At 40.1% G+C, this 144,179-nt stretch overlaps 5 protein-coding genes and 1 long non-coding RNA gene across 13 annotated transcripts; 2 read left to right on the top strand and 4 right to left on the bottom strand.

Moving 5' to 3' along the window:
* Positions 1-59,853: 59,853 nt before the first annotated feature.
* LOC6738136 (toll-like receptor 6) lies at positions 59,854-67,518 on the bottom strand. Its single transcript, XM_002084913.3, has one exon. It carries the CDS (start codon positions 66,952-66,954, stop codon positions 62,410-62,412), a length of 4,545 nt encoding a protein of 1,514 aa, XP_002084949.2. The 5' UTR covers positions 66,955-67,518; the 3' UTR covers positions 59,854-62,409.
* Positions 67,519-77,504: 9,986 nt separating this feature from the next.
* On the bottom strand, positions 77,505-80,936 carry LOC123327218. The gene is made up of 2 exons (XR_006541779.1): positions 80,800-80,936; positions 77,505-77,936 (listed from the first exon to the last, which is right to left on the bottom strand). It is a non-coding gene; the product is annotated as an uncharacterized LOC123327218 (long non-coding RNA).
* On the top strand, positions 78,817-80,206 carry LOC120284789. The gene is made up of 2 exons (XM_039293760.2): positions 78,817-79,101; positions 79,165-80,206. Exons 1-2 carry the CDS (start codon positions 79,032-79,034, stop codon positions 79,443-79,445), a joined length of 351 nt encoding a protein of 116 aa, XP_039149694.1. The 5' UTR covers positions 78,817-79,031; the 3' UTR covers positions 79,446-80,206.
* A 12,090-nt stretch (positions 80,937-93,026) lies between the features above and the next one.
* On the bottom strand, positions 93,027-99,846 carry LOC6738134 (cationic amino acid transporter 2). Of its 7 annotated transcripts, none has more exons than XM_044922857.1 (9): positions 99,370-99,846; positions 98,722-98,907; positions 98,530-98,634; positions 97,394-97,714; positions 96,982-97,266; positions 96,819-96,923; positions 95,747-96,562; positions 95,402-95,677; positions 93,219-95,316 (listed from the first exon to the last, which is right to left on the bottom strand). In XM_044922857.1, exons 4-9 carry the CDS (start codon positions 97,632-97,634, stop codon positions 93,848-93,850), a joined length of 3,192 nt encoding a protein of 1,063 aa, XP_044778792.1. In that variant the 5' UTR covers positions 97,635-97,714; positions 98,530-98,634; positions 98,722-98,907; positions 99,370-99,846; the 3' UTR covers positions 93,219-93,847. The 7 variants fall into 7 exon arrangements, with proteins under 7 accessions (XP_016031964.1, XP_044778792.1, XP_016031967.1 ...); XM_016171516.3 differs by having other exon boundaries at positions 97,394-97,687; XM_044922858.1 differs by having other exon boundaries at positions 97,394-97,687; positions 98,560-98,634.
* Positions 99,847-101,424: 1,578 nt separating this feature from the next.
* Positions 101,425-103,377, top strand: LOC6738133 (bestrophin-2). Its single transcript, XM_002084910.4, has 4 exons — positions 101,425-101,588; positions 101,648-101,758; positions 101,858-102,401; positions 102,469-103,377. Exons 1-4 carry the CDS (start codon positions 101,518-101,520, stop codon positions 103,342-103,344), a joined length of 1,602 nt encoding a protein of 533 aa, XP_002084946.1. The 5' UTR covers positions 101,425-101,517; the 3' UTR covers positions 103,345-103,377.
* Positions 103,360-105,360, bottom strand: LOC6738132 (bestrophin-4). Of its 2 annotated transcripts, XM_002084909.4 has the most exons (6): positions 105,212-105,360; positions 105,041-105,151; positions 104,245-104,992; positions 103,982-104,173; positions 103,712-103,925; positions 103,360-103,654 (listed from the first exon to the last, which is right to left on the bottom strand). In XM_002084909.4, the coding sequence occupies exons 1-6, from the start codon at positions 105,280-105,282 to the stop codon at positions 103,410-103,412; spliced, it is 1,581 nt and encodes a 526-aa protein (XP_002084945.1). In that variant the 5' UTR covers positions 105,283-105,360; the 3' UTR covers positions 103,360-103,409. The 2 variants fall into 2 exon arrangements, with proteins under 2 accessions (XP_002084945.1, XP_016031962.1); XM_016171511.3 differs by lacking the exon at positions 105,041-105,151 and having other exon boundaries at positions 105,212-105,332.
* Positions 105,361-144,179: the final 38,819 nt, after the last annotated feature.

Below are 144,179 nucleotides of genomic sequence, written 5' to 3'. Positions count from 1 at the left end.
GCAAGAATATGAGTATAAAATTGATCAAATCAAACTGACAGTCGATTACTCTATTACATATAATAACAGGAATCGAACACTAGTTATTATTATAGACACTTACATGAAAATGATATTATTTGACTTCTTGGCAGTGTCAATAATTCCAAGGGTCATGAAATAAACATAGTCTATTCACTTGCGTCACGTCATTATACCCAATTGCCATACATGTATTTATCTATATTATTCCCAGGGATTTCCCGCTGCAGTCATTGTCTGTCGACCAACTACTTTACAGCTGTCAGATTACGAGGGGTTGGAGATAAACTGGGTTCTCGAGGGGAGCTGGGACTTTACACCCCCAAAGACTCTGTGACCGCAACCCTTGAACCTTGTCTATTCACTTTCTAATGGGCCACGTTGACGTTTTTAGACTGCCACAATATATGTGTTTGCTTGAGAGTTTGTGTGGTGCATATGTCTAAGCTCCTAAGTCCTTGCTTGCCCCCTTTTCAATTGTCATCATGCAATTGTGGAAGTGCAGAAGTGAAGTCCTTCAGCCCCTTCCCTTACTTGTCCGCATAAAAATCTGCAACTTGTTACATATTTTTTTCTGTAGCACATATACTCGAAAGCACACGTTAAAAGAAAATTGTGAAAAAGTGGTCATTGTGATTTTTCAAAGGTTTATTCGTTGATTTTGAACTGACAAAGAAGAAATTCGACTTCTGAAGGAACAAAGAGATTAATGGGTAGTTTTTAAATGTACTATTATGATTGGTATTACCAGTATATAATATTACAGTGTAGTTGCAATTCTTCAGCCTCTCCGCCCCATTTGCCATATAATTTGCATTGTCGTGTCCATTTTGAGGCTTAGCATACGTCGCGTATAAATTGCATAATTTATGTGAATTATGCCGCATAACATTGCGCTCGTCAGTCGGCGAACCCTGCACCCTCGTTAACCCTACAGAGCCCATCAATTGCGCCCTTGTTTAGCCTTTGGGGTGCAATGAACTTGGAAAGTGGCCTTGTCCAGGACATTGGCATGTCCGCTGTCCCTTTCCCCGGAACTTAATTGTGACAATTGTCAAAACACTTCCTGGATCCTCCTTCTGCTCCTCTGGCACAAATCCAATTAGTTGGCTCAGTCCGTGACACAATCACTCACTCGCTCGCTCACTCAATAATTTAGCTAGGATTCAAAGGAGGCAAGGACGAAAGGTGGCAACTAGCTCACTTCCACCTTTTTTCGAGTCATTTGGCGAGCAAAACGATTCGTGTTGTTTCAATCAATGATGCCAATCAAAATGAGACGGATTTTTTGCCACAGAGTTTGAACTCCTAACCAGCTAGAGGAAAAGGGGGAAAAGTGTGCCGGAAAATGGCGAGCTGCACGTGTAGCTATATTTATTATTCGGTTTACTTCAAAGAGGTTGTTGCCTTTGGCGTATAGAAAATATGTGTGCAACATAAACTTTTGCAATATTCCAGGACTGACTATCAAATATTCCTTAGATGCTTCCTATTGCTTTAAAATATGGTATTATTATTAAATACACATTATGATTAGTAAAATTATTAAAAGTAAAAACTCATGTATAATTCAATTTTCAAGTTAAAAGCAATTTCTTATTCATAAAATTTGTGCCCAGAGGGCGAACACCGAAGCTCAATTACTCGGATAACTAACTCTTAATGCTCCGACTACTTAATGTTCCCACTGCAGGCCCTCAAAAGATCAACCTCTATGATTTATATGCAATTTTGTGGCAAATGTTTGGTGTATCCCTGGTCTGGCTAAATCACATTTGCTTGGCTTGGCCTGGAGTTTTCGGGCTTTGCAGCCGGAGCTAGTCATTAAGCTAACAACGCTGCGTATGCGTAATAAATAATTGAAATTTCCGCCCAGAGCCAAAGGTTAACCGGTGGGTAAAGGGATGTGGTGTGGGATATGTCATGCCAGTGAAATGGAGAATTGGAGAAAGCGACTGAGACATTGCGAGAAAGAGCTGTGTGTGTGTTTTAGCTTTTGGGCAAGTGAGCGCACCAAAGCGAAAATGAAAATAATTTTCATTGCGACTTGGAGACGGGAGTAATGAACACACTTTTCGCATTTAAGCTTGCTGCAGTAGAACGCTAATGGGACAACGACAACAAGCATTTCCAGCAACAACAAAAACTAGGAGACAGCAACTGTTGCTATTTCAACTTGCCATCCTCACATTTTTAATTCCTTGGCACATTTGTGTAACGTGACATGAAATCCATTTGATGTCTCCGTCATCATTCTCTGCAGCTCCCTTTGCCTATCTCTTTCCTGTCGCCGACTGCCGTCTCGTTCACTCTCGTCCTGCACTTGTTAACAAACAAACACGCTTTTCTACTTTTTATTGCTAATTTTTATTTTATTCCTTTTTTTTTTTTGTATATCTCTACTGCAATATAAGGAGGGAATCTGGGTGGACTGGAAAATATACCGAAAAAAACTATAGAAATTTAATCTTTAAAAAAATTGTTAGCTCCATTTCCGATTATATAATTTTCTTTATTTTGTATACATAAGTAAAATAAATAACAAAAAAGGTATAAAAAAGAATTTCTTTGGCGTTTAAGGACATAACAAATATATAATATTTTTCAGTGTTATAGAGTGGACGAAAAAGGGCAGCGGGGAAAACCAGGAAAAATACGGTGGGAACAGCGAAGCATTTTAACGCGATAACTCCCCTGGCAGTTGAGCTCATAAATTTATAAATGAGCCAGCGACTGTAAAATGCGAAACGAGCCGCGACGACACTGAAACTCGGTCGGAAAAACCAATGGAAAATAGGGAAAGGGCCCGGGGAGATTGCCTTGAAAGCACTCATCATTTTTTTCATCCATTTTGACAGAAATTTGAGATGTGTGAGGGTATCAAGGCGGTGTCCTGCTGCTTGTTTAGGACGAATGTTGACAAAGTTCCCAAAAACTTGTGGCACTGCAGAAGATGCAAGGAAACAAAATGAAAAGGATTAAAATTGCATAAAGATAATCCTTTTAATGAAAAAATAAAGAACGTTAAGTTAATATGTTTAGAATATAAAGGAAAATGCTTGTGGGTTTTATATTCTACACATACCTCAATGTTGTTTTTATAGTTATGTCTGTATAAGAACTCTCTTCCGCGGTAATTTAACTTTAGTACTGTTTGTTAGTAGTTGGAAAATGTTACTTTGAATAATATTAATATTTATTACCTTAAAGACTTAGATCCCTTGATTGGCTTGATATCCAATTGAGAGCCTTACCCATTAAGAACCAATTTTTTATGCATTAAATGAAATCTTAAGCCAACTATCTTCAAGAGTATTTGCTTGTTTACTTCTGTTAATTTGCAATCATTTCCCTTGTTGCTTTTGCTTTTATTTATTTGTATAACTTTTGTCATTCATAATTATTTGGCCTGTTTGTTTGTCTGACTTGTTGTTGTCGTTGGTCCCTGACATCGAAACATCGGAAACGGAAACAAATGAAGTATCAGACGGGGAAATGTGTTTGCTTTACGAAAATTGACTGACTGACTGACTGGCTGACTGACTGAGTGCTAAAAAGCATTCGAGCTACTTTTAATATTTCATTCGCAACTCATGAATTTGTATTTCAAAGAGGGCTGAATGTTGGGCAAATGTTAAATATGCATTCACGCTTTTATGGGCTCCAAGTAGGGGAGTCAAATTGGAGTGCCCTCCAATTCTTGTCCATTTGGGCATGCCACCATTTGTTTACGATTTTCTATGCCATGATTCAATTAAAATTTCTTTATTGGCCCTGATATTTTGCTGCGCTTGGTTGGGTTTTCTTTGTACATTTCTGGTTGTATTCGATGTTTTTCGGGCCCGAATGCAATTAGCAAAGTTTAATGCGGAAATATTGCCATGAAGCCAATAAAATTAAAAGTGCGGTCGAGCGGCATGATTGGATTTCCACAAGGTTAGCAAGCAATTGTAGTTAACGTTTTTCCAGCATCATAGCTTGCGAGCGAATTTAACCATAATTTCGATAGCCGCTACAGCCGTTACAAAATAAACTGTTTAAATAAATCTATTACATTTCAGTTAGTCGATTGTCGTTAGGTAACGTAATCATTATTTTCGTTGAATTCTTTTACACAAAACCTGTTAGGCAAGCTGCATTTAATATTGTTCACCAAAGGTGGAATTCAATTAACTATAGAAATAGGAAAAACTATTTTAAGAAAAGCGAATAGTAAGCCAATGAAATTTCAGAGCAAGAAACTATTATCTAACTTTTCACAATTTAACCGCATGTAAATACTTTCTAGCAATTAGTTGGGTATTTCTAAGATTTGTTTGTGGCTTTCGCTAGTACAGCAACCACAACAAGAATGTTATTTATTAATTTGTTAAGCGTTTTGGCTCCTTTACCTACATTTAGGCTAATCGACTTAGAAATGTATAAATAACTAAATCAGACCGAGTGAAATTTACATATGTAAGTCAAGCACAAAGCACTCACCTTCAGCGGGCTGAAGAAAAATACGATTTGAAAGTCTAGACGAATTTATTTAAATAGTAGGGCACTTAACCCCAGCTAACCCCCAAATTGTTTTTGCATGTGTGTTCTTTGGTGCAATTCGACCCCAAAAGTTGGCTGCATAATTGACATTTTGACATTTATAAACATATTTTAAATAAACTTCAATCAATGTGCTCAGACACAGCCACCCAGCTTGGCCCAAAGCAATGCAAATGATAGACTCGCAAAAAGCCGGGGGGAAATAAAACAAAGCAGAGGCAAGCAAAAATGGGAAAACAAAGAGGGAAAATCACAGACAAAAAATAAAGGGGGTGGTCTGGGTGGGCGGGGTATGCCTTAAAAGTCAATTTGCCGCAGGCATTGCTAACAAAACATGAAGCGCGACGGCCAACAGACAATGCATATAAAAAAGGTGCCGAAATTTCCACAAACACACGGGCATCATCGAATTTCCATATCCTTCAAAAAAGAAAAAAAAGGAAATATGAAAAGCAAGGGGGCGAACATTTTCACGCAGCTTAAAAACCGCACTCACGCACAAAATATTTTTATTTACCTTTTCGCCGGGGCGGCTGGATGTTTTGGCTGGGCAAACAATAAACCACCCGATTCTCCAGTTACAGGCTTCAGTATCTCCACCGATTCCTGGCCAAAGAAATCGGGCACTAAAAGCGCCTTATTTACGACGTTTACATGCAATATTTACACGAAATCTCTTACAATAACAGTTATGCCTGCCAATGAGCAGCGGAGGAGTACTCCCGTGCTCCTACTTAGGAACCAGATCCAACTCCAGTCCAGGACCTCACCAAAGGAATGTTATTGCCGCGTTCGCGTTTCCACGACCCCCATACCATTTTATTAATTTGTCAAAAAAAGGTGGGTCTAACGGAAAATCAGGGCTGCAAAATGGATCACTTCAGGCGTTAAAACATATAAATATGTTCAAACATAATGCACTTCAAATTTAAGTGAATGGTAAACATGAATATCAGGCATATGTTTCCTTACAATTAACCACTTTAAGCACTCGAATGAAAATCTGATTTGTTTATTTTGAATCAGGTTGCAAATAACAAAATGTATAACCTCATCAATTCGTCAAAAACAGAAATGTTTAATACAGACTTTCTGAACACTACTTACTTATTAAAAAACATTCATTTTCACATATGAAATTTAATAGAAAATGGGTTTCCCCAACTTTTCATCGACTAAAGACAGTTGAGTCCCCAATAAAAGCCGCCCTTCTGATTTAGAGACACTTGAAATCAATCTATCGTCATCCCTGGCAAAAATGTGCGTGGTCTTTGCCAAAAAGCTTTGGTTCCGGCGAGTCCACGTATAATATTTTAGCATTACAACTGATTTTTCAACACGTAGCCGCAGAGTAGGCAACTGCCAATGGCAGAAAAAAAAGGAATTTCCATCGTCGTCGAGCCGCATTCATATGCAAATACACAAAAGACGCTCGCAGGGAGGGAAAATAAGTGGGGGGAAAAAGAATAAAGCGTATCCGCAAAAAGCGCGTTGCGCAAATAGCGCGCTTCCTGAAATAATAATTCAAATACTGTGATAAAAATCGACTATAAACTCGCATGCTGTGCAGGGAAAATCCCCACCCACATTTGGGCCACCCGTCCATATATGCAGTCCTACTACCCGTCTCCCGATTTTCCCCCGACGCCACGTTTTTAGTCCCGTTCGGTGCGTACGTGCGCATATTTCATTCCCTAACGACCCCTTTTAACTGAGAAAATGTGTTTTCGTTACTTTTAGCATCTTTATCAAATAATAATATTACGCCGCACGAACCCAAACGTCGTCGAGGAGACCGCCAGTCCCCACTTTCCCCATTTCATCCATTTTCCCCAACTTTCCACCTATAGCCCGCCACCGCCTTTCCCTCTCGATATCGCCGAAAAAAAAATATTTTTTGTTTTTATTCCTTTGCATTCTTTGCCATTTTGCACTCGGAGGTGGAGTGCGGAATGTAAAAAAGTATTATTGAAGAAATTGAAGCGGATGTGCGAAGGTTGTGTAGAATTAGAAATACCCTTGGGAATACTTAAGCCATCTCTTAAAAGTTTACTCGTTTTTGTGTGAAGTTAACGAGTTGTTCTTGCCACATTTTTGACTAAAAAGAGTAAATTACTTGTTCTCTATTTGAAAGCATTTTTTGACTACTCATAATAAATAAATTATCAATTTTTTTTGCAAAAACGTCCAAAATGTTCCAATTTTTTATCTCCAAAACTTAATAGGATTCATTATTGTTAAGATAGATCGATGTATCTACCAATCAATTAAAATGCCCCCATTATACTAGGGTATCGAATAACAGAAAAAATACGACAGCCGGTAAAGACTGGCTAAAATATATGGAACAAAAGTTTACAATGCAATGTTGAGTGCGACTGCGAATGGATAGTGCTGAATTGGGGCCATGGCAACAGCTTTGACACTTTTTCAACGTTTTCCTGGGCATCGAGGACCGTCTCTTTTATTTTCCTTGGACACTTTTGTTTTTGCTTGATTTCTTTGGGGCTCAATTGAAAAATTTGCATGCCAAGAATTATGCAAAGCATGGGCAAAGTCGGCGGCAAAGGTCAGCCAAAAATAAAAAGGTTGCTCTTTTCTTTACCTCCAGAACAACGTAAAAGGACTCCTTTTCCCGGCCGAATTTTCCTCTTTCCATGTTTTTTTTTTTTTATCGAACTCAACAAGCAGCAATTGAAACCATCGAAGATCATTTCATTTATTTCATTCTCCTGGCCTTCGCATTGCTTTGCTTCGATTGGGTTTGTTTCCTCTGTTGACTGCAACCATTATTCTTGGCGGTAATTGAACAACGTGGCGCAATGTTCGGGGCGTAAATAAATGTTGCAAAAAAATATAAGCAACGAATAAAAATTGCTTAGAACAAATGTCCTTTTTGCAGCCACTCCTTTGCCACACGAACGCCCACCAATTGAGAAACAATACAGCTTCATTTTCATTGATGACATTGGCCGTTTACAGAGGAAAAATACTCTGCAAATATTAAACAAACTTAAAGTTTATTTTTGACCGAAATTTAATACCGGAGTTCTATAATAATATCATCATATTAGCATCAAAACCAAAAATTCCATTCTCAAAGTCATTCCAAAGTAATCTAAACAAAATATTCGTAAGGATTGTTAGAAAATATATATTTTATATGTTTTATAATTATATTTTTTAGTCCTTTTGTATTAGTATGCTTGTATAAACCTACTAACTAACACATTTTGAGTATGATTATTTTTTGGGATGTCTGTCACTTTTGCACTTTATTGACACACATATCACATAGTGGCCACCAAATGCTTTTTGAGGGCTGGCTCCCAGCCTCACTTTTTTCGTTGACCTAAAAACCTTAAAACATTTTTACTAAAATTCACTTAAAATGTGAGCTCCCATTGGGGAGAACCCCAGAATTATGGCACACGTTCCCATGCATAATTAAAGAGTGCATGACCCAAAAAGCCGGCATCGAAAAATTCCATTTATAAATTTGAAGTAAAGGTCAATGTGCCCTGCAGCTCACTACTTAAAAAGGCTCCCTGGGAAAAAGGACTCTTTACTTTGCAGCAATTTATGAGTATCTCAATGTTTTACTGTCGACCCCGGGGACTCAGGCTCCACTCGGCTAGTAATTAGTATCATTTCTATGTTGCTGGGCACTTCAAAGTTCAAGAAGTTCAATTTCAATCGCCCAGTCATACATATTGATTTCGTTTTCCACTCAACGATTTTCCTCGGATTCTTATCGTCTCTCATTCTGCAAATTCTGGGCATTTTCGGGCCCGCGGCTGTGTTCGACACGTGTTTAGCAGACACTTTTCTGTTTTTCCGACCACCTTGCCTCGCCTGCGCTATATGTATATGTAGAAAACACGTACTTGCAACATTTATATTGACAATGAAAAGTAGGAGGCAAAACGGGATTTCAGGGGACACCAATGGCAACCCACGCAAATTTTCCATAGATTTTTTTTGATGTGGTTAATTAGACTTGGAGAACAACAAAGTGGGAGCACATTCCACGGAGATGGGAAACAAATTGTACAATTGCTGTCTGAACAGCGGGCGAATGGAGATGGCTGTAACTGAATATTTTATGCTTCAGGGATATTTGACAATAGGGCCGAAGGCGGTCACTGGATTGACGTAGTCGAATGCTGAATGCTTTCCCAAATTGGATTTTATTTTCGGTGCTGAAATTCGCGGAATAAGATGATCTGAGCTTGAGGAAAGGGATTACAGTTCTTCCATGGAATTCGGATTGCCCTATTTATAATTGCAAAACAAGATAATAATTATACAAAATTTATGGAATCACAATTTTGGTTACTAAATGGTGACCTTATTTATCAATGATTATCTTAGTATCTTATAGATACTTTTTTTATTTTATTTTATCTTTTAGAACCTTTGCAAAATTTTATCATCATACTCTGAGTTGTTGCGACCCAGACCTTTCAGGGCAAGAAGCAACATGGTAAGTTGGCAAATAAAAGTTTTCATTGTTTTTCCCGTTACTGTCTCCGATCTGCCACGCCTCCTAGAACCATCCGCCGCCCCTTTGGCCATCATCCCGTGCTGGTTGCGCACCATTTAGCAAAGTGAGTCACGTTCAAGACTGCAAATCGTCGTTCGCCCTACGGCGGCCAAAAAGCCAACACCTACACTACCGTCACTACTTTGACTGCCACACTCTGCTACATGGTTTGGGTTATTGCAGGCGTTGTAATTTTTACAGCTTGTCACTTGTTGTTGAGTCCCGGCTGCCAGCCCATTGTGCTTTTCCACCCTCCCTCCACCCCATTCCACCGAAAAAAGCCGCTGTCATTGCCATTCAGTCAATTTTTGGTTACTAGGCCCCCGAGACGTCTTTAATTGAGACCGGTTGCTTTTGCTATTGTTGGGTTTATGGCCACCCCCTGCTGAAGAATAAAACTGAAGAGCAGAAACCTTTGACGTCAATAAAAAATACGAAACATTAAAACGAGATCGTGGCCGGGCGTTCAGAGAGCAGCTTCCTTTTCGAAGGACTTTTTAAAGCCACTGCAGTCACGCATTTTAAATAGATTTCGACCAGCGAGCATAGGAACCTCGAGCGAAAAACGTAACCCAAACTCAGCGAATCAATTTGTAATAGTTGGCATATCTCCAAACCGCATTGCCCGGGGCACAAAATCTTAGGGCCGTACCCTTGTCATTCCGGTTTTCATTTTTATGTCATATTATGGATTTTTCCCATCGCCCATCCGCACATCCAGCTCCGTACATCCACGTACGAGTTCATTTTTCATTCTTAGCATGGCTTCGATGCCGGAAATGTTGTCGAAATGAGCTGATTTACCCCGGCTCACATATCACATATAATCTTGTGGTACTTGCGCTCATTTGGGCCTTGATTAAATGTTATTGATAGGCAAATACACTAGGAATGCTCGAGTTTTATTGAGAGGATAATATGGTTTTATAAGGAAGACAAATATTTTTTTAACTAATTTCAATATATAAATAGCACATATATTTTTTGAAATGAAATACCAATAATCGATTCACCACATTACAAGTTTTGTAAATCAAAACCATAAGAATGCTAAAACAGTCAACTTAAGTCAGTTCAATTGTTATTATTCCTTTTAAAATTATGTGAAATAAATGTTACGTTTTGCAAAATTCTACTCACACCAATTGTATCCGATTTCTCTGCCATTTGGTTTTGCCCACTATTAGTCAGGTATTTACTTCCGTTGGCCATTCCTGACAAACTTTGACTGCCTCGCTCACGGATTCAAACCGAATCTCTTTTGGCAAATAAATACAATTATACATTTAATGAGGACGAAAGTTTGGGGTTACGTAATCCAATATGTATGGGCAGGTAAAGTGCACACTGATGAGTTACACTCAACTGCAACGATAAACATATTTAATTGTTCAATTAGGTTGACTGCAATACTATAATGAGATTACGATTCACCTGCTGTGGGAGTTCGTTTGGTAAAGGCAATCTGCATAGGATATATCAGTGTGTAACCCATGTGCACTTCTGGTAATGTTCAATATAAATTTGAAATAAGACGATTTTCGTGCCATTCCTTACCTTACAGTTTTGATACTCCATTTACCACAAGGATATATTGCTATATTTACTACTTAACATAAAGTTTCATCTAGCAAATGAACGTACCAAATGTATTATACATGTTACATATGAAAAGTATGCTTGTAAATTATTATTATAAATAAAATTTTAGAGAAATGGCTAATGCTTTAAATAGATTCGATTCAAGATCTGTACACTTCTTTCATTACTCAGAACAGATAAATTCAGAAATTCTTCATTGAATATTCGATCCCCAGCGAGCAACTGAAACCAATACAAGTTGAATGCTCTGCCGTTGTGGTTTTACCCCCTTCATAAGCCCAGCCAAATGTCTGGCATTGCACAGTGGAATTTCCTTTATCAAAACACACATTAAGTGAGTTCTGAGTTTAAAGTATATCTTAGCTATGAAAATTCATGAATTCCTTATATTTGTATTTTGACATTCCAATTTGTATTCATTTAACAGCGCTCTCATAAATATAATTTGCTGATCTACAGACCGGCGGATAATGCTGGCAAAACCGTGAACTTCGCCCACTGTGCGGAGAGAACACAGCTTGTGGCTGCAACATCGCATCATGCCATGTCTAGTTTTTGTGTGGGCCCCAAAAGGAAACTAAATTCGAGGATTGTTGCGCTCTTTGGCGTTTTGTTCGGGGTTAGCCTTCTACTGACATCCTCGGTTTCAGAGGTTTTTTCCAAGGGGAGTCTCCGCTTATGTAGTAGCATAAAAACCGTAAAGCGGATGGCATGAATGAGAATTGTCGTCCCAGTCTCCCGACATCTCTGTCCCTTTCTCTGCCAAAGCAGCGGTCTCTTTCTGTCAGTCTGTCTGCCGCTGTCGCCGTCTCTTTCTCTGTCGCAGTGCTGCCATTACTTAAACAGTGCGCTGAAAAATCAAAGCAGCAAAATATCAATATTTTATGATCTACGCTTCCTGTTGCTAGACGACAAGGATTTCCCAGTCATGCGGTGCTCCCAGTTACCCTGCAGAGTATAAAGATCAGGGGTATGATGGGATTCGAACAGATAAGTCTTTTGTTCGTACATTTTTCTACAGCATGTCAGAACTCCTTTAGGTGATATAAGATGTTTGTAATGTAGTGCACATTGCTGGAGAAAAATTGGAAACAAGTAAATTATTATTATGCATTCTTGGCTAGATCAGTTCTACTTGAAATAGGTGAACCCATTGCCACCAATTGTACAGGATATCAAAGTGCTCATTCCAGAACTCTGTATCCTTTTTATTCTGCACAGCGTGCACTTGCAGCAATAGTTTCGCCGGGCACATATACTTACATATATCCTTTGGCTGGGCTCGGTGTTTGCCCCCGACCTCTTGAGGTTTTAGTTCAGTGATTTTAGGCGGCGACTTCCTTAGTCCCCTTTCGATCCTTTTCCGCGCGAGGAAGGGGAGCTGCAAAAAATTACATTTCCTTCAACTCGAAAAGTTTTTCGGCTTGAGAGTGGCGGCAGCAGCCGCCAACAAGGACAAAACAGGAAGAGGATGTGTTCGGTTCTGCGTTGTGGCCATGTTGCTGGTGGTCTGCTCTGCTGCCTGCTTGTGCGCATTTCCAAATCATTTATCATAATTTTGTGGCATAGAGTGTGGCCCGAAGCCCCGGGACCCCTTTTTTCCCCTTCCCGCCTCATCTTTGGTATCGGGCATCTAAATCGTTGATAAAAACGTTGAACCGGGCCTAATTTATGTGTATATTGGCATTAGTTGGGTGCGGGTGTGTGTGTGTGTCGGTGCGAGTGTCAGGCGTATTATTAATTTCTAATTTGCATAACCTACAAAAGCTTTGAACTTTAAACTCCCCATTCCTGGGTATCCACATCTGTAAGCTGGCGAGAGTGCGAGCGTGTCTATTATGCAAAAGTTTCGCCCAACAAAAGTTCCCTTTATAATTTTCTCCTTTTGGTTCACGGTTATTACTTTTTTCTTTTTTTTGAAGCTGTCAGAGCAATAAATCGACTGGAATGAGAAAGTCGGGGCGAGATGTTGGGAATGGGCACGATGATGGGTTAGCTGCCCATAAAGGGAAGCCAAAGTTTCGGGCAAAAGTGCGTGAGAGCTTTTTAATGGTTGCACTGGATCAATTTTAATTATATTTCTGTGCTATGTGCCTGGGCATTCAGAAAGGCAAAACTTTGGTTACGGGTGTTCTGGGAAGTTTCACTTGCCTCTATAACAGTAAAACTGAAGGTGAAAAGGAGTATCTTGGTCCAATAAAGGGTTTTTAGTATCTAAGCAATTGAATAAAATTCATAAAGAAGTTTTCGGGACATACTTAAATATTAAAAATCGCAAAAACCATAATAATAAACATGTCTGACGATTTAAAACTTTAACGGATATGAAGTTAGGTTCGAAGCAATAGTTTATACTTGCAACAATTATATAAGAGCCATTAACTGTTTTGGCATTAGTTTCTTTCTCTCCCATTATTCACATTTAATTTATTAGATTTGTTGCAAAAATTCAAAAATGCTGTCTACATGTGCTCAAAAGTATATTAATTTCTGAAGCTATTGTCACAGACATGAATACAGAAACACATTAGAATGCTGTGATTTAAAATAAATCCTGCCAGACTGGCATTGTCCTTTTAAGAAATACGAAAACAACCAGAGACAAATTCTTTATCCTCCTAATCGCATCCACACATTTGCCATTAGAATATGCTTCATTTGATCAAATGCAGCTAACGAAAATCAATTGTCGGATATCTTTTGTGTTTTCCCCCAATCGAATGAAATCACAATGGCAATAAAAACTATCTCCGGATTAAATTTGGCGCAGCTCCATACCGAAAAATAAACATGAACATGCATACGTTTGGAAGAATATATGAACATATCTGCTGCTAAATATAAGTATATTGTCGCATATGGCAAACTTTTAGCTGCATCGAAGTTTTGTGAATTTAGCTTGGCTGCTGCTGCTGCCAATTTGGCCCAATCGATTTTGTGACTAATTCAGAACATTTTAATTGCGCATGCATTGGCCATGAATAAATAATATGCACACAGTGCTCCATTCTGCCGCAGTTATTATTTTGCAGTGTTGTGCAGTTTATTTCACCAAAAGCATAAACTATCAACTTTTAGAGCGTGCAACACACACTCAGTCCCGAAATATGCAAGGAACTTGCTCTTAATTCCAGTAAATAGTTTACCAGCCAGCCCAGACAGACCGAGTAGACGAGGCCAAAAGACGTTGGCCAAAGTTTTCGGCAAAGAGCATAAATTTCTACGCTTGGACAACACGCAATGAATCGCTCCCGAAATACGTTTTCTTCCCACAGAAAATGAGGGAAAAGGGCATTTTCCCGCCCTCGTTGAACTTTTTTTCTGCCTTTCTGCACATAATCAAGTTTCAATTTCCAGTTGTTGCTTGGGAATTTTTTACAGAAACTATGCAAAAGACCGAAAGAGGAGTTTTGCCTGACTGACCAACAGTTGTCAACGGTGGCGGCCGCTTGGATTTTCCTCTTCTGCAGAAAAAGGCGGTATCAACACTAGGCAACATAATCATCAAATGGAGAACCTTTGATTTAAGTGCAGCTAAAGAGTACCAATGATTTTGCACAGAAAATAAACTATATGCCATGGCTATAAAAATGTGTAAAATAACATAAAACTTGTACATCCAAGAAAAAACCATTTAAAAATTTAAAAAGCGAGAAATTCTTCAAAATGTGTTGACAAATTAGTTTGTGACCTGAAATGGAATGAATTTCAAAAAGTGCGTTTTTATTTCTTTAATCTGATTATAAATGTTTAACAGTTGTAAAGCATAAAAATATTTGAAGTTTAGTGCCATCCTTTTAAGAGTAAACTCATCCTTTTCCTGCATTCCCCGTATTTTATCTGCTCTAACAAAACCCATCCCCAGTTTTTCCACACTTTTACCAGCAATTTAGCAAACGTCTTTTGGATTAAATTAAAAAATATAAAAGAGAAATCATAAGAAAAAAACTGTACAAATCAGTTGCACAGAAAAAAGAGGAGAAACTTTCAACCGGTCTTAGATTTTTGGTTTCTTATTTTTTTGTTTTTGTGTGAACCATTTAGGACCTTTTCCTACTTTCTGCACTGATATTTTTTAATGTTTCCTTTTTTTGCGCTGCTCGTTTTCTGTTTTTGGCCACCAAAAGTCGTTGCTTCCACAAGGATTTCATTTAATTTGCTGCCCCCACCAGCCACGCCCCCACTTGCCTAAGACTTCCGCCCACTTTTGGGGCCACAGACCCGACTCTAAAGTTCATTTCTTCGCTCATTACACTTTTGCTTACGAAAATTGTTTTCCAAGCCGCACCACGAAAAGATAGAGAAAGATAAAAAGTGGGGGTTTGGGTAGGAAAAGATGAAGGAAGCTGTGGAGCGGGTTAAGCGACTTTTCCTTTTGGGCTCCCAGCTTAGCTGTATGGTTGACTAATTCATTTAATTCAAGAGTTTTAATAAAGTTTGTGCTCGAGCACATTTCCCTGACCCTCCTTTTCCCCAATTCGCTCCCGTCGCAGGACCCCGAAATACAAAATCCCGAACCCCGAGCACTTCCCCGTGACCCTTGACCGACACCCACTTGGTCACTTTATTAAGCGCATAGCTTGAAATTTTTGTGCTCTTTTCGGGGGTCGGATTTCCCATTTTTAGATATAGGCGAAATCCTTTTTGCCCACTGATATAATCAAAAGTGTTGGGGCCTCGGGAGGCACGGAAAGAAATATTTGTCAAAATTTAAAAAAAGTACTCACAAATTTCAGAAATCATTTAAAACTACATTTCTTGCAAGACTGTAGTCGTGTATGCAATTTTTAATGAACTATAGAGTTATTTCTGTGTTCAAGAAATTTCTAAAAATATAAGCCGAATTTTTTTCCAGTATGCACTTGTACTTCAACTTCATCTTCTCCTTGGACTCTTTCCAACATGTGCAATAACTCATTTTTGTGCGGCTCAGTTGGGGGAGCCTTTCAAAAATGCCTTGATTTGCTTTGTGGCGTGAAAACCTTTTTTCGCCTTTTTTCATTCGGTTTTTGCCCCTCGCTTGTATATGCAAATTTGTTTGCTCCACTCTGTAATTTATTTTAAAAAATTTGTTAGGCTTATCTGGTTCTGGTTTTGGACCCCCTCGTCCCTCCATCTACTCATCCCGACAACCAGTAACTTTGAGTTTCCCTTTGCTCTTGAAAGTTTCGCTTCGCTTTTTTCGTCTGGCGGTCATGAAATTTTGCTTGAGTTGCTCGAAATTTGCATTTTTATTGTAGTTTTCATAATTGGCAAAAGTTTTTTTTCGGTCTTGGCTAGCTTTCTGTAAATTATATGAAAACTAATAAGTGATGAGGATTCGTTTTCGGCGTTTTCGATTCGAAAAAGTTCGGAAATTCAATAAATGAGGAGCGAATTGCCAAAGGCTAGGCTGCTGTAATGGTTACGCCAAGAAAAAGATAGTTAAAATAGTAAGAGCTTGGGGCGCATTAAAATTGAATGGCTTTGAAACTAATCAAGCTAAAGAAGGAATTGTGTTAAGTTGAAAGTTTAAAAGATCTGTTTCAAATGTCTTTTCCACAGCATATCTCTTGCTTTAAAGCTTACATCTGCAAATCATTAAAAAGTGAAAGTAATCCCATTCGAAACCCATCTATCATAGTGAAGTCCTCGAAGAAAGTGAACAAAAGTTTCTCTCAAATTGAAATAATCAATCAAAGTTTCCCGATGTTCCGCCCTTTAAGCACCAAGCGATTCTTAAAGCAAAAGTTGCGAGTTCAAAGTGCGGCTAAAGCGAAGACCACTGGAGTCCATCAAAGGCGACCATTGACTGCAAGCCAAGAACTGGGAGCTGCGAATCCCCAACTTATGTAACCGCATCCTGTATAAAGAACTTTTCGCATCTAATCGGATCTCCCCCGATTTCCAGAGAAGTAAGTGCAACTGCAACGCCACGAAGGAGTTGGAATTTCCGACTTGGAAAGGGTTGGCAGAAAATGAATGAATCTTTAATAGGGTCCAAAGACCGAGCGTCGTCGCGCCACAAATCTCGTATATAAACTGAGCGAGGGGCAAGCATTATGCATTCTTTGCTGCTAAAACCACATAAATCTGCCACGAACAACCCCTAGAAATTTGCGGATATGTGTGCACACAAAAATATATGAAGGAGGGAGCGATCCAGCATTTGCGGCATTTTCAATATGCGTTACACGTACGCATTAATAACTAATATATGCATATACAGTAACAGACTTGCAGAAAATCATGGCCGACTTCCACATCTCATTGTTTGCGCACATATACTCGTATGTGTTTTATGTGTCCCTTATATACATACGTGTAAATCTAAAAACTGCTCATATCCTAGCTGGCACAGACGTATAGTATACAATGCGCGGAACAAATATCATTACCAATGCCGCTGCCAACTATTTCATATCTCTCGGTATCTGACAGATATTCTGAACAACGGGAAGATTACGAAATAGAGCCCAGAACAGCTCTTTGTTCCCATTTATATTAACTATTTTTTGTTTGGCCCAATTGTCATATGACTTACAAGTAATATTAAAGGAAAGTTACTGCTGTGCCGCAGGCCAGATGACTTAATAAAATGCTAAAGTCAACGAGAAACCTTATAAATATTAAATAGAAGGGCAGTACTAAAACGAACAAAAGCTAAAAGGAATTGTTTAATTCAAATTCTCCTTTAAATGAGGTATATAACTAAACAAACTGGACTTCTATATATAAAAAACATATTTGACATTACATAATTTAGACTTAATTAATTGCAGGCATTTCATACACGCATTTCCCATTTACACTTAATTAAAGGCCAGCTAAATTTAATTTCGCAGTTTAGTTCAGCCAAATATGTCAATAGACATTTTTTGACAACCAAATTCCTTTTTTACACCTCTGTATTTGTGATAAAATATTGTTTGAAATCTCTGTGGGACTGACTTTTTTCACAACCTGAAAAGGTAATTATTTAGTCGAAATATTATTATTATCTACAAAAAACGAGGTCAAACTAAAGTTTGACACAACCCATTTAACCTGTATGTGAATTGGAATAAAATCAAAATTAATCAAATATTCATGTAGTATTTTAAAGTTTGTGCAGCTACTTTAATCTAATTGATTTTTCGAGCTGAGGAAACATTAAGAATGCGCCGTTGAAGTGGCAACAAATTTGTTGGCAGGCATTTGCATGGCGTGTATTTGGAATCTGCCATCCCTTATGCTGCCACTGACCCCTACCCATGAAAAGCCCGTCTTTTCCATTGTTCCCTCCCCCTGCCATATCTCACTATATACCAAATGCCACCCATCATCAGTGGATGCCAGTTTTCCAAGTGCCAAGTTTAATCTGTTACAGTTTCCTTTTGCTGGTTTGTGCCTCGTCCTGGAGCCCCAAACCCCACAAAGCCCCTTCCCAGCCACTCGCTCGCATTTCCATGTCCGCTCTAACCGAAGTTCCGTTTGACGCCCCGTAGGCCGCACAGTAGGCCTCATAAGGCTATATTGTTTAAATTTAAGTAGCCGAAAATAATTATTATTATTATACAACATTCTATTAGAATTTACTTGAACTTATATGTGTTGGAACAGAGTTTCAAACAATCATTTCCTGGGGTTTTAGAGAACCTGAAACTGCATATACTATTCAACACTTTTTATAGTTTTTCCTCAAATAAATATTTCATTTGAGCACCATTAAAATTATTCAGATTTATTGTATGGTAATTATCGCTTATGCAGAAACATGTTTTTGTAATTTATTTTATTTTTAGTCATTTGTGAATTGCTTAAATTGGATGCCATTAAACCAATCTAATTGCTGCATATCCTGAGATAATAATGCAGTTGGTTTTAGAAAAAAATAAATTTATGGTAGCTAACCCACTGTGAACCGTTCACTATCTAACAACAGAAAGCCTGACTGGGTCAATAGAGCGAGACGGCGGATGAGAAAGAGATGGGGCGATGGGCAATGGAGGCAGCTGCCATTGTTTGGCTGTTGCTATTTAAAGCGCATTTGCTGTTAATTTTGCCAGGCCGTTTGCGTTCGCAAAGCTTTCGACGCGCACATGCCCGGATATCCGGTTTCCCACGCATGTGTGCACTGAAAGAAATGGACATCAATAGTGGTATCGATCTAGGGTAATCAAATTAATTTTCTGCAGCTCATATTTATTGCTAAATTCGATGTTTTTAAATATCTTTCTCCTAATTTACTAGCGTATCTATACAAATAATTTCTTAAAATATCAAGAAATTTATTGGCTTTGTTTTCTCTCCGTGCCTTTTGTGTGTGTGGCATTTCCGTGTGTATTAATGTGTGTGTTCGCCAACCGCCTGACTGCTCATTATGTATTTGACTGTCTGTGTTTAACTTGCACCGTCTGTGTCGACGAGAACTTTAATTGAATAATTTTAGCCATGAATATTTCTAATGGCCAAACAAATTTTTTGAGCAAGCACTTGGCAAAAACTGCAAACCCGTCTGCATTTGCTCGCTTTGTCTGTTTGTACAACATCTCCTCGTGCAGAATATATCCACCGGACTCTTTCCACTGTTGCCGTCTCTATCTTTTGCCATCTCTCTCTCATTGTGTTTACCTTTGGAGGTAGTTTTTGCAGCATTTTTAATTATATGCACACAAAAGGCCGCCACAAAAGCAATTCGCCACCTTTATTGATGCTTGGTTGTTGATTTTTCGGGCCACCCAGGATCTGAACCAGATACCAGATACCAGATGCAGACGGCCCATAGTTTTTCCGGCTGTGTGCAAGGGAGTTTCATCAACTTGTTCAAAAATTCAAATGTAAATAAATCTAGACGGACCTAGAATGACGGGATGAGCAGGTGGCCCAAAATGCTGGCCAAAAGCGGGCCTGGCCAAGTGTTTTGTTAGCATGCCACAGCAATTTTCAATCGCCTGGACAAAAGTTTGTTTGTTTGTTTGTTTGCTGGTTGTTGGTTGCTGCTCGGTTGGTCGAGCCGGTCCGATGATGCAGCTTTCTGCTTTTGGCATATTCGCTGCACTCAGCACAATGCAGTCCCGAATCCTGGAGGTGTATGCCCATGCCGGCTGCTCCCTTCGAGCCTGAGTGCGCCCAACAAATTGGTACATTGTTGTCTCCCGAGGCTCTGGAACAGTGGAACAGCAGGTGGAGCCTTCAGACAAGGATAAGTTCAATCAAGGACCTTTTAAGGCATCTCATACAGGACAATGCGAGGGCTTCGCATTTCAGTGAGTACAGTTTTTTTTTATTACGGATATATAAGAAGTATTAAGATTTTTATTTTAGTTTTTTGTTTTTACTAATATAAAGTGATAGTGTGATTATTTAATTTTTTGAATATCCATGTGAAGGCTTGTGATAGACCTCATGGTAACCAAAAACTTGGTTTGCCTATAAAATGTATAGTTTCAAATAGCGCACATATATTTATCATATCATATTTTATAATTTTCTATTACTAATTTGACCAGTAAAGTATATACCAAACCGCTTACATCTACATTTGAATATATCCTGAATTATTAATATTAACATGTACTGCCTTATATCGAATGCATTCATTTGATTCATCCCATTGTTCAGTTAAGTCGCTTGGCCATCTTTGAAAGTCGTCCGGGCAGACAACAATTGCAACCTTGACTGCCATTTGGGGGATGGATAATGGATGACAGATAGGCGGAATGGGGCTGGTGGGGTGGGTGGATCTGGTGAACCGGGGGACTATTACTACCTCTCCTTCTCTATTGGTCAAGCCAAGTGGCTTTTGAGTGCTTTGCCTGCTGGTTTCGCCCGTTGTTGTTATTATTGCCATGCGAGATAAGTGCCCGACAGGGCACGGCTCACCTAGCCTGGCTTTGACCACTGCCGATGACTGTGTGTGGGTGCACTGGAAAAAATAAATACAAATTACATACAATGCTACCCATCAATCTTAAAAACATATAAATAAATGGATTGGATTGGAGGATCGGAGAATTGTAGCATTAAAAGATTCTAGTTTACTAAACTAACCAAGCATTTTACATGTTCATTTAGTTAACATTTTAATTTCCAATAACTCCCTGGGTTATTTTAAAAATCTTTTGTTTAATTTTAATCTAAGTGAAATCAAAAGCAAAATAAATCAGAAGTGACTTTTCAAATATTTAATTTAATATTTCAAATTGTGTGTTTAAATTTGTATCTAATATTTTGATTTAAATATAAATTAATATAACAAAACGGTAGTAATGTAGCCGTGTAATTGTCCCTATAATTATTTGGTATAATCTGAAATTAAATGGTATTTGACAGTTGATGAATTGCAGAGCAGTTCGATTGGAAATGCACAGAGAACCAAAGTGCCGGCCCCATTGTGCGGGTGGGTGGATTTGTTTGCCGGGTGGGCATAGTGGCCGATTGGGTGAACCCGATTCGCCCATCACCACCCCAAAGTCCAGCTTAGTTATGCATAGTTTGGCAGTCAAAGAGTTTGTGCTGCTGATGCCACAGATGCCACTGTTGCTTCAGGTACACTAATAATATCTTATCCAGTAAGTGGTCTTGCCTAAATGCAATTGTGTTCGGGGACAAGGATTTGGGGCTCCGTCGATGTTGATTAATTTCGAAGATGGACTGAGCTCGGAGCTTTTTCACAGGACGATATCCTGGCCTGCTTATGCATTATAAAGGGTATTATAATTGAGTGCAGAACGGAATAGGGTACAATCAATTAGATGGCTGTTGTGGAAATTATTCACAGTAGCTTTAGTATTTATTTATAAGTTAATTCAATATTTAATATATTTATGCTCTTTTGAGACATGTCGCACTTTTATATATATTAATAATTAATTTATAAACTAAACTGTTTCACTTAAATATTATAGAACTATTAAAATGATTTATTTTCATTTAAAGGGGAACTTTCGTTGGAGAAAGAGAACCACTGCTTTTTGGGATACTTATAAATGGTTTTCCCTTGTTCGCCTTCATTGCCATCAGTGCTTATTAATATTCAGCCATTCCGTCACAAAAGACCAATTCCTTGTATTGCCTCTTTTGAAGTTTCCCACCCTCAGCTGTGATCTTTTGTAATTGAAACAACAATCGCGAGATTTTTGCATTTTTAATAAGCGAATTCCCCCTGCCACCAGTCTACACATTATTTGCACAATATTTCGCATTTGCTGCATTCGAAAGTAAACAAATTTTTCCCTTATTGTTCCAACCGTTCTGCTGGCCCCACGTAATTAAACTTTGTTGCTTCAAAGTCTGGACTGGTCGCTCAATTTGCGGCCAACAAAGGCGCAGTCCAAACATTTTTTTGCCAGCAATTGAAATGTGCTACGCATTGTATTGTCCTGGCCATTTTCTGGCCGGCTCACTGCCCGTCTGGCTGCCTGTTTGGATGGCGATGGCTTGGTGATGGCGATGGCAAAACAGGACACTGAGTTGGTGGCACTCCTCTAGCCGGCGTGTCCTGCTGTAAACTGTTGTTATTTTAACGCAATTTTCAAGTGGAATGCAAATTGTTTAATGATTTCAATTGGAAAATTGCTGGAATACTTGACGAGAGGAACGAGATGGTACCAAGAAAGGCAGATTAATCATTTCGGAGTCGCGATTAATGAATGCCCTGTGATAATGGGTATGGATATCAAAGGATTGAGAAATTTCTAAAAGTTCTGCATTATTACTTTAGAAATTTATTTATTTTGCAAATGGAAAGACATACTCATTATGCTTTATTCAACCATATTATAAATACTATTCGTCTATTGAGGATATCAAATACATAGACGGCCATTGATATAACTTAAGTTTTGAATTGTATAAACCAGTGTATGGGTAACCATAATTCATGATGTTTAATATACTTCTTAGTACAGGGTATTGAAAACAAAATAGTGGAGGAGACAAGAAAGGTCCAGCTACCAGTTTACCCCTATATCATCCGCTCTGCAGCATTACACAGAAAAAATAAGTGGTATTATGGTATTTGAAAAATCAGTATATGTAAGGTTAGCTAATAAGTGTCTTACTATATTATTTATTTATTCATGAAACATTTTTAAAAATAAAACTTATAGCTCCATTAAAAGTATTATAGCATATATTTTCTTTTTTCTTATGCCTTTAATTTTTCTCTGTGTGCATTTTTTCGAGCCCGTCCGCTTCAGTCTGCTGAGCTTTGTGGAGCCATGCGTAGGCATATAGCATAGTTGCAAGGGTGGCTCTGAAATGGGGGATATGGAAATGGCTATGGATGGAGTGGCGGGAGCTGCTCCCCTTTGCTGCATTTTTCGTATACCGAGTGTCTGATTAAATTAAGTTGATGAGACGAACTCCACCCAGCGCCAAGCAATCTGTTTGAAGGACTTTTGTGCTATATTGATGCATTGTGTTCCATTCTTTCTCTCCGCAGCAGTTACTCAAACACTCGACTACTTCACTCGATTCGTTCATTTAGTCCGTTTGCATTTCGGCTGCTTTTGGTCCTGCACTCGGCGAAAACTATTCATACGTAAGTTTAAAATAATAAATGAAGTAAATAGAAGTATGAAGCACAACTAGAGTATTTTCATTGCTCAATTATTTTAAGTTAAAATGAAAGCATTGAAGATCTAGTAATTTAATTTACCAGTTTATACTGAATATCTTAAGTACCAGTATAGGTAGTATAAGCAAAAGTGCATCAACGCACAGTAGTTTCTTCCAGTGTGATTTTGCGTCTGAATCAGCTTCTGTTTTTGTTTGCCTTTCACGTCGAAGGAACGAATAAGCGCTTCCACTTCAGCTTCGGCTGAATTTGTTTATCATTATTGGCATTAAAAGGATTCGAAATTGTTTATTGTCTAGCCAGGAGTCGGCAGGCCTGCTCCTCGGCACCCATCCTACGGCCAGCTTGACTTTGTCCTGTCAGCCAGTCATTTCAGTCACTTAGTCAGTCATCCCATCGAAGGCCGACTGTCATGGCTACGTGCCTGCGAGTGCAGTTTGTTTAGACTTTTGTTTCAACTGCCTCCGACTTTGTCGCCAGTTTCAGGACCAGACTTTCGTTACCTTCCCACTGGGACAGTGGCCCAGAGGTCATAGATAATGTGTCCGATTAATTGATCGATGTGGGACGTGGAGCTCATCGAACCCAATTGAAATGAATGAACTTTCAAGGTGAGTGCGTGTTTACACAAGATTTGAGAAATATTCTATTTCTATTCTATGTAAATAGGTAAAATGGACATGGGCATAAAACCTGGGTGGTAAAAACCTTATTTATTAATCTTAGATATACGTATAATGCTACTTTTATTTTATGTCATTTGATTATAAGCATAAAAGACTTTTAATATATGTAAGCTTTAACTACAATTTTACTACAAATTACGACATAATTAGATAAAATGTACAAAATAGGGACTTTAAGAAATACTTATTTAAAAAGATAACGTAAGTGCATTATTTAATTATAAAATCTCGATGTTTCTTCTCTTGATTTCTCTTTGCCCCACTGTCCCTGAGTACATAATCTACTCCTTTTTTGTTTGCGAGTCAACATGCTATTTGTAATTAATTGTTTTTGCTCGACGGAGCTTCCCAACCACCCAACCACCACACAGCTCAGCAATCTTCCTCTCAATCAATCGAGCCCTTTCGGTCTACTTCTCGCAGGAGACTGCAGTGCAATGCACGATTTATTGAGAAATCAATTGTTTAACAACAGGCAATGGAAACCACAAGAGTTCTTTGCAAACAAACTTCTCGCCTCGAGCCGTCGCACAGCCACTTCCCTTTCGCTTCCTCTTCTTTTCGACTTCCGTTTGTTGATGCTTCCGGTGTGGGTGGTTTCGGTGGGTGGTTGGGTGCTTCGATGGCCGGTGGATCATTGTACGGGCATTTAATTAAATCGATGACAAAATTACGCCAATTAAAGGCGTCGTGTTCAAATTGGTCTAGCCGGTACGTAGCGTATACGCAGCGTTGTCTGCTCGACTTGTCAAATTGTAGGTAAAAGTTATCAAAAAAGTTTGCTCTTCCACTCGCTCGCCCTGCTGTTCTGGACTTTCTGACATTGAAACCCATCAATTCGTGTCAATTAATTTGCCTGAGACGTTAGGGCCATGCCCAGTCTCTTCTCCCCTTTTTTTTTGGACGGCATACCTACATGATTACACACAAACAGACTTAAAAAAAAATCCTTTTCCACACTGATACAAATTTGTATATATGTATAATGAAATTAAAGTTGTTTTTTTAAGTTAAAAACGTGTTTTTAAAAAGTAGCTTACATTTTTCTCTCTGTGTAAGCCGACAGCTGTGACGCCAGAAATGTCCCTTCCTATGTATAGTTTGTACTGTAATATAATTAAAAACTTCTGCCAGGTGTTGCAAATTTCTCAACTGCTCTTCGGCCGAGAGTTTCGTCCCGACTTCCGGAGAAATGGAGAAAAAGAGGAGATCTCTTGGGGCTCTGGTCTGTTTTCAGCTTTCTGTTGTGCTTGTTACCTTTTTTAGGACTCTCTATCTTCCCGTCCAATGGAAAAGTTGGTAAAGTTTGCGATGAAGGACTTCAAATTGGGGTGAGTGGCGGTCTGCGGAGATGGACCTTAATGCCTTGGCTTTCTGCTCTGGAGAGTTGTGTCTCTAAAACAAATTTTCTGTGTACCTTGTATGCCAGCATGTGTGCCTATCAGTGCCAGCAGCTCGGCTTCTGTTTACCCGCCTGCTGCAGGGAATTTCCAGAGACTCTCAGATTCTGCGAATAATCAGGATGACGAGGACTACGACTATGATGATGATGATAATGATGGTGATGAGGATGAGGAGTGTCCTCCCAATGGCGGTGGAACAATGAGAGACTCGCTGCTCCACGCATTATGTTAGTTTGATATGTGTCTTTCGATTGTTTGCCTTGAACTCGACGATTGAAGTTTGCCATCCAAACACACACATCACATACCCATCTCAATGCTGTCCAGCGAGGTTGTTGACCATATATGCGGCTAGCCAACCGATTGTTCGGGCTCTAGTCCGCATATTAAATATTTAACCTTGTAAAGCAAATTTGGATGCCATGTAGCCATTGTTTAGTTTACATTTTTGTTTTTCCATAAGCTTTTGATTAGTGCAAAGTTTAGTAGCGCGACGAGCATGGATTAGATGCAGCATAGTAATTCGAAAAGATTAAAAAACTTATGTTCAGCAAACTGGCAGATGTAAGATCTTGATTAGTTGGCTTATTGATGAAAAACATGTTTCAAGTTTGTTATCAATCATTTAATTATTCCCCTTACATCAAATATGAATTTCAAGTTACTTTTTATAGCTCTAGCATTTTTATAGGAGTTTAAAATCTCTACTTCGGATTTTACTCAACAAATGATGACTTCTGCAGTTAACACAGTTTTCGCATTCGTGACCCCTAAAACAAATCTGCTATTCTTGTTTGGGGCCTTAAAACTCATTTTGCAATTTAGGCTCAGAAGCTGCATTTTGGCTTGCTGTGTGCTTTGTGCTTAGCCATGTGGCCAGTAAATTCATAAACTGTGATTCCTCCGACAGTTGCGAGTTTGCCGGCACGAAAATCTTTGCCACAAAAGCCCCCGAGTGTGTCAGCTTGGGAGCGGGAGAAAGGCGGAGAAAGTGGAGCAGGGGGTCGAACTGCGGCGGAGAAAGATGGCTGAATGGGGAAAAGAGCGAGGGAAATTTGAATTGACCGCCTTGTTGTTGTTACTTATCCTTAGCCGCTGTTGCAACCAATTTTCCCAACCCATACCCCGAACTTCCCCCTTCCTTCATCATTTTGGGGTCTTTCGGGTTAGTTCAGAAAGTGCAGTAAAAACTTGCGGTGGCATAAAGACCTGAGACCTCCACCTCGCACATACTACCCATACCCTTAAGGCTCAATGAATCACTTAACGAAAATTCTGTAAGTTATCACTTTTACATTGCAAGTTAATTTTTGAAAGTAGTGGTATAAAAAGTTAAGATTACTTTATTATAATATGTATATTATTACATTTAATGGGTATAAAAACACTTAAATATGCACCATTTTTTGTATCATCGTCTATTTTAACTACCTATAAACAAGAGAAGAAATCGATATTCTTAATTAACATTGATATATCACGATTCAAAATAAACTCAAATGCCAATAGATGATCAATCAATATATCATCCATCTACAACAAATTGAACTCTTTTCCGTCAGTGCCTGAATCTTCCCTGGCACAAAAGACAAACTTTTGCGTGCTGCAATGGGAAAGTTGGCATCCAAGATGCGGAGCTTGGGGAACGCATGTGCAGCCTGTTTTCTGCGGCTGCGGCTTGAATTTGAAATTTTCCAGTTTGTTTTTAGCTCCCGTCCTTGGTAAAAATGTTAAAAGGGGGTGCCGAGTGGGTGGAACGTGGCTGAAAAGCATAGATCACATTCGCTTCTTGTGCGGGTCGCGATTCCGGCGAAAGATGTAAACTTTTTGTCAATGCGGTTCGCAGCAATGTGGCACTAAAAGTGCCGTCCAAGGACAGCAACCATCATAAAATGTGTTGCAAGCTGAAACAATTGCGCTGCTTTGCCAACATGTTGAGCCTAAATCGTTAAAGTTTTTCACAAATGCACTTGCGGCAGATCTGCGCCCAAATCCCCCATCTACCGCATTTTGTCACACACTGAACAAAATGAAAAAAACGGAGTGCATACTAGACTAAGACTACCATAATATTGTTCACTAATTCATTTTTGGTTGATGGTTTTGCTGGCGTTTCCCTTGACTTTTGTCTGTGAATAGTTATAAAATCATAGTACATTTTTATTGGCTTACTATTGTATTAGGATTTTTACGCCGAGTGCATTTTGCAACGCGAAATTACACGAAAGTTTCGCCTTGTATCCAAAAAAGCCGCTACCGGAGCCTTGTTGTTTCTGCTGTGATGTGTTGCTGCTGCGTTGTCGCTGTTGCGCTATTGCTGTTGCTGCTGCCACTTGGTTGCTGCTGGGTGTCGGCTATGTGTACTTCAAAAATTTTAATTTAAACTTGCGCCATTTTGAAGGCTTTAAGTGGTTGCCAGCTCGTTGACAGTTGCTCCTGACAGAGCCGACAGACGGCAAAGGCCGTCAGTCCTGCGAGTCCTGTCTGTCGTCCTGTCCCGCTGTCGGTTGTCCTTTGCCGCCACAGCCTGTTATTAGTGCTCTCTCTTTCTGCTGGCCGCCGTTGTTGCCCCTGTAGTTGTAGTTGTAGCTGTAGCTGTAGCTTGCTGTTCGTTTTTATATTGCTAGAACGCGAACACAGGAACACAATTTTACGCAGGGACTGTGCGAGGGTGGTATCAAAAGAACACGTATATGATAAGTTGTCTATCGTATTACCCAAATAACAGCCAATTTAAAGCCCAAAAAATGTTAAATATCTAAAAATATATGAAAAACAACAAGTTATACTCCGAAACATTAATAAAAAAATATATATATTTAATAATTGATATTGTATCAAACAGTTTATAAGTTTCCCTTTGACGCATTATATTACATTACCTCAATTAGTTTGTTTCCTTTGTTCATTCTGAAATTCATTAGAATTCCCGTTTACATATTTTCCTCTTATTATAAAGTACCCTAAAAGTAATTAGATATTTATTTAGTGTTAAAAACTCTCTTTGAAAGTTTAATTATTTTGTTGGCCCAGTTTTTTTGCCTTCTGCTACTTAAGGGTATTTTTCTTTAATTGCAATTGGATTAAATACTATATTTTCAAGGCAACCCACTCAACAAGTAGCCTTTTGCGGAGCCAGAGTTGGCTATGCAGTCATCATCGTCATCATCCAACCTCGCTACTAAACCCACTCATCACCGTCGACCTCCAAGCCACCCACTAGCCAGCCACCCAGCCACCCATCCTCCCAGCCACCCCCTCGTTTTTCGCTGTTGCACATTTTTAGCCAGCCTGCAGTCATGTAAAAGCTTTGAATATTTATGCAACAGCAGCAACCAGACGAATGGCCCCACCCACTCGATCCGCCACTCCAAGGCCCGCCCCCAACAACCGCCCACCACCCACATCAGCGGGGCCTTTTGCAACAGTTGCTCTTCACTTGTAGCTCTGACACATTTTCAAAAAAGTAGGGTCATCATCGGGCTGGCTGACATTTGCTTAAAACTTGCCATGTTCAAGAGCCGAAAGTGGTGGGTGGGTTCGGGATTCTGGGAAAGTTTTCTGCTTTTTTACGCCAACACGCGTAAGTGCCCTAATTTTTTTTATGTGGGTGGCAGAGTGTCCTGTTTTGCAGTTACCCCCCCTTGGCTTGTGGTCTTTGTCTGCGACTTTGTGCCAGTTTTGAATACCCTAGATATTAGGATGGAAAAGTTAGTGCTCCAGAGGAATTTAATTTCAACTTATCTTAACACATTTAAAATTTAATAGTAAGTTCTTGGATTACAAATTACATTTTTAGAGCTTATCTTAATTTATGATTTTTAAATGCAGTAGATCGATTTTTATATCACTTGCTAATGTAAGTAAGGTTTGAATTCTTAATACAGACTGTGTGTTGAGCTATAAAATATTTATATACAATTAAGCACTTTATATCGACATAGTAAATTTTTTTATCGTTATGCAATAGTAAGTAAAGTGGTTCAAGGTCTGGAAGATTTTAGAAACTCCACTACTTTTGTAGTATAGATCATGGCTTCATTTTAGAACCAATTTTTGTTGGAAAATCTTTTCTTTTCAGAAGAGTATTTGGATTTTTCCTACAACTCTGCTTGAGGATTGCAGTGGGGCGTTGATATTGTTCGATTGTTCAGAGGCGGCGTCATCGTCCTTTCTCTGCAGGTCCTTTGCCGTTTCCGTCGGTTGCGTTGGTTGCCCGCCCGGTGCGGTGATCTTTTTAATGAGTTGCGTTTTGTGGCATGGCGAAAGTTCTTCTTGGCGCCTTTTGCCGTGAAATGAGGTCGCACAAATAAAAAAAATATAAGGAAAAAAGTGGGAGAGAAGCTTTTGTATTCCCTGTGAGTTTGCCATTGCCACATTTTTTTTTTTGTACCCGAACTGTTGTGCTGTGCAAAATGCTTATTTGAAGAGGGCGCTCATCGCGAATTCGAATTCCGGGGAATTGGCCTTGGTAACTTAAGTGGATTCGCTTGTTAGGCGCCTGCCGGTTTGCTGGATTTTTTTTGGTGAAGTGCCAGTTACCCACTGGGTTGGTTAGGGATTTGCTAGATGGCCAAATATAATGGACTAAATTGGCATAAGTTCCGCTAGCGCCCGATCTTCTCTAAATGCTAAGATAAGATGATGAAAATTTGCATTCAAGGAATTTGCAAGCTTAACTATTTGGACAGAATTTGCAGAAAAATTGGCATAAAGTTTGGTAAGAGGAAGACAGCAACTTAATGTTAGATAAATTTAGTCTGAAAAGTAATGAAATAAATTATTAGATATACTAACTTCTATTAAGTTAAGCTTAAATTGTTTAATACATAGAACTAATACGAAATCTCTTCAGTTCAAATAAAATGCACCAGAGATCGCTGTGACCCACTAGTGAAATTAGGACTTTATGACCAACAATTAGTTGCAGCTCTCTGGGCCAACATTTTAGATACCCCAGTACAGAAACATATTGCTTTGGGGACTGTTCCAGTCAATCTTCTCTGTGGTTGAATAAACCAAACACATCCTCCTCCCATTTCTCGGGTTTTTGTCGTATCTCTACTATTTACGAGACTTTTTGGTTGCAATCCAACTGGGCGAAAGCAAGAAAAATGCTCGCTCGCCATGACCCATGACCCCAAGCATCGACCGGTGGTCCATGCCGCATAACTCCCCGTTTAATTATGAGTTGGTTTTTGAGTTCATTATGAAGCAGCAGCTAAAATCCTGCAACCCCACTCGTAACCCCTCGGTTGACATCTTCTGTTTGGGGGTTTGTTCGAGCTCATGAACATTTTTGCACGTGAATGCAACAAGAACGAATAAAGTGCACGCCAAAAGCTGCACAATTTACATTTCTTACATTTGCAGTTGGTGCCGCACTCAGCCCCTGTCTGAATTTTCCGACCGCCCCCTCCCTTAGATTTTCACCACGCCCAATTCCCATTTCCCTCGCCGGGCTGTCAACGCGGTTTTTACGCTGCTGTCACAATACACACACAAAATGGCAAACAGAGAGGAACAAGAGGCGTAAAATAATTTCGTATAACGAAGTTTATCATACCTTTTAATCGGCATCTGAAATCCAGTGTTGTCCATTTGGTAGTAAGTTCAAATCTAGCAAAGCTATATTTCACTTTTCAGATTCCACTTCATTTTTTATAACTACAAATTTAATCTAAACCGCAAGGTCTCAAACAAATACCTCAATTAAATCGTTTAGTCCTAACTGAATTATGTGTAAGTTATTCTGTATTAATTTTCTCTCCTATTTATATGCCTATCCTAAGCTAGCTTCAAGATGAATTACAAAATTTAGGTAAGAATCATAATTCCCTTTGCAAGAGTATGAAAACAGAAGGCCTGAGTGAGTGCAAGGGAACCAGAATGAAAAGTTACTCGACGATGTGACGTGACGTCAGAGGTGGAATGACGTATACTTGAGGGATTTGTGCGAAACAATGTTTTTAAACCAAATTAAAATACGCAACGAGCACTTTACCCGTCATTGCTTGCATTTGTTTGCCGTCTTCAGCTGTCCTCAGCCTCAGATTCCATCACCTCGCCAGCCTGCCAACAAGTAAAAGTCAACTTTTATGCGAGTGTCCTGCGCGACTTTTGAAGGACTCGCCTTATCCACGCCCGACTTCAGCCTGTCAGAGGTTTGCCAGCCCAGCGCTATGCCCTCTCTCGCCGAGCTTTAAGTTTTATTAATTTAATTAAACTACTTACAAAGTTGTATCCCCGGCCATCCACGGCTGTCCAGCCTTTGTTCCTCCCCTGACAAGCGAACAAAAACGTGGAGATGTTCATGCAAATATATATGCAGTGGAAGGAACACTTACCTGCACAGCAAAATAAAACTTTTGTTTATTATTCTAAATCATTATAAAAATATATATAATAAATATATTAATACATAACTTTTGCATGTAGAATCTAACGAAGGTGGAAATTATAATTGTATTGTTTCATAAACTTAGAAACCCTTTTCAAAGATTTTAAAACCTTTGGATGCATGCATTTAAGGCTCTAGCAACCTTAGTGCATCCTATTAAATGCTAACATTAATTAAATTTTGCTCAGTGCTCTAGTTAACATGCTGTGGCAGTGGCTCCTAAGCCACGAAGAAGCTGAGCTGAACAGTTCTCAAACTGAGCCTCGCCATGCCCTGTTTAGCACCTAACTCTCCTTGGCAGGAAGGCAACAACACTTTGTTGTGGTTGCCTTTTGCTGTTAGGGGGTTAATCAAGGAGTTGGCAAGGGTTCGTATTTTCCAAATGTAAGATAAACTATATTATGTTGTATGAACGTAAATAAAAAACCGCTTTTATGATACTAAATTGGATGTGATTACAGTAATTCCGTTTAAAGGTTGTCTGTGCTCCCTAACACTTTAAACTTAAATAATTATTAATTATTAATAATTTTTATTTTGTTGAGTAATTCTTCATAAGAAAAATTGATTATATTTCTCTTTAAATTTCAATTATAAGTGTTCAACCTCCTTCCGCTTTATGGCATTCATATTCCTTTGGCTTGCTGTCGACCTTCTTTTACTGCGTGTACCTTACCTGCGTACATTTGATTATTTAGCATTTAGTTGATTCCCCAGTACCCTCTCACCCCTTTTCCACCTGTTTTTGCATATATTTTCCATTTCTGTGCGAGTGAGCTAAACATGATTTCAGCTTTCAGTTCTCGCTTGCCAGTACTTACGCTCGAATAAATTTTAATAGACATTCGGAGTCATAGTTGGACGACTCCTTGTACTACCTTAACCCCTTCCAGGCTCCTTTTTTCATCCTTTACTTGAAGAATGTCAAGAAAGATACCGTTGAAGCGCCTTTTAATACCATCTATTGAATTAATCAAGATTTGAAATGTAAATAAGTTCATTTTAATAAATGATCTTGTAGTTTGAATTATTTTTTATAAGTTGCTAAATGTAATGCTAGGGAATACTTATAGGGTATGTGAGTTTCGAATCACATATATCGCTACTCTTCTTCCTTGTTTTGTTTATATGTGTGTTTTGGCCTATGTGCTCGGACTTGGACCGTGTGTATTTGCATATAAATTATACGTAGCCGTTGACTTTGTGGCCTCCGCCGGAATGCCTCAAGCAGCTGGCTGAAAGCCCGTAGAACTGGAGAACCGGAGAACCGGAGGACCACAGCGTCTGTCTGGAATTTGTGGCCCCTTCTGGGACGTCTGGCCTATTCCGTCCGTCTGCCAGCATATGCTGTTTGTCCATACCATAGCCTTTGGCCATGTTATGCAAATTATTTCAGTAGGCCATAATATGTGCCGAAAAATTATTTAGCCAAACTCGAGCGAATGTGCAGAAAGAACAACACGAATTAATTATTTAGCAAACATAGAAAAAGCAGCGGGGGCAAAAAGGAAATTATAATAAATCTGAAAGTGGGAGTCATCGATGCCATGACTAGACGTCAACGGCAAGAAGGGAATCCCATTGAAGCATTTTCCAGCTCGACAGAAATCATAGTCGACTAGCCACGGGCGGTCTGAGCAGGGTATATAAGTGAGGGAAAGCTGGAAAAGTAGCATATTAAGTTAGTTTCTACTGGGAAAAGATATTTGACTCTGTAAAAATATTTGAAAGAAAAGAATTAAACTTTCTATATTAATAAATATAGTTAAAATCGTAAATGAGGAAATAAAGAACATGCTATCTTAGGGATTATAAATAGAGAATATTAAATTATAATTATCGGATATTGTAGATTTCGATAAGCTATTACATTTGTTTCATTATGTTTATGAGTTGTATATTGACTGAAATAATTATTATGAAGTAATTAAACTTTTACGCAAATTATCAACCACAATTGCTTCTACTTCAATTTTAACCACAAAGTGATAAATAGCCTGCATAATTTCTGTTAGGTCTTAAAGCTTGCTATGTGTATTAGAAAAATTTAAATTATTTCGAAATATCCATTGGCAGATATGTTATGTCAATTAAGCTAACTAATGTCCTAAATATAACTTTATTATTTGCCTGTCAATTAACCGATGGAAAGACATCTAAGCTTCCTATTCAACGCTGAAGATTATACAGCCTGAAGGATTTCTTTCGGATTTCCAGGTTCGACAACACTTTTATGAATTTCATTTCCATTCCAGGTTCAACCAGCAATCGTCCGAGTATCCTTTTCCTGCTCGCAGAGCATCAGAAAGTGGACACTTCCGCTGACATTGAATTAAGAGGATAGAGTGGCGGTCTGGCTGGTCAGAAAAAGGGGTTTTACACTAATAAACTAGCAGGAAAACATGCTTAAAGTGTTTTATGATTGCCCACCCATGCGAGAGGTCGAGATGTCGCGCGTTGGCATTTTTAGACCGCTTGTTCTCCCCCTTTCGGCCACGCCCCCTTTGCGCCGAGAATGTCCTGCTGCTAACCGCAAAAAGCAATCTACACGTGTTTTCAAAATTAATTGTTATGATGGCTTTTGTTGACGCCGTTTTTTTACCCGGCTATTCATTCGTTGTGTGTGTGTATTGCACAGCGAAAAGGGTGCTAAATACTGACCATTTTTTAATTTGTATTGCTTAGAAAAATAAAAAATTAAGATTAATTCTTTGAAAAGAAGTTGTGAATCTCAGTTAATCCAATTCCGTTTTTAAAAGTAAGCACGAATGTATAAAACAATTTCATTCGATCATTTATTATTATTTTGAACTCCTTAAATTATCTTTATATTTCTAGCACAAATCTTTTTTAAACTTTACTAAAAGCAGTATTTTGTCACAAAATATCTTACACTAAGAGTGCGATTTTTCTCTCAGTGCCTGGTCCGTTGTGTGTGCGTGTTTGTAAGGGACAGCCCGGCCACCGTTTGAATATTTGATGAGGGCGTTACGAAAGCACAAACACCGGCAATTTCATTTTGCTGTTGTTGTTCCCGCTTCTGCTGTTGCTTTTGCAGCTGTTTTTTTAACGCCTAAAATTATGCAGCATTAAACAAAAACCACGCGAAAGATGGTGTGCGAAAGGGACGGCAGCTGCGTGGCGTGAAAGAGAGGTGCTTTGAACCCCGACGACATTTGTGCTCGCCATTTTTCACCTTATTAAAAGCTGCGCTGACCGCAAAAACCGTGGCCAGCCTGTTTGACAATTGTAAACAATTTGCTGAATAGAGGACCGCGAGTGGGGGCGGTTGTCAAGGGGGCGTGGCACATGCACATTTCCAGCCAGCAAAAGAAGCAGTTCGGCATCAACCGCAAAAGGGGTTTAGGACACCGATATAAATTTTCAGTAATTAAGTTTCCGTTTTTTTTCCAACGGTGTTGTGCAACAAAAATTGTTGAAATTGGCTAAAAATACATGGTAAATTGAATCTTAGGCTTATATATAAGGAATTTTAGGATGTGAGTTAAGAATAAATTTAAAAAATGTTTGCTGGGGTCATAGATTTTAAGTAATTTTCGTATTTATTGTTGTGTTTAATTTGAACCAGCTTAAAAAACGAAACAAAAGCTTGCAGGAAATCTCAAGCCAGAATTTACTTTACTTTTCAAGTTCTCTGAAGCGAACTCATTTCCGTAGTTTTCAAAAACGATTTGTTAACCTGCTTTAAGTGGAGTTTTCAACAATATCTCGCTGTAGTGTTAAGCTACGGTTGGAAACCTCGTTTTAATTTCAAATGGTGGTTCAGTTCGAAAACCACATTTCATGGCCAGCCTGGAAGGGATGTTGATTTTTGCCATAGCCCCAAAAAATCCCCGCCCATCGGTTGACCGCCTACGGAACGCCGGCCAAACGCTTGGATGCTTCTCAACTTTGATTTTTTGGCGGCTGCGGAAATTTTTAAATTGGTAGCCCCTTCTGCCCCCAGTACTCCGCCCAACTCTTATGCGGTCAATGCCGTTTAGACGTTCGGTCAGCCAACTCAGTTAGAATTCCCAGGAGGGGGTTGAATTTTCCGGGGGGCCATGGACATGCGGTTTGTTTGGTTTTTGTGGGATGGCAGCTGTTGATTTTTCGGGGCCAATGCGTTATAATTTTCTACAGTATATTTTTGTTTGGGCCTCTGTACGGCTGGCCGGGCTTAAATTTAAAATGTGTCTGCACATATCGGTGGTAATCCAAAAACGGGGGCTGCAAGTTGACCAGCAATCAGGGGGAAATACCAATAAATTAACAATAGCACCGTTTCCCCGCCGCCCTCACGGTGTTGCATGCATTTATTGGCTCGTAAATTAGCATGCAAGTCAAATAAATTAATTCTTTTTTGCAATATTTGCATAAACAATTTTGCATAATATGCGCAATAGTCGGGAGCTGGAACAAAATAGCAAAATGCACATGAGGGTAATGTATGCGAGGGACAATTGATTAGTTTAGCGGTGCAAATGGTTTATAAAACGCTATCATATCATAGTGCCACTTACAAATGAGTGTAGTTTTCAGTTAAAATCTTAATGAAAGATCAGTTTATTTAATGTTTAAGATATTATTTCTTTATTTATCAGATGTTAGCATATATTACAAAATATATATTAATTCGTTTTTTAATTATTGCCCTACCATTAACTTTCCTATCCCACCATTTGGAACTGCAATAGACTCCCTGCCTGTTTGCCTTTCCTTTTGGCCAGATGCATGACTAGACATTGTGCCGGCGCCTCGTAAAGGACGATCGCTTCGTATGGGAAAGGCATATAGTGGCATATAGCCTATGAATAACAACAACAACAACAACAGAGGGGAACCACATGGCTGGCTGGAAAATTGACCAAGGGCCATCCGAAGTGCCTGGCCTGTGTTGCCCCTTAAGCCCCCCGCCTCAAAGGCGACCTCTGGCCGTGTCTGGCTTTTGCATTTGGCATATTTTAATATGTAAATGTAATTTCTCCAATGAGCTGACTTCATGTCGAGGCACCAGTTTCAGCCTCAGTCCACCGATGTCTGCGGCTAATCAAAGACAAAAAGACGCATCACAGATGCGAACGAAAAGGATACTGACGACACAGTGGTCTGCCATAAACTGCACATTTCACATGGTAATTAATGACATGCCTAAATTTGAAATTCCGAAATATGCAAGGTAGTTGATGACCATTAATTGACTAATGAGGTGCCTAGTCATCTGAAATAAAGAGAACACTTCTTGCAACTTAAATTTTTGCATTTCTAATGAATGTTCGATATATTCTTACCACAAAATGTATAAAATAATTTTTGTAATTAAGTTTCACCCAAATTAACACTGCTTGGAACCACTGTCATATGTGGTACAATATATACCTACGCAAAATACACATATGTACATATACCGGTTGTAAGTATAGTGAACTTTGCAGGAGGAGTGGCATGTGTGACAATTAATATTGTGCCCTTTTGCCCCCGACATCGAAATCATCACAATCATCAGAATCATCAGCAGCGTCAACGCAGCGAGCAACCGCATTACGCATACGCCCGGTATGTCGCGCGGTGGCGTTTAATAAAAAATGCAAAGGCTAATGTCTGCACCGCAAATTGATGTGAGCCAAATGTGCGCATAAACGACGCTAGATGGCGCACTTTACGCGTGCAAATTGACGGCGAAAGAGACGGAGACTGTGCTGCAGAAAGAGTCAGAGCAACAAAGGCGAAACGGCCCGCAAAAATGCTAACAAAACACACACACAAGCGGATTAAATTTACAGCAATTTCCCTTCAGTGTTTTGTTGACGGAAATAGACGCCTTATTTTCCAGCCACTCGCGTACACATTATTGTTTTATTTTGGTAATTTTATAGAGTGGCGAAAATATTATATAAGTTACCATTGAGCTGTTAATTTAAATAAAATTTATTCGCAATATGATACGAAGAGCTTATTATGAAATAATAATTTTGTGCACAAAATATAACAATATTATTGAGCAAGTGCTATCAAAACTGATTGAACCATTATATGCAACTAAATGAAACGAATATATTTGAATAACATTATTTTTACAAATATAAATTCCCAACATTAAATTTTACTTTTTGTATGCCCAATGAAAGTGTATTAAAGTGTATTTGGGTATAAATATTTTCGGTGCCAACATTTTGTTGTTGATTTTTCGCACTTTCTTTATCTCCAGCGTTGCCTTTAACTGCATTGTGGGCTTTTTGTTTAGTGATTTGTTCACCCCAACCAGAACAGAAAAAAAAACAAAAAATTGAAACCGAAATACGATGCCAAAGGCTGCGACCCCCCATCTCCCCATATCAAAGCGGAATCTCTGGCAGGCTTTATATAAAAGCTGTGCGGCAGACAGGCCATCAATACAAAATGGCATAGAGTTGAGTGGGCGTTAACAATATGCCACACCCCCTCGGAAACCTCTAACGCCCCTTTTGGGGGATGGGCGAGGGGGCTCGGAGGGGCATTCATTGTTGGCTGCCTTATAAATGCTGCGTATGTTTTGGTTTTTTGGCTCAACGACTCAACTCGTTTGCAATTTCTCTGCTGTCGCTCTATCAGTCGGCGTCCCTTTAGTAAAGACACTGGAAAAAACCAGGGGCTTACTCTTTCACAAAGTTAGGCATGCAATATAAGTTATGATATGTTTAAGGATTTCAATTTGGAAGTTCAATGTAAATGGGTGATAAGAAGAATCTAACTTACATGGTATGCCATTAAGGTCTTGTAAGTTAAAGGAATATTTTGTAGGTATTTTCCAAGATGCTACGTTTCAATTCAATGCAAATTATATCTATTCTGTTCCTTATATGTGCATTTTTTTTATTTTCATTTCTACGTTGTATAGAGTGCGAGGTGGCAGGATAACCTGGGTAATAAAACAAATATTTTACACTTTATTCAAATAATTTCAAGTGTACTCCCGCTTTTCTCCTCCTGATCCTGGGGTCCTGCTAAAGTGTCTGCGAATATGACGCGTCACTCTGGGATCACACCAATTTGTTAAAAAACAGGACAGCCCGGGGGAAGGTGGGGTGTTTTTTTCAGGGGCGGGGACAAGCTTTGATAACAGGCAGCGGGAGAAGTAGGCTCGTTCGTTGGTTCATTCACTCAAAATGTCATCAACGTTGAGACGACAGATTGCAGTCATTTTGCTAGCATTTTTTTCTTGCCTTCGTTTTTGTTATCATCTGGTTTGGTTTGTTTGTATTTGGTGTGCGTGAAATGGGTTGAATGGAGAGGGGCTATTGAAGTGTTTAGGGAAGGGTATCAGCTTATGGGTAGGGTATGGGATTTGGCAAATGCACATGCTACTACTTTAAACTTCATGGTGTTTGAGGGAGCAAACAAAAGCGTAACAATACCAAATTCTACTGATTAGTTTATTTCTAGTAAATATTAGTAAAAATTAGTCGCCTTAGACACTATAAATTACATTGTTTAATCGAAACTATAATTGATTTAGATCGAAAATTATTATTTTTTTAAGCAAAAAAGACATGGCAGCCCATTTGAAAATCTCTTTCGGACAAGTAGCTCATCTGGACTTCTGGGTAACCGAATCAATTATCCGCATTCGCCTCTATTCCAATCCCGATGGCCATGCCGTTGACATTATAGCAGCTCCATCAGAGCCACTCACCCCATACTTTATTGCTTACCACTAGGATGGCCGCCTCCATCATTGCTGCCCCCATATCCTTTAGTGTCCTGGTGTGGAGCTGTCACTCAGTGAGGATGCGTCACTCATGCCAGATGACAGTGTCGAGAGTGGAGAATTAGATTTAAATTCGAAATCTGCTTAAAGGCACAAACAGCCAACGAAGTGAAGCCGTCCTAGCGACTTTATAAATTCCTTTTATCCCACTCACTCTGTCTCGAATATATGGGAATATCAAAACATCGTTATCATCATCGGCCAGGACATAGCAGAGTGGAAAAACCAAACCGAACCAAACTCAACTCAGCCAGAGGAAGCCAAACCGAGCCAAACCAAACCAAACTGAACCGAACTCTACTAAGCTGAGCTGTGGAAACGCAATTCATTTTTCGCGCCATACCTGCACATAAACCATTCATATTCATAAAATTGCATAATCTCGAAGAGTCATAATAATCAAAAACATATTTGCGGCATGCAGCACCATGGTCTACTCCTTCCTTTCAGCCATAAAACTTCAACTTTGGCTTCGCTTGGCACACTTGAAACAATTTGCAATCATTTAACATTGACTTAAAACTTATAAATAATTCTAGATTATGACACTAAAAATATATAGGAGGACTCTTAAAAAAATCATTTAAAAATATATTAAAATTACGTATTGCTGGAGTTAAATTGCATTTAAATAGATTGATTTCTTTGAGTGCACTGAGCAAGAAAAGAAGGCAGTGAATGTTGATGCAGTGGAACGACTAAAAGGGGGTTTATTTTTTGATACAGGGGCGTGCTGCAGGGGGAGGCTGCAACAGCAATCGGCAACGGCAATGGCAATGGCGCCCAAGTAGGCGGAAATAAACGTGGAGGCGAGCGAAAGAACCAAGTTGTATGATTTTATTTATGCCACTAGGTGGCGAGGGTGGCAAGAAAGTGGGGCGGGGGCGATATGGTTTGGGGGTCATGTGGAGAATGGGGAATCGGAGGGCAGATTCTTCTCCTAGTTCGCTGCCTCGGCTGGCTGGCTGTGTTGGCTCGTAAAGCTTAGTTGAACCCAGAAGCCGTAAAAGGCGTTGGCAGTGGCACACTCAGCAGTCATCATAAAACTATAAATTTCATATTTGCCACACACACAGTGCTGGAAGGGGGTGGTGGGGAAATCGGGGAGGAACGGCATGTTATCATTAATGGTCGGTAGAACTATGATCATGATGATGGTGCTGATGACGTTGGCTTTGGTAATGTTTATGGTGACGCCTGGGAGTTTTTGGGCAAGGCCTGAAACAGCCTCAGTTCATGCACTGAACGAAATTAATATGAAAATGGTCGAATTTGGGGAAGGAGCTTTGGGAAACTACGAAATGATAGATATTTTAAAGAGCTGTTTTAGGAAAACCTATATAAATTCAGCAGTCTCATTTTTAATCCCACTTAAAGTATTATCTATTTAATGAAGAAAAAATACATATTTTGTATATAAATACTCTGTTGTAAATAAACCACAAATAAAGGACTTGCTCAATTACAGATGTTCAAAAATTATAGCATACTTTTGGGTGATTCATAAAATTAATGAAAACTCGTTATTCAATGAGATTAAAATATCTCCAGTAAAGGTGATATAGCATAAATTAAACAAATTTATTAACAGTAAGTAAGTAAGTTTTTGAACAGTGTTTTTACAGCTCTACCTGCCACTAAGTGTTTTGCAAGTATATATATTATTATATATACGTTTATTCCGGCGTGGGTCTGTGTGTGCTTTGTTATGTAGAGCATGCAATCATTTTATGACTCTGAGTCGAGCCGCAGAAATGTCAGGGGCAGTCCGCTAAGCATCCAAAGTGTCCTCCCCCTTCCAACTCAGCCACCCCGTCCCTGGAATTCCCCATGACCCCCGAACCCCGATCCGCAACCAGCGACCCCGGTGACCCCCCCTTTTGCTGGTGCCAAGTGCTGCCGCAAATTTAATAAACTAGAGACGTGCGTTTGAGCTCTGGTTTTCATTCTGCTCTCGGTCAGAGGTTGAGAGCTGCCTTTACTTAAATAGTTTAGCAACTAGATCAAAGTTTTGTTTTCGGCTTTTTACTGTTTCGGTTTCTGCTTTTGTATTTTCGTTTAATTTTTGATTTGGTTTGTGGGTCACAGGGGAAAGTTTTAACTTGGTTTGCAGCGGGCATGTTATTTATTTAAACATGTTTCTACATAAAGGGAATGAAAAATGTTGCCCAAAATGTTGCTGCGGAAGGAACCTTACAAAAAAACTTTAGATGTAACAATATTAAATCTTCCGAGCGCCCGCTTTCAAACAAATAATTAAGTTTGCAATTTAATATAAAGTAAATTCTTTTAAAAACGCAATATCCTGATTAATTAATAGAACATTTTAATATGCTGTCATTGAGGTTATTTTCTTAAACTTCGCATTACATATTTTCTCATATCAAGAATTCACATAGCTTTATTTCCATCTGAAAACATCATTACCGATTCAAAAAGCAATACTCCCATTGACAAACATTCGATGACTTCGTTTTACCAATTACATGCCATTGCTGTAAAAGTTAACAGTACGAGTTATGGCCAAATGCGAACAGTCTCAAATGATGTGCCATTTCTGCAGCATTGCATTAGTTAAAGTTCGTCCATATAGCTGCAATCAGCGCCAGAAAGAGACGGGGCAAGCGGGCGAAAGAGGCGGCACTATTGCGGTTATTGCCGCACGAAAATTTGTAAACGAAACGGAAACAGCTCGTAACGATTTCAATGGAGAGATGACATGGACATGTCGACCAACTAGGACATCGTCGATGCTTTTGCTCCTCCTGATGGCGATTGTGATGGTGATGGTGCCGATGATGTCCTTGGGGAAAGGGATATGGCGAAAAAGGGGTGCGTGAGACTGCCTCCCATTCTAGCGATTTTTTAAACCTTTATATTTAAAATTGTTCACATATGTACATATATGTAGCTTCTATAAAAAACATGTAATAATAAGCAACTATTCATTAGAAAGTTTTTCGATTGATTTATTTTAGGCTTGCAAAATTGTATTTTAAGTCCCCAAAAACTCATCTATTGTTGCATGTGTGCAGTTGTTGCAGCACACATGATTCTTGCTTCTTTGTGCCACAGTTTTGATCGATCTATCCGTTTTTGTCTCTGACATTCAGACATCTCTGATGGGCAGTGGGTACTGAGGAGCGAGTGTTTCGCCAGCCTCTGATGATGACTGCCAAATCAGACAAATGTACGCAAAAACCGCACCGAAAACTTTTCGCCAATGCACAAGTGATGGAACCCAAAGGCGAAAGAGATGGATAGAGGGGCGGGGAAAGAGAGGCAAATAGGAAATCACCTCGGGGCATTTGCTCTGCTGCAGTGCAACTCAACTCGACGGAAGGCAAAACTTGAAAGTGCTGCCCCTGACCCTATTCTCTGCAGCATCCTTTACCGTCCTTTACCATCCTTTACCAGCCTGCTTGATTTGTTCCAACAGGAACTGAAAAAAGATCTTATCTTTCATTTTTATCGAACAGCAAGAGATAGCTTCTATAGCATATGTATATCTCATTTAAAGTCATCAAGCATTTTATTTGTGAGTTGAAATGCAGTCTGTATTTTTTTCAGTGCAGAGGGTCTGGGGCAACGATTGATGTGCAATAATTATCCAAAGTTGATTTGTTTGTTTGCACCAGACCAACAAAGCGTAAAAGCCAAGCATACCAATCGAAGAGTCAGCCCTAAACGAAGGTCCTGCCTTTCAGTTTGGTCCTTCAAAATGCGGTAATGCTGTAAATGAGTATTATTATGGCCCGGACTGCACTCCTTCTACCATCGAAAGTCGCTTTTGGATCTACTTCGGGGCCAAGTTTTGGCGAGTTTTCTTCAATGTTACTCTTTCCTTATAGTTTTCGGCGTAGTTTTCGATGTGGCTCTGCATGACGATAATGATGATGATGATGGCTACGGGTTTGAGGATGCTGCTGCTCAATAAGATAAGTGCGCTGTTTAGTTTTAAAGCCACAAGCAGAAAACTTTCTTCTGATGCACACAACTTTCGCAGGGAAAGGGAAAGGGGCAGCGTAAGGGTATTTATGGGTATTTAGGATTTGCCAAAATATAAAGAGTTCAATTGGTTATTTTGTGCAGATAGCACAGTTTGCTGGATAGCTTAATTGAATGGTTATTAAACGGAATTTGATTTATCAGCACAGTTTAATTGAATAAACTTATAATTGCGCCGCAATTTTATAAACAATGCAGTTTTCGTGTTCCAATCGGAAGTCGCTTTTGGCTCTGTAAGTTGAGAAATTCTTGATAAACTTATATTTAGCCTATGAAGTGTAACTAATGTTCGTAAAATGTTTCCTTTTTATTGGTATTTCCATCTAGTTCTCCTTCGAGTTCGACTATTTTTGCTATTCGCAATTGAGAAATTAGTACATTAACTTTTCCTTTGACGCCCCCAACAAATAAATGGTGGCATTTATTTGAATTGCTCAAACGAGTTTTACTCTCCATATCCCTGGCACTAATAAAACGAATGAAAGAGCCAAACAAAAAATAAGACAGAACAACTTTTAGTTAAACTTGCTAACCTCATACGAGCCTGCCCTTCCATTTACTTGCTTGGTTGCTTTTACTGTTGATTTACTTTAGCCTATTGCCTCGGCATTTAGGTTTTTAGTTTTTCTTGTTGTTCCATTTGTGAACCGGAAATACACAGGAGCACAGGTCCTTCGGTTGGGAAAGTGGGGCTGGGGATAACCTCACTCGAACGCAATCAAAATACTTTGGCTATACAATTTATTGGCGCAAAAACAAGTTCAATTTCAAATGAAATTCGCTTTTTGGTAGAAGGGAGTCTGGAAATCTCACACACATGTAGACAAGATAAACATGTGCACACAGGAAAAAAATGGCATGATATTAATTATTAAGTAATATCCAACAGTTTTCATATATAAAAACGTTAATCTATAAAATTAACATTATAATTAATTATAGTTAAGACACAGAGAATATTTACTTCACTGAAATGGCCATCAATATCACCACTAAATTTTCTCCCCTGTATTTTTGTGTATGGCTTTGGTTCCCGGATTGTAGGAGACAGTCAAGATTCAAATAAATATCAACAAGGAACACTGAGACTCCATACATAGTTGCACCTTTGTGTATGCCCAGTTTGGATTGTGTTTTCTAATATAGAAAATAGTTGGGAAATATTTTGCCAAGTAGCCAAAGAGAAAGATGTGGAGAAAGCGGGAAAGAGAGGCATTTGGCAAGACAAACAATCAGTTAAGAGCTTTGCGAAAGACGATACATTGCATACATGTAGAAGGGGAGACAGGGACAGATAGCGATAGTCTGCACTCTTTTTATTGAACTTACATAACATTTTTGGGCCATAAGTGCGGGAGGAAATTACGGGGTCGCCGGAAGTGCTACTGTGTACTGTGATTTCCGTGCAGCTTCCTTGCCTAGTCTGTGTAATAAATATACACAAGAGTGCTTAAGATCAAATCAATTGATAAAGAGCGTAATAAACTTGTATCCAACTATTTACATAAAATTTCTCTCTAATAATATTATGGCAAAAACCTGAAGAGGATGCCTTGGAATAGGAAAATCAAGGATGCAGGAGAGCGGAAGCACTCGAAGCTCTTTGCTTTTCGTGTCTCGCATATTTGGGTTAAAATGTATTAGTTTTTCCAGCCTTACCCCACCTCCCCTCTCCACCTACTGTCCATCACATATTTTCTTATCGGAAAATGCTATTTATTTCCATCCATTTTGAAGTTGCAAAATATTGAAGACTATTGCACGCTCAAAGTGGAGAAACAATGTCGATCTAAACAGCATCTATACATTTTGTGCTTACATAACACTGGCTCTTCGAACGAGGTAATTTCAGCATGGCCCCTCAAATCTGGCAGACATTTAATTTAGGTCCACAAATCAATTTGGATTTATGTACGTCTTTAATGTCGAACAATTGCTGCATAGTACCTGGCAATTCAAGAGGTAATTAAAAGCGAGAGGTGAAAGCGAAACATTCGGAAATCGAGTGGCCCATAAGTACGAATAATTAAAGGACTTACTATCAAGGAAACCGAGCGCTTTAAAAGGTACACACTCGACCAGTTCTAATAGTTAAGCAAGACTCCAATTAATCATAGTAAAACAAAATATATTTCCCTTTTAAGTTTATTTATTTGGGTTAGTAGGTTTAAAATTCTATTATAGCTTTATTATTCCATTTAATATACGAATTATATACGAGAATATAACAAAACTTAAAGGCAAATGTAAATCTTTCTTAAACTTATAAAATTTTCCAGCCTTTCCTGCCGGCTAGACATTCTACTTTTCGATATTTTGCATATCGTGTCGGTGCAATCTCGGCATAAACAACTCCACATAGATGTACACTCTATAACTCATGCTGATAGTTATTCCGAGCAATATCTCATGTACATTTGCTCGATGTCAACTTCTAAATTTATGCACATGTATGTATATGGGACTCTTTGGTATCCGTTGGGTATCCCTTTTCCCAGCTTGTTTTTGTTGCGGCTGTCGTTTTATCAAGGCGGCTAAGCCGCTAAACTTTCCAGGACAATGGCAACAAACACGAAGCGGAAAAAATTGTACAAAAATTTTTATTGGATTTCGCGTGTCGCATCGGCCACGTTTGCAGTTAGTTTTTGGTTTGGTTGTTGTCTTTGTTGATGTTACCCTTTTTTGAGGTTTGTTGGCCTTCTGCCAATGGCTTTTTCAATTATACTAATGACATTCAAAAAGAATTTGTAGCAATGCCAGAATGTAGCCGAAAAAACGAAAACCATGGCGGCCATTTTGTTGCTTCGCACATGCATGTGGCAACCCTAGTCCCTGTATCCACGTCTCTTTCCCACTCATGGCATAGACCAATCCTTATTTTTTTGGGCGAATGTTTTTGTGGCCGTTTTTGTTGCTATTTGGCTCTTGGCGACTGTGCAAATAAAAACAATTTGCGCCAAATTAAACTTATGAGGCATAAAGATATTTTGGCTGCTCCCTGTTAATGCCACAAACACAGAACACACAAACAAATTCTTGACAATGCGAGATGAAGATGGGAATCAGAGCATACCAAGCCATGTGGCCATGAAGTAAGGCAGAAAAAGACAACACACCCATGTATAACACTGGCAAGTGATAAATCTAGGCACGACTTTCTTGATGCCCACCAAAAACATAGCGGCTTGCTGAAGTACAGTTACAGTGAAATTATTAGAATCCCTCATTTAATTTTTAATTTTAATTATACGTAAAAATATCTGTATTTAGCATAAGGTTTTAAGCTGTAAGCAAATTCAATATTTAATTACTATAGGAAAAGTTCGAATAAGTATATGTTTATATCTGGGCTTGGATACATGTTACATACTGATACCATATACATATATAATTATTAAAAAATAAATTAAATATGCTATATTAATTATTTATATACTTTATTTCTATAAATTTTGCCCCATCTGTATGCATATGGGTAAGACAAGACGTCACATAGGACCCAACAAAAGCAGCGGCGAACGCCAAAAGACCAAAGTCGACGCTAAGAAAGGATATTAAAGATTAAATGATATAAGCGGCAAGTTGACGTTGAAACAACTTGTGGGGGCGGAGGAGCAGGCAAAGTGCCCCAAAAACGGGGTGGAAACTTAACCAAGCCAAGAACTCCCCTACCATGTGAAATCTGAGCGCCATAGATAAAACACATGATGCGTTATACACGAGTATGTGTGTGGGAAGTCTGTGTGGGTGACATTGAAAAGGATAACATCCCCATCCCAATCCCCATCAGATTCCACCCCATCTCAGCTGTGGCCTCAATTCTGTTTTTGTTTTTCTTTTTTTTTTGCGTTGCTGTGTCTAATTAACCGCGTGCGTGGCGCATCATAAATCGTTTCAACCATGCACAAGGCCATTAAAATTCATATCAAACCAGATACCCAAAGAGCGGCATGTTCTTGTATTTGCCAGGCAAAACAAACGCGAATTTCCCAGTGGCATAGGATTGGCGGCATCTCAAATTGCCAGGGAGGCTGAAGAGATTTTTTATAGAATTTTGTAAGAGCTCTCCGGTGCATGTAATTAGTTTTCATAATTTACAAAACGATTATATTAAATTGTGTTTTTTTCCAAAGAAAATGCGTAAAGAAATATATAAAAAAAAAGTTGGATAAATGTTTTTTAAAAGGTTGCTGTTTAATAAGTTAATAAGCTATTCTATTGCGTTAAATTAAGAATACAATTTCTTAAAAATATATAAATAAAATATTATAAAACTATTTAAATCGTGATTGGAAATATCGTTGAGCGAAAGTGCTTGTGAGAACACCTTTGTTTCACAAAGTCATCTACATTTTATGGCAATATTTAAATATCATATAACCGACACTCGGCCATAAACAACCTTGGACGCATATTAATAATTCAAGTCGACTTGAAATTATTCTCATCGCTCCTTTTTTGGGGCACGCGTGGCAACTTTAATCATTTTGCAGTCCAAAAGCTGAAGTACGAAACTCCAATCCAACTCGACTTGATTTGGGGCTTTGCCGCATGTGAGCACTTGTAATTATAATTTCCACTTATTATTTCTCGGACTGGTTTGTTTTTTGTTTTCGGGTGATGTTAATGCAAAGCACTAAAGCTGTTTTCGACATTTTTGCGACAATTAAATTACTTTTCTCGGCCAGACATTCGCTGTGGGTGCCTGGGTGTTGTTCGCATTCATCGCATATAGTTGGATATGCCGGACATGTTTATAATTTCATAATTTACCAGAAGTTTTCTACGACGCCACATGTCCTGCTGTGCTGCGTGTGGGTTCAACTGGCGCGGGCACTGTGGGGTTAAGGTGGGTGAGTTGTGGTCCCTTGGCTTCGCTGGTCGGGCTTATGCACTACAAATTTGTGTGGGATTTGGCGAGAGTTTCTGCGAAAAGTTTGACGATATGAAAGATCAGGAATAATTCATGAGCCGGCATTACAGGATGAGCATGCGCCACCAAGTCGGAAATGGTTTACATGGTATTAAAACAGAAACATTTCAGGTATTGTATATATTTTCCCCTAAAAACAAAGTATGTTAATTGATACAAGAACTGCATTACACGAATGCACATATATGTACATCTGAGACATCTGCAGTTCAAATGTATTGTATATTTTTTAATTTTACTGGCATTTACTTTGCCATTGATACTTGTAGTTACATAAAAATTCCCTGCCCCAGGCTCACCTAAGTCAATAATCCCTTCGGATCAGCTCGTTAATCAGCTCTTTTTTATGCTCTGCCATTTTTTTAGGGCACCCAGCAGTTGGCACTACCCTTCCACCACACATCCATCGTTCATCAGCATAATTAGAAGCTGTCGCTTGTAGTTGAAAGTAATTTCGCAACTGTTGTTTGCCGGCACCCTTGTGATGATTTTACCTACTACAAATGCCTACAAACATTTTTGGCCCGCCCAAGAGCGAGTAGATCGCCCGCTGGGCGGCAAGGGAACTCCGGCAATATGTTGATCGCAGGAACCACCCCTGGGCAAAATTAGGGGAGGTGGAGTGTGGAAAACCAAAAGTGTTTATACATGATTTTCGGCAAGAGGCCACCCCATCGACGGCGTTCCATTAGGGAGGCTTCAGCAGGACGGCCACGCCCCTCTCTTTCGCGGTCTTTTGTTGCTGAAAACTAAATTGCAGACTGTCAATTACAGTTGCCGCCTTCGAGTTGGCTAAGAACTTAATTGCCGAGCAAATACCACCGCTCGAAGAAACAGGATTCGTGAAACTGTGGCACGAAAAAAAATAAATTATTAATCGATGGGCGGTTGTGAACTGGCAATCCACTACTTAAGACCTCTTTTGGCTCTGAAATTTTGTAAAATTTTTTTTGTTTAATTGAGAAAAACTGTCGTAAATCAGGTAAACTCATATTAATTTTGGTCTACGATGTTACCTTAATATTTTTAATATTTATTTTTTGAAGAAAATTTTCGTGGCTCACATGTACTGCCCATTATCGTTTAATCTGAAATTTTGTTTTCAATCTCTTGCCGAAATCCTAATGCACAAATCCCTTTAATTTGGCGGAAGCTATGACAAGTCAAGTCATTATCATCCCGCATGGTCCTCCAGATGTGTGGGTGGATGTCCTAGGGTTAGGACCTCCCCGACTCCCTTCCATTTGTCTGTGTCTGTGCAACTGTATGGGTTTCTATGAGTGTGTGTGTGTGCGTGGCGTGTTGACGCAGTAATTACCAGATGATGGATTGTTGCGTTGCGTTTAAATTTAATTTCTCTGACATTTGGCGCCTTGGCACTCGCTTCACCAGCCCAAAATGGATGCGAGAAGTGCGTGTTCTGAGGCCCTGGCCAAAGAACTGTGAAATTATCTACATTAGTGTAAACAGTAGAGGCCACAATAATAGTGGCACGCCTTTGTCACATGTAAAGTGAAGCTTTAATGTCCATGTAGCATGGATCACATATCAAAATAGGAGTCGTTTTTCTAAATAGTTATATATTTTTTTTTTTGATTTGATATAAAGATTCCTATATTTTTATTTGGCAGTATTTACATTCCGTCCAATGCGACATTACTGCTATTATCTTGACCGCACTGGTGTATGCGTATTTGTTCAGAGCGCGTTCGTATGTGTGGGTATGCCAGGAAGCGGAAGTTAAGTAATGTGTCAGTCAAGTCAGCCAGTTGGCATTGATGCAATGGGCGTGGAGAATTTATATGGCGACTGACATTGGTGGCAGATAATTTGGGTTACGTTCGCTCTATTCTAATGCCGCCTTGTCTGGTTAATGATAATGTGCTGGAAGGGGCGGCGGTGTAGGTAATTCCTAGCTTAGGTAATGATAACGGCGAACGCGTTACTCTTATTACCTTTTATGATTATACACATGGAACGAGGAGGAGACTCACATGCACGCACTATCGCACATCATTTTCAATCGTTAAAAAATGTTCCCAGTTAAATCTTAAGGTTTTGGGGTGGTGAATATGGGGTGGAATAAGGTTTAATTATTGAGACTAGGAAAATAAAAAAAAAATTACAAATTACCAAAGACATTAGAAAATCTAGTGCATTTGAAATTACTATGTTGTGCTTGAATTAATAAAAGTATGTACAAATATTATTTCTTTTATTTATGATTCATTTTATACAAATATATTTCTTGTAAGTACCACAGTTTCAGCATTTTAAATTTCGTCAACATTTCCAACTCTTCCCACCGAATAAACCACAAAATGCTCCTATCCCAAAATCACTTTTGCCTTCCCCGTAATCTGATGAAGCCCTCCTTGAACTCAACAGAAAATCAAAATGAACAAGGAAATTTCCATAAACCCAACGTCATAATTACTATGACATTTTTTCCATAATGACTTTTTCCTTGGAACAAAACCGATAAGACCTGCAAGTTGTAGAAAAGGGGGGTGGCCAATTGAGGTGGAGTGTTGGGGGCTCAGATATGCGTGTTCCAAGTTCATAGGCGCCTTATTACACACTTTAATTTAATAAAAAGCTTGTAAATGCTCGCACACATGGTCCGCTGGAAAACTGAAAATGCTACGCCTTTTTATTACATAATGAGAACGAGACTTGGCCACACTTGCCGCCCCTTGGATAGCTGCTCATTTGATATTCAGCTAACGCTGCGCGGCTTCCTGTGTCGAATGCTTCGAAAGTGCGTGAGTTTACTCTGAACTCTGCACTGCACAAAAGTGCGTAGATGCTTGAATATATTTTAAAACAATTAGTCGGGATTACTCTAGTCAACTGAAAATAATTCGTTGTATTTTACTGAGTTCTTGCTGTTGAAAACATGCTATTTTATACATATTTAGTGGTAAATAATATAAATATTAAACATTTTACCACAACAACTTGGTTTTTCGTTTCACATATAAAGTTTTCTAAATCACGGACACGCTTTCCATTAGAGCAATTTATGTGCAGTGTGGTTTTGGTTTGCGTTAGAGCCCGTTTTAGAGTTCTGGCTTAGTTGGGTGCACCTGCAGGCCAGCCCCTTCCAACTGGCCAACTTCCCACCCCTCTGGCCAGTTGGCCCTGACGTGTCGGACATTACAAATTATGCCCGGGAGCCCCCGGAGCCCCGGGATCGGCGGCAAGTGTGCGGCATGTGGAAGCCGGGGACAGACCACCATCAATGTCCATACAATGACGAGCGCCGACGTCCCTGACATTTGAGGAGGGTTCTTCGGCGCGCAGGTACAAAATGAAATCGAAATGGGAAACGAAAGCAAAACCGCAACATCGGTGATATCTCTAAGGAATATCGAAATATCTATCTATGGATGTTATTTAATTTGTTACGCTTTACAACTCTGAGGACCGCTCGCTGAAAGATCCTTGCGTGCATAATTTATTGTTTTCATTCGGGCAGTTTCCCCGTTGCGGCTTGAATTGTTCGAAAAGGTGTTATAACTATTCATTCCTTGTGTGAAATCTTAAATTGCAGTATCGCTTAATTGAATTCTTTGTGCGTGAGCTACTTCTTAAATTCTTTCTCAGGGCCTATTGTTTAACCGAATTTATAGAGCAATGCGGGCGGTCGCGACTATTAAAAAATAGGGAAAATGTGCGTGCAGGGCATTTTGAAGAGGAATGATCGGGTATTTAGCTATGCACAGCTGGTAGAGGATGGGAAATATATTGCATTCTATGCCACAAAATGATCGTTAATTTGTAGTAACTAAAACAGTCTTCCGGGTGGTCATGCAACCGAAAGGAAGTGGTATTGCACAACCGCAGGAAGGGACAGGAAGTTATACTTTATATGCGATCACATATCAGCAGGTGTGAAAAGTAAATTTATAAAATACCTAGCATGTGCTTGTGAAGACAAAAAAATCAAAAACCTTATAAATATAAATATAGTATAACTAAGTCATTTTTAAACTGATAAAACTTAAATAGGAATCCTAAATTTCCATCTCCTAATATTCCGAGATACCCCAGCCTAAATGGGATTAGTTTAAATTAAAGAGCTTGCCATCATAAATTTCTTCATCCATAACTTTGGTCCCGAATTTAGTCCGCTTATCAAGGACATTTTCTTCGAGCTTTTCCGCCAGATTGAGTTCTGAGTTGAGTGTCAGGAAACCGAGCAAAAGTTGACAAAAATTAGACGAAAATCTTTTATAGTCTCCCCGCAAAAAATGTTATTGTTAACAGCTTAATGGAGCATTCCGTCATCAGGGGAGCTGGATTTCAAGTTTAAGGAGGGGAACACAACAAGAAACAGCAATAATAAAGATTATACACGCGCAATAATTACTAGAAAATTGTTGTACAGAAAATCTCTGACATAACAGATGTCCCTTGTTCTTTGTTTTGCGAAAATGGTTGGTGTTCCTTTTCGAAGGGGGTTTAGGCTAAAAAGTATATATACAAATTGGCTAATGACTTACAACAGAAAAGGAGAATTACATTCACCTGTATTAAATATGAACGTGTATTACTTCAATTTAGATGCCTATTTAAGAAGCTCCTTTTTCCGAATCCCTTTATCCTGAGCCACTGGTGGAACTTGCTCGAACGGCCACCTTGGCTTCGTACACCCTAAATCCTCCTACTACCGACCACCTACAACCTTCTTTCCACCCAACTCTGTCTCGAGGTTTCGCGGTTCGTTTGCTCCCGACTACTCCACCGTAATATGCACCTAATCCTTTCTACAAAATCATAATCGCATAGTACGTAATCAGAGCGCTGCCAGCAGTGAGCTCTCTCTTTCGGCAAGGACACTGTTGTTCGCCGAGGGTCTCGTCGAGTCCTGCATCCTGCCAACAGCTAACTGGCAACATTCATTCAGTTTTAATGCCAGTTTCATAACTCGTGCGCTCACTGGGCCATGAGAAGAGGAGAAGAGCCCGGCAATTAACGCGAGTCCTTCGACTTGCCGCCACAATATCCCAGCATCATTATCCTTTTGGCCTCTCGCTGGCAGCAGTGGGTTAAGGGTACAACACATACACACACGAATTTATGGTAGACCCAACGATGTAAGCCCAAGACTACAATTAATCAAGAACTCAAATTTCAACTCTTTGCAGAAAGGGGGAAACTCAAAACCAGGCGTAGAACGGCGAGTCCCTTACCTAATCAAGCCTACAATGGGGAGGAAAATTTTATAAATTGATATAAATTTTTAAAAAATGAATTGCCGCCCAGCCCTCGAACTCTTTGTCGTGGCTGTGACATTTGACAATAAATATATATAATTTTTTTCCGCGCCTTATTTACAATATATGCAGCAGACAGTAACGGGGGTCGGCTGTTCGCAATGATGATGGATGATCCAGAGTTCGGTTTTTCATTTCGGAAAATCTCCGGGCTGAAAAACGCTTTGATTTTGATGGGTTCCGGACTGGGCTTTTTTCCCCTTGCTGCGGTTGCTTTGCATACAAGTTGGGAAAACTGAAATTTAAAAAAAAATACAAATTAAATAAAAATGAATTAAAAATTAATTAAATCAAATTGCTGTGGCGGCTTCTACTTTGCTTGTGGATGGGGTCCAAACGATTCATAAAATATATATGACAGCGGCTGGATTATTCTCCCTTTTTTTTCCTATCCCACATTTATGAGGGCGAAGGCTCAGATTGCTAATGACTTAAGTATTCGGGTGTTTGAGGCGGGGAATATGGCAGATTTAGGTTGAGAAGAGTTTGTCTTAAATGATTTGGAAGTAATTGGTTGACATCAGCGGTGATTGATCTTCGGATGATATATCGAAACTTTATGAAGGCGGTGGATGGGCGGACAGGCGTAAAAATGGGGGCTTCCAAACTGGATAAAATTATATACATTTTAAAATCAAATTCATTTTATAATTTACTATAATTAAAAATCCCCTTTTCTTAATATTTTAAGACCAAATTTGCATATTGAAGAATTTTAAGCAATTGTTTTCCCTATATCGTATTCATAAAGTGTCATTTGCATATGTCTCTCAAAAGTAAGAAGCTTACGCATGTGCGACTTTATTATTGCAGATGTTTTACATTCTCGCCATCGCTTCGCATCCAATCATAGTTTCACCTTCTGATGAGGCTGATAAACCCGTCATGACAAATTCCCCTTTTCAACGACCCACCGACTGACGACGAGTCCTTCCAATCCAAATAGAAAGCTTCTGAAACGCCTCAAATGCGCCGTTCGTTGTTCAATCCTAATCAGATTAGTTTCTTTGACCTACCCTAATCAAATTTCATGCAAATAACCTTCTCTAATCTATTTGTTAACCGACACAGGCGCACAGAAAGAAGCTTAGTCCATGGCAGTCCTTCAATCAATCAGAATCCTTGTATAGAGTTCCTCAGCTGTCACACATTTCCATCTTCATCTCGGTTCCTTGGATTTTTTGTTCGCTGGTGTAAATCCAAGTCAATCCGGGGGATATATAATGGCACACAAAACTACCCTTGAAGACTTAAAATTCCACCCCGTTCTGTGGACCCTTTGTGTGGAAATTAGACAAAAACTGCAAAAGATGCTGCGAATTTGTAATCCTTGAGGAATTTTTCACTTATCCCCCAGGGGGACAAGTCCTTCAAATGACTGAGATGGCTGTCTATGGAAAGCGGGGGACGGGAACTGGTAGCTAAGTTACACATTCAAGTTTTACTTTCTTTTACTTTGTTTGTCGTTTTATGATTATTATTTTTTCACATTTGCCCAACTTCAGTTTGGGCCTGCGACAGATAAGTTATTTGAGTTCTGCCAGGACTCGTGCGAAAAGGACGAACCGAAAATGGGAGGACGAACGAATTTGTAAAATTCCAATTAAGAATCTTTGGTTTACTTTGTAAGTTGACTCTCAACTTATTTAGACACTACACAACGACACACGAAACACACTCACACATGTAAAGTAATACCCAAAGAGCGATGGGCGGGCGGGGGTCGGGGCGAGTAAGTGGAGCTGGGAAATCCTAACACACACTTAAGCGAAACAAAGAGGACACAAGACAACGGACAAGCAACAACAGAGAATAAATAAAAGCAAAACAAACTCGCTCGCTCACACTCTCAGACAGGTGGGGTAACAAAAATAGGTTCGTTATCTTAGTTGTAGGTAATTATTTGAAGTCGGATTTGATTAAGATGGAATCAAGGGCATAAGTTAGGGCATACTAATGGTTTAATTAAAATGAGTCTGATAATAAATGTGGTTAAATCATTCATTTATAACGAAAATTATCTTATAAAATTTAGATATATGTTTATTTATCAATTCTAGTATTTATACATATAAGTGTAGCTTCTGAATTTATACATATTTGTTCAAATTTGATTAACAAAAAGATCGTTCATTGGCATATATTTTGAAGTTTCTATTTGTAAGTACCCAAAAGTTAACTACATTGCTGTCCGCTGCTGTGCACACATCCTCGCTCACCAACACACACGCAGAGTGAAATCCTAGAAGGGCGAGCGGCGGACGACTCTCATGTCCTGCTCCACTCGTCCTTGCTCTAATGGACGAATAAATTGCTCGTGAATGAAATGAGAGTACGCTGGCCGCTCTGCTTCTTCCTGCCTCCTTCCGCCTTACGGCCGGCCCCTGCGTGTGGGCGTGGCCGGAGACGACAACGCACTCATACGCAAAGCAAAGCAAACAGACAAACAACAAACTGGCAAACAGACTGGCAAACAAACAAACAAACGGAGAAACGGATGCCCGGGACACACAACTAAAAACTAAAAGCGACATCCAAAACTAGGGGAAGAAATTGCTCTCGAAAATCTTATTTTTCTCGAACGGCAATGGGGGCAATATTGGTGATAAAATAAAATACGAGACGCGGGCCAAGACGATGACAGCATCGAGACAAGGATACGGATACAGATAGCCGGGCGAGTCCTTACTGCCCCTCGATCCCTGGCCACAAAAATTTATGTTTTAGTTAATACACCCTAAGATACAAAAGGGTTCTAATCGCTTGTAAATGGCATATGAAAAAGGTCTTCGCTGGGGCAGTTAAAGGTATTAGTGCATATGGTCGTGGTTAATTTAGTGAAATGCAGTGCCTTACGCACAATGTAATCCTGCAGAAAAGTAGAAACTACATAATTTTCTATTCTCTTCATATACCTAATTTACTGAGTCGCCAATCATTGTTAAATTAATTTAAGTAAAATGATTTTTTCAAGAAACTAAGAAGACAATCTTACATGTTTTATACAAATTTAAAATGTAATGAAATCTTTTTATTAAATTTCTCTTATTTTTCTATAAAATACTTTCATATACAAAAACTAATTTCTTAAATTAGATACTTTGTTGAATATATGTAAGTTCAATCCTGACATATGAACATACATATATAACGAGGGTTGTCTTCTTCAGCTTCTACAGTATAGATGCTAAATCCATTACCATCCTTAGGAATTTAAGAATATATTTGAAGTGACAAAGCGAATGCAATGGCAAATTGTACGTTTCCACAAGCCAGGATTAAGTTGGTAGTCCTTCCCGAATATTTAAATTCTCTGATATCCTTTCCTTCGATTCGAGAATTCTTGTTGTTCCAGCATCATTTTTAACGAGTATTGCAAAGGGTTTGGTTGCAGTTTCTCCCCCAGGAGTTCAATTCGCATTGTCCCTACTGACACAGCCAGACTTAACTCCCAACTGCCCCAACTGCCACCCTTAACCCCTCAGTGCCCCCCGCTCTGCAGCAAGAACAAGCGATTCCAGATAGAGACAGACACATGGCCATCGAGGATGTAGGTCAGGCGAGTGAGTGTTCGGGGCTTTTATGAATTGCCAGCAGCTGACTTGACTTGATGGCAGCAGATTTTGGTTTTCATTTTGCAGCCAAAAAGCCAAAGCCAAGACGACTAAAAATCAATAACTGTCCGCAAGGACACCGAACAGGGCGCCAGAGTGGGTGGGCTGGCTGCTTGGCTGTTTTTGTTCGCTGGCTGATAAAACTGCGACAAAAAGATTTCAAATTACAGACAGGACGCGAACGAAAGCAAAACAAAAGTGATATCGAACAGGAAGGAGCGAATTTCGAGGGAAGCAGCAGACAAGTCGAGCAATAAAGCAATTAGCAACCGACAAGGGAGATAATACAACTAATTAAAAGTAAAAGTTATGCGTCAGCGAATGAGATTTTTATTGGGAACACAGAAGGACCTTGGGCTGAATGGCTAATGGGGGCGGGGTGTGAGTGGGGGCGTGCCAGCTGATATAAAGCCACGCCCGGGTGGGAGTATTAAAATGCTGTTAACCCAAACAACCGTACTGTGCCACATCATACCCCATACCCCACACCTTTGTCTCGGCCTAAATTATGAGGTTATAATTCACAATTAAGCAAACGCAAGCATAAAACATAAGCACATGACATAATTAAGCTCAGCTCTTTCGGATTTATATGTAGTGCGGCGAAACTAAGGCAAAACTGGGATCTTGGGAACCATGGACGCCACTCGGCCACTTTTGTTTCGCCCATTGTGACCTCATCAGATTGCCGAGCTCGGTAGAGATTCAAATCAAATTAATGAATGACTTTTGCACCTTCGAGTGGAGGCGACAAGGAGTAAACAAGGTTATTTGAGTGGTATTTGAAGTAGACCGAAATAATTAAGTGACACATCTCATTTGCCTGATGCCAACTGGCTGGAGTTTTGGGGGCACTCTTTAAAATTAAATGCATTTTTCCGCAAAAGTCTTCAACTAAAGTGCTGTTTAGCCACAGAATTGCGGCAATTAATTGCGTAATGGCGATACTTGGCTGAAGAGATTGTTCAACCGTAATTGCAATTGTTGTCCTGTTTATTTGTGTACTGGACCTAGTTTTGTTTAACTTAATTTGTGTCACCCGAATATCTTGCTAAATATATTATATCCATGCTGATAATATAAAAAGCTTTTAATTTTGGCAATTTATTAATGAGCTTTTGCCATAGAAATAGCATTAATTTATGCGCTATCATTTATTCGTATGTGTTTATGTTCGCGTGTGTGATATTATTTATTGCTAAAATGCATTAAAATTGGGACACCCAGCGGGAGGGTAGTTTATTTATTTGGTTGCTGTTGGACGCCATTAACTGACAAATTTTTACTAATTGCATTGCATTAATAAACTGAAGTAACGCAAACACACATATGCAGTGTAAAAATCAGCTGGGAAAAAATCTGTGAAAATGTTCACTTCTGTGAATTATGGTCGATGATGGGAAATGCCGTCTAATTGCAACTGCAATGCTAAAAGCGACTGCATTCGAGGAATGCAGCAGCAACAAATCAAAGGAATATCAATTCATCCACGACTGTCTGCGTATGCCATAAATATGCATCAATGGCCTGCCACGCCCCCCTTGAGCCCCGCCCACCGGCAGGCATTATAATTTAAATGGGCTTTGGAAAAAGCAATTATATGAAATTAAATTTTGTGTGTGTGTCTCTTAATCCCGCACTCAGCTGCATGCATAGTTCATGTTATCCTGTTGCGAGGAGTGCGCCAACCAGGCCAAAATGGGTGTGGTCAGCACCCGTTGCCCTCTTATCCGTGTCCCTTTACCATCCACTCCATGGAAAAGTGCGTGCCAACACCTCGGCAGGACAGGAAGGATAAACAGGAACAGGAGCCGAGTGGTTGTGTGGCGGCGGGGTGGTCAGGGGGATGGCATTGCGTAATGCGTGTGGATGCACCGGAAAAAACGGTCGTTGCAACAGATTACAACCTCTTGAATTCCACATGAATACACATACTAAACGTGTATTGTGAAAATTTCGTAAGTATTTACGAAATATTTAAGTCTTGATTAAATCGTTGGTGGCTCACAGAATTATATACAATTTGTATATTGCTTTTTTCTCAGTCCGTGTGGTGATTGTTGAGTACTTTTCATATGAATATGAATTGCTTGCGGTTGCATCAAGTGGCTCGCGAAATGCACTCAAAGTGCATTCAAACACACTCGCACACAGACACAATGCGACTCGCAGCCAGAGAGCAGACTTCATTTGTGTATGGATTCATTTATCGGGGGTTTATTATTATTATGCAACTGATGACCGTCTATCGCGTTTTTTGATTATTAATTGGAACTAGCACAAACAAAATATTTGTCTGCATACAAATTGATGGCAAATAAACAAACAAAAGTTATGGTCAAAATTTTGCAACCTATAGTTGTTGCCAAAACTCTATAAATTTCTCTAAACTAAGGCTTTTTTGAGTTCATTTATGTTCTTCAATTAAAATATATGTCAAATTTAAACCAAAACCAACATTTCAGCCTAATTGTAATAGGAATATAAATTTAAAAATTACCATAAAAAAACCACTGTGAAGATTTCAATTTTTGAAATAAATTGGTTTATTATTGTTGCTTGACTTCATATTGTTTTTTGTTTCTTTTGTGACTTTATTAAGTCGACTTTCGCTCACCTCTTTCGCTTCAGTTAGTTTTGCGATTATTTAAAATAAATTTCCACTTACATACTAAATAATGGGCCATGTTCATTTCAAACAAAAGTTGTTAAATGAGAATTTTCACATATCTGCCTGTCTCGGCTTATTATTTCGTATATATTAATGTATACATAGAAATCGACATTGATTTGCATAAGTGGCATTTAGGAACACAAAAATCTTATAAAGTATTTTATCCATATTTATCGGTTTTCTGTCACTTCTTTTGCTGGTCGAACGTCGTTGCATTGTTTTTTCTCAGTGTGATCGGGAATGAAATGTGTTTTGAAAAGAAATAAGTAAACGTGATTTGAAATGTTCAAACTTTTAATGTAATATTTAGTTTACCATCTTGTGAATTCTATAAAATGTATATTTAAAATTGGGTTTAATTCGTTTTAGGTGAAATTTTATTTTAAATGGCAATTTATTGCCATTGGATGTTCTTTCTTATATAAATTTAGCTAAAAGTTTTGCGAGTAACTTTTTTATTATTTTGGTTTGCAGGGGATTTTTGACGGTTTCTGTACAAAACTTATTCTAAACGAAAGTTTGAAAAGTCCTCTTTGCTTCGTCATCAGTTTGTAGTTTATAATTATAATGCTTAGTGAATATTTTTAAGTAGTATCTCAATTATTGTAGGCCATTTGCTTTGCTGTTTTTTTCGGGTTTTCAATTCTTTTATTAATAAATTCATTTGGGATCAATTTTTTATTTGTATTAAGTCCGTGAAACTTCTGTTTTATTGTATACATTTATATAAGTATTTATATATTTACACTTCGCAGCCAGACTTTCGAAAATATTGTTTATTCATGTATGTTTTATTTGTTTGCATAATGGAAAAATATGAAAATAATAATATTGCCCCCTTTCCGAAACTGCCGCCGATTCTGCACCCTTTTCAATCAATACGCTTCTGTTGTTCTTATTTGCTCTTTTGTTATTTTAATGGCATGCCATTAAATAATTTCATTAAATACTTTGTATGAGCGACCAGCGAACAACATTTCAGCAAAAAGAGCTTGAAAGTATGCTCAATTGATTGTTTGTTTGGTTTTATTTCGCGATTTCGTTTTCTGCCAGTTTCCTTATACAAATGATGTGTCAAGCGGAAAAAATAACCGAAGTATCAAATTAAAATGCATTAAGCGGAAATCAACATTAAGTGCTAATCAAGAAAAAAACAAAGATAGTAGGTATAATAAAATTATTAAACAGAAAACTAAAAGTCTTTCTTTTGTTTTTCCGCCTGTTCGATGTGCGAAAATTAATTATTTTAGGAAAAACTCTGAATGCTATTATTAATCAAAGGGAATTGTGAGAAAAAATGTTTAATTTGAAGAGGAAATAATGGAAAAGTCGTTGTAAAATGTAATTGCTTTCCAGACAGTCCTATAAATCGCCTAGCCAAATAAGCTTTTTATGCAGAGCGTTACTGCTGTTATTTAAATGAAAAAATACGAAGCCATTAAGCCCAAAACTGCATTGCGTTTTATTCATATTTCCCGATCGGCATTTCGTAATGCAGCTTAATTGTTATCAACGGCAGCTTCATCGGTCGGTCGGCTCATCATTATCGCATTGCCAGGGCTGAGTGTTCAGATACATATATATATAAATATACAAATATATATTTATATATATACATACGCGAGTGGGCGTGAGAGAGGGGATATGATTTACTATAATTTTATTTTCAATTGTTGAGTGTCAGCTATTAATATTATTATTACGCGTATATACTTTCGATGTGTATGTGAGTTTTCATCGCAGTTATTATTATGACTTTTTATTGTTTGCAGCATTTTTCACGCGTTCTGTGGGTGGAAAAAAAATTGCCCAGTTTCTGTTCCTTTTGCATGTTTACCATGGCATTGTTTGATGTTTATCGTACAATTTCCTTACATGCTAATTAATTTTCCTGTCTATCTGATGGTGTCGAAGGGGGTGGCGGGTGGACAGGCTGGGGAAAGTGGTAAATGATTGGGATTCTTTCATCGGTTTGTTTCTCATACATTTATTTTTGTTCAACATGGTTTTTCTTATATTTGTGATAGCTATGTAATATTAAATAAATTAAAGATTTCTATAATATATATAAATATGTACAGGCCCTTACATAAAAACCGTTTGTGTCTTTTTTACAATGGTTGTTAAATTATTGAAATCCCATTTTAAGGTATAGTATTTCGTTATCTCCTCTGGCTCTATTTACAGGGTAATAAATTTTAATTTATTCAAAGAACTAAAAGTATCAGTCTGTGTGAACCGTCCCAAAAAGTATGCTAACTGCCTGCCACTTTTCACATTTTTTTAACTTTATAGTTTTTGTTTAGTTTAGAGTTTTCGTTTTATCTTTATAAATTCACTGGTTGCGCAGTTTGTCTCCTGCTGTTTTTTTTTTCTATCTCTCTCTGCTTAACCCCTAGACTTAACCCCGTTACGCCCACAGATTCTTCTGCTGATCCTGATCCTCGTCCTCGTCGTCGTTCAGGCTCAAGTTAGACTCGTAGTGTGTGAGTTCCGGCTGTCGGCTGTTGTTGCTGCTGCTGCTCATGGTCACGCTGCTCTGGGTGCCACTCTCGAGGAGATTGACCCCAATGCCGCCACCTCCGCCGCAGCTGCAGAGCAGCTCGTCGTCTCCAATGCAACTGCAGGACTTCTTGCAGTTGTACGAGGCACCACCGGGTGGCACAAAGTTCGAGCTGAAGCTGGAGGGCAGTCCCGAGGCGGGATTTTTTCCGGCAACCCTCTTGGCCGTGCCCAGGTTCACGCACTCGCAGTTGGCATTGTTCCTGATCTGCTGCTTGGCGTAGTCCACACTGTCGTAGGCCGGAGCAGCACTGGGCAGATAGCTGGGCACCGCGTACTCGTGCTGGCTCCTGCGATTCGCTTGGTGGTTGTGGTGGTGCTGATGCTCCAGGGTCTTGGCCATACCGGCCACACTGAGATCCCGCTGCTGCTTCTTGGACAGCTGGTTCATGGTGTTAAATTTACAAGCTGCCGCCGCCGCCGAAGCTGAAGTGGGTATGGGTTTGTACCCACGACCTCCTCCAGCTGCACCACACTCGTTGATGGTCGCGTAATTGTTGCTGCCACAGTCCGCATAGCGAGCACTGGGTGGGGGTATCACCCCACCATTCCCAGCCTGATACTCATGACTTGTGGCGTACATATTCACGGAGGGAGTGCGTGCCGTTAGGCAGCCGGATACCACTCGCTTGTTGTTGTTTCCCCGACCATTTGGCAGGGGCAAGGCCAGGCGCAGCTTCTGCCAAAACTTCTTGTCGTCCCACTCGATGCAGGTGCTCGTACGCAGATAGTGCCGCATGTCCATGTCAATGTCGCGCTGGGGCAGATCTCCATACAGGATGAAGACCACCCGCTTCCTGCGCTTCACCAGCTCGTGGAGAGCACTCTTGTACTCGAAGCGACTCCACTCGTTGTACAGGAAGTTCTTGGACAGCACCAGCACAAACTGTTTGGCACTTTCGGCGGCTTCGATGAGGGCATCCGTGATGTAGGCATTGATGTTTACATCGCGGTAGTGCAGGCACAATCGATAGCCGATGTCGTTTTCCAGCGTCTGGGCCAGGATCTGGTTGACGAAGTGCTCGTCCTGCAGGCTGTAGGCGAAGTAGGCATCATTGGGACGCTCCTTGTCCAGTTGGTCAACGAAACGGGGTGACTTGTAGCAGAAGTTCATTAGGCAGTTGGTGGAGTGGGCCCACATCTTCAGCTCATGGCGATAGCAGAAGAGTCCGAAAATAAGACCAAAGAAGGCCACAAAGGCACAGGTGGCAACCAGGAGCAGGGGCAGCAGTCCCTCTATCTCGTTAGTGTGCATATAGTGGGCTACGCCATCTCGCAAAGTGCACTTGGTGCCGTTCTTCTCCCTCAGAACACTCGTGGCATTGTTGTAGATGCAGCTCACCCTGGAGGCATCTATGATCTTCTCCGAGCTCTGACCCAGGTAGTTCCTGAACCTGGCCAGGTAACCACACTCACAGCTCCACTGGTTGTCGGCCAAGCTGATCTCCACCAGGTAGGGATTGGCACTTAGTTGCCACACCTCGAAGTGCATCAATCTATTGCCATCCAGTCGCAGGACCTCCAGTTTCCTCAGCATCTGGAAACTGCCATTGGCGATGCTGGCTATTTTGTTGGACTGCAGATACAACTCCCTCAGGTTCTCCAGATTGTGGAACTCGTTGCCCTCCAGACTGATTATATGATTATCCTCCAAGTGCAGGATCAACAGGCGTTTAAGGCCACTGAAAGTGGTGTTGTATATGTGGGCCACGTTCGAGTTGTTCGCATAGAGAACAGCCAAGTTCTTGCGACCAAGGAAGGAATGTCCCGCCAATTCCACAAAGTTGTTGCCATCGATATACAACTCCGTGGTGTCCATGGGCACACGTCTCGGCATCTCAGAGTAAGCTGCGCCCGAGCACTCCACAATATTTGTGGACCAGGTTTGGTCATGGAAGCACGTGCAATTCGTGGGGCAGGTCATCTCGCAATCGCAGGCATCGAACTCACAGCAATGGCAAACGGCGAAGCAATGGGTCTTGTAGGTGCACAAAAAGTGCTTGGGTTCGGCTTCGATCAGGGGAATATAGGCCCTCTCCCTGTTGTTCAGCAACTTGCAGTATATGGTCTCCAGATCCATAATCCTGGGATATTGCCTCGAAGTTATATGGTTAATCTTCTGCAGCCAATCAATGTTGCAATCGCAGGTGAAGGGATTTCCTCCAATATAGAACTCTGGCAGAGCTCGATGTTCCCAAACTGGCAGAATCCTCAAAGACTTGATGTCCAGCGTTGTGATTTGGTTCGCATAGAGATCCACCCGGGTCAGATTGGTTTTGTGCATAAAGGTATCTGGATCAACGGTGGTTATCAGGTTGTCATTCAGGAACAGCAGTTCGATGGAGTTTGGTATGGAACTGGGTCCAATGCGCTGAAGTTGATTAAAGCTCACATCAAGAGTTTGTAGTTTCAGCTCACTATCCAAACCAAAACGATTGGATAAGGAACTCAGCCGATTCTTGTGGAGGTCCAGCCACTGCAGGGTGGATGGCACATGTCCATAATCAAAGGATTCCAGACGATTATCGGATATATTCAGCCACAAAAGGGAGGGCATGTTGCTAAAGAGGCCATTGATGTCATTCAGCTCATTGCCATCCAAACGCACAGCTTGAATGCTCGAGGTCATCTCAAAGGCCCCTGGTTCCACAACTGCTATGCGGTTCCTGGCGAGATTCAGGATTTGCAAGTTGGGCAGATCCCTAAATGTGTGCATCGTAATATTCTCCAGGTAGTTGCCAATCAAGCGGAGACCATAGAGATTTCCCAGACCCTTAAACGCACTATCCTCCATCACGGTAATCATGTTCTCGCCCAGATCCACGGTTCTCAAATGGCGCATATTCCTCAGGGCCAGCGGAACGGTCTTCAGCTGATTGCCATTCAAGTTGAGGTCCTGCAGGGCACTGCAGTTCCGGAAGGCATCCGGATGCACGCCAATCAGCGCATTATTGTCCAGCGAGAGCAGCGACAGCACATACAATCCGTTCAGAGCATATGCATCCAGATACTTCAGTTTGTTGTGCGACAGCAGCAGCGTGTGCAGATTATTCATCGGGGCAAAAGTGTCGGCTGCGATGTTCTCCAGCTGATTGTGACGCAGATTCAGAATCTGCAGGGTGTACAAGTCGCTGAAGATCTCTGGCTCCAGTTTGGTCAGCTTGTTGTGCGACAAATTGAGCAGAACCAGACGAATCAGACCCACAAAGGTGTTCTTATCGATCCAGGTGGAGGTTATCTGGTTCATGGACAGGTCCAGGGCCTGCAGCTGGTCCAGATTCGAGAAGAGCTGCGGATTCAGCACACTTATGGAATTATTCTGCAGGTACACCTCTTGGATAATCTTGGCTTGCTCGGCAAAGAGTTCTGTGGGCAAGGCCACGATTTTGTTAGAGCTCAGGTTCAAGACTTGCAGGTTCTTCAGTCCACTGAGAGCCTTGTCCGCAATCATGGAGATGCCATTGTTGTTGACCGAAAGTACTCGCAGCCTCCTCAGAGTGCCAAATCCATTCGCTGGCAGTACAACGAAATCATTGTGGCTCACATCCAGGTACTCTAGGTCCAGCGAACAACTGGTGCTTGAGCTACTGCTCTTTTTGGCCGATTCGGTGGTGGAGGTGGATTCGGTGGAACCATTGGCTGGCTCCTTGCTGCGATCCCTGAAGCCCAGCTCGTTGACGTCCTGCAGGCGATTCTCGCTCATGTTCAGGGCAGACAACTCGGACAGGGTGCAGAATATGTTATCCGGCAGGGACCAGATGTTGTTCGAACTGAGGTCCAGTCTCTCCAACCTCCGGGTGACCGAGAAGGCATCCGCTTCTATCTCGAAATTCAGCGCTGGCCACAGGATGTTGTGCGTCCGGAGCGTTAGGTTCCTTAGCTGCTCCAGACCATCCAGAACCTGGCGGCCCAGTCGCCCCAGCTTGCAGTACTGGATGGACAGCTGCTGGAGCCTGACCAGATGGGCGAAAGATTGCGCCTCCAGGCGACTCTTGGCCATGATTTCGTCATTGCACAGGATGTGCAGGGCAATCGTGTGCTCGGCGGGGATAACACTGAAATTGGTTGTGTCAAACTCGCTGTTCACCGTGCGCAGGTTGCACGTTAAGGCTATTTCCGGCTGATCCAGACCCGCTGCTGGCATGAAGTGGCAATCGTCGGGGGCGTCGTACAGCGAGGGGTCACCACCCGCGCCCGCGGTCAAAGGTCGCAGGGTTCGCGCCGGAGTCGAGGGCTGCATCAGCTGCGTGTTGGAGACCCCAGCCTCACCCATTATCGCATTCGAGTGCGACAGCTGCTGCTGCTGGTGGTGCTTGGTGGACAGCGATTCCGTGGTGTGCTGCTGATCCTGGGCCAGGACCACGGGCAGTATGAGTAGCATATAGTAGATCATTTTGGCGATTCACGGTTTAGTTGCGTGGAGGCACCGGAAAATGGGTGTGCGGAGGGGGGAAAGACGGTACAACCGGGGGTCTTGGGGAGAAACGAAAAGAAAATCAATTCCACTGACTGGCCAAAGAAAAGTCTGCGCACATATTTTCGGCTTCTGTGCTCCCTCTACTCCAAGCCAGATTTTCTTTATTTTCCCCCGATTCTTTAGTTAATTATGCTCTCCGTGTTTTCTTCTCTCTTACACCCGGCACATTTTCTAGCACTTGGCCTTTTCTTTCCTCTTTATATTTAAATATTTTCTTTTATTCGTTTCGGCGCTTTGAATTACTCGCTTCGAAGTTTTTGTTTATTACACGTCGCGTTGTAGGAACCTTTGATGAATTTCAATTTAGCTGCGGGCTCGACTTCTATTATCACTTTTTCATTTGGCTGAACTGAACCCACTTTTTCTGGGACTCGAGCGGTGCAGCGTCGATACTTTCCGGTTCGTAATGTAACGCGCACGTTGGCTGATTTTCGACTGACTGCCGCAACGTGCGCAACTTCTCTTTTAAATGGAGAGTCGTCCACGAACTCGAAACCCCGAAAATCCGAAAAGCCGAACGCGAGCCGAAGGGGGCTGGAAAACAGACGAAGAGCAGCCGACAGGCTCTGCACGGGCGGGAAATGCTGAGAGTTTTCGGAGAGCATGACCAAAGGGAAATTCGCTCTGCCTCGACGGATGCTGGAAAATGTTTTTCTTTCTCTCCATCTAATCGCATCGAACAGCTGGCGTTCGTTCGTGTTTTCCTTTTGATTTTCTCTGTCTTTTTCGTCGTATTTCGTATATCCTTTATTTTTTTGCCGCCGAATCGGAGATAGAGCTCCGCACCCCCCGCCGCCAACCGGCGACTTCTCTGCTGTCTCTGTTTTGATAATGAAAATATATGATGTGCATGGGCCAGCGCCAATCTTCATACAAACGTAATTTATTTTTATGCCATGTGCATGTGTGTGTCGGTGTGCCGTGAAGGTCCTTCGGCTGCTTTTTGCTCCTGTTTCGTGGGCCCAGACCCGTATAAAAATAATAATTCCTCACATTCCATTAAATTACAATAATAATTTTAATTAAACTGTTTTGTTTGCGCCTCATGTAGCAATTCCTGTGGTTTCATGACTTCTTTTTCGCCCAGCAAAGCAGCAAAAAACTGTCTTCCCCATCAGGTTAATGATAATGATTATGGGCCAGCATTATGGGGTTTCGTTGGGCTTTGGATGTGTGGGGATTTCTGTGTATTCCACGTTCTCAAATCCGAAAAGTTATGCAAGGACTTGGTTAGACTCGATTAGGAGATGCTGGAAATAGCAAATATGAAAATTCGTGAGCGGAGTTTTTACAAAAAGCTCCTTTTATAGGATTTCCAACACCTCACACTACCAAATGCAGATTTCGATTATAAGATGCATATATGTATGCAAATCTGATGTCCTTTTGTAGTTACTTAAATTATGAATACGTTTGTTTTTGTCTTCTGGGTTTAAATTAATATTTCTATTACTATATTTAATAATAAATATACAATTTTTGCCTAACGCGCATTTCATTTTGATAAATGTAATAGAATCCTACCTGCGCTTACCTTAAGTAATCGTGGAATCTCGAAAGAGAAATCAATCCATCAAGGAAATTTTCCAAGGGTTAATTTACAAAGAAGACTGTCTATTGTTCCTTATTTCGTTAACCTCCGGCTTGTATTATTTTGATTGTTCAATATTTGGGTGAAAGCAAAAATATTGATGGATCACCGCCAACAAATTCAATGGCGATTACCACGGCATGGTAACCTTGATAAACTTTGGGTCTTTCATGACTAATTCCCAAGAAAAACAGCTGCCCTGGACACTTTATCTTGGGCTAATATTTCTTAGCTGGCTTGAAAGTTTTCCCATATCCATGGGTGTTGTGGCTAAGGATATTTTTGTCGCCACTAAAAGCAAACACAAAAACATTTTTGCCAAATTGCGTCAGCCAACAGAACGCCTCCCACCCATTTTTCGTGCTGGGCTAATGATTTGCCTAATGTTTCTAACAATTATGTGGCTTGGCCACACAAAAGAATATATTATGTAAGTTATTAAAATTATATCACCAGCAGGAGCAGCAGCAGAGCCACGAACAGCAGCCAAGTCTAATAAGCCTCCTGCACAGTAAAGAAAAGTATTGCAGTTCAGTATTCATTTAAGAGATTTTCTTAGTAAAATATTTGTTGAAAATATTATTTATTTATACACATGATGCTTTTTTTTAAAAATTACTCTTGTACAGGGATTTATTACTGTTTTGTTAACACGATTTTCCTTCAGTGCACCCCTTATTTTACTCACCTTCAGGCTTTCGCAGGCTCTTTCAAATGTAAATGGCGGCAAGGACGAGGTTTTGTGGCTCGCTTTCCTTTGTGTGGTGGCACATGCAACCAAGGAGGAATATTTCTTCCCCGGCCTCGTATTCTTTTTTCGGTGGTTATCAATTTGGTGAACGCTTCTGGCTTTTGTCCGTGGTCCTGGTCGCAGCTCCTTTATTTATGTGCCCCATAACGAAGGTTTCTTTCGCTTCGTTTTTTTTTTTCTTTTCGGTAACACGAATGACAAGATTTTCATCAACGTCATTAATATTAACTTTTGCAATAATTCTCGAGCTGTGGAAAATTATGAGAAATGACCCAGTAGATAAAGCCAGAGGCTGGGCAAAGCGGAGCTGAATCGGAGTCCACTTTTCGACAAAGCCATAACTCTCGGTGTGCAGATTGGATTGGTTTGCCGGCTATAGTGGATGTCCTTGTCGTGGTATTAGCCTGACGCCTGGACGGCTTTCAAGTCAATCTTAATTGTGGCTCTGTGCTCTGGACTCGGCCTAATGACAGCATTTCGGATTACTTTCACTCAAAGCCAAGGGGGAAAGCTAGAAAGAAAGGTTGCATATTTTATGGCGCCCAAGCAGCTTTACGGGTGCACTGAAAAAAAATTTGTAATCTGTCGAAGCAACTTAATATCAATAGGTCTGCCGTGGCTAAATGGGAAGCTCAAATCAAAAAACCCAAGTGACTCTTTTTTTGGGTTTACATTATTGATTACATATTATTCCAATCCATTTTGATTTCTAAATACTTTTATGTTTTTCAGTGTGCTTATATATAAGGAGGGGCACAAAAATCACAATTAAATGTAACAATTGCGTCTCTGGGGACCGCAGGTCTGGTTAACAAGAGCATCGGACTCGATTCCGTCCTGTCAGTTGCTTGTCTGATGCCAGCTTAAATTGCCCATACACGTCACAGGCAAACACCACCCGCCGCCCACCGCCCACTGCCCCACATCCTTGCAGTACCCACCCAATGCGATGTTCCTTATCCCCACCCACACCCATCGGATTCACCCATTCCGCTATCCTTTTTGGCAGCTTTGGCTCGTCCTCGTTTGTCGTTTCTCTTTCACTCTGTTTGCGTTTATTAATTGTTGCCTTTATTTTGGCCTCATTTTATTTGATTTGGTTTTCCTTCGACTGGCCGGCCTTCGCCTGCCTTTTTCTGCTCCTTTTGTTTTCACTAGCAGCAGCTATAAAGCCAAACCTAATTGACTTATCTTGCCATGGGTTTGCTAATTTCTCGGCCATTGTGTCTCGCTGACTTGGAGCTTGGAGCTCGGAGCTTCTTTGGGCCATAAAAGTGCCCAGATAGCCAGATAGGATAAGTCAGTCAGTGAGGCATTTCAGGCAGCTCAGACAGGCGGATAGGAATCTCCAGCGCACTAATTAGCAATTGACATGAATTGCTCATTAGCAGCAAACTAAAGCTAAAAATTTTCCTAGGCTATCTGTCCAACTAGTCGGGGATCCGCATCCAAAAGATACAGACAGGATAAAAAGTGTCTGTCATGAGGGCGAGCAAAATGGGGGTATCCTAATCTCCAAATACACTTGTACAAAAAATGTCTAATTGAATCCAATGGCATTTGAGTGACACAAAGCATGGTGTAACTGACAGCAAGTTTTCTTTTATGTAGAAAAAAGCATGATTGTAATCTTTCAATCAATAAAAAAAATGGTTATTAGTATCGTATTTTTTGTTAAGTGAGTAATGGAACATTAATCCAAGTTCATTACTTCTCTAATTACTTACTATGCTAAGAAATCGGTTTAAAACAAAAATCGATAAGAAACTTAAAACTTGCTATCTTATATTAGAAATAAAACTAATTCAATGCAATCTACTCCCCTATTCAATGTAATAAAATCCGAAAAACGTCTCAGGACTCAATTGAAGCGATAAAGCCGAGGTAAATAATATTTAATATACGGAAATTCCGCAACTAACCCAATTTTTATTGGGAAATATCTTTCCACATGCCGAGCTCAGAAGGAGGCTGCGGTTTCGCCTCCCCAGCCACCACGGCAAATATAAATTGCAACAAATCTTGAATGCAGCCTGACCAAAGTCCATAATGACAGTTGTGCCCAAAGAAAATTGCACAAGCCAAGGACGAATCGAGAAAAGGATGCAAGGAGGAAAAGCGGTAGCTGCAATTGCACCAGTTGGTTCGGAGCATTTTAGCCAAGTAATTGCCCGGTCGACCTTCGAGACGTCCACATCCAGTTCTCCTCGCCTTGCCTCGCCTCAGTTCAGTTCAGTTGAATTCAGTGCAGCTCAGCTCGGTCCGATTCCCATAAAAGTAGTCCTGGCCACAGTTTTGTGGGTTATGAAAAGGTGGCAGCCGGAAATCGAACATGTGGCCAACTGAAATCGGAAGACGGTCGGTTGACATTTAATTTATAGGAAGCAGAGGGAGCCGGCCGGGTGGCTCACCTTGGGTGGGAAATAAGATGAAGTCCTTCGACCACCAATTTAGTTGTCAAAATACGCCAAAATGTAAACAATCAGATGACAAAAAATTGTAAGAGTAAAAAAAATGCTGCCAAATGGGCTGACTTGACATTTACCTACATGTTAGTGCTTCCTGCTTCCGCTCCATTGGAAAATAAAAAGGGAAAAGGACAATGCACAAGGCTCATAAAGACATTTGGGAATCAGCTAGCAAACTGACAAACAAATTTTTTATTTCCGTTGCTGTGCGGAGAAAGGACAAGATGAATTGCCGATGGCTGTAAAATGTCCTTTTAAAGCAAATATCGAAGGACACTGGCGAACTGGCGAGCTGGACCACCACCACAACTAATCTTGAGCATCCGCAAGTGTTTACCTTGGAGTCTCCTTTCAATTCCTCAATCTGCTCAATCTTCTTCAATTGCGGATTGTTCGAATGTGTGTCTGCATGACTATTGGATTTTGCATTGAGAACTGCCTTAGGTGGGCGGGGTGGGAATATGGAATTAGATAATATCTCCATCGAGATGACAGCCTCGGGGTTTGCAGTGCGATTCCAAGAGATACGGATGCGGATACGTGAATGCCCCGGCTCCTCAAAAGGATGTTTATGTCCCCTTCAATCTCAGATAAAAGTGTTGAGAATTTGCCTCTGTTTACCCAACAAAGTGGCTCGGATTTGCAGGGACACATTGAAATGGTAGCTTTACGGGCGAAGATGAGATGGTTAACTCTCAAGATGTCGAGAATTTGGATTAGCACTTGCTACTTTAGTTTAAAACGGAAGTTGGATTAACCCATATCTTAGATCAGCGGTGGGAAAAACTTGTCAGTAATGGACATTGTTAACATGAAAAGAAAAACGCGTTGGTACACTAGAGAACAAAATAGATGGGTACGATAATGATATGATCCTGTCCAGTACAAAAAGAAATCCTAAGTAAAAAGATATTACGATAAGGTAAAGAAAAGTAAAACTACTTTAAGGCATATCCTTATTTTAGACAAATATATCTATACATTAATTTTGCAAATATAAATAACAGAATTTGTTGTTTTTACTATCAAAAGATTATGAATTATACGGTTTTATTCTGCTTATAAAAATCACATTTTTACCATTCCAGTGAGTTTAAAATCGGCTTATTCATTTAGGCAATACCTTGAGACGTGTGAAACCTTCTTATAAAGGTATAAATCTGGATCTAATAGCAAATTCGACCCCGATAAATTCTTAATATCCTTAAAGAGTCCCTTGAACCGCTGTTGCACAATTGAAAGTGAAATTCTGCGAGCAACAAGACTCTTTTTTCATATTCAGCACTCTATAATCTTCTCATTTCCGCTTTGCGTTCCCCGGAGTTTTAAGTCTGACTCTTGGTCTGTGCCTGCTGTCAAAGCAATTCCCCTCCCCTAGCTTTGCATTTCCCCGGTGAAACCCTCGTTATCCTGCTCCACAAATCAACCAGCAGTTTTAGATGTCGGGACAATTCTCGGGTAGCGTTGTCCTCATAAGCATGGACTTCTCGAATTTCATAAATTTCGAGAACTCGCACCCCTCGATTGAACCGGAGTAAAAGTGTCAATTTCCTAACGATTCAATCTAACTCTGCTTGTTGGACAGTTGGTTTTTTATAGCTGGGCTATAGATGTACATATGTAGTTGCCTGCACCTTTGGGTTTGATTTTTTCGCTCTCTGGCGAAAATTGCGATCGAAACAAAAGGCTCCTGCGGCAGCGAAGGGGGAGGGGGTGGGAAAACAATACGAAGGCATTTGGCAATGCGCCTAGCAATCAGTGCTGCCTTTGTCCTCAATCCTGGAGATTTCACACTGTTTAGCTTGACATTTAACTGTCAATCAAGACGGCAGTATGGCATTGTTGGACTCCTTGCCGTCCTCTGTTTGAGTCCTTCTGGGTGCACTCAAAAAAAAATGTTGGGCGTTCTTGTGGAGTTGATTTTGAGATATCAAACGTAATATTAAAAATCTTTTTTATATTTGTGTAACAATTAAAAGAGATTATTAAAAGATTTTTAAAAAAGATTCACTGCTTAAACATTTTGAAAACTTCAAATGGAATTATCATGAAGTTACACAGTATTGCATTCTACGGAATTTTCTGCATGATATTCTCTGGTTTTCTGAAAGATTTTTTTATAAAGGGAATGCACAATTTCTTTGAGTGCATGTCCTGTCCGGCAGCCGTGAAGTGTGACTCGAATCGAGGAGATTCAGTTGGTTTGGCTGAGATTTGAGATGGAAGGTGCGAGTATGACAGCTACCATAATGCCATTACGCGCAGCAGGAATTTGACTGGAGGAGCGCCGCAGGACTTCACACTGAAATAAGGAAAACTCATTAAATCGGAGCTGAGACAAAAGGAAACCGTTGGATATATTGGAAATTCGAAAACGGTTTTCTTAGACGGCGAAGCAAGCCCTCAAAAGTGAAGTCAGTCGAACAATGCACTGCATGGGATGTTGCAAAGAGAGCGAGGAAAACTGTGGCAGTCCTTTCAATGTTTTTCCTTATTTTCCGCCTGCAGCTGTGACTGTGTGAGTGTGTGTTTCTGTTTTCGAGAGAACCACGACAGCTGTTACCCGTGGTGAGTTTGCTCAGCCACTTTGCAGACTGCAAAACTCACCACTCTCTCTTTTGGCTCTCTCCCTCACTATACCACTCTCATTTTCCTCACTGGGTCATTCGGGGAAATTTTCTCCGACTCTCTCCACAACTTTCCTCCTCTCCCATTTCTCTTTGTGCGTGGGTGACACATTTTTCGAACTCCAATTTGTGTCTGTTGTTTTTTGCTTTTGATGGCTTAAACTAAAATAATTAATTGATGGCTAATCATTAGAGGCTTTTAAAGACTCCTCTGTTTTGTTTTATTTTTGGAAGCTTTTTAGGCAAATAATCAAACAGAATGGCGGCAGACTTTTAACGTAGACTATGGCAGCTCCACCTACTTTTTTCGCAATTCCTTCGCCACTTCCGTTTTTCCTATTTTCCTTCTTTCTGGTGGTTTTCCCAGTGACTTACTTTTCGCTAAACAATTTTTCGGTGTCAATGTCGGCTTTGTTGTTATTTTCACTGGCGCTTTCCTCTTCTTCAGATTGCACACATGCTTTCGAAATTCCTTCATATTTATTGGCAATTTCATCTGTTGCAAGTTTTTATTTTCATATCGTTCTCTTTTATGTGGGAGCTATCTCAACGTTCAGGTCATTAAAGTCTTGTTTGGGTTGGCTTTTTATTGGAGAAAACACTTTATATGGCTTTGAGTGTTATAGGTAACACAATTTCGGTGTTGATGACCAGAGATATGGGTGTTAGTTTACGCATGACATGATGATATTGAGGTAGGTAAATATCGTGCCAGAATGTTTTGGTTAGATTGGACACAATTTTATTGTTTTTATTTTTTTTTTTTTAAACCTAAGGGTTAATGCAGCCAACATTAATACCCCACTTTAAGTTAAGATTACATTTTTCATAAAGTCTGCTTAAGGCTGTCTTAAAAAAGTTAACGAAGGCTACAGTATGTTATAAACCACAGGATCATCACAAAAAGTTTTATTTTCACTTGCCATTTTATATTTCCAACTGAGTACATTGCCCACACGAAAAGTATCTTAAGATTTCATGTTCTCCATCTGTATCTTTCGTCAAGTGTTCAGTTTTTTACTGCTGCTTCTTCAATTTTTGACACACTTTCCAGGCGAGTTTCAGTTTTATGCTCGGTTGAACTGAAATAGTTTACCCAAACCCGAGCTGAAAGCACGGCAGCCGTTTTGCAACCACAAATATGCAGCAAGGATGTGGTGGTGGGTGGAAAATTTAGGGGAAAATGGAGAGCGGTGAAAGTGGGAGGAGAAAGTGGGATTAACTCAACCTGAGCATTAAAGTGCCTCTCGGCTGTTTTGTGGACTGAGCAACTGACTTTGATTTCTGCCCGCAAGGTGCGTGTGTCCCAATAATATTCCCCCTTTCGTTTATCCCTGACAATTGTCAGTCGAGTGCACTGAACAAAATAGTAATGGCTAAATATAAAATAGAAAAAAATTTTACTTGTTAAAATAAAGTTTTTTGATAGATATAGTCTTCATATGGATACAAGATATACTATCTTAAATAATAGCACAACATTTTAATTTCATCATATGGTTTCTGCAGAAATTGAAATTTTTTGATGCCCTTGATTTCAATCTGCCAGGGTTGCCAGGAAAATGTGGAAAGGGTTGCATCTCCTGCTCTGCCATGGAAACAATCGAAATGGCAACCGAACGATAGGATGCCGTCAACATTTTTCTGCCATAATCAAAGTGAATAAATAACATGAAAGAACTTTTTTCCCTTTCCGCCAGAAAATTCTCTCCGTATCTGAAAACACAGGCGACAGAGCAATTAGAAATCAAATTTTCTGTGCACAGGGAGTGAGCGAGAATAAATGGTTGGGGACTCTAAGGGAAATTAATTAAAATATTCCGGAAAGGCAGAAAAAATGTGGTGAGGGGCATAGAACAGGGCAATTAGATTTCATTTATTTCGTTCTACTCTTTTTTTTTATTGTTGCTCCACCGACCACAACAAATGATGGCATGGACTAGGTTAAGTTGGGTTCTGAAAGGAGAGTGAAATGAAGACGGGAAAACTCCGTGGGTGGGGGGAAATTAAAGAGGACGAAAAAATGAAATGAAAAATCCTCAAGCTATCTGGCCACTAATTGCGTACAATCTTGTAATATTAATCCCTTATTGTGAAGGGATTTCTACGTGTGCATCATTTATCTTAAAGGATTTTGGCTAAGGTTATTAAAAAAGATAAGTGCGATTATTTTCAAAAAGCGTTCTTTAAATGGTGCTTAATCATTTAAGGATCTACGAAACATGACCAAACCACATGCAATTCCATTTTTATAATGTATACTCAATTTTTACCATATTACAAAGCATTTTTTCCGCCAAATAAATACGTGCACAGCTTTAAATCCATTAAGCCCCTTCTCGAGTTTGAACAATTTCAAGCGAAACGCCATTAAAATCATGTCAATTGTAATACGAGAGTAAAGCTTCGATGTGACCGTAGTTAAGCCCGTCTCTTTTCATTCAACTTCTGTGTTCTTGTCGCACCTTTTTCCCCGATTGTTACAGTCCATTTTTTGTTAGGCAGCTTTTAGTTTTGATGTGCAGGGCGTTAAATTTGTCAAAATCCTCTCGCTTGCTCTTTTGCTGTGCGAATATGGTCATCCTGCTCCCTTTTCCCCTGTGCATATAGAAAATGTCATACAAATAAATTTTAATACCACACACACCCACACACACACACGCACACTTGCACCGTGAAAAAATGTTCTGGAAAAGTTTCAAGTGCAGTGCAAAGCGCACACCTCAATTTTCCCCAACGGCAGCCCGCCAGCCCGCTAGCCCGCTAGCCACGCCCACTTTTTCCAGGCTGTGCAAAAATGCCATAAATTAAATTTTATAAAAAACAATTACAGAGGAGCAGAGACCGCTCCCGCCCTGCACTTTTCCCCCGGCTTTCCGCAGGAAAACCTTGACAGGTCTACATGTGCCCAGGCTGTGGTTTACACTTGTAAGCATTTTCTGCCCAAGCATATTTCATGCAGAAGGACCCAAAAAAAAAATAATATAAAATGTAGGGAAGGAAGGAAATCCAGGGACTAGCAAGCAGCATTTGCAAGTGTGTAAATTTTATTATTTTTGCGGAAAGGAGGAGGAGCCGACTTTACCTGCATTGCTTAAATTAGCACTGCCAAAAATATGTGGGGCAACAGGTCGCCTCCTTTTGGGTACAATTCTACTTTCTACTTTCCTTTTCGCTAAATTGGCAAAGGGGTGGTGGGCGCCTGCTTTCCATACATCATTTCCGCTTTTATGCTTTTTTATGTCCTTTTAATAGATGTCTCTGCATTGGAAGCAATTTATATTCCTTTTTTAGCCAAGGAATCTGCAAAAGGAGTGGCGGCAAATGGGCATGGTGGACTAGAAGTCCTTGCCTGGGTCCTGTCGGTGTCGTTATTTGCATTTTATGTATTCAAATTGTGACATTTACACACATGCAATCGCACATACTCGCACTCCTGTATATTTCACGCACACCCCAAGCTGAAAAATTAGCAGAATATTAAGTTTATTAGTACATAGAAGCTTTCGAAAATAAATAAATATAAAAAATGGGGAAAATATTTAATACTATGAGAAAATATAAAGAAAAAACTAAATTTGTTGTAATATTTGTCAGGAACAAGAACTTTCAATACAACTTCCTCGTTATATCTCATCATATTCTCACTAAATATTTCTCTAACAAATCTGAAATTGTATCTATATCTCTGAATTTAGCTGTAGATATTCCGGGCCCTCTCATAGATATTCATTTGTATGTCAGTGGAGTCCTTCTCGTATTCCAAGCCCCTTTTCCACCGTTTCCACTCATCCTGCACGAATGAATCTAATTGCGCAAATGTGTGTTAAATTATATTTTTGCATACGCAGACAATCTGGGGAAAGGGCCAGAAGGGGTTAAGGGGGCGGCGGAATTCCACCAGAGGCGGAGCTTAGGGGGATATGTATATGTGCCAGCTGGGCTCCACATCCTACCTACCCGCACCCAGACACGTGGTTGTTCCTCTGGTCTTACCATCTAAATCTAACTGCCAGGTGTGTGTTTGAATATGACGCCCTCTCTTTCGCACAACATTTGCCCTCTCTCTCTCTACGAGGGCCGTGTAAGCAGTTCTCAGGGCTACCAGCATGGATAGGATCAAAAAATATGTTACACTTAATTATCGAATGAAATATCTTGGAAGAACCCGCATGGGGAGGGCATGATTTTGTAGTCTGATCAAGTACTAATGAAGGCTGAGAATTCCTCTAAGAGAAGCAGCTGGAATAAGTACATCAAAGAAAATTCAAATTTAATGATTGTGAGACATTTATTAAGTTTTTTAAACTGTTAACTTTTTTTTTCTTTTATCCATCTTGAAATACACCTGCTTTTTTTAAGATCATCATATAAGAACTTGCGAATTCGTCGCCATAATATTTGCCCTGGTAACCTGAAGAATAAATCTGTGGCAACCACAGACCATATAGTAAATACCTTGGAATATCCCGAGCCAAGGTCGCACATTCCTTAATGCTGCGCAACCTTCATAAACTTACAACTTTTGAAATCCACCCGGCACCATCATTCGAGCTATGTTTCGGATGGGTAATATGGGGAGGGGCTGTAAGGGAAGGCAGCGGAAGGATACGGCATTCTTTGGTGGTATGTATGGCTGGTGTGCCATAATTGTCAGTAGCTTTTGTTGAATAATTGCTGCCATGCCAGATGCCAAAGCATCAGAGGAGCAGGGCGGGCTACCGAGCTACCGCCGTGTATGGCACATTTATGGCAATGCCAATGGCACTTTACCTGTGCCACCAACATCATTACTATTGCCATCATCATCGCTTTCAGCGGAAGCCAACAATGTAAGGAGCCGTGGCCATGACTCTACTCTTCAGTTGGGGCGAAATTTAATACATTTGGATTTAAAAGTCAAGACATGCGGCGTTGCCAGGGATTGGGGCTTGAAAGGGAAAGGTGGGGTATTGGAGTGGGAAGTGTGACCCAGGCACACAACAAATTGCGACCTACACGTTGTATTCTACTTTGCATAAATTACAAAAGCACAACTCACTGAAAAACAAACTCCCAACACACCCGCAAAATCCCCATTCCGTTCCGTCCCGGCAACGTGCAACATTTTTATCAATTAGTTTAATCTTCTGTTCCGAGGGGAGAAAAGTCAGTCCCCCCATTCTTCTCTTATCACAGCAACAAACAGTTGACAGAAGTTTTCTTTCGCTGTATCTTCTTTTTTTTTTTGGGAGAGCTGACACCAGGAATCGTTAAAATTGATTTTGATTTCGCAGAAGAGCGTTTCCAATCTCGCCGCAGACAGTGAAAACTTCAGACAGTGGCAAATCAGGCAAATTATATTAATTTCCCACATTGTCAAATCCCATTCGCATGACAAAAAAATCTCCGATTGAGTTCGTTCCCAACTGGGAGACACACACAAAGAATTACGCAGAAAATCGATTATTTTAAAGCAGAGAAAATGGGAAATGGGCAAAGGACACCCGGTTCTGGTCCTCCGGTTATGTTTGGGCAGAACTTTTGGCAAACGGCAGAGACAACTGCCCAAACAAATGGTCGGAAAAAAGATTACTTGAGTGAGGACAAATGCACAAACTCAAATTATAGAGGAGGCACAACTACAAAAAGAAAGTTTCCAAATTTGATTAGAGAAATTGTAATGCTCTGAAAAATGCAGATAGCTTGAATATTTTAAGGGATATCCTTATATTATCCTAAACTTATATAAGGGCTGTTAGTGCGGATATAGAATTTTATATATTAAACAATGTTATATTTAAAATATTAAGCTAATGTTTCCTAAAGTATTTCTCCGTAATATATAGTTTATGGATAAATAGATATAATTTCATAGCTGTCTCGAAATGTACTAAGACTTTTAATCTTTTCTTAAAAGTATAGTGCACTGATGGAGCTTTTGCCTTTTGAAGAGTATTCCGCACAAGACAGAAAAAAAGGAAAACAGCAAAAAGGCTGATGGCCTGCCAACACATGGGTGTGTCACACAGACAGGGGCCAACGCACACTACCACACAATCTCTCACACACTCACACGGACGGAGACCGAGTGGGGGACACATATAGTTGAAAAAACACTAAAATGCTCTTATTCAAATGCAGATTATCCCACACGCACACACACACCACGACAGTTCTACGGGCTTAGGCCAAGGATTTACTTTCATTTGTGCAAGGAGTGCGTGCCTGTCGCCTACTTTCCAAAACCTTCAGAAGTAGACAAATTAAGTAGATCCTCGAGAGCGGAGACAAAATTTAGAGCGCACACATAGACATCGCTCGAAAAGGACACTTAAGTACCACCTCACATAACTCGATTTGTAGTCCTTCAACCTTTCCGTGAGCCTCAGTGTTTCCTGGTCAGTCCAGAAATGACCAGTGCTGCTTTTTAAGTGGTGTCAACTGTTGCCTCCATTTTCCATCCTTAAGAGTCCTGTGATTTTCGGGACTGCTCCCATTCGCCTCCCAAATCGAAACAAGGATATACTGACGTTTTGCCAATTATCGATTTGACACATTTCTGAGTTGTCGGTGCCCCAACATTTTGACACTCGCATCTCGGTTATTGTATATATTTTGGCAGTGGGTTTTCTCTCAAAATGGTCAATGGCGAAACAATAGCAAAATTGAATTGGTTTTCGGATTATCAAATTTTGTTGGCCACAAAACGCAGGTAAAACGAAATGAAACCAAAACCAAATCGAGAATTTCGTCAGTTGCCAATTTGTCATTGACGAATACGAAACGATAAGCTTGAAATTGTTTGACAAGTACAAACCGATGTTTAACTAATGAGTTGGACGTGATTGAATCAGTCAAAGTGGTTTCAAGAACTGACGGACAGAAATAAGCTTGCGGAAATATAACTCTAGAGAACAGAAATTATAATGTATTTAAGAGTAATTTTTAAAAGCATTGTATTATTGTGATACATAGACATATGAATATGAATGACATTAAATGTATCCCCAAATTTAACTTCATGCACAAGTCCTTTGAAATCAGAGACATTAAATAGCGTATCGATTTGGTTTAACGAAAAACAGAAGCCCATCGATAGATTTTATTAGGAACTACTTATTTGTATAGCACTTTTTTCCATCTAACTGATGTACTTTACTTTTTGTTCTACTTAAGCCCAAAGATATTCCATTCAACTTTTTTGGGTCTCAAATTACGTGTTGTGTCAACAACAGTTGGCCTGAATGAGGAGAGGAGCTCTTCAAGTGCCCGCCCTTCTGCGAATAGGTCGTAAATCCTATTAGATCCTCTGCAACATGTGACGGCCCTCAAAGAGGTTGAACGGATAGCTGAACCGAAGCTGCAACATAATCGGCTTAGGATCGTTTGCCAACAATCGATGCTGTCAACGAGCCGTCTGAATAGAAGAAATATCTGGACAGAACTGACAGAATTTCGATCCATATGATCGATCTGGTATCAACGAAATTGGACCAATTTCCGATTCCATTTTTATCAGTACCGAACGGATATTCACAACTTTGCAGTCAAGTGTAAGAAAGCCATCTGGTTTTCTAGAAGTGTTAAAATCGAAATTTAATTTATCAGTCCCTCTGGTATTTGTAATGATATCCATAAAGATTGGCGTATATAAGTGTTTATCAAAACTTACTTTAAAAAAATGCCTTTCTTATGTATAAGTCATAAAAATAGCATAAAAAAATAATACAAAGTCATAAAGTAAAACCAAAACACAAAAAAGTCACATCAAAATAACCGACAACAGTTTTCTTTACTATACTGAATACCTATCGTAGAAATATAGGTCTCTCCTAAGATGATATTCACACCTATAACATGCCATCTGGTAGCCCATCTTGGATATCTACAAACAACAAAACCTAAACAAAATCTTCCTACAAAATTGCTCTTAACTAGATAGCCCGGTCAAGCTGATCTTGTTTATCGGAAATGACTAAACACTTTGCTTGTATCGATCTAACAAGTTCTTGCCCCATAATTTGATGCCTCACCGAAGACCGAACCCATAAAAAATCAAAGAAAAAACAGAGCCAGAAACCCAAGAAACTATTTATCAATCTGCATTTAGGGTTGGGCCCACATCAAACGAGATCGTGAAAGATCCAAGGAGTCAGCTGACTGACTGACGACTCCCAGGAGATGACTCTGGAGAAACCAAAGCGAAGCGAATAGGAAAACTCTGTGCCGGCTGTAGGGATCGCATCGGATCGGTTCAGATCGTTAGGAAAAGCAGGGAGACCGGCACAGGGCCATATGGCAACCCCTGTCTACTTTTAGGGCCCGCCTCTGACTCCGGGCTACGCCATATGTTTCACTCTTTCTTCGGTAATTATCCTTTACTCGCCCGCTCTTTCTACTCTGCACTGGAAAATCCTTTTTGTACTGAAAAACTAAAGTCAAAGACTCTGAAGGTTAGCATTAATACTAGTAACAAATAATAAGAAGTTCAACATAAGTAAAATTCAATTCATTTTGATTAAATTGTCAGAAATTATTAAATATTTTGTAGCAGTTTTTTAAAATAAAACCATATTTACACTCCTAAATTCAATATTCGTATTTCTTCTTTGTCTAACCTTCTTTATTCCCAGTGTATGCCCCTTCCTGTCCCAGAATTAGTCTCAGTTTTTTCAATTTTTGGGTCTTGTTGCACAGACCAAAGCGGCTGCCGCAAAACTGCACAGCGTTAGTACGAGTAGGTCGTGTTTGAGTATCTCATGGATGCGACCGCGGCTAATGCGCTTATGTACGCTCAATAAGACGCTGACAGCCGTGTTTTTGGGGCCTTCAAGGTGAAGGGCGTGCCCGAGACCTCGGCATTTGGTCTGGAAAAGGTTTTCCTTGTACACAGACTCATAAAACTTGCACCGGCTGGCCAGGCACTTCTGTGGGTGTCTGGTTGTGCGTTCGTTTAGCATAATCTGCATATGTCTCCCGGTGCAGGCACTAAATCTAACGCCCTCGAATCTAGAGCACTTAGCGCCAGCTGCCTCAAGCAACGAGTGTTCCAAGGATCATCTCCTTCGGCGCAGCGGGACTCCTAGTTTGGTTTGGGCTAGCTAAGTGCACTGGACAAAATAAATGTTATAGAAAGAGAAGTGATGTACCATATTTTAAGAAAATGTGAGATTGAATGACATTGAGCTGTATTGATTAACAACTATTTAAGATTCAATTAAAGATCTAAACAACACCAAAATCTCAAATGTAATAATGAAGAATAGTTTATTTATTTAGAGCATATAACGAAACCTATCGGAATGTGGTGCAATCTTATTTCTCAATGTGTACTTCATTTTTGTTTGTATTTTGATACTTTTGGTGTCATTTATCATGACCTTCAGCTGCACTAAAAATAATCACTCTAGTTGGGAATGATGAAGAGCATCGGGCTTGGAATGAGAGTGAGTAAATAAGGGCTATAGAGATAATGCGATCGGTGACGATGTACATGAAGTACTCATGGCTGTGTCAAAGTAATCAGCTAACTGAAAGTTTGATGGTCTCGAAGGAGGTCGGAAATCTATTTTTTTATGGAACAAAATTAAACGCATTCGACAGTGTGAAATATGAGATTATTAATCCTGACCTTTCTTAACCCAGACGAGGGAAATCAAATTAAAGAGCAGAGATAAGTTTATAGAACTTTAAAGTAAACAAAAGAAAGATTGAAACCTTACAATAAATACCTAATATATTCAAACCCCATTTGGCAATTAATGCAAACCTGCTGCGTTAATGAAAATAATTATAATTCATAATATTGTTTTGCTAATATTCGCATCTTTGCCTTACTAATTATTCGTCACTTTCTCTCTTTTCCTTTCTTCCTTTTCCCCTCACGTTTTAATTATATTACTGAAATTTTAATTTTCGTATATCATTAGCATAGTTCTCTCCTCCAGCTACCAAATTCCTCTGCTTTTTTATTTGAAATTCAACGAATTAATTTTGTTGTTGTTTCCGCTCTCGAAAAAAGAGGAGCGTGAAAACGAAAAATCTGCGCAGTTTTCCAATCGCCCGCTGACTTACTAACTTAACCAACAAGCCAAGCTTCCTGCCCTCCATCCCCTGCGATATCCTTTGCCAATTTGACCCCCTTCGGCGCCCCTGCATCACCTCTTTGCCCTGCCATGCCCCACTTGGCCCTGACTTTTTGCGTACAAGTGAATTTTAATTTAATTTCCCTACAACTAGACGTTGAGCTAGACGTGAGCTGAGCGAACAAGCACTCCCCCCAATCCTCCCGTTTTGTTCCCTCACCGCCTCCCCTTCCCCACTGCTGGAAAACCTACAGCTGCGGTCAGAAAATCAGTTGGAGAGAATCTGCAAATAATTAAAGCGTTTACCGCATTTTGAGGATTAACTTTTGAGTGCTGCGCTTCCACAAGCTGTTACTCAACTCAGGAGTTCAACAAGAGTATTAAGTCGATTCTTTTAAATACACATTTCCTTGAAATACATCAAAATTGGTAAAGTAAACAAATAAAATGTTATCTATTATATAATATATTATTTATTTATTATATATTTTATTTAATTGTAAATATTTCCCAGATAACGATTGTTTTCCAAAAACTATGTAAGGTCAAAAACAAGCTTAATAAATGCTTATTATAATATATATTATTATGAGGCATTAATTAACTCAATATATTTCCTTGAGTTTTTACTCGTGCATCTTCGAAATTATAAAATAACTTTCAAACATTCTTAAAGCCATCTGATGACTATTTTTTTCGCCACGACTGTAGGCAGGATAGACATAGCTCTGCTCTCGAGATCCTGGCGCTTTAATTGTGTATGGCATGACAGCGCACAAAATGGCGTCGAGAGTTGCACGTCATCAGGCAGCAGGGCCACTCCCCCTCAGCTCCACCGCCCCCTTGCAGGGTCCCCACCACCCTCTTGAACACTCCGATCTCACCGTGCTGTGTGCGATTTTCGTATTTAGTTAAACAAAATTAAAACGTGATTTGTTTTCTTGTTTTCGCCTAGCACTTGCTCCCTCCAGTTTCCCGACTTCCTTGGCTGTTTGCACATTTTTGGCATTCCTCGAGTGAACTACGACGAATGTTTTCGGTGGCCTTCTTCATTAGGTTTCGGCACTTGGCAGACTTAAAGCGTTTTAAATTCAATACGCCACAGCCTACTGTCCCGTCAATAGAAAATTTATTGCATTTACAAGTCGATTTATTATGCAGGCAATTCGAAGAGGGGGAAAATACACAGGGGCAAACGAATTTTCCAGGAAACGATAGTTTTCCATATTGAATTCCCTGAGCTCGGTGAAATTCGTAATATATGAATATACATATTTATTTATGAAATATATTTACATATGTTTAAAGTCTGCATAAATATTTATTCGTTTGATTATAACCGAATACTTAAAAATAAAATTTTATGATATGTTCTTATATTTATTGCGTTCTCTGTATGATAGCTGTAACCCATCAAAAGTGTCTTCGGGTTTCGGTTTTATTTTTAGTTTTTGTGCTAGTGCTGCTGCTGCCATTTTCCAATCTGCACTTTCATTTGAAACGCTGCTGACAATTTCCATTTGGCGACTCCCGCCAGCTGTCTTCCTGTAACTTGGTTTCCTCGCTCCTTCACTACCGAGCTGCGAACCAAACCGCAGCTGGTAACCAACTGACGTTTAGATTTGATTTGAAATGTTCAAATTACCAACATTATAAAAGCTGAACAGCTCCGGGACAGTCGACTATCCAGACCATGCAACCCACTCGCGCCCTCAGCTCCATCCATGGCCACCCTTTCAATGCCCACCCACCCACTCCCCTACAAGGTTTCAATTTATTGGGTGGGTGTACCGAAAAGTTATTGACTTTCAGGGCAGAAATCTATTAAGATCGAAATTATTACATTACAATTTGTATTATAACTAATATTTGAAATGAGCCTTGTTCCTACATATTTTTGTACTTATTTAACTACAGCAAGCTCGTAAAAATAAAAAGTATTATTGTTATATTAGTTTTATATTAGTACTCCTGCAACATCCCCCGCATCGCTCTTGGAACACTCTTCCCTTCTGTATTTATCCAACCGTCTGTATGTAAATGTGGTATAGATCCATCTGTGGGTGTGTGTTTTAAACGCATCAAATGCTTGCGTGTGATTAGTTTGCATACAACTTGACAGAGACGAGTGCGGAGAAGACAAGGAGCTCCTCTGATGATGATGATGATGGTGGTTCAGATGGTGGCTCAGTTGATGACGGGGTGGTGCTGGGGTCTGCTGAGATTCGGTGTTGGTCGGGTTGCCAAGGATGAAGAATCCCTTTGTTGACAAGTGCTGCATGGCATCAGTCATTCCTGTCCTGTCATTTGGCGTTGCTTAATTTCGCGGTTTTCACGCGCTTTCAATTCCGTTCTACTGTCCCCGATCCTTTGGAAAAACTTCGCCCAACAACCATTGGTAAATGAGCATTTTTGGGGATACTAAAAAGGAATTGATAATTACTGTGAACCCGATTCGGATTAGCGTTGTGATGGGCTTGCTAGTTTGTTGTCTAGTTAGTTAGTTAGTTGGCATGAAAAAATTGGTGCAAATTGCCTGTAATTTTGAACGGGGCCAACAGCTAACTAACCATGGTCCAGAACGATTGCCAATGGCCAACAGCACACAACATGAGTGCCTAGTGTCGAAAAATTGGGGCTAATGAGCATTTGAAATACGCACAATTGTGACTATAACACGGGAATTGGACCCTCAAAGTTCGCCGGTTTCCCCCATGCACTTGAAATAATTGTGGTTATTATTTCTGAAGTTTTACGTAAAAAGGAATATTGGCTTATATATAGTATTTCTTACCTAAATTGATTACATAAAATAAAATTCATTACACATAATATTTCCATAACTGATCAAATTTTTATTTTTACTTTTCATATTGATTTCTTCTTATTGAAAGAACGACAAATAAGCACTAAAAAGTGCTGACAATCTTGGAAAGTTTTGAAGCAAAACACAACTTTATCTCCATTCCTACATATTAAGCAAATAGTAAGATTTAAGATACATGTCTGAAAAATTAAGAAATTTCGATGTTATGTCGAAAATTCTGTGTGTATTTCCCTTCACAACTAGTAGCAACCGTTAACAGCTCCTGGCAACTTGTTAACAAGCTGGCACCCGCAACAAGCTCTCGGCTCAAAGGGGGTGGAAGGGGGAAGCTCGTAGGGAAATTGGAAGGAAAAGCGAGGGAAAAGCGGGGGCAAAACGGCAATGCTGCTGGCTGTGTGTTGACAATTAAGCCGGTTAATATGATTGCCACTTGATGTGCTGATGCTGAATGTTCGCTGCTGCCTGCAGACTGATGATGGCTCCTGATGAGGACGAGGATGCTGATTGCGGGCTGGGGAATATGGGATGTGGGATGCGGCTGAAGCCACCCTTTTCGTCCACCGAAATGAGCGAACGCAGTGCGGCCCTAAACTTATAGCCGAAAAACTTTACCCTAAGTGTACTGTGGATATCGGCGATTATTTTCCCATGAATACACCAATTAGGACTTACAATTGCGGAAAAAGATATTTAACATGTATAAAAAAATACTTACATCAAAACATAAAAGTAAGAATGGTTAAAGACGTCTTGCTATTTTAAAGTGTTATAGTTTTTAATCAAGGACATATCGAATAATTACCATAAATCTTTGATCCATTTCCCATTGCAAATGAGTGACCTTATTTAATGTGAAGGGATTAAAAACGTTTCTAATAATCTATAGCTAGTGGTAATCTAGCAAGAAGTCAGGTTAATGACTTGGCCTTCAAAGAGTGCATTCAACTTTCGTATTTCAGCCAGGTTTGATTTTCCCATAGATTTCCACAGCTCACCTCCATTTCCGCCCACATTTTCTAATGCGAACTTTGCGCGCAATTTGTTGCCGTTGACAGCTGTGAGAAAAGGCGAAAGGGAGAATTTGTTCCTGTTTCTCGATTCTCAGTTCTCGCATTTCTATCTCTGTCTGCTGTTGTTGTGCCGTCTCTGTCGCCGCATTCAGGCCAGGATGTCAGCGGCAAATGCAACTGCAACTGCTGACATTCCCATTGTCCTGGAGACCTGAAAAGATATAGCCAGAACAGGGGAATGAGACAGGGATATGGGCTGCAGAAAGAGAGGGCAACTGGGAGCGTGAGTGTGTCACAAAATGCTAACGACATTTTGTTATTTACTTATTGCATTCATTTAGCTTGAAGTAACCGTCCCACTCTTTCACTCAGTGTCCCCTCCTCTCTACAGCGAAAATAAACTATTCAATTTTGAAATATAACCTAAATTAATTGGTTCATGCAAAAAATGATATTTGTTAACAAATTAATTAATTTATGGAATTTGGTAAACATTCTTTCCATAACAGAATTTACTTCTTTCAATACTTTTACGTATATATCTGTAGTAAACAATTTTTTTCTTTCTGCATTTTTATAAGTTCTTAAAGTTAGCATAGAGAAAATATAACATTTTAGTCTGTTCATTTAAAGGCAATGATCGAAACATCTCCCAAGTATTTTCCACCGTGTATGCGTCTTTTGCACATTTTTAATCTGGGTGCCTTTTGTATTGCACTTAACTTGGCTTGCAGTCTTGGCCCGATGCACTCTGCCCCACCTCCACTCATTCGCTCCTTGCAGAATGCCTCACAGCCCCTTAGAATTTAGCCAGGAACAATGGGCCTCGCATAATGGGGCAAATTGAATTTGAATTGCTTGGCTGGTTGGCTTGGTTAACATTCTAAGCGCACTCACACACTTAGAGAGGGACGGGTAGAGGGCCCTAGATAAAGACGGGACGAACGTGTGCAGGCTGGTCACATTTCAGATTCCCAATAATGCTTATTGTCAGGGAATTGAATGCGAAAACAATGCCATGTCCCAGAGTCCCTTACTCCAGTGTCCTGCCATTGTGAGTGGCTTGGTAAATATTATTCTTCTTTAAAAATTGTCCAATGCCCCAGGATAGAAGAACAAGGAGAAGACAGCAGGAAGAAGGGGCAGATTTTCTAAAAAAAAAATCGTAGAAGTAGGAAAGGTTATGACAAGCACAAACCATTTGTCCCGAACAAGATAAATGAGAAAAAATTAGAGGCACACAGATAGCTCATAGAAATCAATTGAAGTCGAGTAGAAAATCAACAGCGTATTATTTTCCCCTCGACCATTTTCTTGGATTCTTTGTGCGTTGTGGCAAATGACAAAGGAGCAATTATGAGGAGCAACCAAGAATGTAGAGAAGGAGCCACAAGACTATGGCGAGGATTCGGATTTTAATGGAGAGGCAGCAGCCTCAGAAGAAGTGCTGAAAATCAAGCGAATTGTAATTCAAACATAATTGTGATTACCAATGGGCAAGGTGTCTTCGCAATTGAGAGATTCTTTTTTTTTTTTTGAACGCATTTTTTGTGTAAAAGTCCGAACTGGAGAACAATTGCAGATGGATTTCTGCCACACCACTTGGCAATGGCATTGATTGTAAGAAATAAATGAGAAAAAGTGGTTAGTGACGAAGGGTAAGCCTATTAATGTATTTTGAAAGTAGAGCTTGATATCAACAATGTTCTATTTATTTAAGTTTTCTTATTTTATGGGGCTTTCAAAAGTATAATAATTTATTACTGATTTAACAAAACGAGCTGATAGGCATCAAAGATATTGTGTTTGTTGTGACTTATCTAGTCTATTGAAGATACCAAATTATTTAAATAATTATCATTTTGCAAAACTCTTATCCGTAAGAAATATTTTTAAAACATACAGAATTCCAGAGGCTAAAGGAACAACCTAAATGATATTTCGATTTCGAACCGGAAAAGGATACTTCCTCATTAACAATCCCTAACTAACTTCTTTGGCTGAAACTTCTTTCAGTAAATCCTTTTCTGAACGAGGAACCGGAAGCCAGATAATTCTTCCAGTATTAATCACCCTCAACTTGACCTCAAGACCGCAGCCACAGGATACCTTTTCAAGCCCATTAAAGAATAATTCATTTACCGGGTCGAACCTCCTCAATGGGTTTATCTCATCCAAAGGCAATCCCTGCTTAACATATGTATTTACGGACCGCAGAGCCAAAATCCAAAATCCAAAATCCGAAATCCAGCATACAGAATCCAGTGCCGAAAACCTGTATCCGTTGCTGGTTTGCCATGACCGATTGGACAAACAACTATACCGAAATGCTAATCCTTTTTTCCATTTTTTCATGGTTTCGTCGGGTGAGTTCAAGTCCTTCATTTGTGCAGCTGTTGCAACGAAAATTACTTTTTTCCGTTTTTGTATTTGAAAGGGACAAATCCACTGATCCACTTTGCGTACAGTAGCAGCCGCCTCCGTTGTTTTGACAAAATGTTTTTGTCGAGTGCCATTGACTTTGGTAGCAGTCGGTAGTTTGGTAACTGCAACTGCAGCCCGCATTTACCTGACAAATGATGATGACAACTTCCGCTTCTGGCTAAAACCCTCATCCCTCCCAGCACATATTTTAATTTTCGAAACAATCCGGCAAAACAAAATACGAGAAAATCAGGGAGACACGCCAAAGTCGAACGGAATACGCCGAGAGTTTTCCTGTCCGGCCATGTTAAGAGGATTATGTCCATTCCGGAATGCGAATGTGTGGGTGAAACTCGCAATTTTTATGAATATGGAAAAGCCGCTTTAGACGGCAGAGGAAATAATAACAAACTAACGAAACTTCAAACAAAAGCATCGCAACGAAGGAGTTAGGATGGGTGTATATGTTATTTGAGCTGAGCAATGATTACATGACCGAAAACCAATTTGAAGAGAGATTGTTTGGCAAAAAATGAGGAGAGTTCTGTACGAGATGAGGCTTAACTCATTTGGAACAAGCAAAATCATATGAATTTGGCAGACTAAAAGGTTGATAAAGCTCAGAAAAAGTATGTTCCTTAAATAAATAGTAGATATTTAATTGAGACACATGAAAATTAATTGTACTGCTTTTTGGAACTTTATTGTAATATCATAAGCAAAACATACCAATGGCCTTTAATCACTTAGAATTTATTTCACCCGCTTTTAGCAAGTTTACCATATATTCTCCCATGCAGTTGGTTCTTATTTATGGAATCATACATCCCATATGAATATTTACTCAACCCATCCTCCAATAATTTTCTCCCCAAGTAGTGGAATGCAATATCCAAAGTTGTCGTATTCCCCCTGCATTAATTAGTTTCGCTCTTTGCCAATTTGTCACAGAGCCTGATGTCAATGCTCTGGCAATGCGAGGGCGAGATCCCGAACTACACCCCCACAACTCCCCCTTTCTTGGGTCTTAAAGTCTTAGCCAGGGGGGACTTTAAGTTTTGGCGCCCATAAATATGCCATAAAACTATTTGAACGGTCGACTAGATAAAGGGGGCGGACAGTCAGCGAGCAAGTGTAGCGAGCAACCAAAACAACCACCAGACGACGACTTCTGGGACTACTGACTATGCCAACCAGATAGACACTCCTCTCCCAGGCCCATAACAAAGTTAATAATAATAAAGCAGGGGCGGAGAAGTCAGGGGCACGCCCCAGACAAAGTCCCCGCCAAATACGATTACAATTTGTTACACTTACGCAGCACAAAAGTAGTCAGCCGCCACCCCGCACCATCCCATTTTCATTCCGAATCCCAAGTTCAAAAGCAGGCAAGTCCATCTTCTCCGTGGAGTTGGACGCCAAACAGTCGCCAGTTGTTTCGTCTTCGTCTTGTGGTTACACAAATCTCCAGACTGGCATCAAAAGCAGCACCAGTAGTTCAAACAGAAGCATCAGCAACCTGACCAAAGAAATGCCCAAACGAATGTCCGCATAAATCAGAGCGTAGTTTGCGTCTGAGACAGAAAGGGGGAAACGGTGCTTCGGCTGCCCAAGGGGATGTTTCCTTCTAATCAAAATCAAAGCAAAGGGGCGGGCGGCACTGCAAGAAAATTGTAGTACAAATCATCTTGTAGTCTATCTCAAGGCCTTCAAAATGTGGCACGAAGTTACTAACCTGCATTTATACCAAATTATAACTGAAACATATTGAAAAAAATAATATCTTGGATTATTCATTTCCTTAAAGATAAGATGTTGCAAAGCGACTTAAAGTTAATTTTCAAAATATTTTGCCACACGTTCCATCTCGAATTTTCTTTCTGTGTAAACCCATTGGAAAACTCACTGAGGAAAATGTCGAAAGGGCAAAGGGGAAAACCACTCCCCGAGAAGAGCGCTGCACACTCTCGCTCGACGATCAGCCGATGCCAATTAATTTATCAAAGTCAGTGCAGTCGGGAAAGTGCCATGCTCAAGACAAGGCCACTGGGAATTAAACGACAATGAACGATCCCCATTCATTGGGTTATTAATACAGCACACTCTACGTATCTGTAAGATCATCGGGGAATCGATTCCGGAAGCGGCTGCAGTTGCCGTCCACATTTCTTTCTTCCCATTCTTCCCTTTCTTCTCGGGCCCATTCAGGTAAACTCATTTGACTTTTATTAATTACAACTAGATTTTTATTTATAACCAGCAAATTGTTTACAATTTATCAAATTGGCTTAGTGTTGCAACCGTGTACACATATGTACACCTTTATAGATACATAATTATCAACATTTCAATGTTTTCCCGTTCAGAGACGATCGCTGTATTTGAGCTTCTGCCATCCGGCCCTTTGTCGCTTCATTTCTCTGTAGCTGTTAGGCAGTCCGTAGAAAAAGTATATGGAAAGTCCTATGCGAGTGGAGAAGCGATTAGTTTACGGATTTGGGGTATCTTAGGCATGCACTTCGTTTTGACACTTATAATACCTCTTTGTTTAATACTTTTACGACTAGTTTGAGTTAGCTTGGCATGCGGGCTAGTTTATGTGGCACTGTGAGGGACTAGGTCTAAGTCTTGGATTTATTTTATAATATATTTCATATTTAGACGATTGTTTACTAAGGATTATATAGATTTACTTTATCACTCAATTTCGTTTAAATGGTTACATTTGTATGCATTTATTTAAATATATATTTTTCAAATATATATATATATTTTTTTTTGTATTTAAAATCTTTAAAGGACCTCCAAGCTTAACCTCACAATCCACCGTGCACTTATTATCTAAGATTCTAACTACAAACTAATAACTACAGCTATGCTAAATATGTACAGGACCAGTTACATTTGCATTCCGATTCACATGCTGGACCTAACTACTTTTAACTGGGGGGTAAAATGGCACCCTCTTTGGTTTCACCAGGGGCTATTGGGCTTGGATGGGTTGGCATGGGGGACCGTAATGTACAGGTAGGAATGGAACCCCCTCAGCTTTCGAGCTCCTCCACTTCTATGTAGGTAGACTGCGGACGTTGGCGACGCACCAGGTCCGGATGTTGCTGTGTTCGGTGTGAGGGACCCCGCTGCAATATGGCCTCCAATTTGGCTTTGAATGGCAACGGCTCCGGCTCCGGTTGCTCGCCAGGATCCGGACGCGTCTCCGTCTGCGATTCCGGTCGCAAAAGCGCCGGGTTCTTGGCATCCACGATATGCTGGCGATTCAAACTGGGTCGCTGTTTGCGTAAACTAATGCTGTTGATGGTCTTGTACAGAACCGGATCGAATTTAGGTGGACGCGGTATGTTGCTACCAGCCGCCGCTGCAACTGGAGCTGCAATAGGACCTGCACCGGGAACTGGGTCCTTTGAGGGGTTTCCTGTGGTGGTGGGCACCTCGGCGGGGACCTCATCAGCATTACCAGTCTCATTACGGTCGATTTTCAGCTCGCTGATGGCCTTGAGCATTAAGCGACGCACATCGGTTTCGCTTTTCGATTGCTTTAACAGCGGCCTTGTTTTGGGCTCCTCAGCCTGCACCTGCTCCAGCTCCTCCTCGCCATCCATGTCCTCGGCTCTCTTGGCCACTACCTTCACCTGGTGGGCATTGGCATTCATAATGATGTGGCTTAATCGGTCTTTAAACTTGGTCGAATGCAGCGGATCCTCAATGATTGAGGCCTGGGATATGATGGAAGTCTGTGAGCCCAAACGCTGGAACACAAACACTGGCTTGGCAGCCTCAGCGCCATTTACAGATTCAGCTTCCTCCTCCAATTTATCCCCTTTCACCAAAGGAACCTCTTTGGCCTTAACTTTCTCCAACTGTTCGTAGAAAGCCTCGCTATTGAACAACTCCTCCAGCATTTGATGGGCGACCAGCTTGCATTCATCGTATCTACTCAATTTAAGGGTAATCCCACTTTGGACTTCATCATCATCGCTGCTACTGTGAACGGTGGCCACAATCACGGTTTCTATAACACTTGGATACATTTCAGAGTCCATGCTGAAATGCCGCTCGAAAATCATCTGTTGTTGGAGGTCCAGCTCCTGTTGTCTTTGCTGTGTATCCTCGGCATTCAGGACATCGTCCAGCATTGCGATTACCGACTGTTCGTCCTCCCGCGATGGAGATTCTGGGTTGGAGCCCAAAGTGGCAGTGGAATTCTCACTCTTGTTGTCCTCCACATAAAACACCTTTCCATTGGCATTCTTTATTTCGACCAACTCGTCGCCCACATCACTAAGATTCTGAATTCGATCCAGGCTACTGCTCGGACTCTTCTTTAGCTGCGTCTCTAGGGTCAAAACACTCTCCTTGGATATGCAATGATACTCCTGCTCTCGACTTTCTTGTAATCCCTTTAGTGCCTTGTAGAAGGCCCATCTCTCGGGGTTTCTCTTCGCCGGATTCTTGCAATCGTACAAATACCAGCATGCAAGAAATACGGGTATACCTAGGACATTTAAGTTAGTACAAAGGTGCAACATGCATTACATTCTACCACATGCAAAAGTATTTTAATGTGGAGTGCGACTCACCCACAATCATCCAGACTCCAAATCGTATCCACGTCCAGGTGTCCAGTTGAAGCATTAGATATATATTGATGAATATACTGATGGCAGGAACAATCGGTACAAAGGGAACTCTGAATAATCTACGACGAGCTTCTCTTGGCTGGAGGCAAATCAGAAAGATCACCAGAAACATTAGAACGACTAACACAATCAGGAGTGTCAAGGCCCAGACTTCTTTGGAGGCGATTAAGGTATGCGCCTGCATAATAAGCACTCCTATGCCCAAAGCAATTAGGCCTAAATAATAGAGAAGGAGTTATTATAAACTAAAATAATTTAATTTAATTGAATATATACAATACTCACAAAACAACGTTGAAAGCACTCCCACAATCCTTGAGGATATTGCGTTGGGCTCCTGGACTCGATGAACATTAAACAGTTGTGTGCATACTGAACCGAATGTGAATCGCTCGGAACTCGAAGTCAAAGAAGTGGTTTCCGAAGCCCTCACTTCCCTCTGTCCTGGATTCTCGTCCACCTCACAATAGTCCATATATCGCAGAAGCATTATGGATATGGCCACAACGCTGTAGGCCAACAAAGTGCCGATTGAGAGCAGGCTGACCAGTTGGGACAAATCGAAGAGTCCGGCAATTGCGGCCGTGAATAGAGCTGCCACAATAGATCCGGTGACTGGAACTCGAAATCTCGGACTCACTTTGCCCAGAAACTTAAACAAAAGACCATCCTGGGCCATCGAGTACATAACCCTGGGCAGTGGAAAGAGTGCGCCAAAGAGACTGGCCAGCAGACCCACCAAACCACCTACGGTGACAATCCACATGGCCACTGGCCAACCCACATACTCGAAGGCATATGGCAGTGGTGCGTTAACATCCTGGATATAGTACGGCAGCATCAATGTCAGTACAGTGGACACTCCGAAATAGCACAAAAAGATAATCAGCAGCGAGAGCAGAATTGATTTCGGGATATTTTTACGAGGATTTCGGACCTCTTCTCCTGTGGTGGCGATGCAATCGAATCCCACAAAGCCAAAGAAGCAGGTGGCTGCTCCACGAAGAGTGCCTTCAAATCCAAAGGGGAAAAACCCACCGGATCCGATAGTAGAATTCGCACTCACTGTACTTGGATCCACCGTCCAGTTGGAATAGTCAGCTTGGGAGATAAAAAGGAAGAACATTAGCTTATTAAGAAACGGAATCGGAAATAAGACAATATGATTACTCTATTAGGTTTTTGAAACAATATATAATATAATACCCAGGATTTTCTTTTTATACAGTGGTAATTTGAGAGCTTATATAGCTCATATAGCATTAGTCTATATGATTAGGTCAGCCCAGTTGAAAAAACACTCACAATTATATATTTACTCAAGGTTTAAGAAGTGAGTAAATGAAACTATATTTACCTTTTATAGCGCCAGCGATTATGACAAATCCCAAAATAAATATATTCAAACACGTCACAAAATTGTTTGCCATAGTCGATGTCTCCACGCCAAAGGCCAGTGCAACTGAAACATTTAACGCATTTTAAAATTATTTTCTATTTAAATTTATCAGTGCTCTTACCGCCAAAAACAACCACTAGGCCAAAGGCCAAAAAGTCAAAGTAGCTGCCCAAGAAACTGACATTCATAGGAGCAACCTCGGCGAATGTGTTTTTCAGGGTATCATTTAGTAGGGAGTCCAGGTACAGGCTGATACCCCTACAAACACTTGCCGTTCCAATAACGTATTCCAATATGAGATTCCATCCAATGACAAAAGCTACGAATTCCCCGATGCAGACATAACTATATACATAGGCCGATCCAGCCTTGGGAACTCGAGCGCCAAATTCCGCATAGCAAACTCCTGTAAAGAAAATATGAAAGATACAAAATATTTATTTATATAGTCAGCTATATAGTTTGTTAAGGCAAAAACAAAACTTCAGCGGTTTTTATTATAGATGTTTTACTTTAGTCAAAATCGAACTCACCTGCCAGCAGAGATGCCAGTGCCGCGATGGCAAACGATATCATCACCGACGGACCCGCCTGATCCTTGGCTATCTGTCCGGCCAGCACGTAGACCCCAGCTCCCAAGGTCGATCCGACGCCCAGGGCCGTGAGGTCCCATAGACCCAGAACTCGATTCAGCTTCGTTTCCCCCTCGCTGCCATCCGCTTGGAGATTCTTGCGCCGGGTGAGAACCTTCCAGGGCGAGATCTGGCGAACCATGGCTCAGTATCTATCTCCCTCGATTGGCGGAAAGTTCAGTAAACTCTGGAATTCTGAAACGAACAAAATTCGCCGAGTGTCTTTCAGAGGTTTAGACAAGATCATAATGCACTTCGATCGGCGTATTGTCTTATCTTGTGACGCCGTTTGATTGTATAATGCAAATAATGGAGCTCAAAATGTAATCGTAAATGGCGGGGCTATTGTGAGTCTGAACTCGATTGTTCCACTTAGAATTCAGTATAGGTGATATATACATAGGTTGGGAGTGCTATGTGCGAAGGTTTTAGAGGTGTAGAAGTTTGAATGGAAAAGTTTTCGAAAGCGCCTTTCACAAAGAAAGTTTGATAAGAAAACGGTGGGGGTCTTAAAATAATGGAAAATGTGTAGTATAACTTGGAAATAGTTAAAATTGGCTATTAATTTCATATATACGTAAAGTATTCAAAAAAAATTACAAATGATGAAAAAGGTAGAATAGATTACCAAGATTTGAAGTCCAATTTCAATGAACATAAAGAGATCCTGATTTAGTTTTTTTAAATACAATTTTTACCGACATGCATCAGGTGTGCAAACAAAACTCGCATGTTTTTGAGAATTAACTTAAATACGCAACTGCATCCGCTGTAAATCATTCATTATTATTTTTTTCTAAGAGGTGACTAACCAAAGCACCCACACCTTTTCCACACTTTGATAAGAATCAGATGCTCAAGTTTTTACGTAGAATATCTTGTGCAGCTTTGTTTGTCTTTCTATTATTAACTTTATAATTCGTTTGCTCTGCCCTAAACGAAGATAATTAAGTGGGTCTAGGTGAGTTTGCCGGACTTGTCGAATGCAAAGTTATGCTAAGTTTATATAATTATGGTAAACTTGATTCCGCACTCACCGACTTTGAAACACAGCCGTCCTCACTTACATATATTCGATTCCAAGTGCAGTTGTTGCTCCAATGCACTCTAAGCTAATATTGTCGCCCCGCCTTTGTCTGTTTCTTATTAATGAATTGGAAGTCGTCTATTATTAATTTTCTCTCACTCAAAACAATAGAAAACGGACAACAAGACTGTGACCGACATACTTGGCGATCTGGGAGCGTCTGTCTGCAGCCTGTTGGTGTCGTATTACAGCCGCGAATTCTTCGCACACTCCTCCTAAGATAAGACCACCAGGCCGGCGAGCCGAACTCGAGTCTCCTCCGCCACCCGACGAGAGGCACTGGTAGCCATGGACGAGGAGAGCGGGGTACACGGCGAGAAAAAGGTTTCTTCAATTATAGGGGTAACAATAAATCATTAGTAGTGAACACCGTATATTAAAGATAACGTAACAAAACAATTGGTCAAAAATTATAATTTGAAATCCATTAAAAAATTATCGAAAATACTTTTAAACTTTTTGTAAGCAATATTTTGTAACTACAATATAAATCAAAATTTAATTATTTTACTTAACCCACAATACGATCAAGGCAAAAACTTAAAAACTTTTCTTTCATAAAGATCTATTCAAAATGTAATTTCTCTTATTAGGGACTCAGATTCTATGCAACCCATATAAAAGTAATATTTTATCTTGTTTATTATCCATAAAAACAAATAGGGTATAATAATTTCAGAACGAAACACAAACATATTTAATGTCGATCTTAAACTGAAAATAATTTTTTATAAATTGATATGTACGTAGGACCGATAAATAAATAAACTGTAAGAAAGAAACAGCTTACTCTTTTAAATAGACTGGAAAACTGGAAGACTGGAAAATCTAAGTCTAGAATAGGCGCGATTTCTCTCAGTGCACATCCGAAGCAAAACTGATAAGAGACGAAGGCGACTTCAAGTCGTCGGGATTTAGGGGAGATAAGGCGCTATTCGGGGGATCGGAGGGTTTTCGAGATGATCTGGGTTGTAATTAGAGCGAAAACAAAAAAATTAGCAGGTGTGCGAGCGGGAGGGGCGTAGGTGCGAGGGAGAGGGGCTGAATCACACTGTGTGACGTCGCATTTTGCTGGTTTTGTTTTTGATGTTGCTGCTATGATATGACTGCTGCTGCTGTTTGCTTTTGTTGTTGTTTTCCGACTTTCGGTTTTATGATCTTGCGATAGCGAAACAACAGATTTTTGTTCTGTTCTTGTTGCTCTTGTTTTTGCCGCCACTACAAGGCAATTCCAGAATTTTGTTATTTATGTTGCTTTAGATAACACTGTTTGAATTCACGTTTTTGCTTCATTTCCGATCTGCCGGTTTTTTTGGCTTTAGATTTCGAGCATTCGTACTTTTCTCCCGCTCGTGCTGCTATCTCTTTCTCGCAGCGTATCGCTCTCTCATTCGCACTGGCACGCCGCAGCTCGCTTGTTGACGGTTTCAGTGTATAGCGTTAACTGAAAGTGTAAGATAATATTGTGGCCCCTATATATGGAGAGCGCTACGAGAACTGGCCGTCTATATAGTGGAATGCAGTAATAATATCGCACAGACGAACACAATTATAAATGCTTTCTGCTCGTCTTCGCACTGCTATTGTTTCACATTGTTTTTGGTCTAAATGTTGCTGTTTTTATTGTCGTTAGCTGTCGAGTGTCAATTTTTCAATTTGAAAAAGTGGTTAAGTCGGTTGATGAGCTCCGCTTTATATTAGAATTCTAGTATTTTGCTATATCTATTGACTTCCTCTCAGTTTGATTGATAGAATCAAAACTGCATTCGAATTAAAGAACCCACCTTATGTGTCTTATCTCGATGAAATCTACGATTACGTAAACTCAGGCCATATAAGAAGGTGAATGAATGGCTGGATTTCGTAACTGCAGATATGATTTGCTGATACCAGATAAGCCGATTAAACAAATCTGGTTCGGTGGTTGCATTGCTCAGGTGTGTAGATATTCCCCGTATAACCGACTATTTCTACCAGCGATTGCCATTTGTGATTTCAATACTTTTACTCACTAATTCTTGTCGACCATATTAAATTCGTTTGTAAGCAATGCAAGCGTTACCAGCTGTTTAATTATCTATTAACTGATTAGAAACATTGTTAAACCAAACCCAATTTTTATTGAGTTTATTATCACGTGTGTATTGCTCATTTTTTCCGTTTTTATATCTGATACTTCAGAGTATAAGTTTCACGTCCAAATTAATCACAAGACGAATGTCATGAGAACTCATATTCTTCGAAGTACTAATTTATTTATTAATTTAATTTATTTTTAATTTATTTTATTCACCTTCATTCGAATATATAAATTATATTTATAGAATTAAGCTATGATATCTTATAGATTTTTCGCAACCACGGCAGGATGTGTGATATCAACAAAACGAGCATTGGAACATTAGCAGAATTTTGCTGATAAGATACTCGTTCACACTTTCCCCGTTGGAGTGGGAAAAATCACATCATTGCCGCTTTGGCTATTCAGAATGTTTGCTGGGGTATTAAAATTTTACTGCACCTTCTTGATGCCGCCAGACAAACAGATATTCCACATATATAGGCAAACATATATGGGATGGAGGAGCAGGAGGAGCTGAAGGAACAGGAGCAGACTTCATCACATGTGCGGGCCAGAGCGTGTGGCAAATTGGCCTTTGTGGGTTGTTGTCTGTTGGCCTGGCGGCAAATATAAATGATCTAATTTAAATAATTACGCCCACAAAATGTGACGCGCCTACCAAATTGCCTTCGTTTAATGCTTGAGTGGGAAAATTACCCCCAAGCCAAACCAAAGACTAGAACTAATTTCAAAGTTGGCTTTGCCTATGGCCTCACAAAGTGTTTCCCCTTCCCAATCCAATTGTCATTGCCATTGCCAAGTCGATTTCCCAGCCGTTCGGTATTATTAAAGTTTTCCAATTGACAATTCTCGAGTATGACTGTCTCTTACACCGCTGAGGTGGCAACATGCAGCCATTTCGGTTGCTTCTGGAAGCTTTTGATGAGGTGAGGCATCAACGATTGGCCCATTGCCAAACTAACTGAAGTATCTGATCATTCGACAGATGGCGCGCGAGTATCTACAAGATAATATGGGTAGATCTTCTGGCATTCTTGTCCTGCTTCTACTTCATGGCTGTAATATATCGCTATGCTCTCAGGGACGTCGATAAGCCGTAAGTAGATATTTCATCATTTGAAGAGATTATACTAGTGTACTATAGCACTTGTAATACATTTTAATTTATATAACCTCCAACACCTTAAACCACTAGTATTTTCGAGGACATTGTGATGTACTGTCACAGCTATAGCAACCTGATTCCGCTCTCTTTCGTATTGGGCTTTTATGTGGGCATTATCATAGAACGCTGGTGGAATCAATATATCACGGTTCCTTGGCCCGATCCTCTGGCGGTTTATGTGAGTGCCTTGGTCCGCGGCCAAGATGAACATGGTCGTCTGATGAGACGCACGATAATGAGATATGTGTGCTTGGCATTGACTATGGTGCTATCGATGATATCGCCAGTTATAAAACGTCGCTTTCCAACCTACGATCAGTTAATTGAGGTGGGTTTGCTGAACGCCAACGAGGCAAATATTATGAAGGCAATGGATGTAAAGTTTCCAAAGCACCCTAAGTACTGGATGCCCATCGTTTGGGCCGCCAGTATTGTAACAAGGGCTCGAAAGGAAGGTCGAATCTGGGATGATTTCTCACTTAAGTCCATGATAGATGAGCTCAATAAATTCCGAGCTGGATGCAACATGCTCATCCATTACGATACAATCTCAGTGCCACTGGTCTATACACAGGTTAGTTTATGACTCTATTCTAAGCGATATATTACAATAAATTATTCTAAACTGAATCCATTGTCAGGTTGTAACCCTGGCCGTGTACTCTTACTTTGTGGCCTCGATATTTGGCCACCAGTGGATCGATCGGGATATTAAGCACTACAATAATATCGTTAGTTACTACTTTCCGTTGTTCAGCACTCTGGAGTTTTTCTTCTTCATGGGCTGGCTTAAGGTGGCCGAGACATTGATTTGCCCTTTTGGCGATGACGACGATGACTTTGAACTAAACTGGCTGATCGATCGCAACTTGCAGGTCAGTTACTTGATCGTTGATGAGATGCACAATGATCATCCGCAGTTGGTGAGGGATCAGTATTGGGATGAGGTGTTTCCCGCTGAGTTGCCATATGCGGTGGAGTCCGATAGGGCCGAACATCCGGAGGCCTCTACCGCTCGATTGGGCATACCAAAAGTTGTCCCCGTGGCCATGACGAAAAGCGAAGTCAGTTTGGAAAACGATTTTACAGAGTTCGACGATGAGGATGAATACAACACGGAAGTAACTATACGATTTGCCCGCCGGGAGTTCAGTTGGAGCAAAAGTTCCGTGTCGGTATCGTATTCCTATGACAACCAGAGTATTGATACCCTTGACGAGAAGGTTGATGAAGAGAACGAGGTGGATACAAGGACTCTAGATTCCAGCAACAAGGACGACTTTGACCGTCTAAAGGAGAAGCGGGACAGGGAGCGTGTGAACCGGCAGAAGCAACAAGCCGCGCTCGCCATGGAGCTGATTAAAGGGGATCTGGCTTCGAATGGATCAGCACGATCAAGTCGTACTAATGTCCCGCAGAAGAGTTCTGAGGTCCAGACCGACAGAAGCTACATCAGTCAGAAAAAGAGGGAGGACGACACGGACAATGATAAGGACAGTGACGAATCTAAGAAATAATGAATGAATTCTAAAAAAATGTACAGAAACAAATTGTTATTTTAATATTTTTCTTTCGCTTTCTTCTAATCCTGCTTTTCCGTTTTATTTGGAGGGGGTTCCTTGCTGCCCGATGGATCCTGCTGAGCTCTGTCCCCTGCTTCCTGACTCTCGGACAGAGTTTCATCGGATGGAGGACGAAGAACTGTGATCGTATAAGGAGCACCGGAGGTATCGTGGCGCAGATGGGTACTTTGCATATCCAAAAATCGGTGTCGAATGCGTTCCCTGCGTTCGCGACGACGCTGCTCAATTAGATCGTTGAAGTCAACTGAAAAGATATGGCCAAAAATTAAGAGCGAATAAGTTAAGATAATACAAAGCATACTTGTGGATTGCGATGGCTTGTGTGAGCTGTTCGCGTCATCCTGTGGCAAATCAAATTGATTCTCACTGAAGGTCACTCGCGAGGGCCCATCTTCCATTTGGATGGAGTCTGAGTAGCTCCCAGTGGCAGATGGTCTTCCCAGAAAGTTTTGTCGGAAGTTGTTTCGCGAACGGGTACTAAGAGTAGACATGGCAGATCCATGGCGTTTCTGGAGCTGAGAATCAGGAAATTAGCTTATTCGTGAGTGAGATTCCAAGAAACAAACTTTACTTTTGATTGCGATTCCATATAGGCCGTGGAAGCTGCTGGAGGATTTTGACGCATTTTTGGCTGAGCGTATGGAATTTCATTTGGAAAGACCTCTTCCCAATACTGATCCTTAACAAGTTCCGGATGCTCCTGGTGCATCTCATCCACAATGCAATAAGAAACAGTAAGGTTCCTATCTATTATCCAGTTGAGCTGCAGTGAAGTTAAGCATTAGACTATATGTATAAATTGGATGTAATAGTTAATTCAACTGAAGCACTCACCTCGAAGTCGTCATCATCCTCTCCGAAAGGATTTATCAGTGTCTCAGCCACCTTGAGCCAACCCATGTAAAAGAAAAACTGCAGAACGGTCAGGATTGGAAACCATCTCCTGATCCTAGTACCATCCTCGTCGGAATGACTTTCATTCCACTGCTGTCCGAGGACGCTGAACAGGAAGAAGGAGTAGGTGGCCACGGTGACCACTTGGGTGTAGACCAGCGGAACACTAATCCAATCGTAATAGAGCAAAAATCCACAATTTCCGCGCAACTGGTTCAATTCATCGATGATCGTCTTAACGGCGTAGTCATCCCGGATTTTATTCTCCCTCCGCGCTCTCATCACAATACTAGCTGCCCAAACGATGGGCATCCAGTGCTTCGGATAACTTGGGAAGGCCTGATCCATGGCCTCGATGATTTTCTTTTCATTTTCCAGCAGAAAGCCAGCCTCAATGATTTGTGTGTAGGTGGGGAATCGGCGCTTGACACGCGGTGATATCATGGTGAATACAATCACCTGGCACAGGCACACATATCTAAGGATAGTTCGCCTCATGACCCTGGCTCTATCATCGGAGCCATGGATACTGGTGCTTATCAAAATGGCAATTCCATCTGGCCAAGGAATGGTGGTGTATTGGTCCCACCATCGATTCATCACGATTCTCACGAAAAATCCCAGAACGAACGACAACGGAATGAGGGAGCCATTTTTCTCGCAATACGACATAATGGCCTCAAAGAACCTGTGACAAAGCTTGTTATTTTTAAGAGGAATACAAATAAATGCTAACCTTTTGCCCTCTTCGTTTACCAACAGACGATATGTAATTGCCAGTAAACAGTACAATCCGAAAAATACAATAAGGTCCAACCATATTAACTTGTAAATACTGCCGCGCCATCTTTGAAATAGGTCTTTCCTTTAAAGCTTAAAATCGAAAAAAAATATTTGGAGTACTAACCTGACCAGCAGCCCCAAGAAATTACTGAAAACACTCGAGGTGCTCACACGGGAGGTATATGTCACAGTCATGATGAAAAATGCGTATTGAATATATTTCAGATGGGTAAGATATTTTCCATTAACAATGACAGTGAAAGCAAAGCTTTACTTCAAATAATTATTCTTTACATTGGGTGAGAAAAATCAGCACAGTTGTATTTTCGGTCTTCAACAACGTTTGAGCTGTATTATTCAATATTATTTTTATTTTTTGGAGTAAAATGTAATAAAAAACAAAAACCTGTCGCAAAATATTTCAAAAGACATGATTAAAAAGGTGATAGCACAACATCAGTGACATGTATTTACTTTTCACACACAAAATATTCCCTGGCCTTAAAAGTATTTCATGAGCAATTTTATTTATTCCGAAAACCATTTCCGTTTTATTTTCGTTTATACCGCGTAATTGAAACTAATGAAGGTGTTATGAATAGATACAAGTCTGAAGTAATACTAATGCAATAATGTGTAGTGAAGTTTGGGTTGTTACTAGTTAAGTTTTCCAAATGCAGGATATGCGCAGAAGGTACAATCACTAATGAGTATTACATAGTCGGTACAACATTCTCAGATATTCCCTAGCTTGTTCCATTACCCCTTTTGAGGCCTCCCGCTGAAATTGCGATCGAATTCATTGCTTCCTGTGTCAAAGATTTTCTTTGATGCGTTAAGACAGTGCGTACTGTTTTGTAAATCATTTATAAGCCACAATACCCATGTGCCTGTGTCATGTGCCAGAAAAGTCCTTTCTGACAGCGGAAAAACCACATGAAAAAAGTGTATATCCAACGGGCTCTCATTGTGCCTTCCATTATCATAACCAAACATGGAAAATCTGACGCGATGCGTGTTATTATTTTTTACACTTGACAGCATTTTCCGCGCTGGAAAAATCGCGACAAAAACGAAATGAAATTACATTGGCCGCCCCACTGCGAGAAAGTAAAACTATGGCAACTTTTTATCACATATACAACATATTTAATGCTCAGATTGAGGGCGACTGAAGGGTAAAATATTTCCGATTCTCCTCGCCACTTAACTCATTTGGGGCATTATTGGGGCTTGCTTTTTTACCAGCACTCTGTGTGCTTTGCCACACATAATTGAAGATCGATATGTTGCCATTAAAGCGCTGGCTCTTTTTCATAATTGCATTAAATCATAAGCAAGTTCAGAGAGATGAATGTTAAGTAATTGGAGAATACTGTGTTAATAAATTACATTTTTAAAGAATTACATATCAAAAGGATGGTGTTTTTAGCAATATTATAAAGATAAAGTAGTTAATTATTTAATTATTATATCTAGCAAAACTCTACGATTTCGTTTATTATTTAGTAACATTTAGCAATTGCTGCAATCGCTTTAGGTCTTCAACTGGACACGACTAATTGGCCTTTGGTTGATGAAGTTGTTCGATCGACCAAAGGCCGTTACCAATTCGCGTATGCCCCACGTACGTGGAAGCAATTGAGGCAGACATGTGTGTGGCCATAAATATTTCATATTTGCACATCGCGTAGTTTGTGTTTTGTCGCCTGCTGCTCCTGATTGATGACGCGGTTGAGGATTGCAGATGCGGATTTTCGTCCTGCGATATTGGGGCTGTACAAAAAAGGGGTTAATTTAATTTCGCGCTCGGGCGAATTTGTCCATAATTGGCAATTAGCATTGACCATTGCCATATACATATTCGCATATTCGCATATATGCCCGGCGAAGCCATGGCAATCATCGCTGCCCGTTCTGGCCATCATCATCTCACACGGTCAACTTACACTTGCATGGCCAGCAGATCTCCGTTTGCATTTCTGCATTTGCCCATTGGCAGACAATATTTGCCTGACGGTTGTGTTCCCTCTGATGTTGTTTTTTGTGACCATTTTTCAAAAAGCGCAAATAAAAAAACTGCCAGAATTATTGAGGCGTTGCAACAATAATCATCGCTTCAATTTCGCTGTCAATGAATTTACAGTGATGGGTACAATAATACAAACGTTGTTTAATTGGAATACAATTTTGGATGGCTGTGGTATTTATATAGCTTACAAATTAAGAATTGCTGCTTTGTAGCATATATATTTCAAACTATTTTGGATTGTATCGTTTCTATTTCTCTAAATATAAGTATAAAATTGTTGCTCTGCCTGATTGCAGCTGCTCCACGCCGTTAATTGCAACACAGTCATGCAAAATGCATTTAATGCGAACTTTTTTCTATCATTGCATTCGGAGTTTCCCCTGTGTTTTTCACACCATTTTTCAAAGTCAATTTTGGTTCAGGTTTAATGCGACCTTTGGGAAGGCGCATTAGGTATTTCTATTTCGATGCCGACCTCTTTCTAGCGCTTGATTAGGAATGATGAGGGTTGGTAGGGAGGCTAAAAAAAGGAGGTTCAGAGTTCCAATATATCCAACAAGCTGAAATTGATGAGGTGGCCCTCAGGTAGGGTTTTGTTGAAAATTGCGCCACCCCAGGGAAAACCATGCAATATTTTCATGCATAAAAATCTATTTTTTATAGTTAGCACTGATTTTACCTTGGAGATTGAGAGTTACTGCCCATTTGGTTCATATAATTTAGGCTATTATAATACGAAAGGTCTTAACTTTTATGGTAAAAACTATAAAATAAAAGTATGAAATATGAAAGTAACTTCTCGTTGTGAGTTGCATTAAAAATCTCAAGCAAATGTATCCCAAAAATGGTTGTTAACATGTGATCCGGATAGCAATATTCCAAACATATTTCGGTTTAACCTGCAGATTATTTGCTAGTTCTGTATCCTAAATCCTTTCACTTCATCTTCATTTCAATCTCATTCATCAACGCAACCTTGATTTTGAGCCAGCGGACCCAACTTTAAAGATTATACCATTGCCAACGAACAAAAACCGCCACAATCTTGACTCGAATCGGAAAAGGGGCACAATACCCGACAAAACCAAGATGCATTAGGATATCTTGGACATTATCGCTCCTGGCCATCTTTGACTTTCATCTAAGCCAAGGCTAATATCAGTCATTCAGCCCGGCAACCTTTTCCCATGGCAAGGATAGTCCGATTCCGGTTGTTAGAGAGCTAATTATGTGACAGCCTATTAGCAACTCGATAAATATGTGCCCAGCGGAGGAGTCCCAGCCCCGGGATCCCAGCCATCCCACTCAGCTATACGGAAAAAGTTGGCATCGTGGCGTTCTGCGCATTCATTAGATATGCGAACCTTGCTCCCGGGCTGATTATGACAAAGCACTTTTGCCCAATTGGGTAAATTAGGTGGAAACTGAAAACTAAATGAAACGGAACTCGGCACACGCCCACTTTTTTTTACCGACCTCGCTCTAATTTTTAAACCCACCAAAGCCGGAAAAGGGCGGAAGGCAAGGAATAAAATACCGTTTTGACGTTTTACTTTCATTTTATGCTTTTTTTGGAACAATTTTTTCTGCGGAACTGGGAAAACTCGGACCACGAACCGTAGCAATTATTTTGCATTAACGAAAGGGTTTAACATTTGCGTTTTAGCCGACGTTTAACAACAACAAGCCGCACATTACGATGGGGCTTTTGGACAACTAAGGGGCGGCGAGGGGGCGTGTCCAAGTTGGACAGTTGTCCTGAGGGTTGTACGCCTTGTAATTCGGTTCGTTACATACCCTGGGGCCTTTAAGGCCAATGGGGTATGATGGTTTTCAAAGCTACGTTGGGAATAAACAAGAATATTAAAAAAGAATGCGTAGTAAACTTTAAAGAAGTAATCTTATTTGTTTTTAACTATAGAATATTTATGTGTCTTTTACCTCAAGAAAACACTAGAGAAGAATTAATAAATCCATTTTAATGTATATTTCATTAATTTGAATACATTGCTCTAATACAAACAATATGCAAAATACATTATAATAGCATTTGAATAGAGATGTGAGACTTTTATTTAAGTCCAGGATAACCCGAATGTCGAGCCTATAAGCTGAAACATTTTTTGTGGCTGCTGCGACGACGACGATAAATTGTTGTAATTAATTTTTATTTAACTGTGAAAATGGAAATGCTCTCTTTTTTGGCCGTTTTCAAATTGGCTTAAAATGTAAATTATTATTGTGGCCAGGATCGTGCTACATCATGCCAAAGGAGCGGGGGATTGAGGTATTTCCCCTGCACTTTGCGATGTCTATTAATTAAGCTACATGTGTGTGGGCGGAACGGCCCCCAGCCCCGCAATTCTGCCTTTGTGGTTGGCAGTTTTGTTAAACCTGGAAAATGGAGAAAATGTTGGAGTGGGCGGGGCTGGCAGCTCCATGTTGTAAGTGATAATTACAAGTTGGCAAAACTTTTCACACACAGCGAGCGGCGAAGACTGAAGGAGACAGACAGCTCGGGCCTTTGGAAAAAGTAATTACAATTAAGCCGACGAGCATTTGGAAACTCATTTTATTAGTTTATCCATCTCCACTCCATCTACTCAAAAAGTTGCAAGTATTTTTCAAGAATTTATTAAAAGACAAGCAAAGACAAAAAATTGATGTACAAAACGCTTCTCTAATTTCCAAATAACACAAAAAAAGAAAGAAAATCAAAAGGAAACTCACCAAACAAACTTTTACGCTTTGAATCCTTTCACTTAAAGCCCGGGCTGTTCGTCCCCTCCGAAGAAAGTTTTGTCTAAGTATTACCAATAAAATTGATGGAGAAATAGTCCAGAACTATTTGGCTGTAGATAAAAACTTTTTCCCGCACACACAGTGATGCTATAAGGAGGAGGGTTGGAAAAACACCCGAAATGCAGCAGTAGAATGGGACAAGCTTAGCTTAATATTAAAATGGCCCACCCTCCCCCTATATGCATTTACCCCTGGCCAAGTGAACTGAGAACAATTTGGGTGTCGAGCTAAAAAGTACTGAAATTGGGGGAAATCCCATTGTTATGAAACAGGGGCGACTGCAACGGTAGAATACTTTCGGAAGTAAGTGTTGGGGTTAGTTATTCAAGGCGGCCCCCGGTTTCCCCTTTATTTTCCAGGGATCAAAACTCTTTGGCATTCAAGTCCTCAAGAAAAGACTTTGGCAGTTTTGGAGTCTAAGGAAACTATAAATGGAATGTTTGGCAAAGCTTCAAATGAATAAATGAATAAACTCGATTCATTGAGTGAATAGGAAATCGAAGTTCGTGAGGCGAACTGAAGTAAAATTTAGGGAGTTTATGGAAGTGAAAAAGTTGTAGCTGCAAAATTATGATCTTAAATTTAGAAAATTGATCTGAAATATTGAAAAAAATTATTATTCTTTGAATTGATATCATACATATTTTTTCTTCCCCTAATTTTTCTTACTGTTGAGCTTCGAACTTATATTCCTTAATATCATTTCCTCATTACTTTCATTTCAAAACTTTTATGACCCATAAAAAAGGAAAAATTATAAAGCTCTCCAACTAGAAGATACAAATTTTGTAGGCCAATTATTGACACATTTAAGCGAAAAGCCGCCTAGAAGCTTAGCGCCCGGGCAAATCATATAAAAACCAATCAAAGTTTTTCTTCGAACAGGTGTCCGGACTCCAGTTTTCCCCTAGATATCCCCTCTTTCTGGCCCTTTTTGGCCCATTCAAGCCGAAACACGCACAACTTTCCGCTACTTGTAATTAGCTTTTCTTGTTCGATTCGTTTGGCAGCAGCCAAAAAACGCTTGTCCCACCCAAAATTTTCCCTCGCCCACCCATTTTCCCCCGAAACTTTGCGTGCAAAAATTCCGCTTCTAACGCTGCCAAAGATTTAACTTTTTGATTGAGAAAACATCATTAACGCACGTAAAGGTGAACTAACTATTTACGGGTCTCGGCTCTATTTGTGTGTGCTTGGGTGTGCGTGAGTATCTGTGTAGGTTAAAAGTTTTTGCTTTTCCGATCCTAAAAATCAAATAGGGGAAAACAGCGAGAAATGCGGTAAGCGCGGGCAAGAAAAGATGCGGGATGAGCCAGCAAAGTTTCTAATCACATTTACCGCAATTACTAACAAGGTTTTTTGTTAACTTGGCCCAAATGAGAAGTGGAAGGGGCAGCGCGGCTTTGCCTCAAATATGTGTGTACTACAAAGTAAATTAAATAATTTAATTAATTATGAAATTTGGGTTACCAGAAGGAAGCTGATGAAGCGGCGCCAATCAAGATGGCATTAAAAGTAATCTGATTTGGTTAAAAGAACACAAGGGAGCGAAATTGTGCTGCAAATTTCTTAGGCAAAAGATGAAAGAAGCGTTAATGAATTAACTGAGAGTTCCCGAGGGTTTCGAGCTTCTAAAAAAGTGTCTTAACTTTTGAAAAATATAGAATTTAAAATTAAAATGCCGCATGGAAAGGCATTCAAACGTTCTAGCAAAAAATTACTAATCAAATCAAAACAAAGTTTTAATTTTTGGGGTGGCTCCCTATTGAATAAATTAAAAACAGGAATACGAAATACCTAGTTACTCATGCCACTTAAGCATCTAAAAAAATCCTAACAAAACCCGTTCTATCGGGAACCCCTGATCTGTAAAATAAACCAAAACCACTACCCTATCAAAATAGTGAAAAATTTCTGCATAATCAATTACAGCCTATCGCGGGGAACGCCACCCCTAAAATCTAAAAAAAAAAAAACCAACCGAAAACGTTTAAATCGAACTAATTCAACCCTAACGAATTGATAATGCATTATCTAGGGAACCGAATTATCCCTATACCTCCATCCCTTTCCTTCTCGATTCTCCATCAAAGTCAGCGACAATTCTACCTGGTAACTGCCAAATTATTTATATCGCACTTAAATTGGCAATGAATAGAAAATTAGGGTTTCGCGGCTGAATAGAAAAAGGGGTGAGAAAAGAATGTCCTCGGCGACAGCTGCTCTCATCGCTCCAAATAATTCTCCTTAGACTTGCAGTCAGGCGTTAAGCCATTGATCGGGTGCCCAACCCCTCACATAGGGAGGGTTCCTACGGATCCTAAGTAAAAAACAATAAAGTCGCAAAAGCAGAAGGAAAGGAGCAAGCAAAAACGATCTTAATCTTGGGACAATTAACTCTAGACTTTGATGATAGGGGCGCGACTTTGCAGAGAGCCCAAATGTAATAAAGAATAACAAGGATAATCCAGTGAAAGTATTTGGAGGCGGATAAGTACTCGATACTTGTTCGGTTTTCAAGTGCTCGGAACAGGGATAACCAAGGAATTGAGAACTTCAACAAGTATTCTCTTCTTTTTTGCACCCGGTATCAGTTCATTTGCTCATGATTTTTGGGCCACGCTTAACAATATTTCAAACTGCAAACTTTTTTCGTGCCTCTGCTTTTCTTAAGCCCACACAATGAGGCCACAAAATGTGGGCAAAGAAATAAAAGAAAGCAAAAATGAAAAGCAAACTCAGATGTGAATGGGAAAACCAGTTCCGAAAGGAGCCTGAGTTGGTCGCCACAACAAAAGCTGGAAAAACTGGGGCCTCAACAGCATGAGGTGCTGGCAGGTAAAGTGTGTTTGAAGTTTGGAAAATTGTAATGAAACTTGTGCATGTGATGATAAAAGTGCAATGGCACTCGAATTACTACTAATATTTACTAAAATTCCAATATAACCTCTTTAATAGATAATGATGGAAAAGAAGAAACTACTTAGAACTAATTAAGGTAGCTTATAATAGTGCCTACAAGTATGCAATACTAATCTATAAGCACGCTTGTGAATGAAATACAATCTTTTTAATGCAATACCACCAGCTTATATTTAAATTAACAATCTTAGTCTCTTTCCTCATTTTAATGACCTATTAAGAAATGAACATTGGATCCCAAATTGATCTTCCGCTTGCTACTTGACCAACCCCGCGACTTCATTTTCCGTATAGTAAATTTCAACTTCGTTATGTCGTCATTTGTCCGGAGCCACCGACAAACCTGGAAATAAAATTCCCTCACACGAGTTTTCCGTACCCAAGCTAACACACACACGCACACACTCTTGCTGAATTTCATTCACACACACACATACATGGAAAAAAAACGTTACGGAAAAGCAAAAGAAAAGCGGAGAAAGCAGCCAGAAAAAAATTTGCTCGCTTCGTTTTCTGCTTGAATTACAAATTGCAACATCAAAAGTTTGACGTTCTTCGTTCGCTTTTGCCACCCACTTAGCGCCCACCACCCACAATGTATAGCCGCCACCCCCTGCCGCAGCCATCCCCCTTTGTGTTGTTGTTATTGTTGGTTAACAATACTTTCGTATTCGGCTGCTACTCCTTGGCTGCCTTCTGCTGCTTTTCCTGCTTTTGCTGAATGCCGAAAGGAAAGCAATTTTCCAGCAATATGTTGAACGTATTAGAATTTTGTTTACACTCGAAATGGAAAACATGTTGTGCAATGCAACGTCGCACATACGAACGAAAGTGGGTGGTGGATATCAGGGGGTGGGAATGAAGGCCAAAGGCCGTGATAGGAGCCAGGAAGCTTTCCACATATCTGTCGCTCATTTGTTTGCATTGATATCCAGCTTGCAGACTTTCGGTGTGTGGAAATGGATTTGATTTTTGGCATAAAATGCCCTCAAAACATTTCGACCAACGAGGGCTGAGCCACGCCCCCGCCCGCAGATCGTATGCTAATTGCTTTCCAGCCGGAGAAGCAAAAGCAGCAGCTGTTGTAATAACTCAGCCATAAACTGCCCAGTATACACTAAAAATTATGCATAATTATTTCAAAGCGTTTTCATTAATTAGCTTCCTGCAGAGCAGCAAGCTTACGAAGGAAGGACTCCCGTTCATGCAGCCATGTTCCAAAATACGCAAGCCCGAAAAACCTTCAGCGATTTTACTTCAAAATTTATTTATTATCTGTGTTTAGGTTTGGGAATATTGCACTAAAAGATTTCTACATAAGTTATTAATTAAACTAGATTTTTTAACACTTTAATATATAATTTTTATCCAAACCTTATCGAACAAACTTTTCTGAAATCGGGAACATTATTTTCTCCTGTCCCCCGCATTTCCTATGTAGGTCGCTAGATGGCGCCAGACGCACAGTGCAGCGCAGATTTCGACAACTTAACACCTTCATTATTAATTGAAGATAGACCAACTAGGTGGAGTTGGAGTTCTAGGGGGTCCTGATTTCGAAACTGGGTAAATTTTTATGCTCCTGCTGTAAAATTTTTTGTTTTCTTTTGCTGGTTTTTTGCGTGTGTTTTGCTGAAAGCTTCGCCCTCAACTTTTGGAATATTAATGATGAGAGCAGCTTGACTTCTGCCTTAGCTTTCTCTGCTGCTCCTTCCAACTTTCATTATAATAGTATGCATTGTTCGGAGTCTGGGGTTTGGGGCTGCTAAATTGTTGAAACGTTTTTACCCCCGGCTTATGGAGTTGAACTGCTTTGATTCTATACACAGAAAGTAAAATCGTATTCCAATCTGTTTTTCAATTAATTTTAAGCAAGCGACAAACCATTTTAGCTCCTTTAAAGCAGCCATGTAAATTGTTAGAAGAGAAAATTAAACTGATAGCAATATATATCAAAATTATTTAACATTATAATATATATAATATATAATATATTAAACAATGTAGTACCATTTAAGGCTCTAATAATATAGAAAGTATTTCCCAAGCTGCTAATTGATTTTTATCAGTGTTCATTTGTAATGCTCCGCAAAGCATAAGATTTCCTACAGATTTCAGTTATGGCAAATGTGAATTTAGCGCAGAAGTAGGGATAATGTGGGTAATGCTCCTTAATTGCCGTTGAAAAGGTCAGCGGGGAGGTCATTCGAAGGAGTGGGAGTAGCGAAAGGATTTCGAGCTCTCTTTTGGTACAATTGATTGAGTTACGATGATGATGGATGCTTGATTTGCTGCTCAGTTGTTCGCGCTGCCAAGTGGAGTACTCTTTAAAGGCAATTTTTTCCTGAATAAGAGTTCATTGAATTGATGAGTGGAATTCTGTTATGCCACCGATTGTTCTCGGAAAATCCGAGCGGAGTGTCTCAAGTGACTTAATTTATGGAGAAAGTGAATTTTTTAAATTTAACACTCGCTGAATAATTTAAGAATGTTTCTCAGGCATTTCCAATTGCAAAAAAATTGCAAAAAATTATTAACTGTTTTGCTAGTATATCTTGTGAAACGTGCATTAATATCCCAAGAATTTTGATTCAATCCGCAACCATCAATCAAGAGCAACAATCCCAAGTCAACATCACGTGAGCCAGTGCATAATTCCACTCATTAAGCCTTTAGCCTCATACATCTGCTGCAAATTCCTTATTGTTGGCGAGCTTCGTATGGTAAGCCGATGTTTTGGGTATTATTTAGCTATAATCCAGATAGGACTTTCGCCGCTGCTTTCTCCGACTCACCCCATATAAATTTCCCTTACCTCCTGACTTCGCTCATTAGCGTTTCATAAATTTGATTAAGACAATCCCAAGGGGAATCCGCTGTTGCTATTTGCTTATTTGTTTGTCTGCCAAGGGGAGGGATTTTCAGCTCCCCCATTTGGCAAATTAGTTAACGTATAGCCACCACCAAAATAATGCACATATTGCATCATATACTTGGGGTTGATTTATATTCATTTATATGCAGATAGATCATGAAAGTCTTTTACAATTTCGACGCCGCTTTAATTGGATTAATTTGCATTAATATTTATTATACGCAAATGCAGACATTGCTCAAAGTGGAAAGCCTCCGGCTATTTAAGCACCAGAATCCGAATCTGAGGACAGAACCCATTTTCATATCGACTCGGGGCGGAGTACTCCACCTTTTCCTGCGCACAGCAGAAAACATGGCCAAAAGCGGAACGTGGCTAAAATGTGCACTTGGAACTTGGAACTGTCAAAGCAAATATGTCAAACATGGCAGCGTTTGTCCTTGGCTGCTGCACCATTTTTTCCTTAGCATTTTCCCTTCTATTTGCTCAGCTCTCTAGCGATGTTTGCCCTCATATATGTATGAATGTCCTGGCTCCTTTTCCTTTTCTTGTCCCCTCTTCCCGACTCCTTCCCTACCCACCCATCCCGATCCTGGCCCTAGGCTACTGGCCCTGCTTCCCTGCTCCTGCATTTGTTTGTTAGCAAACATGTAAGTTGCCTTTGGCCATCGCCGCAGGAGGTGGGAATAGACCAGGAAAGAGGGTGTGCACGTAAAGAAAAACTATTAACTGCAAAATTTAAATGAGAAATATAAAAAAAAGGCATATTGTTATATGTAAGAACATACGTGGCCTATAACCCTATAATCTAAATGGAACAATAAAAAAGTAAAGTAAAATTCCGGTTATAACAATAGTTATTGTATTATTTACCTACTTATATTTACTTATAATTCAATATTGGCAAACACATTATTATTGGACTATTTTGTGCTATACAAAGAAATGGTTTAGTTTTTAATATATATTTTCACGCTAATTTTCTTTCTAAGATGTTTTGGGAACTGGAAATATTTGGAGGGGGATCTGGCGCTCGAGAAGAAACGACAGGCGAGACACATCGCTTACTTCAATCATCTGGCACTTGGTTCTCCGTCTCTACATCACTGCCATCCTTTTTCTTTATGTCTGACTATGGTCTTTCGAATCCATACCCCCCATTGCCATATCAACACCCCGACCACCATACATCGAAAATCTATTTTACAATGCAAGAAAAAGTCCTTTGCCTGGGTGAGTCTTCTACTTCAGTTTCGATGTCTCTGCTCCCTGGGAGCTTTGTGCCCATTTTATATTTTTTTTTTGGCAAACACTTCATACTTTTTGGCAGATCTCCCCTCGCGTGCCACGCCCCCATTTCACCGCCCCTCGCTGATGTATTTGATTTCGCAAAGTGCGCGCTGGAAATTTGATTTCGACTGCAGCAGCAGGACGAAGGATGAACGTCTGCCATGTGCCATCCAGTTCAAGCACACATCCAGCATACGCACATCCGACGTCACAGACACGCCCCCTTCCGCCCACTTGCCGCCCACTCTGCTTGGCCTTTGTCCTGCCAGTGATGCACAATGTCATATGTGCAGTGTCTGGAGACACAAATGGCGGCAAATAGCTTTGACTCTGATTTTGATTCCGATTCCGAATCGGATTCAGATTCGGATTCTGGCACATCACATCTTAAGCTTCAATTATCACCGCCGTCTTATTGCATTTGCACATGATAGTTGATAGGTGAGGACATAGTCCGGACATTGGAGATGAATTATATCCATTTTTATCTATATCAATTTTATTTTCAGTAAAAATGCACTTAATTGCAGAATTTTAACTTAATTGGTATGCCTTTCCCAAGTACTATGCTCACACAAGAACTTAATTTTCCGACGCAAGTGTTACACTTTCAGCTAATTTCCACCGTAAGCCGATTCCTCAGAATATTGCCACCCGTTAACCCAAGCCACTCCGCCCCCCCTTGTCATGACACCTTGCCATGCAAAACAAAAGCCAAAATCCATTAACGTTTTGACGCCTGCTCAGCCCTTTCCCAGAGTTTTCCTCCCTTTTCCTCGGATTTCAGCACGCATCGCATTCACTGGCATCATAACTATAACTATAATGCTTATCACGCTCTACACTCCAGCACGCTTAGGACTTTCTTTCGTGCTTTCCCCGACACTTTCCCATTTTCCATTTCCACAATCCAGCCAATGGGGCGAGAACAAATGACAAACTTTTCAGCGCTCTGGATTCGAATTTAACTCGTTAACAAACCATAAAGTGAAATTTATGTCAGCTACGTGTGTGGGCCAGGGAAATTCAGTTTGGCCCACCGGAAAGCATTTTCCCACCAGGTTGGCTACTTTTTCATTCAGGCATCCATCTAACTATCTATATCTCGACGTGTATCTCTCTATCTACAGTGAAGTGTCCATAGCGGTGACCGAAGGTTGACCTAAGTATCTAGGAAAATGTATTTCATAGATATAAAATTATATTAAGATATTATAGATTTTATTTTAAGTGAAACTCATAGGATGAAATTGAATGGTAAGATAGATGTACTGTATCCGTATGCAACTTTATTCCATCTATTTGCTCGCAGTTGTCATTAAACTTGACTGCTGAATTTTCACTTTGAAGTTGTTTTGCGGGGTTGTGAGGAACTGGGGGTTTTTAAGGGGTTAAACGGCAGTCCAATGCCATGGAAAACGAAAGGATAAATCCCAGACAGGAAGGGAAAGGATTCAGAGTGGGTTGTGAGGGTGCAGGACCAGAACAGAACCCATCTCTTTCTTAGTCATTGTTCAAGTTGCATTTGATGCTTTGACTGCGTCAGTGCACGTCCTATGCGAATGTATCTATATATCTATATACATTCGCATATAGTGTGTAGTCTGTGTATAACTGATATTTTACGTGCCACACACGCACTTGCCCCGCTGTATGTGTGTGTGTGTAATGATTCGTTGTATGTTTTATGTCCTTGGGTAACATAAATTGAATTTCACAAAATTGTTCAAGCATAAAACCTGCTTCAAGTGAAATTTTAGCGTGTTCATTCTCGTATAAAATAATGTTTTTTCTGTCTGTCATTCCAATCAACAAGAAGAAGCAGACAAAGCTAGAGAAATGGGTGGAAAAGTGGGGGAAAACCCCTTTGCAGGACCCAACAAAAAGAAAACTGCCGCGTCACAATGCTTAGAAAAAACAACAACCAGCCCGCCAAGATGAAGCTAATTTACAAGGCGTCCCACGGACAACATTTAAGTCATGTCAAGGAAAATCCCGGAGGTGAGAAGCGGGAAATTCAGGAACGAAGATCGGGAAAATGCCAAACTTTAGGCCTTCTGTTGTGTCGGCCACACATCCTGCACTCAGAAAAACATATTTATTCGTGATCCTAACATTATTACTAAATTTATCTATATAAAAAGTTATATGCTTATATTAACTATAAAATATCGTTCAATATTATTTAATTTGCAAATTACCAAGTCTAAGAAATTAGCAATATTAATGCCAGAAGTTGCTAGAAAAGTATTATATTTCCTATAGAACAAATCCTTATAGAATGTTTAAATTTGAATTTGCACTATTTGGATTACTTTTTTTTCCCGTGTACATATTCACCCGTCACTCACATACACACGTATCCTGTCCACTGAGCCTCAAGCGGCAATCGCCGCTTCCGCATCAATGCTTCAGTTTGGTACATGGAGAAGAATCAAACCGAAAAGAGAAAGTTGTGGGGCAGGAAGAATGTGAGTCGAAGTTTGGAAAATTACGGAGTGGGTAGGCATACCCTTCAAAATATTAACATGAAAAAGTAGCAAAAACATGCGAAGACGTAAGCTGAACAAAAAAAAATACTAATTGATATGTAATTTTAAAAATTAATTTATATATAAACTTGTAATGTATAACACGTTTTGTGCTCTATAAACTTTACTATATAATAGGTAAAGTATTTTAAAGACCTTCATTAAAACGAGGGTATTTAATATTTCTGCTCTTTAGCCTTAAGTTCGCTTCTCTCCGGTTTGTTATTGAATTTTTTGTCAAGTCATTTTGTAAATGTTTTTTTGGCAATTAACCAGCAAGTCCTTGGAATGGGAAAAGCCAGCGGAAGCAAAGGACACGTAATGAAGAGATTTATCATTTCATTGACTGCTGGTGACTCGAAGGTTTCGCATTTGGCCTTCTTGGGCTTTTGGCCTTATGTTACATATAGATTGCTCATTAGTAGCGTAACTCTATCCTCCCCTGGAAAATGGGAAAATTGCTACAAAGCTTGATTTAATTTGTGCTTCGCTAAGCTTCACACTTAAATTGCTGCCCCCTTTTGTTCGCCCACTACATATGTAAACTGCCACGCCCCCCTCCTTCTTGCGAAACAGGGGGAGTTGGCTTCAACTGATGACGTCAGCTATAAGGACTCTTGAGGGTTAAGGCAAATGAAATGTCTTGGGGTAGGTAAGTCGGCGAGTCGAGAGGGTTGAAGGAGTCTCGCTCTCGAGGAACTTCCCTTAAGGAACTGCGCCACTTTCCCCCACTTTTCCAGCCATAAGAAGTGCATCTAATTGACACTCGAGGGCTGTTGCCTGACAAGTGGTTTAGCTGGAAAGAAAGGTTCCTTCTCATTTGGGGAAACCCTTTTGTGTTACGGCCCCCTCACATTGTAATTGCCATTTTGGGCGGCATTAAACGTTTGCCACACTCAAAACTCCGGCTGTTTATGGCAAACAATTTTCGAAAACCAAATGAGCGTAAAACAGCTGTCTTGACGACCCAAAAAACATGGATGGCAGTGATCCTTGGATCTAAGACATAACTTATAAAATGACCAAGGAACAGGAATGAGAAACAGTGATGTCAACTAGGAAATTTGGGAACATTACTTTAAAAGAGGTTTAAAAAATTTAAAAGAAGAATATAAAAATCTCAAAATAATTATTATCATATAAAATTTATTATTAACAACAAATATATAAACTAGTTCGATATCTTTCTACGTTTGCGTCTTTAATCAATTTGGCATTCCTTGATCTGAAAAACGCCATATTGTCATCACTGTTAAGAAAATTATGAAGGTGGTCAGGAGAAAAGCGTTTCGGGCAGCTCCAAGGAAGCTGAAAAAGGGGCAACAAATGAGGTGGATAATTTCATAAGCAAATGAGCAGATTACAGACCAACAAAATGGCATATTCCTTGGACCAAAGGACCCATCACATTCGTCCCTTCCTCCTCGCGTTGGGCAACCCCTCTTAAGTATTCTCCCTGGTGGTGACCCCAAAAAACAAGGTCGTTGGGGGGCATTTTGTTGTCAAACCAATAAATGTAAAATTTCCTTTCAGTACATATCAAAAAGGATCATAAAATAAACCAATAAATATTGTAGTAGAGCTTCCCCCAGTCTTTCTCATCGGCTCTTTAAACGCATTTCGGTATTTTATTGTGCAGTTTTTGCTCCTTGAGGCTTCGCCTCCGTTGTTATTATTGTTTGGCCGCCATAAACTGAAGGCAAACATCGTCATTTCTACATATGGGCAAACATATAATAGAGGAGACATAAAATAAATAAATTCATGCAAATGTGAGTCTGTGAGAGGGTGAGATATGAGTATTGTTTGTACTGGAAATGTTTACCTTTCTGCTGATGCGTCTTCAGCTTCAATTGAGTTGAAGAATGGCAATTGCATATTAAACAGGTCCCCCGAACTCCGAACCCCAATCAATAAGCGATGAATGCAGAGAATGATTTAAATACCTTGCGAACCTTTATTAACTTTGCTAATAAATTTATTGATTTCTCTAGAAGTTGTGGTTTTTATATTGCAACATATTATGATTGACTCTTGATGTTAAGAAATGAAAGTAAGGCTCTGTATTATAATGAAATGTCAGTTTTAATGAATCATTGTATCATTGTTTTTGTTAACTGAGATATTTTATAAAGTAATTAATATTCATTTTTCTGAGTGAAATGATTCGCATTTAAGGCCTCGTATCAAAGAAGTGCGTGATAATGATATGTTAAGCAGCTTCCTTGGAGCCTGCAACTTTATCGGTGGAAAAAAGGATTCAGTTCCTTTATATCGCTGCCATTTGCGCTCCGCTCCTTCGCCTGCATTAAATTTCAATTTCATTTTATATGCAATTGCTTACCCATTTTAATGACTGCCAAATTGTTTTCCACTTGTGCTGCTACTTTTAAATTTAACATGTCCTGTCCGTGGCTTTTTATGCGTGTGCGTGTGTTCTCGCCTGTCAAATGGCAGTTTAACAGCTTTAAGTGCCTCCTTGGCTTTTCGGCATGCACGTGCCCCGTTTGTTGTCTTTGTTCCGGGTCCTTCCTTATCCCAGTTGGATAATATGACCCGGCCAAATGAGAAAAACATCCGATGTGTAGGCTCGGGGCTGCTTAACATTCATTTGGTCAACTGGCCAGCCCTTGGAAACACCACCCTTCTTTCCAATTCTTTTCGGATGCCTCGCCTGGTTTTGGGCCAGCTTTCTTATCGCTTGGCCATGCGACGCTTTTTAAGTAGCCGCCAATGCGTTAAATTGTGTTTTGTTATTATCAGAGACATTGTGGGTCTCACTCCATTTCAGCCCGTCCATATGACACTTTTTTCGGCATAGGCAGCGGATTGAAGGGTGTGGAGTTCGGGAACTGGACAGGAAGAAGCACTGCAAAAAATGTATGACACTTAATTTGAAAGAGACTATAAAATACTTCAGACCATCATGATCCAACCAAAAACAATAAGCTTAAGAATAATTGAACTATTATTGAATAATTGAAGTGAAAAACACCCTTAATATTTTATTCAATCCTTATACTTGTGTACTTGTAGAACCTTAATTTGATTAATTAATTTTCGTTGTTTCCTTAACTATAGGAATAGTTAATATACTTAATTTTAATTAATAATTATTATCGCCTCTTTTATAAATGTGGGTATTTTTTAGTTCCTGTGTATTGGGCCCATCAAGGGCGTTAAAAGCGTTTACACCTGCGCTTGCAGGGGGTACGATACCCCCTCCCCCTCGTTACCACCCACCGGCCGAGCTCGGTGTGTGTGTGAGTGTGAGTGTGCGTGTATTGTGCAATTTATTTTAACGGCTCACGCTTTTGGACCCTGAAAACCGCTTTTAATGCCCCAAACGCGTCGAGCTAATTTTGTGGCATTTTTATGCTACACCCCAGGAATCGAGCATACTTCCTGCCACACACACACACACACACATGTGTATATCCTTAGAGCCAAGTCCCAGCTGGGCGATCGTTCCTCATTTGTATCTAAATAAACGTGTGTGCTGGTGTTCTGTAGCCATTTCATTGTTTGTGGACGATATTACGCGGTAATTAGATTATAAAATATCACATAAAATATGCATGTGTCATGCATTGTGTCTTTTTATGGCACTAAAGCACATGTAACCGCATAAATTTTGCACTTGCCGCGAAAAAACGAAGACCCTAAGTGCGGTGCCTTTTATTTGAATCGCTTTTTGTTTTTCGCCTTGGTCAATTTGATGGCAGCAAAAGCGTTTAAAAGCCATGAAAAAGCATCTAAAACGCAGCTGGGGCAGGAGTAGCCGCCCAACAAATTTACAAATTAAGCAAATCAAAGGCGGTGAAGAGGTGGATGGGGCGGTGGCAGAGGGAATGGGAAAGGGGAGCAGGTGGCAGGGTCAGAGGGCACAAGACATAACACAGTCAGCGCTAAAAGCGTGGCAAATGAATAAGTAATCAGGAAGCAGCGAGTCACTTTTTTAGTACCCCATTAGAGGGTATCCTTCATAGGAGAGCTGCAGGGCATGCAGACGATTACTTTCAATTTTACTAAAAAGTTCTTTCTGAGGCATTAGAAACATTATAAAAAAGTTGTATGTTTCTAAACTTTATTTCTGGTAGTCCAAAAAAATAATTTGCTAAATTTATGTTCAAAAGTTCAAAACATATTATTTGCATTATATATCATTACAAATTTATTGTCACTATATTTATTTTATATTTAAACAAATTTCTATAAGGTATTCTTTATCTAATAAAAATACAATGAAATGGAAATACGATTTATTGTGAACAAGGTTATTAAGCTTATATGACCAATTATGGATTGATTCTTTTTTCGAAGTGAATTAGAAAAATTTCAATATTTCTCAAGACATAGGTTGAGTAGAGATCCTTTCTACAGGGTATCCTAGAGTACTTCATATCGGTTGCCTCTATTTGCAATTCCTTCATGGCCAAAAAACCTTTGATGTATCTCTGTGTCTGGGCAGAAGGTCCATCTGGTGCCCGTTTGGCCTTTCGTCTGCTCGTCTCTCCAGTTGGCGAACGGCGAATGGCGGCGGCAGCATTAGGACTCATATAATATGGTTATATTCATGAAATATGAACTCACTGCTCTACTACGGGTGACAACTACCGAGCTCTCCGCCGGCTGCTAACTAGCTTTGTATTTCAGTGGCGTTTTGAACATCTTGCGGGCCAACAAAATGCTGGTCGGGGTTTTTTCGGAATGGGGGAATGGGACTTGGGGCCTTTGGAGGGTCCAAGGGGTGCCAGCCACATAAGTGTTTGTGTGTGCGGCAAATTATATTTGTACATTAAGTTTTCCCATCCGCGGCAGTTGACTTTGTTCAGCATCCTTGTGGCTGCCTTCTGGCCCCGATTGCCCCGCACCACTCTGTTGTCCTTGTTTGCCGCAAAAATTCCTAAGAGCTCATTAATTATTGAGATACTATAAACAAGCTGGAGCCCCTTCTCTCAGTGCTCTGGAAACGAAGTCAAGCTCGTTTGCGGCTGCCTACAGCGCAGACACATTTGCAACATGCCCCACTGCCCCACCACCACCAGCACCCACCGCAACCCACTGAAAAGCACACCCTATGGGCCCCCAAAACCACCGCTCACTGCTTCGTCACAATTCGAATGGAAGTGGACGGCTTTTCTTTTGAATGCCCTTTCTTTGGAAGCGACTTCAAATCAAGAATCTGACGGAAATTATAGGGAATACCAATGGAAGTAACAACATGTTCGTAATTAAATAATTAGTTAATTATATTAAGAAGACCAGCAAATTGTGCATATTTAAGGAAAAAAGTTTATGAGCCTCATTTCTTATTTTCACCTTAAATCTTATTGGATCGTATGAAAAACTTGAATAGCATACTTTTTGGATCATGCAAAAAATTCAATACTGCGAAGGGCGAATAGAAAATTCATTGAAAATTCTTTCTTTTATAATCGATTTTATATTATAACAATTTTAAAATATTTCTTAGAAGCATCCTAATGCATTTTTTCGAAACATTTTATGTCCCGAAGGAAATGCTTAAAATTCCTATTAGAGAACTTTTGACTTCGCTTTTCCTTTGATAGTTTTTCAGAGCCTCCTTAAGGCACTTGCTTTCATTTCATTCCCGTCGCCGCTTTTACTTCGTTTTCCTCACCACAAACTTACCCACACAAACACGGACACACGCAGGCATACAAAACATTCTTCCACACACGCAAACCCACACTCTCACACACACACACACATACACACACGTGTGCCGCTCGCTTTATTCATAATTTATGCCAAAAGCACATTGGGCTTCACTCTCTTCCCAAGCGTTTCCCTTTCCTTCTAACGAACACCGGAAATGCCACCACACATATGAGAGTGTGTCTTTGTGTGTGTTTGTGAGTGTTGGGGATTCCTTGGGGCATCCGTTGTGGAAGGGGCGTGGCAGGAAGAGGCGGGGCAGTGGGGCAGACGACAATGCGTGACAATAAGAGGCCACGGCTGACACTTGAACTGCGCTCTTATTGTCATTTATTGTTGTTGTTTGCGCACTGCAAAAAATACCAATAACTTTTACTGAGTAAGGTACCCAAAAATCCTTCTAAGCTTATAAAATCTATTAATATATAATTTCTTCGATTCCGGTTTCACCAATCATATGTTGGTTAACATATTAATATTTTGAACCATGCTTAGGGCTATGCCCATTTATACTATGCAAATTACTTTGAATGCTAATTTGTTTTTTAGTATTTATTTACTTATTACAGTGTAACATCGCAACCCCAATTTGCACGCTCTTTCCCATAACGGCGAATGCAGTTAGCCACCCCATCGCCAAACTCCTGCCCCCCGCTGTTTTTTTCACTTTTGGGTGTGCTGGGTGGCACATAATTTTTTCTCATCTTCCCTTTTCTTGAATGCCGCATAGTGCTAAATTGCACACACACACACACATACACCCAACCCCCCAAACACATATGTTCCCCCCTGGGAGGTCGGTAAACGGGGTGGGGTTTGTGGGGCGGAGAGCTGTGTCGCATTAGTAATAATATTTGACCCATGCACTGCAATTAACGTGGCACACAAAATAGACAACAAACCAAATTGGGACACATGGACTTATACTTATAGTCCTGAACCCCAACCCGCAGGCTTCCAGCTGTATAATTGTTATTGTATGGGTGGGTAAGGGGTTGGCTGGGAAGGGGGAAATGTTGGGGGAATGGCACATAACTTACACGAAATGTTCCTTAAACTATTTGATAACATTTTATTCCTACGTATATGGAGGGGCTAGCATTTGGTAAAACAAAAGTTTTTGTGTTTATGTATGGCAGGCATTTCCAAAACACAAAAGTTTATCTTACAGCAGGAATTTGACAGAAACTGGGATATAGTATATATATGGCAGTGCAAATAACACAAATTTAGGAAACGAAAATTGCTAGTCCAATTAGAAACACATTTGAGAAATCAATACATGACCAAGTTTATGCTGTATGCCGTTTGCCAAATATACGCTGATTGTATGTACATATCTATTTTATGATATCGGGTTCATTTGGTTAGCGTTCTTATTTCCTCAATTCAACTTTTAAATCAGTTTATTTTACCTAAAAATATAAAGAATATGTTTACAAATCATATTTTAGTATAGCCTCAACGAAAAAATTAATGGAACTAAATATACTTCAATCGATGCATTTAGTGAAATATAGTAAATCTATAAAATGTTCTGTAACATGAAAAGTTTGTTTCCCTGTGCTTTAATGTGCTAAAAAAAAATTAACTGCAATTCAACTACCGTGCGATTTTCTTTTGCTTTTTTTCCAAATTTTCACTTTCCTATCGCATTTCCTGATCTTTGACTGCATTTCCTGCATTTTTGGAGCAATACCTTTATGGAAATCGAAAAATCACAAGATGTTTTTCCTTAAACTTTCCCTCTCGATTTGTCTTTCCGAACATCACTTTTCCATCTGCCGCTCTTGTTGTTGTTGTTTTGGCAGCATTTTCCGCAGACTCCTTTTCCGAGGTGCCATTCAAATCGATTTCGTTTGCTTTTGTGCCTGCATTTTCCGACCCCCGTGACCGATTCCGTACTAATTCCGATTCTAACTCTCCATGGCCGTCTCTTTCTGGCCCTCGGTGGCCATCTCTTTCGCCCATTAGACGACTGACTGTGTAATTTGAGTGCAAACACTTTTTTCGGACTGGGAAAATGTATGTGATTTGCTCTGTGCCGAAACTCACTCGCAAAAATTTTCTTTTGATTTGTATGCCTTCCTGAACATCCCACTTTTTCCACCCATTAAGCACTGGGAAAAACTATAGTGGTATTTAAAGCAATTTACTGGAAAACCTGCAAAAAATCACATTTATTTTGCATAGAGATTATTCAAAGGAGAGTCTACATTTTTATGAACTACTAAGACTGCAATTTTAATTCCCTGTGTAGGCACAATTCCCTTCCTATATCTATAATCTCCCTCCGATTTTGTAGGTCAATCGTGCGGGTTCTTTTCCCAATTTTTTTTTTTGCGTATATGCGTTCTTCGCACACACGTCACTACAATTGGGTTGATGGAGAATCGGGCATGCCAGTCAGCCACGCCTACCCACAGTTGTCATGCCAAATGCAGTGCAATCTCCCCCTGCTCCATGGTCCGTTTACCATTTCCCTTCACAGTGGTCACATAAAAACCAAAATAACATAAAATGGTGACCGACATAAAAATGATATTTTCTATACAGTTTGAAATATAGTTTTTGAGCCCGGCAAATGTTTAGGATTTTAAATACGGATCTAATGATGTTAAATACATTTAATACTCTTGCTTTAATTTTCAGACACCAAATATAGATTTGTAAACATTTTAAATACAACTAAAAGAATTATTCGATTTGTATCGATATTTTAATTTTACGAGCAAGCAAACCTTCGGCTTATCGAAGCCTTACTGTACTCATCCCTTTGTTTGTTTTGCATGCAAACGTCTCAAACTATAAATTCGCTGCATTTTTCGAACCAAAAATTGTTGGTGCTGGTCACCCCGGTACTGGTACCCCGCCACTCCCCTTCCGCTGTCTTTCTCAACCTTCACCCCTGCCACGCCCCCCTCGAACCCACTCCCAAAAACGCGCCTGTCGCCTGCTGCCACCACAGGACATAGTGCATATTTGATTTTATCTGTTAACTCTTTTAGCCACAAATCTACACAACTGCCCCAATGCAGCCAGAAATGCGTTCTGTTGGTTTTGGCTTCGGGCTTAGCCCACTGCTCCTACCATGCCAACCCACCCACCCACTCTTCTAGGATCCAAGGACTGTCACATCCAGTAGGCCTGGTCCCTGGGTTCCGTTCCTGTTTTCTCATCCGATGATGCCAATGTCCAGCGAACGCTTTTGGCATAAATGCATGCATCCAATCCGTACCGCCACCCCCATGCCACATCCCCCTTTATATGTATATAGATATATATATATCTATATATATGTGGTGCACATGCCATCCTGCCCGATCTCCCCAGCGGTTGGAAATGGCAGTTGCGGCCACCCAATTTGTTTTATGACACACAGAATGCAGCCTCTCATTGTTATGCCCCAGAGAAGTGCCGAAGCACGATATGGGGTCCACTCTTCAGGGGAGTATAATGGGCACGTGATGGGGTTTGCCAGCATTCCTCGCAAGGGGTAAGTTCCCCGATAAGAACTTAATGGTGCACCATAGGTGGAATACGTCGGCGTGAATGGGGATGGTTATGCATGGGATCGCCGTAAAAGATTCATCAAGAAGTAATCGGGTGTGTGGGATGAAACTCTGGAGATTTGAAGCAAATCGTAAAGGTTTCCCAAACGTGTGCAATGAATTTATTTATATACGAAATGAATTGAAAAGTTTACAATATGTGTGCATACTTGATTCAATATTGCATTTAAGCCTCTAGAGACTAACGAAAATTTCCTTACTTCCTTCTTTCAAAAAATATAAATAAATAGAGTATATACCTTTTACAATCTTAGGGTGTTTCCTATTCGATCACCATCACTTTCCTTTCTTTGTTGTTTTTACGCTGGGCTTTTGCGTGTGCGGGTCACTCGGAAATTTATTGTTTATTGTGCAATGTGCAATTCATATTTTGTCATATTTTGCGGCCCTGCGTCGGCGGACTCTGAGTTTGATTTTGATTTGTTGTTCTTGCCGCGTTGTTGTGTTTGATCCGTCCCGCATAAAATTCGTGTTCATCAGCATTTGGCCGGCTCGAATGTGGCAGCGATTGTTTTTGGGAATTTTCAATTTGCATGGCCTGATTTGGCGGAGGATATTAGAAATTTCCGCTTTGTCAAAATGCAATATGGAAATGTTTGAAACGGCGTTTGATGTCTCGAAATGGGGGCATTGCTGTGGAAAAAGAACCTGAAAACATATTGTAACGAATTATTAAAAATATTGTCTTCATCGGTGTTAATCCGCCTTTAAAAATTACTCTTTTATTTATAATAGCAAATAGTACCATGAAGTTCGAGCATTTGAGTATGCAAAGTTGTTATTTGTGGTGATAGAAATTTATAAATGCTTTGCTGTTCTATTTTTTACATCCTGTTTCCTATTTATTTATTTTGTATGCACATTTAAAACGATTTCAGTGGTAAACTTGTTTTGAATGCAATAAACTTTAAACGCTGTGATCCGAATATATATATATATTTTGGTTTGTTTATTTATATGGTTTTAAATTTTGGGTATATTTATTCTGTTTCTCTTTTGAGTGCCCCATAAAATAAAGTTCAACTGCATCAACTTTCAGTGGACGTCATTGTTTGATTTCCAATATGAACGAACGCTTAAAACAAAGGCCAACTAAAAAAAATAGAACAAAATAGTGAAATTGTTTTCTCCTCCCACAAAATGCCACACCCCTTTTTTTTCTTAACGCCCCCTACCCCTAACCCTCCTGGACACTGCCCGCTTGTTGTCCTTTGTTTGCAATTTTCTTGCAAATATTTTAGACAAACAGCCGTAGAATGTTTTTTGCTCCAAACCCGAGAAATAAAGTCAATGCAAAGCAAAGAAAAATATAAACAAAACTGGGGAGCCCACACTCACACTCCCCCCAATGATTTGTTTGCCTTTTCTTCCAGTCTATCATGTTACAAATTGTTCAAGTGCGCCAGATATTGGCGAAGGAGCCGAAAGGAGGGGCCATCGAGGGGCTTTGACTTGGCCACGTTTGTTCCACTCGCCTTTGTCCACATGCCACAGCCACAGTGGTGACCAAAAGAATAGTTTCTTATGTTAGTTAGTTTTGTTCTTAGACGTGACCATCAAATTTAAAAGTCAAGTCATAATATCCCTTTTGATATATCCCCCAATGATATGATTTGATTTGGCATTCATTTAGGGTTTCTATAAACCAGCAAGATGTTCACAAATTTGACTACTATTATATTGTCCACAGCTGTCAAAACTAACACCACCCCTACCCTTTGAAATCATTCAAGTGCCCGAGTGTGTGTGTGTGCGAGGCTTGAGGTAGGTGGAATGATATGGAGGAGGGAACAAAAGTTTTCCAAAGACAAATAAAACTGTTAAGTGAACTCTTGAATATTTGTTCCTGGCATCGTCAAACGAAGAGCCTTGCTTAGAAGAGAGTTACGGGCTGGAAGGCTTAGGGGGTACTCTGAAAAGGGGGGGAGCTTCTGTTGAAGGGCTTGTAAATATCAAATTTGTAAATACATATACGAAATACGGGCATGTTTAGCATTTGCAAACATTTGTGCGCTTCAATCGGCTGACCTCCCAGCATTTTCACGATTTTCCACCCTTCCTATCATGTCATCCTATCGGAAAATGCCGGCAGTTACATTCTATTGAAGGCTCTTTATGTCTTTTGCAAAGGGATAAACTCTTAACAGGTGAAGTTTTTCAAAGATACGGGTTGACATGTTTGCCCATTTTCATAAGTAAGCTTTAATAATGTATAAAAATATATGTTTTTATTATAATACATAAATTAAAAAATACTTCCTCGCATTTTAAAACAGATATCTGTCTATAAAAAGCAAGAGTATATCAAAGGATTTTTCATCTTTTCAATTTGTACCTAAAATGTAAGTTTAAAAATATTTATAAATATATAATTACAATTTAACTGCCAGCACAGGTAATTCCTAATTAATTTACTAAATGCGTACATAAAGTATTCCAGTAGCACTACGAATAAACCCTGACAAATTTGCATACGGATCTAGTTTCCAGTTTTCCGGGATTAATTCGATTATTTATACGGCCATAAGGAGCCACTCGAACCGTTGATACCGGAACATTTCCGCAGCAGTCTATAAATCCCCAGTTCCCGTTGGCCCCCATTCCGTTTCTTGCCAGGACCCTTACCTGTAGCCTGCATCCTGGCTGGTGCCACCTTCTTCTCTCCATCACCCCTGTCTTTCCTTTTCCACTTCGGCTCACTTCGGTTGCGGAAATAAACTCTCCCTTGACCCGACTTCTTCCGCCTTGGGGTCCTTTGTCCTTGTGACTCGCATCCTCCCGGTTGCTTATTCTCCTACCTCTTCCGGTCGCTATGACAATGTCCGTATTTTCCGTTGAGTCAATATATTATACATTGTCGTCTCTGTTTCTTGCTCGAATTGAAAGTGGTCGGTGGGAGGGGACTGTGGGGGTTGTGGGGGATGGGGCAACAGGGGCCGGGGAAAGTGGACCGCTTAGAGCTTTGTTAGCAGTTTTTCAAGTGAACAATTTGGCAGTGAGCGGGTTGCGGGAAGAAAAGTGCACAAGTAGCACAAAATGTCAATGTAAATAAATAAATTTCGAAATGTATATCTCGGGGTCTTCCTCTTACACTGAAACAAAATGTTAGAATTTCAATTAACAACTCTTGGGTTGGATTATAATTTTATATAAAAGTTGCTTCTTGTTGCATAAACTGTTCTTCCTATATTTACTATATTTACTTTTTTAATTAAAGTGTAAAGAAAAATGAAATAAAATTTAAAAATATGACATTTTTTCAATGTAGACTCCAACTGCCTTGTATCTTTTTCGATATCTCTGACATCAACTACATGCGTTTGCCGTTGTTGTTGTTTTTTCTATTGCTGTGTTTTGCATGTGTTGCCCCTACCCCGCCCTCAAAACGGGCCCAGTAGCCCCCTCACTCCCCGCTTCCCGCAGTTACAGATAGCTACACATGTTCAGGTTGGCAAACAAACGGGAGCACACACATTGCACATACGTACCGTTGGACGGTGGGGAAATTGCTGCTGTTATTGTTGCGGGTGGGTTTTTATATGTTATGGCTTGGGCTATTGGGAAAAGTCGTACGTTTCGTCCGCGTGTGTTATTGTGTGTGTCCTTGTGTGGCAGCTTTGTGATATCATTTGTTGTTCTTTTTCTCTCTCCTTTGTTTTATTGGTTAATTTTTGGTCATGAAATATGGAGCAATTGAGGGGCTGACTGCTCTGCGAAAAGGAAGTCAATTAGACTGATGGCCACGTGAGACCCTGGCCAGCGAAATGTGTTCTTTAAAATATTCATATTTAAATGATGCGGCTTTGTTCCAGAATTTATTGGATGTTGAATTGGAATTTATATATTCTGATAAGAGAAACTTCGAATAAAGTAAATGGAATTTCAATGGGAATTGGTTCTGCACCATGCTAAATAGTTTTCTTTGCATTACAGTTTTAAAGCATATATTAAGTTAGAGAACGCAGTCAATACTTTTATGTGTATCTTTCAAATACACGAAGATCAAACCTAAATACTTTTTTAAGTACTATTATTCTTTCTTTTTGATTAAACTTTGTTCTTTATGAAAACCAGTAATCAGCACAGATATTAATTTATCGTGTACCGAAGTAGAAATTCTTTAAGGGATTTTTAGTCTATGGTACAGTTTGAGAGGTACTGTTCGCAACTGGAGGGATCTTGCCAAGAGTCGTTTGTCGTTGCTGTACCAAAACAGGTACTATCGAATTCTAAGTGAAGACCCGATCCATTTTTAGGTACACATAATACAAAAATGCATTTCTAGAAGAAAACTAATGTTTTAATGTTCTTGATAAAAAACTTTCAGGGATATTAGACACTATCGTCTGGAAACAAAATTTAAGCTGCTTAAGAATCAAAGGCCTTCTAACAAGTTTAAAACTCTGTAATATTAGAATGACTAAGAATGGAAAAGAAAGGTACAACGAAAAATATTTAAAGATGACATTCATTTTGTTCTTGATGTATGTAAAGCGCCACCTACTGCTTGGTAGCCGAACATTGAAAATATGCTACTGAAAACAAGTGAAAGTATGCAACATTTTTGGTTTCATAAAGATAGTTTTTCAGGACATCACGGCATTTAGGTATTTTAAAATCTTTTAGGACTGTATATTAATTAAGATCAAAGAACACAAGAAAAATCAATAGTTAAGTCAAATTTATTCGGTCAACTCACATATCTTGCGACAAAATCTATGCAGAGTAGTTTTTTATTAGTTAAAAGAAAATACATTTATTTTTTTTAATTTAAACCTTTTTAAAATACTATTAGGAAATATAAACTTAAATGTTACTTTCTCCCAAAAGAGATTTAGATAATTCAATAGAATAGTGATAAAAGCTTATTAAAAGACTAAATTTCTAAATTTAAAATGCATTTTGAGCATTTGACTTTGGTTTTCAATTAAATACTTCTCCCTACACAGAATGGGTGGTAACTAATTATCTTACATTCACAATATGAGCGATTTCTTTCGCCCCGAAGTTTGTCTAATTTATCATTTACCTACCATTTAATTCGAAATCGCTGTCTGCATCGATTAGCATCCGCTGGCAGCCTCCTGAAAAGTCCCCCACACCTTGGGCCAAGCCATCTGCAATCGATGATGATCGGGCATATTTTCCATCTTGTGCAACTCTCCTACGGCCTTGTCGGCAAACCACTTGTTAAGGCTACCGTTTTGCAGGCAAGTATTTACTTATCGGCATTGCACCATTGCAGCATTGCAGCTGCCCCGGAGTCAGCCGATCGAAGATCTTTGGGCCTCGTTAACGACCGACACACGCAGCAGAAATCATCAAATGTTTTCCTCAAAATTGATGCTATCATAGTGAAATGATAATTATCAAAAGACAAATGGTTGGCCGTTCGCCGCTCGTTCTCCTTTCCGTCGCAGCGGCAGTCCCAGGATAGGATGGATATGGATGCTAAAGACTCAAGACGAGAGCAGGGCACACACTGAGAGAAATGAGTAAGTTTCCTAATAGAAATAACAAGTGTCTATTTATATTAAATATTTTTATGATGAATAAAAAAATAAACCTTTTGGTTCAACAAAGCTTTTCTTTAATTAAAAATATTTAAAGGATATGTATTTGCCATTCATTAAGATACTTAATGGAAACTTCAAACTTTTTTCGAAATTCTTTTGCTTATATATAAAAAGATTTGTAAATATATCATTTTTGATTTGTTCTTGTCTTCTGTATGACTATTTCTCGCGGTGCAGAATCGAGCCAGGTACCCACAGCACGAGCTCGGTGGAGAGGAATCCATCAACATGTGTACATATTTCAAATCCAATTTATGTACTTGCATAGCCGAAACGCAATTACTTCGCAGTTAACGCCCAGTCTCGGTACCAGTACCAGTATTCCTCTTCAATCTGCTGGCCTCAGTCCGTTCGTTGCGTTGAAAGTCCTCACTTGCCGCAAGTCAGAGCATAAAAATCAGCGCCCATGCAACCAACAGTCAGGCAACAAGCAACAACCAACAAGCAGGAGAGTAACAATAACAACAACGCTGGCCGGCAACAACAAGCATAACTGGCCAAGAGTGCCGCCGGTTTGTGTTACCAACTCGTTGGCTTGTAAGCGATCCTGCGCCTATAAATTGCAACCAATACAGCAGAAGCCGCAGCGGCAGACCCGCGGCTGCTTGTTATACACCTGATATGTTGATGGGGTATATTGATTTTACCAGAACATTTGATCGTAAAGTTCAGCCAGCTATCTGGGATAATGCAGATCGGTCGGGGGCATCGGTGGGGCACGAACATATTTGAGGGATTCCGCCGGGGCAGCGTAAATTAAAGTGAAAGAGAACAGATGCTGCTGGTGGCACTAGTTAACTCGATAATTGGCTGGTCTCGCATTTGATGGTTCATTTGGAGGATCTTTTCTCAGGTGTGTGCTCAAATGGGAGCTCACTCCGTTGGGATAAGCGTACACCATTAAAAGAGATGGTATGCTCCTCTAGCGCAATAAAAATGAAAGCAAACGTACCGGGTGTCAAGCAAAATTGGCATTTGAAATGACCATGACGGATCTTTAGATCACAAATAGCGAGACCATTATTTTCATGTTCAATAAAACCATAAAATAATTATTCGAATTCAAACTGTTTTTTAGCTTATAGCGAACGGTCAAAGCAAAATTAAAGAGATATTCCAAATTTAAATATATAAATCCAGTTAATTGATATTTTATTGATTTTACATAACCGCTTGTAATAAAATTACATGTTCTATCTTAAAGATGCAGAACTATGTAACATGTGTTTAGGTTTTTATAAAATATATATGTTTTTGTTTCTCATGTGTTGTTTTTACTATCTATATCTATGTCTACATTTCATTTTCTTCCATATAAAGAAAACGAATTTATAGTATAATATATAGGACAATAATACTGCTTCTACCAATTGTAATAATATAACATTAATGCTAATAATACTTTAAAGCGAACTATTTTTTATCAATGAATTCCTGCTGTCCCGTTTTAGTCGCATTCCGAATGATCCTTTAATAATCTAACTATATTTGAAAGTATCTGCTCAATATTTCTTCAAATTGCAATCCCCATTCCATTTCCAAGGGCATTTCGAATTCGCACACTTGCCCCCATTTTATTGCCTGCGTTGCATGCATATGTTGTGCGCGCACACACTCTACTCGCCCCATCTCTTTCGCCCAATCTCGCGCCGTCTCTTTCAGCGACTCCTGCTGGCCAGGCTTGCATGATGACCATCCATGCCAAGAAGTTAACAAGTTTGCGCCAAATGGGAGAAAGGCCAGCGATGAGTACCGACAACGATGATGACGACGACGACGACGGCGAAGACGATGGCAAGAATGCTGCAGTTGCTGATTTTGCTGTTGCAGTTGCTGCTGCAGTGAAGTTGCTGCTGCTGTTGCGTTGCCTGTGTAAATTTTAATGGCTATGGCAGTTGCTGCATCCGCGCTGCGCTTTCCCACTTCCCAACTTCCCCTTGGCCTTCCAGCAAACTAATTTTCTAGCCAAGATCGTTGCGTAGGGCTCTAATGCACAGAGGAAAATATAAGCTAAGTTGGTCCAAAAAAGTTTCCCAACCATTTAAGACACTATTATATACTTTAATATAGTTATTGTATTTTTGTAATATTACTAAAAATAAGGAGAACAATTAATACATTTTAAAATGAATTTTAAGACGTTAATAACACACATGTCTGTTTGGTTAACAATGCAGTACTTAAATTATAGTTCCTTTATATCATGAACATCATATATATTATCCAATGAAAAGCTAACTATTTTTCTCAGTGTACATCTCAGCTACTTATTCGGCCGCCTCAGCTGGCGTCGCTGCGTAATTGTAGGTCGCTGTTTTAGCTTGTTGTCGATAATTAGCGCTTGTTACCGCTGCCGCGCCCCTCGTTCCCCCTTCTCCATCGAGCAATCCCGCAACTAACGCAGCTGAGCTCAGCCTGGTTATTATTTATTATGATCTTGTTGTTTTTCATCCTAGCTCATTGGCCATGACCATGACCATGCCCATGCGCATAGGTAAAAAAGGAAGCGGCTCCCCCGATCACTCACTCACTCGCTTACCCCCACCCATCCCCGCCAAACCCCTGACAGTTTTCCTCATTTAACTTGGCATTTTCCATAATTATTTTAAGTAAAACGCTGCGCTTCAGCCGAGACACACACCCCGTGGCACACTCCAAAAAAAGTGGAACATCTCAAGAAATTGTGCTCGATTTTCAGACCAAAAATATTTGGTTAATAAGTACTACATTTTAATATAACTACTACAATATTTTTGTGTTCCATTTGGTTTTAAAGATATATGTATTAATTTTAATCGCATAATTGCTCGACTAAAATAATGGAAATATTTAATATTTATATAAATTATATTTATACGAGTATAGTATATTGGGAACTTTTTGTTAAATTCTGTTATCTAAGTGGCTGCTTTACTATAGTAGGTATTTATGGCACTTAAATTGCAATATTAATAACTTCCTACCGATAATATCGTCTATTTAAAAACATTTTTTCTTAGTGCAGAACCCTGATGATCACCGAGAAAAGTAATATTATACCGAGCAGCAGCAGTTAGTTTTCAATCATGTTCTCTCTCCTTGAATGTCTCAACCCCTTCCTACGGATATTTTCCCCATGCGAAAGGCTTCTTTTGAGATTTAGTACTTTGTGTTTTTTTTTTCACTTTATGCCCCGCAGTTGTTTGAGCATTGAAAGCCGTTAAGGATGCCAGTCGTTTACACCCAGCTATGACTGCAAATCGAAAGGAGCCCCTTCCACTAAAAAAAAAAAAAACAAGGAAAGCTTGTGGGGTTGTGTATTATAGTAATTACAAAATTAAAGCTGCCGAGCCGAGAGGATCCATAAAATCTTGCCAACACGATCTGTTCACTATGTGGCGCAATATCTTATCGAAATCGGATCAGATCTGATGAGATGAGATACGAATCGCTTTTAACCTGCATGGATAGCGAAAATGCGGTGCAGACTGTAAAATTCTTAAGAAGGTGCTATTTTGACCACATAAAGAATTTTGGTTGGAAATAATAAAAATAGTTTAATTGGGAAGCTGTAGCTAAACTATAGTGATTAAATTCAGGATGTAAGTGAATCACTATTATACAACAAAAAATGTTTTTAACTATGATAAAAGTGATTTAGTATGATAAAAGTGTTTAAATATCCGCGAAACTATTTTCAGATTACCTTTCAAATACTTTTACATGATTTTTTGGTGAATTCTTACAAAATTCCTAGAAAAACATTAAAAGGTATTTAGATTACTGATCATACTGGCAAGAAATATAATCCTTTGTAGAATGTATAGGTCATATTATGCGCCATTTGTAACCTCGTTCCCACACACATTGTGTATCATAAGAGATGGAAAATTCTAATTATTTTGCTCGACCTATGGGAATTTTCATTTCCTGCACTCATGTGGGTGTTCCACTCGGACCTTTTCCTTCTTTTCCCGGATTGCGTGTCAGGGAACAATCAAAACAGATGCAGCCACATCCTTCCACTTTACTGAATTCAGTTCTGGCCAAGTGGGCCACAGTAGTGGACCATTTAGCATGTCAGCAGTAGCCCGGCCCACCTGGTTTGTCATGAGAACTTCACAATTCCAGAACTCGGAAGAGTGCTCAAAAGGAGTCCTTAGGCCATGTTCCCTTGTGTCTCCGTGTGTGTGGACATGTGCAATTTTGTGGAACTATTTGTGAGGTATTTATGCCCATAGAAAGTAAACGACCAATATTAAGACTGTCTTCGGATAAACAAGAGAAAGGTAGAATAAAGAGTTCTTAAGCCGTAGAAACGATCGATCAAAATAAATCTTAAATGCGTACGAAAGACAAACACAGCCAGGAAAATGAAAGACGAAAGCCTTACAATTGCACAGACAATTTTCCAATTTTCCACACACTTTGTGTGTGTTTTGGGTAAACAAACGTTTCTCCTTTGCTATTTTTCTTTTTTGCGTAACAAAAGAGGGAAATGCAGGCCAAGGAAAATTGCCTCCGCTCAAAGGTTTTTGTACCTTTTCGAGGCAGCTGTCAAGGCGAGAAGGTCACATTAACCCAGTCCAGTCTGTATCGACACTAAGAATACGTATAAAAAAAGGACAACATCTGCCGCCTTGCTGTGACTTTGACTCTATATATCTGAGGGACCCATTTCGAAATGCCTGGCAGGATTCCGGCAATAGTCTTTACCTTTTTTCCTTAGGGCGTTGGACCCCATGGGACGAGAAGGCCATTGGGCCATTGTTAGGCACGGCCAATTGCTTGGAAATTTGTGGTGTCCTTTAGGGCCAGGTAGAAAGGACTTTGCGGCCAAGATCGATGGCGGAACAAAAAAAATTACAAACATCGGGGATAAACACGAAATTGTGCGGTCGCGGTCAAACTGGCCATATATCAATGGCCAGAACCTGCGGTTGACCCGGCCCAAAACTCGGCTTGACACTAATCATAGATCAGGCGTAAAGGCGTTGATTTGTTGCCTTCAGGTAACTTTTCCACTCTTCAACTTTTCAACTTAACTCATTAGAGCCAGCCAGCTAAGCGCAGCTCAGCGCAGCGCAAGCGCTTTTCGCCACCAGAGAAAATCTTAATAAATTCATCAAAAATCAGCGAGCAGCATCTCACGATCCTCTCGAACGAAGGGGCCGCCGAAAAAAAGCTGCAAAAATCAATGCCAGTTGATCGTCAAACAGAGAACTTACAAATATATTTAGCATTTTGTCGCTGCAGCTGGACACGTTTCTGTTTTTTTCTTTAGCCTTCTCGAATTCTGGGCATTCTCAGTTCTGTGCTGCGATTCACCGATTTTAAAACTCCGTCTGAAGCGCGGGCCAAGTCGGGTTAGCCGGTTTGCTCCTCTGGTTTTTGGTGGCGGAGGCGTCTTTACACATTTGCATGCTCAAACAGCAATCGATCACAACAGCAACAGCACCGAGGAGCACACACTCGCACAGGAAAAAGAAGAACGCCAGCAGTTGGGCAGCAAACGCGATCAACCGTTCACCAAGTTAACTACAGTGGAGACTGCTTAAGAAGGTTTTACTCCAGTAATAAGCTTTCCTTTTTTGGAGAATATGTGTTTCTAAATCACCAGCTTATACCTCAGATAAGACATAATAATATTTTCTATATTTAAAGTATTACAATCTAATAATAAGAATCTTTCCAAATTAAAAAATATTTATAAATCTGTTATTAGTATTCCAAAAACGGCGTGTAGATTTAAAGTAGATATATATAATTTTAGTGCAGTACCCACTGTACCGGGTGAATGAGGAGCTGGTTAGCTGCAAACTGGTTTAGTCTGCGTACACATGCAATGGATGATGGTGGCGACCCAGGCTGAGATTTTGTTGTTTATTTTTTTTTTAGCTGCTCTTTGCAGCGATCGTTGTACGTACGTTTTTGGTAGTGTTGCATGCCACAGTCCCCTCCCGCTACACCGCACCCTCCCCCGCAGGAGCTGGCCAAGTGGAGGTTAAAAAAATTTGCAAAAATATTAACGAAACGTAGGCAGAGAGCCAACGGCGGCTGCTGTTCCTGTTGCCACTCTACAGAGACAAAAAAAATTGGTAGCATTTCAGGGAATTTAATTTTGTTATTATAGGAATTTATTTTATGAGCCAAACAATCCGATAAGTTAGAGTAATATAACTTCTTATATGCCATTTTTGTAAGCCTCGTTTCCTTTTCATTCCTTGTGTTGGTTATTCCTATTTCTTTGCAGTGTAGCTCCTGCTGCAGATCTGCAGTTGAGGCCGAATCTGAATCTTGGCCCGATCCATGGGCTGCTGCTCGCCTTTTTCCACTCGCACACATGCAGGCTGCAATTATAGTGAGCTGGGTCTTAGCTTTTTTTTTTGTCGGCTTGCCGGGGCGGTTTGTTGAACTTTGACAGGAAGTCGAGAGGCCCAGCGAGACAGGCGCAACTCAAGTTGAGGAGATGCTTTTTGGGATGCGATTGGGATTCGGATGGAATGGGGATAGGGATTGGGATTGGGATGCCTTTGTTGGTCGGGCGAAGGTTGTGAGACATGCAGAGTGGCCAGAAGACAATTGACAATGTGAAAACGATGTCGATTAAGTTGCTGCCGTTGCTGCCAGTCGAAATCAGAAAACTGAAATCCGAAAGTCAAGGGTGATCCAAGATCCAGCCAAAAGGGACGACGATCGTTAAGCGGATCGAAGAGTTATGCGGAAATGAGGGGAGGGTTTTGCGCAGGGAGGTGTAAATTGTTTTAACAGCCTTGAAGGACGACCAGACGGTAGTTGTCGGTCTCCGGGCTCCTTTTTTCCTGTCGGCTAAGTGTGAACAATGCCAGCGGAGGTCACCGAAAGTTGATTGAGGAAATACCTCAAATTAGCAGGGGGTCGAGGTATCAAGCTGAATTAAATTAAATTATGTGTGGTTGGGCACTGGTTGGTTATAAAGAAATTAAATCATACCAACAGGCGATTGAGTGTTTAAGTATGTACATCATATGTACATCAATGCATTCATGAATTAACTTACTTTGCTTATTTTATTTTCATTTAACTTTATTAATACGCACTCCATTAATTTAATTTGAATGTTTACACAATTTTATGAATAACATAAAATGTTAAAAAATTGGCGAAAATACTTATGAGCTCCACTTGTTTTAAGCTAAGTTTCTACCCAAAATTTAAGCTTTAACTTTCATATTCAGCCACGCAATTATGCCTTGGAATGCGCGTATATAATCATAAAGTTGCAATCCAATTATATTATGTAAAGCCTTTAAATTTATATGTCGTCGATCACGTAAAGTGCCACTTGTCTTATGATTAAAAAAGAAGACTGTATAAGTTGAATAAAAGTTCGATAATCAATAGCAAATACACCCACATTATCCACTCATGTATCTTGGAGACCAAACCGATCAATTTAAATGTTCAAGCAATCTTCAGATTCTTAATGATCTCATCCTTAGGCACCTCCGCATTAATCCTTTGGTTTCTTCTCATAGCCAGCTTGATCCTTACTCCAAATCAATATTATATGCCTCCTCTTCCTTGACCATTATCCACTTGAATTCGAAATCGCAAACGAATACAATTTTTTAGCTAAGCACTTGAGCCCACTCGAAGTAGAGGACTTTGTCTCATCAACTCCACTTATATCCATCGACTTGAGTTCTTCGCCCGGACAAAAAGCCTGACTTTTATTCTATATCTCCTCATTCCCTCAATCATTCAATCAATCAGCAGCTGGCCAAACCAATTGTAATCAGCCAAAAGGAAACTTAGATGCAACTTATTGAACGGCAAAATGCATTAGGCGGATACCTGCTGCCCCCCTTGCATTTTCCCCTTCATGGCTGACAAATCATTTTCCCAGCATTCTGCCCGGTTAGTTAAATAGCTCTCCGGAATCGGAATCCAATAAAGCTGTCACATGTGACCAACTCCAAGCGGAGACCACGAAACGCTGGATTGGATGAAAAAAAGCAGCGCCCGGCTTTTGTGGCGCATTTTGTTGTTTTGGTGTGAAAATCGAAAAGAAACTTCACATGTACACGCTGGCTATGTCCCCCCAACCCCTGCCCCTATATAGCACCCCCCTTTATCGCCGGCATTTCCAAAAAGTTTCGTGCAAATCTTGTTTGTCTGTATGCAGAACTTAACAAATTTCCATAACATTCACACCATATACACAATGAAAACCGAAGAGCAGAAAGAAATCCCCAGCTTGGGTGCGGATTTCAATGTCCAGTTTGCTTTTACACTCGAAGAAATAAGTACATGTGTAAGGATATCAGATAAATAATTTTATATTCCATACTGATTGTCTTACTATTGTAAGAAATTCAAATTGCTCCAAATTCTTAAATAGAAATACCAAACTTATGTGTTTCTTCTTCCATATATACTAAATCACGAAATTTCCTAATAGTATAGTTTTTATTTTCAGTGATTCACTTCCCCCCACCCCTCCCAGCCTTTTTAGCCTTCGCTCTGTTTTATTTGCCACGTCATTTTTTTCGGTTAACTTGCGGTTTATAGTCAGATGCCAAGTATGCCAGCCTGTCTTGGAGTTGTATAACTTTTTGATGATTTTTACCAAGCATTTTTATCGTTGTTGTTGCTCGTGTTGTATTTTACCATATTGCTCGCTGTCGTTGTTGTTGTTGTTGTTGTTGTTGTTGCGCCGTTGATTTCTTGCTTAAGTAGACACCTAAATGTGAATAGCGCGGCGAATCGTAGCAAGTATGCGCATCGCATCTGTCAGATATATATTTTTCTGCCTGCTTAGCGGTACGAGTGTGTAGTTAGGATCGATGGACGATTCGGGATCGTGAATGTGAAGGGGGATAATCGGGAATGGGGGGGAGGAGCGATGGGACGAGTCTGCCTTGTTTTCACCTTAACATAGCGACGGATCATAAAAGTGGGGGGTGCCGGGGCCGACTGCCAATAATGCAATGGAGAGGCGTGATAATGCAGTTTAGTCACTGCTGCCACTAATGGGCGAGCGGGTGGTGGGGGGGCGTGCCGAGTCGGTTTGCGGGGGCGGGGGCCTTGAGGTGGGGGTGCTGGGATGCAGAGTGGGGCGCTCTTCGACTGTCGTTAGTCAGCGCAGAGGCAAAAATGCACAAAAAATGAATGTTCGGGCTAAGCAGGTACACTTAACAAAAAACTCAGACTAAACTAGAGCTTAATTATAATAATTTTATATTTCATTTGCATAGCTAGTTTCCATTTTGTTAACCATGGAAAGGCTTCATCAATGTTTCAATTCATACATAGCTTCCTTTTTGAGTGACCCAAAGTTATTAATTAATTAAAATTATTGCCCAGGGCCTTTCAATAAGTATTGTCAACTTTTCCGCCAACTATCCACTTTTGTCAATGACAGATCGCAGCGGTGCCTCAAATCAATCAAAATCAATCGAGCCTGCGCCGAGTTATGGCCATGGAGAGTAACTAAATAGGGTTCTGCTGGCCATTTCTGGCTAATGGGTCGCCAGCAGCTGCCCGTCTGTCTTGCTGTCTGGCTGGGAATGTGTCTCTCCCCATTTTCTCCCAGTGCAATCGATAGCCGGCAATCAGCGCAGTCACAGCTACGTGGCCTCCGCCGTCTAACGGATTGGGTGACTGACTGCCGCCGCCTCAGCTGCAGCTTTTCTTTTTGGGGGGCCAAAGGAGGAAAAAGGGGTAAAAAGGTGTACATGGTGGTAAAAAAAAGGGGGGAAGAAAGGCTTAGATCTACGTGCAATATGCAGCACTTGGCACGATATTTTTCGCTGTTGGTTTTAAATCATTTAACTTGCCTAGGAGACG

Source organism: Drosophila simulans, chromosome 3L (genome assembly GCF_016746395.2).
Source record: "Drosophila simulans strain w501 chromosome 3L, Prin_Dsim_3.1, whole genome shotgun sequence".
NCBI classification, from domain to species: domain Eukaryota; kingdom Metazoa; phylum Arthropoda; class Insecta; order Diptera; family Drosophilidae; genus Drosophila; species Drosophila simulans.
This window is presented reverse-complemented; position numbering and strand designations above follow the sequence as displayed.

Excerpts from the sequence above, each read along its gene's own strand:
- LOC120284789 (XM_039293760.2), top strand. The coding sequence starts at position 79,032 with ATGTTTCGGATGGGTAATATGGGGAGGGGCTGTAAGGGAAGGCAGCGG. Across the intron at positions 79,102-79,164 it reads GGATACGGCATTCTTTGGTG|ATGCCAAAGCATCAGAGGAG; the intron begins GTATGTATGGCT and ends CTGCCATGCCAG.
- LOC6738134 (XM_016171514.3), bottom strand. The coding sequence starts at position 97,634 with ATGGTTCGCCAGATCTCGCCCTGGAAGGTTCTCACCCGGCGCAAGAAT. Across the intron at positions 97,267-97,393 it reads ACTGGCATCTCTGCTGGCAG|GAGTTTGCTATGCGGAATTT; the intron begins GTGAGTTCGATT and ends TTTTCTTTACAG. Across the intron at positions 95,317-95,401 it reads TGGAGTCTGGATGATTGTGG|GTATACCCGTATTTCTTGCA; the intron begins GTGAGTCGCACT and ends TAAATGTCCTAG.
- LOC6738133 (XM_002084910.4), top strand. The coding sequence starts at position 101,518 with ATGACTGTCTCTTACACCGCTGAGGTGGCAACATGCAGCCATTTCGGT. Across the intron at positions 101,589-101,647 it reads TTCTGGAAGCTTTTGATGAG|ATGGCGCGCGAGTATCTACA; the intron begins GTGAGGCATCAA and ends ATCATTCGACAG. Across the intron at positions 101,759-101,857 it reads CTCAGGGACGTCGATAAGCC|TATTTTCGAGGACATTGTGA; the intron begins GTAAGTAGATAT and ends TTAAACCACTAG.
- LOC6738132 (XM_002084909.4), bottom strand. The coding sequence starts at position 105,282 with ATGACTGTGACATATACCTCCCGTGTGAGCACCTCGAGTGTTTTCAGT. Across the intron at positions 105,152-105,211 it reads TTCTTGGGGCTGCTGGTCAG|ATGGCGCGGCAGTATTTACA; the intron begins GTTAGTACTCCA and ends CCTATTTCAAAG. Across the intron at positions 103,926-103,981 it reads ATATGGAATCGCAATCAAAA|CTCCAGAAACGCCATGGATC; the intron begins GTAAAGTTTGTT and ends CCTGATTCTCAG.
- LOC6738136 (XM_002084913.3), bottom strand. The coding sequence starts at position 66,954 with ATGATCTACTATATGCTACTCATACTGCCCGTGGTCCTGGCCCAGGAT.